The sequence below is a fragment of the Corvus cornix genome, chromosome 2 (genome assembly GCF_000738735.6).
Source record: "Corvus cornix cornix isolate S_Up_H32 chromosome 2, ASM73873v5, whole genome shotgun sequence".
Taxonomy (NCBI): Eukaryota; Metazoa; Chordata; class Aves; order Passeriformes; family Corvidae; genus Corvus; species Corvus cornix.
Window position 1 is genome coordinate 122,908,987 of NC_046333.1, and position 144,179 is coordinate 123,053,165.

Sequence of the window (144,179 nt, forward strand, 5' to 3'; positions counted from 1 at the left end):
CCTGAGCCCTACAGCAATTTCTACCGGCATATGGGAGCTGGTGGGCTATTCAAGAATGTAGAAGAAATATCTGAGGTGATTTAATTCATTAAATAATTCCCTGGGTTCTCACTAAGTACTACACATACACAGGTCACAGTGTTCTTCTTCTCTTTTTTCCAGTGTACAATTAATGAGATAGCATACTGGGGAGTGGTTGGATTTAAATGTAAGAAGAGATGCCCCATATGCAAATGTCCTGAAGGCAGCCCAAGCAGGCATTCCACAGGAAAACCATCAGTGTAACCTGGCACTACAGCATTTTCCAATCTAGGTAACTGCCCTTATCCCAAATAAGAAAATATTATACTAAGACAAAGGAGAAATCTTTTAAAAACTATTTCAAGGGCTGCAAACACATCCTCAAACACATTTAATGAAAGATATGCCTAAGTCCCTGCAATATTTAAAAAGATTCCATCTTCCTCTCCTCCAAATTTGTGACCCCTGTCACATTTCAAAGGACCAGATTCAGTCTTGAGAGAGCTGCAACAAACAGCTCACTGTAAAGAAAATAGTAGGACTTGATTATAATAGGAATACTACAAGGACTTATGACTACGTACAGTATATCTAATATATCCTCTATCTCTTCTCACTTCATTGCCTAGTAAAGGGTGGTGTAGAAAGCACAGATAGCACTGTAGCTCATTCCGGCTTAACCTCTCAGGTTTCCTTCTCATAAAACCACAGGAAAAGAAGTAGGACCCTTAAATCCTGTCTTATCCACATCTCTTAGTATAGACACAGTCCAAGGGCCTAAACTTGCTCCTGCTAAATACTGCATTGGTTGCACCCTTTTTTTTTAAAAAGATTGAAATGAGAGACAAACCCCCTCCCCTTCCCCATAAAACTAGAGGACAATGTTCATGGCAAAACTCTTTGCTTGGAGCAGAAAGCAGAAGACGAGCTCTTTGCTGGTTGCAACTACATCACTAACTAATGGAGAATGAAAGGGAAATTTGTTTTGTGTAGTCTGCTCTGGTCCTGGGACCATATGGCCATGTCTTATGTGTACTGGCATTCAAGCTCAGGCCAGTAGCCAGTGCAATGTGTATCCACGCATCTAAATTTAAAGACAATACAATGGAGATATCTGTACAAACACCCCAAAGTGCCTTGCTGCTGCTGCCACAATTATCTGCACATGTCAAAGGCAAACCCCTGGTGTTCTTCATGGCCACACTGAAAGTGGGGTACAGGGTATGGTGCCCTGAAAGGACAGTGAGAAGAAATCTGCTTTGATTTTGTCCCCATTGTGCTAGGTTGTGTATATATGAACCCAAGTACAGAGAAAAGGCAAGTTCTCACCCAAACAAGAATCCCTTCAACACACCAGATAGCTACTACTGAAGCAGCTCTGGTTCTCCTATTCTCCTCCTTGCATGTTGATGAGAATAACTCCATGTGAACATAGAAATACAGAAGTATATCTACAAAGAGATCCATCAGAAACACGGGCCATTTTAATAGCTCTTCAGGTGTCTCACTGCACCTACATTCAAGGAAAGAAAAACGCTTCAACCACTAAAGGGTGTATCCCGGTATGGTCTTACCTCAGCTTCATATCTGATTCAATTATTTGTGGTGCATCAGAACAGTCCATATTCCCTGTATATTTGTTTGTACCCTATGCTGCTCTGAAATAGGGAAGTATTTGCATATTTTCAAAGAATGGTTTGGGTTGGAAAGGACCTTAAAGATAATGGATAGCTTCTACTTGATCAGGTTGCTCAAAGCCCCATCCAGACTGGCCTGGAATACTTTCAGGGCATTTTCCTTGCAGACAAGAGAGAGAGAGGCACATTTCTCTCTTTGACTGAGATCCATGGCAGAGGGGACAAGAGAAAATCTTGGTAGTTGCAAGGCTCAGATTGCCATTACAGAATTCTGGCAAATACGCACAGACTTGATTAGTACTATCATATGATGTAAAATCCATACATGAAGATACACTTGTGAAAATAATTAAATTATCTTGCACTTGCCTGTTTGCTGAATTTTCTTCATTTGCCCCAGTACTGCATAAAGCTTTCAAAACTTTGGCTTTCAAAATCTTACTACCAGCTTGAAAGAAGGTTATTACATTGCATTTAACTTTCTTAGTTGTTTCAAGGATTTCCTGATGCATTTTGAACTGCTACTAGGTGCTGTTTTGCAAATTAAGCACCTTAGGGGATAGGATACAGGACCTACACTTGCTTGTCTGTGGTGGCCATCTATCTACATTCTGTCAATACTGATTACAGTAAATGAAATTGAATTGGAATTCCAACTCTGCTTGCTAATTGACAGCAACTGCATCAGAAACTATCCTGACAACTGACATCTAAGTTGTGATGCCTCAATGAAATGGGTGAAAGAAGAAGTACCAGACTCCATTCTTATGCTTCTGGGACAGGGCTGGATCACTAGATAATTTGTGGAATTACATACTACCCACAGTCAATGACCAAATAAGGAACTTCACTTTACAGGATTGTCAATCTATCACCTTTCAGGGGCTTTAAGTTCACTTAAAAAATTAACTTTAGCAGACAAGGATGTTATTGCTTTTACTGAGGTCACTGAAAGGGTAAGATCATTCTCAGTGATGCTAATGTGAAGGTACAGGGGTGACATGAGTTAATTGCACAGTTACCACTCTATTATTGATTTATACTCTCCTGACATTTACAGAGAAATAAAATAGAGTTTACATTTTACACACTCTCACAAAATACAAGCCACATAAACTACTGTAGAGAGATGGAATTCAAATTGTTAAAATTGTTACATGCAAAGGAATAAAATCAAGAAAAGACATATTTTCTCTCTGTTTCCTTCCATGAAGCATTAAAACTATAATTAGGGATTTTGAATTAAAGCAGGGAAAGGGGATTCATCTACTGAAAGAGTTTACTCTTCCAATTGATATGTGCATATATAAGTGTTCAGCATCTGTGATTAGCACAACTGTTGTAATTAAGGCCCACACCAGGGCTGCATACGTGTACTTCAGCTACACATTTTTACTCTGTCAAAAATAAGATGAACCATGAATAGAAATGAATTGGTGTAAATTTACCTGTTTGAACACTGGCAGTATCTTTAAAGCACATAAATATCTGTTTTCCCTTAAAAGAACTTCTTTTGGCAGCCTATTCAGTCTGGTAACTCAGTTTGGTCACTTTTGTCCCTTTACAAGTCAGGATACGAGACTTTTTGAAAACAAGATTTCTCAAGAAGCTTCATTTGATACTTTCTTCAGTCATAGGGGTCATTTAAGTTTCATGTTTCTGAACCCCCTTCCCTGTTTCATACAACACTGTATGATGAATGGTATTGGGAAGAGATGTTTCCAACAGAGAAGAAAGTCTGAAATCCACTTCATGGTACACATTTCCAGCCCTGTGGCTCAAAGACAATAACAGAAGATGAATCTGGTGTACACCAACAGTTCAGATGCAACACAGGCCCTGGTTCCAGTGCATATGGTTTGTATCAAGCACCTGAAAAAATACATCTTAGGTCTTCTTACATGCACGGTTTGTAGCTCTGAATCCTTGTGCTAGACCAGTGGAGCATGCATTTTCATCTTTAGGGAGTCTGAAGCCCCTCTCCTATGGGAGTCTGGCCTTCTCTCCAGAACTTCTATTTGTCCCAACATAAGGAACATCCCATTACACTTGGTACATGAATAAGTAAAGGGAACACAGTGAGCCTAGAAACTTGGCAAAATATCACACAATAAATGTACTGAGAAAGCAAAGGAAGTAGTACATCTAAACAAATGTATAAATATGTATATAGACTATCCCTCAAAGACAAATCAGCTGTTCTGTGATGATGGTAGCGGAGACTATAGAGAAGCAGCTGTTTCACAAGGACTTCTTTCTCAGATGATCCAATGTATTCCACACTGGGGAGAAAATTTCCTTTCAAAGTACTCATTCCCAGCGCACTTCTTTTGGTTTACATCTTTTGTATTAAAGAGGCAGGCCAATTACTCTTAAAACAGCTATTTTGTAACAAGTTTGAAGCATTTAATTTTTTCTAACCAACACGTCATCTGGACTTAAATGGTCTTTTTGTTTTCCTTTCCCAGGAAAAGATGGATACTGTCAAATTCACTGATGTTAGCATGCTACCAAATTGCACACACACTTTCTAGGAAAAAAACAATCTGAGTACTTCTGTAAAACACCCTACTGTCAGGCTGGCAAAAAACATGCATCAATATTTCCCATTGCTTGAAAGAAAATGCCTGTGTGTACAAATCAGTACATTGCTTGAAAGAAAATGCCTGTGTGTACAAATCAGTATGAGAAAATACACTGAAAATTAAGAGTATTATTTTATATAGTGTGATATAATTTATGAAGTGCAGTTATTTTTATGGTGGCCCCAGTATATTTCCTGGGGTTAGTGACTAAATTTTACAAATTATTTAGTAAATAAATATATTGTCTCTTTGCAACTTATGTTTCATTTTATACTTTCTTTATTAAGCTTTTAGTTTTATGCAAAATATTAAATAAATTACAAATTTAAGTTCACCATCTTAGAATATAAGAATGCTCATACTGCAATGAGATTCTAGGTTAGACTTAAGGGAGGCTATACTATTTTACGTGATTGTCTCTGAAAATGAAAATGTGGAGTTTTAATCTCTAGCTATGCTAAATAGCAGTCTTAAAACTAACTTACTAAAATGCCATTCTTCTTCATTTTTATTACCTTAGAAATAAAAATAGGCTCGTGTTATTAACATAAATATGAACACAGTAGAGTTTGATCATGTGTTCTGGATGTTGCTGAGCTCTGTAAAGAGTATGCGGAATATACATAAATCACAGCTCTCCCTGGGCTCTTCATAGCTTCAGTAGTTCTATGAGCACATAAAAGGCTGAGGTACATATAAAAGGGCCTGCCCCTTCTGGATTTGGTAACTTCAAAACTTGAAGATAGACAGAGGTTCTCCCCCTCAGGGATGATTAAAGTTATACAATGGTTTGGGTTGCAATGAACCTTAAAGATCATCTAGATCTTATACCGCCAACATCTGCAAAACTGTAGTTCACCCAGAATACAGCCACTTGCCTTCTGCTGCAAGCTGCCAGCCCTCCTTTGGTCTGTGTTTTGAACATTATACCCCCCGCTCAGATCTCCTATCATAACTGCATCCATGCCCAGTACTGTTAGAATTATCTAACAGGAAACGAGCTGATGTAATTTTGACAGAGTTGGCAGCAGATGTGAGGAACTGGCAGCTTTAAGGTAGCTGGTGGGCAACCTAAGAAGAAGCTTTTGGAGCAAAGGTGGGACTGGACAAGTTCTTCAGCACTCACCTGGCTCTGTTCCTTCAGCCTCAGCTCCTATGGCCAACACTTGGGCCTTTTGCACTAAAGACCTGACCATGTGTTCCTGAGCCAACAGTGCTGAATTAGTTAAAGTGCAACCAGTTCAACTGAAACCATCAGGAAGGAATTGGCTGTATTTTCCTAAAGCAGCGCTTTTCAGCTGAAGATGAATCACTGCGGTTTGCATGGATTGAGGAGAATGTGAGGGAAGACTAAGAAAAGTAAATAAAACCATGAGTATTGCCATGAGTCTATGCCTCTACTTAAAAGGTGATGATTTGCAAAGGAAATAAGTTAAATATATTTTTTAAAAAAATTTAACACCCAAATGGATTCCAAACTTATTCTGCAATTTTTTAAGTTCAGTGCCAAGAACAATGCACTCTGGAATGCTATAAAACAATCTGACAAACTTTAAAATTTAGGTGAAGTTGAATTGTCTTGTCTTCTCTGCATCATTGGGAGCATAAAAATACCCCAGACAGACCACTTAATTTTGACCATCATTATTAACACATACATGGAATTTCTTAAAAGGTTCATTAGGCTTCTAGGGCACTTTTTACTCATGGAGCCTGACTGAAAACAGAAGTTTTCACCTGTTGATATCATGGAGATTGCAATATTCCCAACTCTCAGCAGAAGATGATTTTCATACACCATGTCTACACTGTCAATATCAATGTGTACACACTGTTTAGCAGTATACACAGTGTGAATTATACTCACTTATCAGTAAAAGATAATTTTCTTTTTCCATGCCTACATTTTGAATTCAATCTCCTCTAACTGAATCAATGAGTTGGAACTATTTTGTGTACAAATTATGTATCAGATGCATGCTCATCCTGTTAATCTCTGTTCCAGCCAGTTTCATTTTTGCTGTGTTCTCGTATCAGTACTATTTAAATCTCTTTCAACATCAATGTTCTCTGCTTACCTATCCTACAGTTTCCAAGGTATTTCCCTGTATCATCAGGGAGGCAGTCTAACGCAACTACTGTATACTCAAACACGGAGAAGTCTCCACTTGAGTTAGGATCGTTTCAGAGTAGCCTATATTGAACAGAGCATGTAGGCTAGCGGATTGTAGAATTGCAGACCATGCTAAAATTGCCATGCATATAAATCCATCTGATTGTTTTTGTAGATAAGCATGAGGTATATCCTAAATCATATGATAGGCATCAAATAATCACACAGCAACACACTTCACGTGCATAGACCAAGAAACAAATCTTTAGACAACTGATCTGCAATGACCAGTGCTTTTGCATATGACATATTGAAGTACTTACAGTAGCAACAAAATTTTTTTCCTTCCATCTTTTGTTCATGCATGCATTTCTCAGCTGCATTTTGGGAGGAAAGGAAACTAATCATAATTTGCATAGGGCATACCATGAACATGTCCTGGAGTTAGCAACAGGATCAAAACTGTATTTCCAAATATGCAGCTACTGTCTTCAGATGGGGAATAATTTTCATTATATGTGTTCTCATTACATCAGTGGAGCATTTGTGCTTCCAAGCCCTTACTCCTACTTTAGCCTGGACGGATTTTAATCAGAAAAACAAACACGGTGAACATGATTCATGCTCTCACACATTCACTATAGTTGTTTTAATGACAACGTCCTAGACGATGATGTGCTGCACACCCTTTATTTGCAGAACCAGAGGACGTGCTCTTTCCGGGGAAGGAATTGCTAGAACCACTGCCATGAGTCAGGTGGAACAAACGGGAAGGAGATCCTGGCTCTTATACTCTGATTTAGCCATCTATCTATCTGTGGAGTGAAAGAGTCAAGATGGGGAGTGGGGTAGGGCCGGCGGTGAACGAAGCATTCAGGCAGCGTCAAACCTTTCGGCTGCCCATCGTTTCCTCTTCCCCCAGCGGTGTGTGCGACGCCTCCCGTGTGACACTTGGCACACGCTGGCAGGATTTTGCCCACTATCTGACTGAAACGCTACCGGCTAGGAGCTCCTCCCTTGTTTCGCTGCGGGCACCGTGCGGTCGTGCTGCGCCGCGGCCTCCCTGTGCCCGGCGGCGGGGGCGGTATGGGGCGGGCGGCGGCGGGCGGCAGGAGCCGGGCGGCAGCGGAGGGCGGCGGGCAGCGCGGCCCGGCGCCGCTAGGTGGCACGGCTGGGTCTCGCACGGCGCCCGCGTACCTGCGGCGCTGCCCGGCCCGGCCCGGCCCTGCCCGGCCCTGCCCGGCCCTGCCCGGCGCACCCCGCCGCCGCCGCAGCCCCCCCGCCCCGTTACACAGAGCGCGGCAGCGGGAGACCCCCGCGCCTCCCCCTCCCTCCGCTGTTAATGAGGGGAACGGCCGAAGGAGGGAGGCGCAAATCATCTTAAAAGAGAGGCAGGAAATGACCGCGGGCAGCCGCCACGAGGCGGGTTTTGTTCGGCCGCTCTGGCAGTAAACTCGTGTAATCTGCAGTCATTAGCATAATCTTCAAAGATATTTAGGGGGATAATCTTTAAAATGCCTGGGGTGCTCGCTTGTGAGGCTCCTAAATAGGATATCGTCGGAGGACCAGCGATACCCTTTGAGGTGTCTTTCTTGGGATTCGAGGGGTTCCTCTCCGCCTTCTGCTGTGGCGGACAATAATGTGATCTCCGCCTGGATGGGGGTCAGGAGAGCACTGCGGCGCTGAACACTCAGACCTACTCTCTGGCGGGCTTTTAATTTACGAGGGGGAAAGGCATATATTTTCCCTCGAAGTTTACTTTTCGTCAAGGGTAATTATCTCACTTGCATTTGAACTCTTCAGGGGACTAGAATGAGTTTCCAAGCATTCGGTTCCCCTGCCTGAAATCTATAGCTCTTTTGTGTGAACCTCCAGAGCTCTGGAAATGAACAACCCAACCTGCGGTTTGCAGAAATGTTCATTGCAGCGAAGGGCGTGTTCGGAGAACACAAACAGCACCCACAGATAGTTGCCAAGGGCACCTAATACATCTTTGCATCACACCTTGAACCAGTCTGCCCATATCTCCGAGTTTTTATGGCAGGGATCATAAATGATTGTAAAATCTGCAAATCTTTCATGAAATCCTGGCAATTAATACTTTAGCTAGGGAACCTCTAAAGAAACCAGTCTCTAATGCAGCCCTTGAAATCGGTTCACAGCCGCGTGGTGCCGGCGTAATCTGACGATTCAGAGTTTTAAGAGGTTTACGGCTTTTCTTTTTCTTTTGAACAATGCACTTTCACTCTGTTTTTCGAGGCAACAAAACGCAGAAACCTTAGTTAGTACCAGAATGCCAGGTGCTCTCTGATCACAGGGAGGGGGAAAGGGCTCTGCAGAAGTCAGCTTGAACGCTCGATACCAGAACCTGTAAAATTAGACCGCGTTTCCCATTTATGGTTTCAGGTAACCACATAAAACTATCTGTTTCTTTAAACCGGTTTGGTCCTGATCGTTTCCTGTATTGCGCTTTTAAAGGCAGGAGCACCCCGTGACCCCAAGTGACTATAGTTCCCGGCAGCCGTTTAGATGGTTTTTGAAGGCACGTTGGGGTCCTTTATCAATTATTCGTGATAACAAAGGAAAGGCGCTTGCCTTAAGATGGGAAAGTTTTTCAAGGGAAGCTCCTGCGAGGAGAGAAGTGCCTAGTTCCCCATAAATGATTTACGAAGGATGGATCAGTAACAGGGAAAAAAGCAGCCCAGGGGAGGGAGAGAGGGCACACAAACAGTTGTTTCACCCGCAGGTTAATGATACCGAAATAAAGAGAGAGGAGACCGGGCGGGTTGCCGCGATGGGCGGCCGCCCGTTTCCGACCCCAGCCCCTGCCCTGCCGCCCGCAGAGGCTGCTCCGCCAGCTCCCCTTGTTTTCTCCCCAAATAAACTGCCTGGCGAGGGGTTGACAAATGCTGCTGGGAGCAGGTCGGGAAGGGCAGACCCTCGCAGATGTTGCCCTGCGGGAGCATGCCGGGCTGCCCGCCCGAGGTGGGGGTCGCTGGCCCCGTTGGAACGAGGGGGCTATGCCGGCGGCCGCAGCCCGGCGGGCAGCCGCCCAGCAGGTGTCTGCGGACACAGCCAGAGGCAGCCAAGTGATTAGAGGGGCTTCTTCAAAATGGCACAGAGACCATACTGTCTGGGACTTTTCCCTTGAGGTCAACGCCTGGAAATATTCGTTATCTCTGCTGTGAAAGGGTTCGTGGGTTTTCTCCCCTCGGCACCGTCTCCCAGCCCTGCTCCCTGGGGTGTAGTTAGGGAGAGATGTGGAGAGCAAAAGGGGTATCTCCTGCCTTCGATGGCCCAGCTGGTGCTTTCGGAGATCTGGGACAGAAGGATCTGGCCGCTGCCCTAGTATCTTGGTGCTCCATCCTCAATAGAGGGCGGGAGGACTGGAAGTGGCGGAAGCCCCTACCCTTGAGGGAAGCGGGAAGGGCTGCCGGCCACGGGCACTGGGGCAGTTTACAGCTACTGCGGCTCTTAGGGCGGTCTCATGATTTCATCGTGGACATGACACGTGAAAATGCTGCTTCAGAGGTAGCACTGGCGGCGAGGTGACCATCAAGGGACTCTGTGCTGCCCCGCACTCTTCCTCAAAAACGTTGGTAACTATAAGAGGCAACCACTTCATAAAAACCATTTAAAGAAACGCTGAAGTCGAAATGAAAAGCACTAGTTACATTAAGGTTAAATCAAATGCGGCCTTATGTGATGAGAAATACGAGCGAATATTCCCCTCACAGGAAAGAAATTCCATTTACTCTTCTGCAAGCTATTTGCTTTTGGAACAAAGCAGTACCTTTCCCGCAAAAAGAATAATAATAACGTTTGTACACGCCGAAGGGACTGGAATCAAAACGTCCTGATCCCCTTGTCCACCACCCTCCCCCCCAATCAAATCTCCCCGCATCTGGATGCAAGTGTAGGAATAGAGTTGCCTCAGATAACCACATGGCTTCAGCGTGTTAACTTTATTCTAATTAAGACAGCAAAAAAACTCCGACACATCCTCTTTATTCATCTAAGAAAACTGGTTATTAGCCCACGGCATATGCCCGAGATTCTCTGAAGAGAGGTAAGAAACAACCCTCACGTAAGTGACAGTCACTTTTTAAGCCGGCTATTTGTGCCTGCGGATTGCTCCGAGGAGCGCTGGAGCCAGCAGCAGTAACGTTTATTTCATTGTCAGTGCAGCCCTTGCCTGCAGTATTTTATCTGCGGCAGGAGATGGGCAAGAACTCCTCAGAAACAAGTCCTCCTCGGCCACTTTTATTGGCCTTTTAAAAACCGCCTTTGAAATAACACCGGAGGGCTTTGGATGTATTTACACCTTCCTTGTGGCTACCTGGACAGTTATTTCCAGTGATTATTAATGTTTTGTAATGCGGGGGAATTGTCAAGCAAAATTCTCTTTGTTCCTTTCAAGGGACAATCGAAAGCCCCTAGAAACGGGATCCAGAGTTTTCACGGGCAAATTCTGGAAATGAGGAATTGGCCATCTTAACGAGATCCAACAGCATGGCAAAGTACCGCCGGTAAGAAAGTAGAGGAAACCCGCTGATCTCCTCGCTGGGGAAACCAATCAATCACCGGCCGCTTTCAGAGACTGGAGGAAGAGAACATTTTTCATATTTTCTTTCCAACCTCCTTCCTGTGTAGAGCCAGTGCAGTCCCTCTCCAGCGAGAGCGTCGTTAAATCACTGACGCGGGTGTGCGTGTACGGATGTCAGGCGGGTTCACGCACCCACGGAGAGGCAGTCCCTTCTTATGGGGACTTTTGTCAGTCTTACATGGGAACTTGTGCCAAATATCCACCCTTCACGCGGCCGAGGAGGCCCCCCCGGATGATATTTGGAGTGACAAGACACCATCCTGCCTTGAATTATTTCCCATCTTCCTGATGCTTCTATGGGTGTTAGCGGGTAGTATCATAAACAAGGCGTTAATTATTGTTTCGAGTCTGTGAATGTTTAATGTCTGAAAACAACGGCAATTATTATTTTATAAACACTTCCTCGTGTCACCGCCTTCCCAGCTTTAAGAGGCCGGCGAATTGTCTCTAGAGCAGGGAATCCAGAGTTTGCAGTGGATCTCCGTGTTTGATCCCATTTCTTTACACAGCCAAGCACCGAACTAAAAAGAGGGGGCTTCCTTCCTCCCGTGACAGTTTCAGTGGAAACAAGAGAGTGACACCGGGATGGGAACACTTGAGGTCGGGGCTCCCGCAAATGTGTGGCTACCCAGCACCGCAGGGAGCTGAGGGCCGCGGGCGAGTGCTGCGGGGACGGCCCCGCGGACGCGGGTCGCCGTCCGCTCGGGCCCTGCGGAGCGCTGGACTCGCCTACCGGGGCAGAGCAGGGCGGCTCGGGGATTTCCCCGCCCTTGTCACAGAGGCAAGGGCAACCGGCGGGGTACAGCCGAGGGAGCGGGGCACCGGCCGCTTCCCGTCCTGGCGGCCGGGGGCGCTGCCGCGGAGCCGGCCGAGGGCACCGGGGCTGGGGCCCAAGGCCCGTCGCAGCGCCGCGGCTCCCGCCGGCCGCTCCCGGGCCGTGAGGGGAGCGGCGGGCCCGCCCGCCGGCGGGGCGCGGGCTGCCCGGGCCAGTGGCTGGCGGCGGCGGCAGCAGCAGCAGCAGCTTTCAGTTTTCATTGAGGCCGCTGGTTACTGTTTAACGTCCCCACCCACGTTTCAGTTTGTTTAGTAAATCGATCTGATGCTGGGGCTGAGGCTGCTGCCCTGTCGCCATTGAGCAAAGTTAATTCACCCTCACACATACTCTTATCTCCTCCTCCTTCTCCTCCTTTCCCGCTTCGGCATATGGTGAGGACGGTGTCACCGCACCAAACAAGTCGCGCAGCCCAGCGCCGGGACGTCCGCGGGGAGCCGGGGGGTGCGGGGGAGGCAGGAGGCCTGGGGGATGCCGCCGGCCTGAGCTGCGACCGCGCCGTCGGAGGCCGAGGGACGGGGCGGCCCCGCCGGTAAGTTCCCGGGGACCGGCGGCCGCCCAGTGACACAGCCCCGCGCCGCCCGCCGCGCCGGAGGGGCGGACGTGCCCGGCGGCACAGCTGGTGGCCAAACGGACAGCAGCCGGCTCGGGGGAATTTTAGGTTATTCTTTTATTATTATTTTTATTTTTTTTCTAATTCGCCTGGTCACGTGTCCCTGTTATCGGCTCCCGGGGCGTTGCGGGGAAAGGCGCAGCACTGGGCGCAGCCCCGGGCCCCGGGGCGGGGTGTGTGTGCGTGTCCCCGGGAGTGCGTGTCCGGGAGTGCGTGTCCCTGTGTGCGTGTCCGTGCCCCGGCCGCGCTGCCTCTGCGCCGCGTCCGGCCGCACGGCTGCCTGGCGCTGTGCTGGCATTTGTGGCTTCTCAGCGACCGAAGTCACGGCTTTGCAACGGATTTAGGAACATTCTCTAAAGGCTGTTTTGGTTTTGCCTCCCTTATTGATTTCTCCGCCCCTGCCCTCATGGTCACCGGTGTAGCAGATAAATTGTTATTGTAGAGATGTGCTAGTAGTAGCGCTTGGCCAGTGCTGGATGCCTTGTTAGAGAATCTCAAAATACTTAGAGGGAAAATAATTCAAAGAGAGAAATTCAAACATGAAACAAGGAAAGCAATCCAAGGGTGAGTTTTGCAGGCGGATCCAGCTTTTACAGTGCTGCAGGTGCACTGTTTACAGGGTACCTTTGATGAAAGCCAACTTTCAGATGTCACACCTGTGAGTCGAACATCTGTTCCTGTACCCTGAAACAGGAGATATAGTCAAGCATTTTGGAAAGTAGACAGTAGATTACAATGGTATCAGTATTATAAAGCGACTTACCACATTTTTAACAGTGAATCCTATTCCATAGTAAACTATGGCTTGTTAAATTGGACCTTCCTCTGTGTAGGCCTTGTAAAGTGCTGCACATGCTTTGATTTACTGTGATTTCTTACCCATATTACAAAGAAAGTGGAATAATTTAACATAGCAGCTCTGTTAATTGATGCTGAGTTCATTAAAACTGAGCTAGTGAATAACTTACTATGCTGCACAGCTTTCAAAGCCCAACTCTCTTGTGTGCTGAAGAAAACTATAAAGTGCTATGTCATTTCCCATATTCCTTAAGACATTTTTACATCTCACATAAGAGGCATATTAAACATTTATATATATATGCAGGTGGTTTTGAAATATGATGAACACTATTTTTGTGATTTCATTGTTTTCCTCCTTTTTTACAGTCATATGATAAGGGGAAGAGGGACAAAATGCTTAGTGGTGGTTCAGTTCACACTTCTCATTATCCTTCAGCCTCTGAAGTATTCAGAGAAGAAAAGAATGTGAAAGTGCTGTTTTCATTGTCCAGTACTCTGTGTCCTGTAGCCCCTTCTCCTACTGAAAGACACTAGGCTGCCTAAGTCTCACTTCATACATGTATTAAAAAAACCCCAGTCAAACAAGTGTAGGACAGGATGCTGTTACCTTGTTTATGGTGTTACCTTTGATTTTTGCAACTCACACATTTAGACTCATTTCCTGGAATACAAAGCAAAACTTTGTCTGCAACTTACCTCATATAACAAGAGGAATATCTCTTCCAAAAATTTTAGTACTTAGTAGATGTAGTTTAAAACCAGAGCACTGCAGAGGTCCAGTCTGCAGTTCCAAGATGGCTATTGGAAAAAGCTTCAGGTGGCATGGAGCTACCACTGCCCTCTATCTTGCCTCCTACCATGGAGGTCCAATGAGGAAAATGGGTTTCTTGTGGCCCAGCTATAATAGGCAGTTCCTTGGATGGCCAAGTGGTGTTTACTTCTAATTTGTGCACAGAATTAAATTATCACTAAGACAATTCCCTGACAGAAGTGTCCTTGTATAAACATGTCTTTTCTGCTCCCTTCCCTCAAGATACAGCCCAGTATTGCTTGGCTAGGTTTGAATCTCTGAATCAAGTCCTGCTTGATTTTGCTGAGTTTCCCAAAACCTACAGTAGTGCAGGAACAGGACTCAGTCCTTATGCTCGACATGGCTTTGCTTTCAAACTTTGTGGCAGACTTTGTGTCATGGGCATAGGGACTCAATACTGTAAGAGGCTGCCCATCTGTTAACCCTGTGGTGGAGAAATGGGGTCTCGTATGTCATCAGTGCTATCTGCAGGTCTGCATCATGTACATCAGTTACCACTGCCTATGAGAAAAAAAAACTACTTTAAACAATTTAATTGTTGGCAGGTCATTAATTAAAAATCCTGAAAAATATTGAAAACTAGTAATATGGTCACCCATGTGATGGAAAAAACCATAAACTTTTTGCTTGTTTTTGGTTCATTTGGGAATTTAGTCTATTATAAAAATAATTCATGACTGATTTAAGACTGCATCATTGGTATAGGGGTGTTTTGATCTGAGCAGGTGGTGCTTTTACATCTGCCAAATTGCAGAGGCAATGTACTCCATGTATTAATTGATAAATGGATTATTTCACTGTGTGGATCTCTCTGCCTCACTTCTCATTGTTTTTGAAGACCCATCTCTTGCTTGTGAGCTTTGAAATAGTCTCTGATTTTTTTTTTTCATTCGATGAAGTTATTTAGCTCTTCAGAAGTATTCCATTTCTGTGTTTGAGAATTAATATTAAGCCTGAAAATCAGTTTGATTTGCCTGTGTTGTGCCAGGGGGACAGGAGGTATGTCATATCGGGTAACTGCATTACTCTGGTAAGGTAGATTTGTAACATAGACTGCTTTAGAATATGAAGAGAGGTTTTATTTGTCTGGCAAATAGTTACTTGTTGTACATGGTAGTATATTCTGTAATAAAATTTCTCAGTGAAAGTGTTGCTGCAACATGAAAGAATGTAGGGTTGAGAGAAGGCATGGCTCTTATGTTTTAATGTATCTTAATGAATGATGCATTATAAACATATGATGAGAAAATATGGAAAGTGCATTTCTAACAGATTAAGATGTTTGATTGTCTTGCAACAGCTTTGATTGAATCAAATATTTTTCATTTCAAATTCTCAATTTTAAAACAGCACACCCTAAAAATCAGGTCAGAATGGTGTGTGTAATGTCAGAACTGAGATCTATCAAATGGAAAGGCTCCAACAACATTTTCAAACCTTTCTCAATTGTCAATTTAAGTTAATTGAAAATGAAAGGTCTTGCTTTCAGGATTGGGCCATTTAAATAGAAGCCTGCTGCTTTCATTTTGTAGAAGGGCAATCTCCCTCCACATACGTGTTTTTAAAAGGTTCATTCATAATTCTCCCTTCACACTTCTATTGGAAATGACAGAATTCATTATTTTGAGTTCTTGAACTATTTTTCTGCAACTTGAGTGATGAATTGTATGAGATCTAGTTCATAACGTGGCATGGCAACCCACAAGATTTAAAATTCTCTAGGCTCGATTTGTCTCTTTCTGGCACTCTGCTGGCACAGGCAAGGGAATCTTCCATGTGCATCTTCTGCCTCTTACAGAGCAGGAGGTTGGGATTTTTTTTATTTAATACTGATCAAGGAAAAAAACTCGCACCCTTGCTCGGTAATTCACTGGAGGTAGCCAGGCAACAAGGACATACATTACAGTCAGCAGTATACAAGGTGCTGTGAGAATTTTCCTTGCCTCCTGTTTATCTGGGAATACAACTGCAATAGAGCTATACACACAGCACTGTTTCCACTCTCTATTTCTAACCTGTAGTTTGTCTGTAGACTTCTGGGCTTTTTATTTATATTTACCTCTCTGATGGAAAAGGATTTCTTGATGTGTATCTATTCTTGCCTAAATAAAGGAATTTGGCTCAAGTGGGAGAGGGGGACAGAGACTCCATGAAATGACAAATATGACTCAGTTTGCAATTGATGGTGCATCTGTGGGGATGTTGCAATGAGAATCCTCTTTTTGAGAGTAATTTTTGTCTGAGGTTGCTAGGCTACACCAGCCTGGGTTGGACTTGGAGACAGTAGCAATGTCACCAATTACTTGCTAACCAAAATAGGCCTCACTGACAGAGAGTTATGGTGATTGAATTTCCCTTTTTCTTGTTAAATAAAAGTATTTTCACTAACTGCTGACATGTATCAATGCTGGGCACTGAGTGGGACTACTCTCAGAGCTGGTCCAGGATGCTTGAAGATTTCTGACTACAACAACCCAGTTGATCATATATCTTAAGAACTTTTTGCACTTCCTGCAGCTACAGTTTGTTTGCTTGTTTCTTTCTTTCTTTATAAATTGATGACTCTGACAAGAAAGATGATTCTTAGTGTTTCAGAATCATACCCCAAAGTGTCTTATGCCTTTCAGGATAATAATATTTATTTCTTTGCAAAGAAATGACAGACTGACCTTACGTTAGCTGATAAAATTGCCTCTGTAAAGGTCTAGACAATACTCAGAGACACTAGACAGAAAAGAGATGGTGACCATGCTGTGATTGCCCCTTAATACACAATCCCTGTCCTTTCTCGGTCTCGGTGTTAGCTTGTACCTGCTGTTGTAGTTACAAGGATAAAATTATGATTTCGGAAATGAATAGGATTTTGTACACCAAATTGCTGAATACTTCCACTGCTTACTACTGCCTACTTCCAAATGCTAAACAAATTGAAAACAATCTTTTCTGCTGGACTATTTGTTAGGCATGCAGTGGCCCTATTAGGTGGAATAGAGATCCCATACATTGGCTGCATGGAGAGTTTTATATGGTTTTTGGGCAGTTAGCCTTTGATTCATGTATCTGCTTTTGTCCTCACAAAAATGGAAGTAAGTTTTTACTTACAGAGGAGAAAGCAATGCAGAGCTTTTACTGCTAGTTCTGATTTAGGTGCTAGACACTATCTACATAATAGGCATGTACTATCCTTACATAATATTTCTTGCCTTTTGGAAGAACAGTGATATTTCTGACTTTCATGTCCAAATCCAAAGCATTTCCAAAAGATTTACATTTTTAAAGAGGCTGTAATGTCTTCCAACCCTCTTGTGTCTGTTCATGTTTTAGAGTGTCTTACCCTGTATTACTGCTTTTAACTTTCTTTTTATTTTGTCTTTTTATCTGACTATCTGAGCTTTAGTAACTATATTAATATTGAACATGAGATTTTGCCTAGGGTTTTAGGGAGTCTTAGGGACAATGCTTTTTAATTTACTTCAGTTTTGAAGTGCCAGAACTTAGCGAGGCATAAGTTTAAGGTAGAACTTTAGATTTGTACATAGGAATATGAATAACTTTGGCTATGATAGTAAGAGGGAAAAAAATGCAGAAAGGTATGCAAAAAAGAAACTCAATTTTAATATGAGATTTATCTTGTTATGCATAATTTTAGACTCTTCTAGATAAGTTACAGGGATACAAACTAATCTCTTTAAGAGTTTGGTTCTGACACTCAAGCTTGCATGGAAAAGTAGATAGTTATATCAAAGACAAAATACTATCTTCAAAAATAAAAATAAAAATGAAATAAAAGGAAGTTTCCTCTTAATTTCCCCAAAAGAGAAAAAGTAGCCTCAGGACTAGCGGAAGAAGTTTAAGTTAAAAAATGCAAAATTCATTAAGCTAGTTGCAGGTGTAATACTCTAGCGCTGTGAATGGATTTTGTTTCTTTGTTCATTACGGCTTTTTTAGTTTAAAGTGAATAAAAATGAAGAGAACTTACCTCAAATAAAAACTACTTTACAGGATCTGTATCTCCTTAACTATTGTTATTTAATATTCAGAGTAAAACCTAAGTAGTGTGAACCAAAGCCCCGGTGCCCCGGACTTTACAATCTATACTACATTTAAAAATGTAGGTGCATTCTGTACTTCAGGGAACATGAGTCTGGTTTGAGCTTTTGGGTTAATTTAAGGTCCATCTTAGCCAGATTTTTCAGGTTTCACTCAGATGCCTTTGTTTCCACATATGTAAGAGCTGAGAAGAAAGTGTACAAGTTCCCTAGTGCAGGCTGATGCATTTTACTTCCATTTTCCGGCTTGGCCGAAACAACCAAGGCAGTGTAAGGCATTAGCACCGCTTGCTTCTCCACTTAAGCTCTCACCTGTCCTAAATGTGATCGTCCCCATAACAAAGGTGCCAGCATTAATACATATGCTTGGCCCCAGTTGAGATGGTTGCTTAAATGGCCAAATGCAGGCAGCTGCGCATTGATCAAGTGGATGTTGAACTTGCACAGCTGAGGTCTGCGCGTGTGCCCGCCTGTGCTGGCCCCGCTGAAAAGAAGAGTCAGTCAACAAAATCCGTAATTTATTTTCTGCTAAAGAGTAGGCTGACTGGTAGATACATAATGGAATGGGCATTTGCCTGCTCAAAAATTTATGGAGGGCAACTCATTTCACATGTTTAAGATGTTGATTAGAGGTAAATAGAAGAGCAAGGAACTCCAGTAACGTAAGCTTTCCAGTATCAAGTCTATAAAGATCTTTTAAATAGTGGAGTAAAACTTGGAAACTTTCAATTCATGGGCTTATATTTCAAGGGCAAGGAAATGTTAAGCAGTTTGCATGCTCTGGATGAGAAAGGTATTCAAATGTTAACAGAAATTTTGCCATGAGTTTTGTTAGTGCAGAATTTAATAGTGGAGTTTTTATCTTATTTTAATCTAGTAGGTCAAGTAATTTATTTCCCAAGATGAATTTGAAGCTGAAAGAGGGCGGAAAATGAAAGACGTTCTTAATGATAATTCGCAAGATGCTGTGATACCATAGAGCATAAAGGACTATCCTGAAATTAAGATACATGTACGAATTGCAAAAAACTTGGCAGGCAGAAAATGAGCACAGCTTTGAATGGCCTGAAGAAAATATCTGTGAGACTGCAGCAATTTTTTTAACCCTTTACGGTCAGTGGTCTTATGCATTGTGTAGCTTTCAATTTGTAGGTCAGAGCTCTTGCTTTCTCTAAGAGGATGAAAAGTAGCATTGTGAGCAGTCCAAGCAAACAAAGTGCTTGTTAAACCTCAGCTGTATAGTGAAGGTTATGAAGGAAAACCCCTCTTGGCACATAAGTATTTTATTGGCTGGACAAAGTAACATAGTTAAATAGTTGGAGGGAAGCTGCTGTTTAGAACTTAACTGCTTATCAAACATAGAAAGGCAGCATGCTCTTGGAAGTTCCTATGAAAATAGCTTCTTTTTCTGCCTTTTCTGGTAATTTAAGGAGGCCAAAGTAATAGTTTTATATTTTTCAGGTTAAGAGCTCTAGTCTACCTCAGACCAGTACAACTGGAAGCAGACGCTTTAGGGAACATGGTTTAGAAATCTGGAAAATGGATTGTGTGGTGCATTCTCCACAGAGGATACATCTGCTCGCCACAAGTGCAGCTTGTAATCCTGGAAAATCAAAGATACTCCATTGCTCTTAGCTAGGTAAAGAATTCAGCATGTCCTGTAATCCTTGATTAGTCAAAAGATTTTTTTCAGATATGAAGAAAAATCTGTGGCTTGCTAGTGGCTCCTGTTTGCAGGAATCCCTTTATTTCAGCTGTTGTGCTTTCCCATTTACAGTTTGGAATGGGTCTGCCAAAGAACACAAACATCCTCATCTTACCTTCTTTCTCTGTGTCCTGATCCTAATATCACTGAATTCAGATTTCCTCATAATTTTTGTTCAGACCCAGTGTTGGCTTTTTGCGGTGATCTTGGCCGAGAGTCGGTGTAGTTAAAATAGAACTGCAAGAGGAGCTTGTGTATGGACAAGGATAGGGTATTTTCGTGCTGGGAATGCTGGAAGTTACTTATAGTGTATCTCTTTACATTTTTAGATACAGCGTTTGGAGATATATGTATTTTCTCTATCTGTGAATCATACAAGTCTGCAGGTTGCTTGCCTTCTTGCCCTGATACAAAACATGTAATGCTCTTATTATTATGTGACATAGTTAGATTCCTGTTGAAAATCAATAACCTTCCCATAAAGCAAGTCTTGCATCCTTTCTTAAATTCATTTAGAATCATTTTGTATGCCTCATTAGCCTTGTAATTTAAGAAAGAATAAAAGAAAAAGAAAACAAACCAGCCACCTAATATTAAACAGTGTATGTAATTTAATTTTTCCAACCAGGGGGGATGTTTATGACACTAAATATATCTGCTAGTCTATAAATACCTGTGTTTATAGTTGAACAGAGCAGTGGTTCTCAAACTGTGCTCTCTCAGACACTTAATAATACACAATGTGCTGTAGGTAGCATTATGCCACTGCTACCTTTCTTTTTTCTTTCATCTGCTACAGTGCTTTCATGGAAACTAAAGGTACCAGATGAAACACATTCCTAAATATTCTGTGCAATCACCCATTAGAAAGTGGATGGTCAATGTGAATAAATGAAGAAATTGCTTTAAAAACAGACCTTATACTTATGCACAGTCAACATTTAAAGCAAAAGTTATTAAGTTCCTGAAAGGAAAGGCACCATGCGATATAGAAGAATATTGTTGACTTCTATGTAAAACTCTGAGTGAGTGTGTTTGAAGTTCCTTGAGAAGATTATGGTATGAGAAAGAGTCACTAGGTTTTATGCATATTCCTTGTAGTAACCCCATGGGAATTACACCAAATTAAAGAAATGGAATGGGGCTAATGATGACCTACAGAAAAAAAAAACAACAAACAAAGATAGGCATTATTTAAATCTCATGCGTAATGAATGTGTGGAAAAAAAAGAATTGCTTTGTTTATTAGTACAGTGACACCTACTTTATCAAGTAGTAAAATGTGCCACAACACCAAAGCAGATGCAGCTGTAGTAGGCATAGTTGTAAGAAAAGAATGCAAAACATTTAACAGCTGCTTTATTAAACAATTCTTAAATTTTATAGTGGAGATATATTTTATAAATTTCTATTTCTATTTCTATTGCTATTTATAGTATATTTATTTTTCACATGCAGTCTGTACTGAGGAATTTTGAATTAAGTAAACTCTTTACATATTTAAATTTATCTTTTATGAACAGTCTCCAACAAAATAAAGGCAAAAGCAATAAGTATTTCTATAGTTTATAGGGGTTTTTTGGTGTGTGTGTGTTTTGGCTTTTTTAACAGATCCTTAAATTATTATTTAAATTTTGTAAAAAAATTTAGTAATTAAAAATTTTCGAGTAGTCTAGGTCTTGACCTATTTTTCAGTTTGTAGGAACTTCACTTGCAACACTTTGGAGTGATGTCACCCGTGCGAGAACTTTGCTGTAGACTGTTACTTAAATAAAACATTAAGGTTTAGCAGCTATGGTAAGAAACATTGTTTGTTGTAATGAAGGAAAGAATCCCACTCGTTTTGAATTCCCTGAGCAATTTCTTCATGCCTATTGATGCCTGTTGATTGAGCCTTGATGCCTGTTCTGTCTATATTATTACCTATGTCAAATTAATCAATTTCAGACTTTGCATGTGTATCATTAAAGAACAATCATGTTCATTTTTATTTAAGCAAAATTGTTGATTTTTTGACCTCTGTGAAGTTAAACCTTGACTTTTCCCACTATATATATTTTCTCCCATTTTTATTATAGATGTGCAGTTCCATCAGAATTGCCTTGCTGTAGCTGAATGAAAATAAGTGTGTGCAAGTTATTTATATACACGAGTTTTAATAAGTAAGAATGGTGTGTGGAGATTTTTTTTTCTGTACAAGGGTTGATTGTATATGTCTTGTGCTTGTATTTGGGAGTTTGGCTTTTTTTCGCTTTATTTTTTCTTTGTCTCTCAAGTAGCCCACAAGCTTTTGCTAAAGATGCAAGGAGAACAGCTGCCAGGGTATTAAATGTAGTTTGTTGGTGGACAGTCACAGCATAAAAAATGTGGCATACCATGTTCTTATTGCATTACTGTAGATTTCTACAAGCAAATTCTTTGGAGAGAGAGTGGGTTAATCTTGGAGGAAATTTATTCTTGTTACTGTAACTTACTCTTGAATGAGGAGCAGGAACACCATCCTGTGTGTTAGGGCATCTATTACAGTCTGTGCATCTCTAGGACTGGAGAGCTTGGCTTTAGGGCAGAAAGAGACATAGCTGAACCGAAAACAGATGAAAGTCAAGATGAGGAATTTGGTGAAGATATGTATAGGGTATTTGTAAGGCTCTCCCACCTCAGGTTTGTAAGGGATGAAATGAAATGACTGACCTCCAGCACCTGGAGTTGCTGTGGCCAGGAAGATCACAGTTCAGACATCAGTCACAGCAGCTACTGAACAAGGTTGGACTTCCAGATGGAACTATGTTTGAAAAGGGACAAAGTCTGCAAAACTTTCCATTGCTGGGCCTGGAATTCTGAGTAATCTGTTGTCCACAAAGTTTTTGGAGAAAAAGAGCATACTCTGTCTGTGTGGCAAAGAAATTTTTATATGTTTTGGGAATCAGCAAGCTGTTTGCAAGCAGAGGAGAAAAAACAGATTGATGCTAAAACTATGAAATATGGAAGCAGTTGAGAAAGAGCACAGAGAAGGGGTAAATAATGAAAGAGGTGCTTGCTTTAGGCACATCTCAGACTGTGGTGTTGTAAGCCAAGAGGAAGCATAGAACTTAATTTGAAAATCGGGGGCAAAGGAGACGGAGGTGTGTTAGTAGGCATTAGAGTTTCTAACAATAATTATCACCAGAGGTGGTGTGGTGGTTAAGATTACAGGTGACTGAAGAACTCAGGTTCAGTGCTTAGGCAGTAGTAAAGTGATGACCTGGGAGAGAAGGTAGAGGGCTTGGAACTGAGTGTTGCAGGAGTCCACAAGGGAAAGATTGTCTGCTTAGACAAAAACAGATATTGAGACAAGAAAAATGAGCAAAAATAGTAGCAATAGATTTATGTTACAAAGACAGTGGGACAGTTGAGGAATGAGAGAAATGTGTATGTATTACAAGGCATGTATACATATGCATCTTAGAGGCTCATTTTTAATATACTGCAGTTTGTCAAATTCTTTAATGTCTCATTCTATACCAAATGCACTTGTATGGAAACACTTTGGTGTAAACCTGCTAAGAAGGAGACACTACCCTGAAAAGTCACCAAGAAATGCTAGCAATTTTTCACTGCAGCCTAACTTTTGAAAAGCTCTAACTGAAAAAGTGAAAAATAGTTTGATTAATAACATTTCATATTTGCAGCTGAATAAAGAATTCTCAGTACCACTTTTTAACAAAATGTTAAATTTTGTTAGATTTTAATAGCCACAGAGATGCCAGAACATCAGCATCAATATACTGTTATTAGTACATCGCTGCTGTCGTGTGGCATGCGGGAATATTTGCATCAGTTCTGCACACTCTGTTACAGATCACTCTGCTGACCAAACTAAAGTTAATTAAGTTACACCAATTTAAAAATCACTGTGATAGAAGGTAAAATTACTTTCATCATTTTCATTAAACATATTTTCATTGTGCGACACTAATTTTTTAATTCAGTGCTAACTCCCTTAGCGTGTTGCTTGATTGAAGCAATTTTATGGGCTTGCCTAGCTTGTACCTCAACAATGGAACAGTATGGATACAGATAGTTGCTTGTTCTTGACTGCAGAAATTACTTAGAGCTGCCATTATAAGACAAAGCATTTTCTACAGTAGAGAACTGTAACTGGTTCTTTGCTCAGTCCCTTTAACTCACAGGTTCACATACAGTGGCTTAATTCCAGACTGGGTAAATGCCTGCTACATAAATGCTTAATTTTTGGTGTTCTCCAGACATATATTTGAAAGAAAAGCTTTGTAATCCAGTCGTATGAGGTACAGGTATTACAGTCTACTTAGGGAATCTACTATTCTGTATTCTGTACAAAGCTATTAAAGTCATATCAACAGAAGAAAAATAATGCATAGACGTAGAGACAGAAATTAAAAAGCTTTTAATAGGCCACAGAAAAAATGCAGTAAATTTTGAAACAAAAATAAATTAATTCCTCTCTAAGAGTTCTTTCAACTGTGCGATCCTCTGAAGCGCAGTCCTTTGTGCTAAGGTATAGATGATGTAAACATAAAGGTTTTTCTTGCCTTCCTGGTCATTCAGACTGTTAAATGGCTGAGAGAAAACTCAGATGTGCACAAAGGATTTTTAGGTTTTGCTATTACAGTAAATAATTACTATTTACAGTAATCATAGTTTAGCAACATTAATTCCACTAAATGTGTGACAGTCTGTGTCCCCATTTATTCGAATGATAAAATTTCAGCTGTTTGTATTTCATCTGGAAATCACTTAAGATCAAAAAGTGTATTTTAGACAAATCAGCAATTAACATTGACACTCCAGTGTGCCGGGAAGGAGGTCTTGTTTTTATTAACACTTTCTCATTTGGCAACAAAAGAAGTGATAGCACCTTCCCGTAGTTTGGGTTTACTTGATGAAGCAAAATAACTCACAGATCTTGTGAGAATGGGACCCATAGGATTGGTTGTGGTCCACTTTCTCATTTATGATTTTTTTTCTTTTTCATTTTGTTTGAGATTGAATTTGAGAGAGAGCTTTGTTCCGGACAGTAGTTTATGACAGTGGGCTGAAGAGATGAGATTTCACTGAATCATAGAACGAATACACAAAGAGAAAATATGTGAAAATTGAAATGACAAGGTAGAGTAGCTTGGTTGTTGAGGTAGATAAAAATAACTAGGTTCTCAGGGAAATGAGGTGGGGATTTTTTTACTGAACTAGATTTACTTTGAACAAGGGCAGCTGAGATGGAAAACCTAGACACTATAAAAACTTGATGGAAACAACAACAAAAAAAATTCGTCCTGCTTTTTCTTGTAACATTGTGTTTTACTATCTGTGTGATCCCAAAGAAAGCAAACCAGAGTCCATCTTCTGTCAATGTAATGCATCTAAAGGACTAATAAATAGATTTGATTAGAGTGGATTTCTTTTTACTTTATTTACTATGCAACATTGCTGTCAGAGCACCTTGAGATTTTGAAATACACAGTAAAATCTGTGTGTTCTGCCAGCTGTTTTTTTTTTTTGTTTTTTTAAAGAGCTAGATTAATAGTATATTTATTTTACTTCCTTTAGAAGCACTGGGGCAAGTTGTGACTGGTCTTAGACATGTGAAATACACCTTTGTGAACAGAATAATAAAGTCGGCTTGATGCCATCGTGCTGCAGGACTGACCGAGATGTGCTGGTTGGAATTAAAAAAGCCTGGAGTGCTAACAGAGCTCTGCAATTTCTGAACAACTATCCCATCCTCTCTCACATGGCTGGAAGAAAGAGAATTCTTTTACTTTTGGTGAACAAGGAGTTAATTTCAGGAAAGCTTCCTTTAACTGTTTTACAACGGCTCTGAGAGAAAGCAGCCATTGCTAGCCTTGGTGGCACACATGGGAGTTCGATGCACCCTAGGAATGTGGAGCTTTGTAGTGAGAGGAACAAGCCAGGGCTAAACCCCAAGCAGGACAGTGTTTGTTGTCTGACTTTTTTATGTTCTTGATTTTAGTACCTGAAAAAAAATCCATTGCAGTCAAATCTCACTGACTTTGAATGTGTGAGGACTGTAACATATTTTTCAGGTTTTGCCAGTTTGCTGAGGTTTTCTGCAGAAATGTGGATTCTCATATTTGTTTGCTTTTCAATTTCTGTTACTTCCACTAGATTCCCATGGAGTATTGCTTGCAGCTATTCTGGATAATTATTTTTCACTCTACCAAAATTACCAGTCTGGCACAAAATAGCCACATTCTCATCCAAGCACTTTAGCTACCAGTTACTTCACCAGTGAGGAATGCTTGTGTAATGTGACTGCACTGAGCTCTTACTTCTCCTGCATAAGCAAATGGTGACAATTTACACTGTAGTTTCACTCTTCTGTTTTGCTACTGGATAGTCTTCAGTTAGTTGCCTTAATTGAGAAGTATCCATGGAGCTATACAAAAATACATGACGGGACAGTTTAAAAGCCCATAATTTAATTTGCTGACTTCTAATTTACCCTATAGCTGAGGTTCAGAGCAGACCCCAAACTGATCTGCACCATTGCTGTGTTTTTCATATATTATCATGATGTTTGTTGGCCTAACTAGGCCGAATGCCATTTGCTACCATAGTGAAAAGGTAGCCTTTGCTCTAGGATCTTTAACACTTGGTAAAGTATGATCAGGAAAGGTAACGTTTCTACTGCAGACCTGACTTACACAGCCCTTCTTTATTTGCCGAAATAAATTGGCTTCATTTTTCATAAGTGTAATTTTCTGTCAAAGCCATGGTAGATTTTGAAAAACAGTTTACTCCATCCACTTTTTTGCCAGGGTGACAATTTGCAAAGAAGGAAGAACTTTTAACTTTTTGAGAGTATTTTGATTTGTTGTTGTGGTTTGCAGTATTCCACACTTTGTTCCTGTGTGTGTGTAAAACTAATTAGCTTTGAAACCTTTGAAAGTACTAGTGCCTCTGGTTTGGGAAAGTTAACAGCTGGATGTTCAGAGGTGTTAAGTAAATGTATAAGAGGAGGGTAATGCATACACTATAATGAAAGCTACAATATCTGATGGGTTTGTAATAAATACACCAAACATTGAAATAATGTAAAATGAGATTTCTATTTGCTGATGACATTTTACCAATCTTGCTCCCCCACACTTCTTGCTGCCATCTGCTGAGGTGAGTTTTTGTTTGATGTTTATACCTGACCCAATGGAACTTGCCTGTGACTCCTTTAAGTCCTCTGGGGACATCTGGTTATTTGTTAAACAACTAACTGGGACTGCCAATTTCCTTCCTTAAAAACCATGAAGTTAATTAGTCACCAAAGTTAGAGCAAGAGTGTGATGAGACATACTTGATATGAATGAGAAGATGGATTGTCTTAAGAGTTGGAGAAATTGACTGAAGTAATAATTCCATTGCGGTCATATTCTCATTCTTATGCAATGTAAATACCATCGTTACAAACAGCTTTAGTATCTTCTCTAAGTCTTCCTACCCTTAGGAGAATACTGCCACAGTTCAGGTTGCAGGAGTTCAGGAGGCTAAAAGTAATTGCCATGGTAGTTTCAAAGACAGCAGATGGGATCATTGGGAGGTACTGGTGAAGGACCATGACAGTCACGGTAAAGCTGCTTTTGGTTTCATCACAAATAGGTAATAAGTTCGACCAGAATGGTATTTTCAGGCATTGACCACCACCGCAACTCTGCATCAACTCTGTATCAACTCTGTATCAACTCTGTATCAACTCTATTTTTTATGAAGCATCTTCTGGTGTGTGTGACAGTTAAACCTTTTGAAAGTAGAATGTTACTCCTTGGTTCAATGACAAGTCTGTCCAAAATTTTAACTTAATTTTCTGTGCATACATATACATAGGTGCATATACATGTATTTTATGGGGCAAATATATATATTACATTATATATTTCATTAGGATTGTCACATTTCAGTAGGGTTGAAAACGTGGTGGTCATTGTTCAATAATGAAGGGAGATGCAGCCCTTGCCCACAACACATTTGATGAATGTCTTTGACTAAGAAATTAAGTTATTTTCTACAGTTAGCTGGTCTTCATTCTTATCAAAGCTGTGGGGCTTTCCAATGTCAGGACACTTGGTGGGTGGATACTTCTCAGAAGAATAGAGGACTTATCAATGTTTGCTTAGGATCTATTGCATTCTCAGCCATAAAAGTAGCTATGCTGTCTACAGCACTCATAAATCTTCACTTAGTCAAGGCTACTGTCTCTTTCATCATACAAGGTTGTGTTTTAAAAAATGAGCATAAATGTTTTCCATTTAAAATGAGTATAAAGTAATTATAATCTCAAAAAACCTAACTTTCTTCATTGCTGGTTTTGAAAAATGTTACCATAATTCAGTATGCAAAATCATCTGACTGCTTATTGGCTGTGCCAATAAAATCTCTTTACCCTTACAAGGCAAGCATATTCTCAGGCACATTCTCACCAGAGGGCACTGTTACACATGCTCTTACAGATAATTTTCTTCTGGTGAAAGTAATGTCTGGTCCTGAAAAAAATGGTGTGTTAGATTTTGATGCACATTTTTCATAGGGGAGCTCTTGCAAATAAGGTAGTTTGAACTGGTTTAGTCTCTTTAAACTACATTTTTCCTTTTGAGAAATGGCCATTACTTCTAAAGATAATGTTTTTGAAGAGGGTCCATCTTTATATGTGTGAATTAACTACATTGTTTCAAACTCCAGTATATAAAACCTGATTCAAAACAGTCCTAAATCTTTAGATTGACACTGAAACCGTAGCAGAAGGGCAAAGACATTTATCTTGTTCCTATGGTTTTTTGTTGAAGAGGATGGAAAGGTAATACAAAGTAAAACCGGTAATTTAGCTTTGGATAATTGTTATATCTGCTCATTATTAATAAAAAGCATATACTCAGGCAATATGATCACACAAAGAATCTTTGTATCTATGCAGTTACACAAATTTGTATTTCTACTAGGTGAATGAAGATAATTGAGAAAAGTAAGTAATGGTAAAATTTATGCTTCAGGCTATATTTTGTTGTGGAAATAGCCTAGTTTTCCCAGATCTCTTAAGAAAAATCTTACTGCAATGACTTTTCTTCCTGATTATATGTCACCTGTATTTTTATTTATATTTTTGATCAAAAAAGATATTTCAAGTTCTCTCGGATCTGTTTGGGGCTTTTGCATGTGTATTTTTAGTTCACTTTGCTTTAGTAAAGCAGATTTTTTTTATTTTTAAATTTTAGGCGAATCCATTATGACTGGTCTGTTTGGCAGTGACTGCAGCAAGTGAGCGGCCATTGAGAGCCCAAGGTGGCTGGGGGTCATTTGGGGTGACCAGTAGTGACATGATTTCCTGTGGTGGCACAGCAGCTGTGTGAAGGGCTGCAAGAGACAGGCAACCAGGATTCTTCTTGCTCTATTTTAAATGCTCAGCTGTTCAACTTTTCCCTATTAAGTTCTTGCACATAGTACTGGTGAAGCTGGCTTTACTTTCATGCTGTTCACAAGTAGGAAGGTATTTGAAGGTATTATTATTTCAGCTATCTTGTTACAGTTTGTATTTACTAATCTGTCTCACTAGTCTGTGTCTGTCACATATCAAAGGACTATGGAAAATGGTAAATACTATGCCATTTTTAAAATTATTTTTTTATTTATTTCTAAAAAGGGTTGCAGATGAAATCTGTGGAACTACAGTCTGAGCTCAGTGAAAAAGAAAGCCTGATACAAAGAATTTTTGCAGGAAGAGTGCACACTGCATAAGAATCACTAGGTGCAAGGATAGAGATATGTTATTGACATAGGTGTGCCTCAGTGAATGTCCTCGTGGTGTGTGCTCCTTGTGTCCTGGTCTCTGATTGTCCTGCCTTGGGAGAGCAAGCAAATACCATAGCTCTTCTCCTGCCAGCAGGGTTAATGAGAGTGAAGCAAGGCTGCCAGTGCCCTTCCAGACTTCATCCCAATGCAAGATGTAGCAAAGCTGGGGTATGTCAGGCTCAGGACCCTTCAGTGCTTTCTGGTTGTGGTTTTAGACATTGTCACAGTATAGTCAATGTTCCAAGAAGCTTTTGGCAAATTTCCTCAAAAAAACACGTAAGGGAACAAAGCTACTATGGGTTAAGATGGAAGATTTTTCCTGGATTAATGATTGTTTAATAGAAAACAAAGGGCAGGGCTAGGATTAGGCTTAAAGATAGCTTTTGTACTGAAAGGAAATTGCTAACTAAGTCACATATAGACTTGTTCAGATAGACAGATATTCCTGGGACTTCTGTTGTTCAATACATCCATGAGGACTTACTGAAAGGAATCGATACATGAGGTTGCAAAGTTTGTCATTACTGCAAACCCGCTGCTGCAGGGTACATCTAATGTGTACCCACATCTTAGGTATTGGATGTGGACTTGGTAACCCACTTCAAAAGTTGAAAGAGAGCTTGCAAAGATACCCTTTACACCTCACCTTAGTGTCAGTCAAGATGGCAGCCATCACAGTGATACTGGGCAGGATTTTGTAACTATTTCATTTGTTTTGGGTGAGGAGCAGGGTACTAAAGAGAACAGACACTTTAGTTCTTTTCTCCACAAACTCTGCACTGGAAATCCTGGTAAAACAGATGTGTTAAAGCAGTCAACACTGGGACTTTTAAGCATGCCACTTTCTTTTCCATTAAGTGTTTTGTAATTTCTGCTGATTTTTCTGCAAGTCCCTTTGATTATAGTTAGTGCAGCCTTGATGCAGCGTGCTTGAATTGCTATATCAGTGAGATTTGCTAAAATAAGTCACACATGAATTGTAGGCCATTATCTATCATTAACTCATCTAGAATTTCATGACAAAGTAAGTGCTATGTCTAATGTGTTTTCTCAATTGTTACTGGCTGTGTTGTTTTAGTATATCAGAATATGGCTGATAGTAAAGTCACATGCAGTTTAGATACATGGAAATCAGTTTTGGGGGGAAAATGGTTTTAATTAATACCTGGTAATATTTAAAATTATCTAAGTTTTTTCAGTTACTAGAATTTATAATGCATTTATTTCTAGGAAATACAAACTCTTATCATCATGCTACTCTAGAGAAAATTTAAGACTAGGGTCAGATTTTCGTGCATCAAAAAATTGCTATTAGATGCTATTTAAAATACATTCTACCTATCTTATGTGGTGTCTGTAAACTGATCATCTTGTCTGCAAGCAAAAAGGAAGATAAATGGCTGTGGTTGCTAGTTATCTTTTCTTTTGAGAATGGTGGTACAATGAATATTGTTGCTATGTGTGTGTGTGTGTGTGTGTGTGTAGGAGGAAATTTTGGGTGGGAGAAGTTGCTGCACTAGATACGTGCTTATTCAGCCTCTTCTGAATGCCAGAGATCCTGTTCTTTCTTCCCTTTTTTATTCTTTCAGTTGAGGATATTTTTCAGCATGCTGGTTCCTAGTAGGGTGAGGCCAGCCATTATCAAGAACCATGGGTTCTCTAACTGCCGATTTACATATTAAGGTGCCTGAATACTTTTGAAAAATCTCCACAGCTCCTTTTTGTGGGCATATTTGATCTTCTGCTGATTTGTGTTTTGTTGATACTTCTCATTTCATTTTGCCCACTGATATTTTTTTGAGAAGATGAGTTGTAAGCAGGCCTATGATCTCTTTGTTTACCACCTTCAGTGTTTAGAAGTGGGGTCAGAATGTTCTCTGCAAAAGGAACATGAGCAGAGTGGTATATCTCAGTGTTTCTTCTTGTTTCTGTTTGTCTCATCTCATCTCATCTCATCTCATCTCATCTCATCTCAATTTTCTAAAGACTTGATACTGGTTGGCTCAATGTTTTCTGTACCATGTCTTCCAAAACAGACTGTTTCCACTAAAATTATTGTGAGCCTACAAACAAATTAATAAATATTTTTGTGGCATAAAACAATTGCAGAGCTTCCTTTTTATGGCATAAAACCCCTGAAAATGTTATTTTCTTGGTCCGACTAAAATGTGATTATCTTTTATCAGACTTGCATTCCAGCCATCATCTGAAGATTGTCCTCAGACTCATGTGAGCTTCTATTTCTAGACTTATGTTTATTTCTAGGTTCAAATTTGTCTTTTCTAATTCTACTTTTTACTATGAGTTCCAGATAGCTTTCTTCATCAGCTTGTTTGAAAGACTTATCCTAAATGATACATGCTTTTTTAAGACTAATAGGGATTGTGTCCTTTGTCCCTTAGTACTACCTGGGAGATAGTACATGTTGTTATAGTTTGAGATGTAGTGCTGCTCTGTAATAATTTGCACATTTTGTGTGTGGATTTGGTTACTGAATGGTATACTTTATGACTACATTCAGTTAAATATTGTGAGTTTATTGTGTGATTGTATTTGTTTAGCTTGATGTAGATATGTTGGAAAATCAAGAACAGTGGCTTGATAAAGCATCGATCTACTAACATTTTTCATAGAATTAATACCATTTTCTTTTACATATTTCTGATGAACAATGGTTTCAGCAATGAACTTGTCAGAGTGAGAGGTAAAAGTCTCTGTTCATTAACTCAGGAAAATAAAAGCTTAATAAGACTGTAAAGAGTAAGGAACAAGAGGACTGACAAGAAAGGGTAGCAGAATGAAAAATTTCAGGGACTTGAGTGACTTGTAAGGTGAGACATGATTAATCTCATCCAGAGATTGAAAAAAAGCTGTTTGATCATTCTGCTCTTCACTGGTCACAGGTTCCCAAAAATAAAAAAGGTTAATCTTGTTGGCTGGTTGGCCTGGTGTAAGGCGCTGTACTGCAGCTCTGGGCCTTAAATGCTATTGGGTAGAGAAGAGGCCATGAATTGGAAGGAGTGGATGTAAACATGAACCTTGGTTTCAGTGTTGCATCTAACTATTGTTAGAGAGAAAATTTCTAATTTGCTAAAGTTTTAAGGAACCTTTTTTAACTTTAATTAACATTTTTTCATAATTCAATTAACTAACATTTTCTTTATTTTGACAACTTGCTTGATCCCTTGTTTTTCATTTTTCACTGTCATTGTTTTGTAGGTGCTTTTTCAGAAAGTGTATATATTAGCCAAAGTTTTGACTTAGCCTAGTACTTACCATTCTTGTCAGGTCTTTTTGATGATGTTACTGTAATGACTAAAGAATGAATATGGTGAATGTTTACAAAATTCTGGAAGTTTTCTTCTTAGAAATTACACATTTAAACCTGCTATATTTATAAAAGTGCATGTGTTGTAACTTCTAACTTATGAGCACTTTTCCTTAAAGATAATGGGATTGCATTGAAACAGGACCCTATCTAAATATGTCAAATTGCATAATACCCTATATACACAAAAGCATGCTCTCTATATATATTTGTATGTATATATTTGTTGAAAATAAAATTGTAATTTAAATTTGTAGACATTAATTTTTCTATATATTTTGTTAATTTACAGTATCCAGGTAAATTGGTATTGATTTTCATTCTGGAAACTAAAATTGTAACTATTAGTGTGACTGTATTTGCTTATCCAAGACCTCAGTGCCAGGTTTTGCTATTAAGATTAGGTAAAGTACATGTTGGCTACATTTTAACTGCAAGTTTTTAGAATAGTTTAAACATGTAGGTAAACAAGCCGCAGTATATATAGTCAGTGTAGGGTTTTTTTAAAAGGTCATCTGTGTAAGTCAGCTACAAATCAATTTTTAGTTGCCAGTCGTCTTGTTGCTATTATTTATGTTATGAAAATTCTATTAAAATATATTAAAAATGTTTTCATATTTTTTATTGCTGGATAATTCAGACCACATTATTGACACTATCTTGTGATTTATTTTTAGCTTCTTTATTTAAAAAGGTCTTCTAAATTTAGGGAGGCATAAAGTTGACAAAAAGCTACATATGTTTTTCCAACCCTCTTCCAACTGCCTGACACTTTGTCAAGAGTGTAAAATTATGTAGCAGAGAATAAAATACGGATTAAGGAAGATTCAATCATTCTGAAAGAGGCACTACTTTGTTTTGTGTTTTGGTTTACTCCCATTATTTTTTTCTTCTTTTTTTCTCCATGTGTCCATGTTTTGTTTCCCCCTGCTTTTAAGCAAAATTATGTGATTTATCATAGTGCTTTACTTTGGATCCTAGCTCACTAAAATAATTCAACACATAGCTCTTTTTTATTATGCTTTTATTTCAGCAAGCCATTGTTTTGCACAGTAGGATACTGTTTGGACACGTGAAAATTCAAATGAAAAAGGAAATTTTTTCCTGAGCAGTTTTTGACCAACTTTTCTAAGTAGAGCATGCTTTTTGTATAATTTTGGCAATCTATATACATTTTCTATATATTGTATGCACTTGCTTGTGCAAACATGGCCTGTTGTATGTTTTGCTTACAATATTAATGCAGCATATCTGGGTCACATCACTTATGTGTTCTGACTAGTTGCTACTTTATGGCCAGGCTTCCACATTTGTGCATCTCATTCCAGTTTCAAAGATGACAGATACCCAGAGCTCAATGCAGAGAAACAAACCACTGCTGAAATCTGCAGTAAAACCTAGAAAAGTCTAGGGAAGATGGAGACAGCAAGAGAAGAACAAGCAATGCAACAGATTTTAGATTGACATAGAAAGAGTTGTAGAACTAATCACTAATCACAGTATGCTATAGTTAGTACAACTTTAATTTGACTGATTGTTAAGTATTTTGGGGAGAGAAAGTCTGATTTGTCATCAGATTCACAAGTATATAGTTAGATTTTAAATACCTTTCTTACAACTAAGCATATGTCTATAGTCTAATAACAATAGCCACCAAAATACCATTTGATATTTCCAGCTAGTTTGGACAGTACACTCAAAGGCTAAGGAACAAATTAATATGTTTTAACACAACATCAGTGCAGCTATGGAAATTTTTCTTTGTATCTGTCTTACATGCAAGTAGATTTGGGCTGAATTTGAAAAGCTTTCTTTTCCCCCTTAAAACTGATTTTTCTTTCTGTGAGGTTTTATATTTTTGCACTGTTCATGTGAAGCAGGCTTTAAAACATTGGACATAAGTCTGAGAGTAATAATAACCATGGATTTGAGGCAGAGGAGAATTAGTAGTAGCTCCAGGTTTCAGTGGGTGCGAAGGTCTCTGTCATTAAGGACCACACTAAATAAACATGCTGGAATATGATTGTTTTATTGCTCTTTGCTCATTTTATGTCCTTTTATTGCCCTACTAATGACTGTAGAATTAGGTGTGTAAGGGAGGTCTGAAAATGTAGAACTAAAAGAGGTACATAGAAAAGTGTGTGCTTCCTGTAGAGAATCCAACTTCTCATCATGGATGATGGCGAGACTAATTTGCCTTGCAAAGATGAGTGAGGGTAGGGAGAGAAGCACAGAGGGAACCCCAAGAATAGATCCATATCTAGGCTTCATCCTCACTTTAGTACCCCTGATGATTTCTATGTGCCTTTATAGTGATCCCAGTGGGAGAGGCTGTGTCATTTCAAGTATTGTTTTTTTCCTCCACTGTTAGCCAAATGGTATATTCCTGATCCAGGGGCTATACATGAAAATACAGAGAAGAATTAATTTTTTATATGTTTAACTATTGAATAAAATACTCTAATATATGATAATGCCAGAATCAATCTGGCATGCTGGTGTAACAGTATCACTTCTGAGGACAGAAAGTACTGATGGGCTAATAATTTTACTGCTTTCTATTTTGCATTCACTGCAGTTTACAAGATCAATAAAGAATGTAGTACCTCAGCAGACTTACAGTTTAGACTGTAAGAATCTCTGTTCTTGTCTAAAGTCCTGTTGTACCTAAATAAGGGGAGGTAGTTTCATCCCTAGTGTTTAGAAGTGATTTTCTGTGTGTCAGTTTCTTCCAAGGGAAAGTAGTATGTATTACCCATAAGGTTTCAAGTAATGTGAAAGGCAAAGCAAAGAATGTTGCTGAAGCAAGTGGATATTTTTGAAATACGAAAATCTAAAGATGACATGCTTTTATTTCGAACTTAATAGCATGAGGTTATATTTGGGGTGCAGAAAGCAAATTGTCTTTCAGAGCTTTATGAGTGACCAGTGCATATTTTGTTTGGATTTAGCAGTTGCTCATAAATGCATAGACTACACATTCATAAGAATATATAGAATTAAAAGGCGACATTGAAATAAATATATATAAAGCAATAAATAGGTAGTGCCTGCCTAGCTAAAGCTTAGCATTTAAAAGTGCAGTTCACCCCACCCAAGAAAAGTCAGCAAGGCTGCAAGAGTTGTAAAGTAGTTCTCAAGGTTACTACAAAATGTCCCTTTGTTTCTTTCATGTCTTTATCCTTTTTGAGGTGCTGTGCACGTAGTCAAATTAAAATAGTTTTTCTTTCAGGCTTTTCTACTACGAATCCTGTTTTACTATGTAGTTTACCCAGTTTACCTAAACATTAGTCATCCAAAGAGCAGGGGATCTTTTATTCATATGCTTCTATGTCAACAGAACCGCAGTCTTAAAAACCATTTTGTCTTCTATTCCCTATATGTAATCCTTCCAGGTAGTATTTCAAGACATTGTATAAATTCTATGCTTTTTTCCTGTACAAGTGGAAGAAAATCTGACATCAATGTTGTCCAATGACTTAAGAATTTTCTTTAATCTTCAGAAATGCCTTTATACCTTGAATGAAAGCACTGTATTCTCAACCTTTATACTCCAAATACGAATTTTATTTAGGAGCATAGTTGGTTTGCATTGCAGGTAGCTTAGCATTTATTTTACTCTTATTGGCTGCAGGTATTACGTAGATATGAGGATGGAAACTCAGCCTAGGAAATCAGCCTTTCCTCACCTGTGTATGAAGAACTGAAGTGTCTGTACTTTGTTGTTTTCTTTTTTGAATGTAAGTAAAGTTTTGCTGCATGCTTCACTAACCTCCTTGCTTGCTAGAGACTAATTTCCTGTCCTATTTCAACATGTGTCTCACTCAGAAATTGATGGCCATTTAGAGATGAATCAGTTGTAAAGATCATGTGCTTCTGAAAGCCATATAAATACCTATTAAATTGGAGAAGCTGGTGCTGGTGGTAGGTTGGTGGAAGGTATGCACACCCCAAAATTTTTTGCTGAATGATATCATTATTTTGTCCACCCAAGGCTGTGTGTGCTCCTCATCAGGCAATTGTTCCTCATCATATCTTATTACTTTCTCCAGTTCATATTTTTCAATATCCTTCTGGGAAAAGTTGAATGGAAGACTTGTGAGCCACTTGTTACTTCTTTTTTTTAATTGGTCTGCTTTAGTCAGCTAATTAAGAACTTTACAACTCCAATATGTATTGACCATGAAGACCTTATACCTGAAAGCTGATGGTTTTTTTGACTGATTTCATTTGACTTTGAATGATCAGAGGTTCTTCAGTTCTGGGCCTTAAATATAGACCACTTGAAAAAATATTCTTCCCTTTTCCACTTGTTAAGTGAATTCTACCTTGAGTGTTTTCCTCTGTCCCCTGGTGAGCTCCATGATTCTTGTTCCTTTCTACTCAGCAGCAGCTTGTGTTTTGAATTCAGTCCCACTTGGTTCATCATGATGGTTTTTTTGCACATTTTTCATGTTTAATAACACTAGCTCAATTTGTGCAAACATCTTTTGGACTTGTTATAATTTGATTTTCTGTCAAGGATAGTTCCAAAGAAGAGACAGTAATGGGCAGAGGAAATGATGCTGGTGTGTACCTTATTTGCAATTCTAGTAACAGCTTTGTGAATTTGAACACATTAGTAAAGAGCACTTCATTCAAGTGCGTATTACCACAGAACTTGCTAAACATGCCTAAGAATAATGCTATTCCAATCTGGGCAAATGAGATGGATAACATCATTTACAGCAGTTGTTAATTATGCACCAGCTTCAATCACAGCATAATTCTGTTAATTGCTTATCACAATGAGGTTAACTTTCTGTCATTTATATTTCTTTAATTTTTAATTAGAATAATACACTTGATATTTTTCACTGGCCACTTTATAAAAAAATAGTCATGATGCAAATGTTCAGCACAGTAAGACTAGAAGAGATCTCCTGAATCACCAATTTGGCTGACATCACCAACCCATGTAATACCTTTCATAAATTTCTCTCCATGTCTTAAAACTAGTTAGGTTCCTCACCTCTGCTGCCCAAATGGAAGAGGTTTGTTGCAGTACCATAACCCTTAGAAGCTTTCCACTTGCCAGCCTCAAATTTATGCCTTTGTTCTAACGGCAGAATCGTTTTATTGTCTAAATAATTTTTTCCCCTATGTAGCTTACAGAGCATGATTTATTTGTAAAATAAACTCCCTCTCACTTTTCACTTCCCTGAGATGGGGAAGCCAACTCCTTCTAGTCTCCTTCAGTAAGATCTACATTCTTGTGCCCTGAACATGGCTGGCAAGCCATTTGTGCTCCTTAATTCTGGCTGTAATGGCAGCTTTTAACTCCCCTCCTCGTGCAGACAGAAGCAGAAATGCCATTCACTGTCAGGTGAATGACAGATAGCAGGAGGTGTAGATGAGTTCTGCTGGCTTTAGGAAATGAGTCCAGAAGTACTCGTGGAAGTGATTGGCTGGCTTCTTATTCTGGCTAAACTAACAGATATGGCAGTATTTTAATTACAGCTGTTTGAGACAGCTAAGTCAATCTTTTCAAACTAAGTCCATCACGGTAATTTTATTTACGTATACACCTGAAAAACAGGGAATGCTATTAATGCTAGTAATTTAGCCTGGGCAGGCTAAAAAGCTGTTGTGGTTCTCAGGGAAAAAATATTTAATTGAGAATTGTGACACTGGGAAACAACTGGAGAACAATCCTATACTGGGGAGAGAATTAGAGGACTAGCTGGGAAAAACTCTGCTGTGAAGAACTAAAGAGTCTTGGTAGACAGCAAGCAGAGCATGAGCCAGCAGTGAATCTCAGAAGAGGGCCAACAGCATCCTGGGCTGTTTTAGCAGGGCTGAGGGAAATTATTACTTCCTTTTACTCAGCACTTGTTAGATGGTGTCTAAAATGGTGCATCCTTGTCCACTTGCCCCCTTCTTTCTTTGAGGAAATAAATGGATTAACTAAAGAAAGTTCAGTGGAGGGCCACCAAGATGGTAAGGGGCTGATGCACCTGCCCAGTTGAGGAGAAGCTGATGGACCAGAGTCGTTTCAGCCTAGAGATGGCTTTGTGGGAGAGACCCTCACAGCAGCCTCTGGTACCTCAAGGCCGTTTGTGAAAAGATGGGCTTTCACTCTGGTGCAGGTAGGAGGACAGGAGACTGTGGCCGTAAGGTGAAATAAAAGTATTTCAGGGTATGTATGGAGAAAGATTCCCCCTGGGAGAACCAGGGGACACCAGGTCCAGTAGGAAAACAGAATGCCTTGAGAGGTTAGGCAGTCTCCATTCTTCAAAGTATTTTTGGATATGGCAGTTTTAAGCCTTTAGCAACCTGATGTGACCTGCATAGAGAAGAAAGTTCAACTCGATCATCTCCTGAGAACCTTGAAGTAAAGGATTAAGAATGTATTCAAGATTCCTCATGTTCGTAGTAGTATTAATACAATTCCTCCTTTTGGATTCATAAAACTTGCTAATAGATGTTATACAAATACCCAGTCATTTAGTTCTCTCCTGTATCTCTTCTTTCTTGACTGTGTTTAATATTCAGAACCCTTTCAGAAAATAACACTAGGAATAACATTTCTTATTTATCTTTTTTTCCATTTTCTTTCTCTTTTTCCTTTTCTTTTTCTTCCTGCACTTCAAAACAATATAATACAGCAATCTGCTACAATATTACTTTAGTAATTTTAATTCTCTTCAGTCTTGGAAATTAGCAAATAGCCCAGTATCCAGTTTCACCTTTGAGTCTTCTCTTTGTTTTTCTCTCCTAAATAATGAAAAGTGTGACTTCACTTACGTGAATCAAACTGATTACAGAAAAGATTGTGTCTTCATGTCTTTTTAGTATTTAGTATTTTTAGTATTCAATGATTCTGAGTATTTTGGGTTCCCAAAGTAATTACTTCTGCCACACTTCCTAGGAACTGTTGGTTTTCCACATCTTTTTAAACTGTTCCTTTCAAGATAACAGTAGACAACACTGTAGTTTTGTTTCTTTTTTTTTTTCCAAGAACACTATGTAGATCAAATGAGACAAGTCACATCAGTCTTCAACTGGAAAATATCTATTGTGTTTCCTATCCCTAGCATTTATTATATGTAAAAAAAAAAAAAAGTAAGTGTAACAAAGAAGTTCCAGTATTGTCCAGAGTTGTACTTCCCCAAAAGCCCAGGCAAGCCCAAGTTTTAGCAAGAAGTGCCATCTTTCTTAGACCAAGCAGGACTTTCACTTCAAACAGCCAACACTGCTATTCTCCTTGGTTTGGCTATTATGTTTTTGATAGGTATAGCAGTCAGACACTACAACTGCTAGACTTTGACTCTAGACCTTACACCACCTTAAAAGGAAAATCATGTTACCCCTATTTTTCCACTCACCTGCAGATTCTGAAAGTTTTCAAATGGATTTTTTGTTCTATGTGTAATCTACTTTAACATAAATAGCATACACCCAGTAGTGACCTTTCCATCACCTAAGTGAAGCCATCTTCGTTTCTGTGCATACAGCTGCTACTGACTCAGCTTTCCAGATTCCTAAACAAATTGTTCTTTTTGATCAGGAGAGTCTTTTCTACTGCTTCTTTTTCGAAATCGAAGGACTAAATTTTCACAGGAAGTTACTTCTGCCATTCTCGTAAATCAGATAGGAGTATTTAAATACTAATGTGTTTTAAATGCCAATTTATTAACAGAAATCACTTATCAAAAGTGGACTGTCACCTTAGATATTTTCTCACGTGTCACGTTAAAGCAATGTTATCTAGAAGATTAATCAATTTTAGGTGTTGTCAGGGCATTTAATCTGTAGCAAGTACAGTTCACAGCTGCTTTTTCTCCTTAATCAGACAAAAAGAAGTGTATCTTTACTGCATTGTTTAAAAAAAACCTCTGAAACTTTGGAGTGCAGCAACTTTTATGTGTCTTTGGAGATAAATTTGACAGATCTGTTGTGATTTCTCCTTTTTATCAACACAGAGTGTAGCTTTGACAAGGTAGCTTAACTTCAAGCTGTTCCTGCGACTGTGTCTGCACTGTGTGTATGTGCATCACAGTCCTGGCCCCAGGAGATGCACCTGAACAGTGTCCCAGCAAGGTGGGGAAGTGACCTGTGTCTTCTGCATACTTGCATTTCTGTTGTCAGGCCAGAGAAGGTATCAGCCAGGAAAAGAACCTGTGTGCTTGGTGCACCTTCTAAACAAAATTATAGTCCTGTCCTTTGATCTTGGGGATTTTGGGTGCACATTGACAAACCAGGGATGCAGGCAAGACCATGCAGGAAAACTGTCCCACATTTAGGTATAGTAACTTAATATTAGCTTTGTTGCTTTCTGAGGAACGTTCTTTATCTAGCTTATTTTTAGTTTGATTTTTAAGTCTGATTCTGTTAATCCTCAATTGGTGTAATGTATCATTTTATGATTTCACACATGGCCATTTTTGTGAAGTTGGCTGACTCTTCTTGAAGCTTACACCCTCTGAAATATATTTTAAGTTGGTGAAAACATTATTTATTGAACTAGGACATTAAAATATTTTTAATTTTTCTTTAATAGATAAAGGGTATTTTTTCTGGTATTCATAAGCTGTAGCAGTTGTGCTATATGGTATATTTTCAGTTTTGAGAACTTGCTCCAGTGGAAAGGACAGGAGCTGGGTCTCCATCCAGGCTCTCCACCTTCAGCTCTCTTCTCAGATTTTGGGGAGTCATTTGTCATTCAACTCACCTAATTCTAGATGTCTGTTGCAGTTGTTTGAGCACTTTAGTTAGACAACCAGTGGGAAGAAATGGGTGTTTTGAGAGATGATTCAGTTCAACGTCCTGTTAAAGATAAGTTTGAGGAATCTGTGTAGATGTGCCTGTTTCTGATCATTATATGCAAAGGGAATTGAATGTTTGGTTTGTATGCAGGCGACTGTGTTGTAGACACGTGGACTCAAGTGTCATAAACACTATCTTTGGTTGTCCTTTGCCTCATTTCTCTGTTTATTAAAAGGGGACTATAGTTTGTACCTCTCTCACAGATGGGGAAATCATGTTACTGATTGCAAAGTTCTCAGATAAAATGATGGAGCCTGCCTACATTAATACATTAAGAACAAGGAATACAGCCACATGAATATTGTTCATGTCTAGAAAATCCACCCAGATCCTACTGTTATCTATACTATTGAAGGTAAACTTGATCATGTAACCTACATTATTGCAGCTGCACATATTTTTTCATATTTCAGCTTGATGACTTGCACTGTGTTTTTACACATAATGGCATTTATGACCATTTCTCAAAGTTTCCTCTTACCTGCTCTCAAGATAGAGACTAATTAAAACCTTGCTAGACCACTTCTCTCATATCTCTTATGCCAGTGAATTTTCCCCTGCTCAGCTTAATCAGTGGTCTGGCTTCATTAGTTAAAAGAGATGCAGCCCAATTTATTTTCTAATATTTATCATCAGCTTTTAAAAGGGACTTCAACAGATTTTGAGCTTATTAAAATCACCGTTTAAAATCTGTTGGGAGCAGATATATCTGTACTTCTGTGAAGTCACAGTATTTAACGTTTTGTTCCTACCTGGGAACACACCTAACATGTTAAAATTAAAGAGATAACCACTGGCCAATTGAAGAGAGTCTGTGCACAGCAAAGCAAAGACCTGAGCTTCTTCTCCAGAGGATTCTGTTTTGTTCTCACTGGGATCTGAATTTGCTGTGCTTAGAATATAGATGCCTCTGCCAATAAAGATATCAGGTGTCCTTGACCTTCCTGGTTCTTAAGACAACCCTGTTGTTTGAATTCTCAAGGACATACTGTTGTCAGTTCATGGCTGGTAAAAGCAAGAATGACTTTGTTCTCATTAGAAATATAATGCCATAATTTGAGGAAAGAGAGAAGGCTTCAGGAAGACCTTTTAGCAGGCTTTCAGTACTTGAAGGTGGCCCACAAAAAGGCTGGAGAGGGATTTTTCATAAGGGCATGCAGTGATAGGACAAGGTTGAAAGGATTGAAGCCAAAAGACACTGGGTTTAGATTGGATATTAGGAAGAAATTCTTTACTGTGAGGATGGTGAGACACTGGAAGAGGTTGTGCAGAGAAGCTGTGGATGCCCCATCCCTGGAAGTGTTCAAGGTCAGGCTGGGTGAGGCTTTGAGCAACCTGGTCTAGTGGAAGGTGTCCCTGCCCATGGCATGGAACTAGATCTTTAAGGTCTTTTTCAACCCTAATCATTCTATGGTTTTATGAAAATCAGGGTATTTTACACACATACCTTCCTAGGCTGTGAGTTGTTCTAGAAACTTATTTATTTGATGCATAAATTGGAGTTATTTTGATACTTTAAAGAACTGATCTGAAATATGGTCGAAACAGAGAATATGCCTGTAGCAGGTTCAGTTCGTAAAACGGGCGGAAACACCAATTAAGTGTAGTGGTTTGGTTCGAAATATCCATTACTTACGTATTTTCCTTCTGTGAGATAAGAATTAGGAGAAAGCAAAGCAGGCACAAAACTTAAAAGAATATAAAGAAGTTTATTAACAGACCTAAAAGAAAGAAAAAAAGTCAGACTAAACCTTCAGAACACTTCTCCTCCCCCCACCTTTCTCCCTTCTCCCACTGACAAGATAAAAAGACAACCCTTGAGATTTTCAGTCAGTTTACCACCTCTCTAATAGTCTTATTCAGTTCACTTAGGGAGAGGAGTCTCTCTTGCTCTTGCTATGGAGACATCTCTGCAAGAAACAGTTCTCTTATGGCCTCAATGTCACAGCAAGACAGCTGCCCAGGATGGTTCTCTGCTCGCATGTGAAAGTCCCTTCCCTTGTCTTACAGCTTTCCCCACAACTGCTTTTCAGGGCTCCATCTTGAGCTACTGGGGTACCATTTTAAGGTTGAGCTGTTCAGAAACAAAGGGTCTCTTCACCTATCTCTGGGAGCATCTTCATCTCTAGGAACAGAGGTCTTCTTCTTCCCTGGGAGTAAGAGACTTTCATCTCTCTCTGTTCAAGCTTCTCATCAAATCACAGCTACTTCAACATTTGCTTACTTCAGCACAGATACTTTTGCTCACAATTGCAGTTTGAACCCCCCACTCCCCATGCTTTCATGAAATTACAACGGGTACTCTGATGTATCATAGTCCATCATCATAGCTTTACAACAGAATTTCAGCTTCTAGGCTTGAAGCACCTCCTCTTTCTCCTCTTTTGGGGTTTCAGCTCTTCCTTCTTCACTGATTTTGGTGTCTTTATGGTGTTTTCTTCATGTGAGTTCACCCTTCCCTTTCCTTCAACTTGGGAGAGGATTGATATCTACAGGCTTCATCTGTTCTGGAGGAATCTTACAACACTAAAAGAGTTAATCTCACCCGGGCCTTGCAGCTGGAATTTGCCTCTCGCTGTTGGTCACATGATCTTTGCCAGACAGCGGCCTCAGATGAATTTTGGCTGCACTGGGTGAGGGCTGGCCTGGCCTGGCCTGGCCTGGCCACGCCGTGGGGCCGCCTGCACGGAGCAGGGCCGTGGATGGAACAGGGCCACTCGGCTCCAGGGTGGCTGTGTCCCGGCCGGGCCGGCCCGCACTGAGGGGGCTGTGCCGGGTGTCCAGCGAGCCGAAGTGGCTGAGATCTCAGCCAAGCCGCGCCACGGCTGACCTGGCTGGGCAGCGCCGAGCTGGGCCCGGCCCCGCTGGGCTGTGGGCCCCACGTTACCTGTCCAAAAGCTGGAAGCAAGGGAACGTTCCCGGGCTTTGCTCGTTCTTAAATGTGGATCACAGAGGCGTGTCAAGATTCTTAAGTGGCTTTAAAAAGTTGCCAGTATTCAAACTAGCCAGTTGATTGGTTGTGTCGGGTCTAGAGGAAGCTGTAAGCACCTCTTTGCAAGAGAATCACTTCCGTGGCTGATGGAGCCCTCTTTAACTAAAACCCCAAACTATGCTAAACCATGGCAATGCCTTTATGCTTTCTCATTGTTCCTTTGTTCAGGGAGTATTTGAAGTGTTTGTTCATTTGTCATACTTTCACTCTAAACTGATGTTCAGAGCATATTAAACTGTCTTTAGTATGCTCTGAACTTCTCATTAATTCATTTTTGTAATAATAGCAATTAGAGAAGTTTTTAAGCTAAGGATAACCATGCTAGTGTCTTGGAAGAGTTAAACTGAGTGTGTTGACCCAGCATTCTTTCTGCAGGAATGTGATGAGTCAGCTTAGGCTCTAGTTAAAAATTTTAATTTTAGACAGTGTAACTGAAAATAATGGCACTTGCCTAACTATTCAGTTATTTAATTAGCTTTTTACGTAGGACCAAGAGTTATATAGTCACTAGCACGGGCAGAAGTGTACTGAGTTTGTTTTGAAATGTTATGTAGAGTACATAACTCATTCAGCAGGGGATAGAATATTGGAATTAGAAGACTTGCTATGATTAATTGATCACAAAGAAAAGAAAGATCCAGGCAAGTTAAAAAAAAAGAATACCAAACAAACCTTGCCTTGATACTGGTTAACCTTTTTTTGAACTCTTTTATTGTGTATGGCAAAGGCAAGGGTGTTTATCTGTGGAAAAAAAATCTCATTATGTGGTATTTCTAAGATAACTGTGGGTAAATTGTAAGTAAATTTTATCTAACTGGCTATATAAAACATTGTTTACGATGCAAGTTTGCATAAAACCTGCCAAGAAGGCTTATTAAAAAATTACTAATCACCTGGGGATGACTGAACAGGAGTGCTTAGTCTTGCTTATCAATAGCATGATGGTTTGGTTTTATCTTATGCCTGAACTCTTTTCTCTTTTCTTCTCATTTCACTCTGCTCTCCAGGACAACTCTCTGATTAATTTTCCTGTGTGTAGCAGAAAATAATAAGTTACCTAATTTAAGCAAATAATTAACAAGTGTATCCAGTCATTTAACTGTACCTCAGCAATTCTCACCACAAAATTCTATGCTACAAAAATCCTTTAAGCACTCTAAATGATCAACACTTCATGGCTATAGAGAGTTTTCAAGAATAAAATGAACTAAAGAACATTAAGTTAAAACAGAAATATTAAGTACTAAAGTCTACCTAATAGTATTTCACATACCTAACAATAAACCTAATCTGTTGCAATGTAAAAAGCAAAAGTATACTGGTTTTTATTCTTTCTCCCCATAAATATGCACAATTTTCTAATAGTGCCTGCTAACCTTAGATAGGGTTAGCAAATCTACTGTTAATCTGGACACAAAGTGAGCACAGAAATGGACTGAACTGGCAAAATACAAATTTGCTGTTAGTTCACGGAGAGCGTCTGGACATGGAGAATACAATGTGAAGAATTACTAAGATTCAGTATGTAGAAGGGAGAGCTTCACCCTGTCAGATTAATTTTTGTAGGTATACTCAGTGATAATTCAAGAGGCAAATTCAGCTATCACAAAAGCACTGACAGTAAATTCCTGTGTGTACGTACATGAGTATAAATGTATGTGTACATAAAGAAAGACTTTAAATCTGCAAAGCATTTGATATCTACATGCCTTGCAGTCTACTGTGGACATCCTCCTGGAGTGGCTAAAGGAATATAACTCTTCTGTGTCCTCAGTCTTTGCCGCCTAAACCTTGCATCTGGCATACTGTGTTCTGACTGAATAGGAGATATTAGGATACACTAGACTAGATGAGATTTGAATAGAATAGACTGTTCCAGTTGAAAGGGACTTGAAGCAACCATCTAGTCCAACTGCCTGACCAAATCATTGTTGATCAAATTAAAGCCTTGGTGAGCATTGTCCAAATGCCTCTTAGACACTGTCGGGCTTGAGGCACTGATCACCTCTCTAGGAAATCTTCCATGTTCAACCACTCTCTGGTAAAAAAATTTATCCTAATGTTCAGTCTAAACCTCCCCTGAAATAGTTTTGAACCATTCCCATTCAGCCTATCTCTGGATATAAGGGAGAAGAGATCAGAATCTCCCTCCTTCTCCACTTCCTGTCTTCAGAAAGCTGTAGAGAGGAATGAGGGCACCCCTCAGCCTCCTTTTTGAATGACTGTCTTCAAGCTTCCACTTCACCATTACTCATCCTTCTAAATCTTCCCGTAGAAATGTGCTACTTCAACTGGCACCATCGCGGCCTTGACCCTTCCATCACCCTGACACAATGCTCTCCCTCAGTGCAGTTGTGCAGCTAGCTGTTGACATTTAGTGATGCCCTGTATGCAGTGGTCCATGTTTGACCTCTTGGCTATGAGATGGCTTTTCCTTGAATATTTCCTACTGGTGGTATTATTTGCTGAAAGGCTGTCACAGAGACACCATGGGTTTCACTAAACCATTGACAAACAGTAGCATGGGACATCTGCAAAATGAAGAAGATACTGCCTTAATAATTTTGCTCTGCAAAGATTGTGGGTGAATACAATGTGAGAATCATCATCAGAACGCCTTTCTGTTAAAGAGAGAATACAGCTAAGGGTTTGTGAACTGCAATGTATCTTATACTTTGTGAGATGCTACCCAGGTCACTCACTGATGTATGTGTGCATGTGTAAGTGATAAATAAAACCAGATAAACCAGATAGCTTTGTCTACCTTCACCTTAAGAGTTGATGTAACATCTCTTTGCATATGATACCATTATATTACTGTTGCTATCCTAGTAGCATATCCCCTCAATGACACTGTGGTATATAAAGTGAATAAATAAATCATTTAACCTTTTAGAATAAGATGGAGAGAATTATATTTGGAATAGAGAGGGAGAATCTGAAAGCAAGATATATCCTCAGCAAGTGTAAATTATACTTAAAATTATACTGCAGCAGCTATTCTTCAGGCTAAAAATATTTTAGAGCTTTCATATTCCTTTGATATTTCCCCTCAGCTACTGACAGGGCAAATACTGAGGTGGATGCAAGATTAAAATTGTAAATTGCACTTCATAGGATTTGGAGTACTAGATCTCTTACTCAGCTTTGAAACTCTGGTGTAGACTACTCATTGATGTCTTCATAACTATTTTGGGATTATTTCAAGTTTTAAAGAGTGCTGTAGGGTGGGTCCGTAGTATTTGACAAGTCAGACACCAGGCATGTTCTTTGTTTTTTATATTCATTCACATTCATGACCATTGAAGTTGTAGCTGGTTGTTCTGAAAGACGAATACTTTTTTAAGCCAAAAACATAAATATGAAGACAATCAGACCTCACAATAATTGTCTGTTCCCTGTTATGCCAAAATGAAAAAAAACCCAAACACAACCCTCAACATAACTTATGAAAGAAAGCTATATGTGCTGTGTGTTAGAGCAGAGCTCAACATAATGAATGACCAATTTAACTGAAAAAAAGAGGCAAATTCAATATGTGCAAGAATCTCCTTTCTATAGAATGCCTGGGGTGGTCTAAGTGTCTGAAAATGTGAGTAATGAAAACAGGCTTAGCCTAGATTTCCCACAAAGTTCTGTACTTTGGTTTCACCTGGCATGATTTGTTGCAGCCAATCTTACCACCTTCCCTAATAAGTGTGCTGTGAAAAGCTGTTACTCAATTCTGGTACTGACTTTGCTTTTCTAGTGTTTTATTTAATCACTATAATTTTTAGGACAAAGTCAAAAGTCTAAGTGCCATAAATTTATTTGTTGAAGGTGATAGTTGGTGCTGGGTTTGAGGAGTATGAGACCATGCCTTTGGTCACCTTAGTGGAAGCAGTTGTGCTATATGTTTATTCTCATGATTCAAAAAGTGTTCTGAAAAATCCTTTCACATTAACCAGCTCAAAGGCAACTTTGTCCTTGTTTGGCTCTGAAATTTTTTGAGGGCCGGGGAGAGGAGGAGGGCACAACATTACAAGCCTTGCTGCAACATCTTAGAGTTGTAGAGGACTGTAGCCATGTTGCCATCATGTTATTTAGGTGTTAAGTAAAAAGGCTATTTATTTCTTTTTGAAGAAGCTTGGTAATACACATTTATACTTTAATACACATTTATACTTTATCACGGATTTTTAGATCTGCTCCAACTCTAACATTTTTATTCATTTAAAAAACAAAAAGCCAGCAATCTCTACCAAATAAAATAATGCCACAGTGTTACAAACATTTCCATGACAAACACATATACAATACAAGCAAACATTTCCCAGTCATTACTCATGGACCATTTATGAAGCACTTGGGGGTGGGTGTCAGCAGAGCTGATGTGATGGTGACTAGCAGTGTTCTCCCTGGCACTGAGGGTGTGTTCTAGCAGAGGGAAGCACAGTCTGTGGTATTACATGGGCGCGTATCTTTGTAAGCCAAAGATGAGATTGCCCATGGGTGTGCAGAAATTTTCACACTGCTTCCTAGGTAGCAAGCTTTTGGCAAATAAACTGTCTCGCTTGCAGGTCTCTTTGAGTTCACTGTAGTAAGGAAACATTCTGGCTCAGCTCATATGGTTTCTTTGGGGTTTGTTAGCATGGACTCCATGCATATCCTGTCCTACATGTGCCAGCCATCAAGAGGAGAAACAGATCAAAATGTGTGTTTTGCCAGCATGCTGGATAAATATGACAGGTTATTGACAAAAGCAGGATGCCTTCCAAGTATGTGTGCCACAATTCACTGTACTTGCAAAGCAGGAAATAGAGCGAAGGTGTGTTCTTACCCAGAATATATGGGAAACAAGAAAAATATTCCTTTGAATTAACACTTTATTCTGGCAACCTACATTTCTTACTAAGCTGGAAAGATAAAGGGACATATTACTATTTATTTAAAAAAAAATAAAAAAAAGAAAACCAAAACTGTTTCAGTGGTGATAGTAGTTTCAGACTTGTTTTTATTTTCAGGAAGCCTTTTATGGAAAGAACCTTGATTTTAGTAGGTTGTGCTGTATTTTATACCCCAGTCAGAAAGAACGATTGCATTTAATATGGAGAGCTGAACAATTAACAGAGTTAATAGTTTTAAAGATAAGATAGGAATGCTAGGATCTGTATGTGATCCTGAGGTCATCAGATTTAAAGAAAAAAAGCAAGAAAACCACATGAACAAAACCATTATTGTGTAGCTTTCTTTTCACAATTACTGGTAAATTTACTTTGAGAAATTATTTCTTACTCAAATTTACATTATCACTTATCTCAAAGAAGTGCTTAGCAGTTTGACTAATTACACAGTTTCAAAACTTTTGCTTACCTTAGGCTGATATTTCTTGGCTGTCAGTAGTAGATGACTTCACTTAGAACATTTTATACTACAAGCTGCGGTGTCATTCAGCATTTGAAGAACAGTGCAGGTGTCCAATATGAAAAGAAATCTGCTGTGTGGGAGTCTGAATAGTAGTGAACAGTATAAAGCTTGGACTGACATAAGACCAAAAGCTGTTCATCATTAGCTTCTTTCGTCGACTGCTCTAATTCCAGGACTGCATTCTAATCCACATAAGGCTGAAAGAGAACATATTAATATTTTACCATAGTGATTTAGTATACATTAATTGTTCATGATGTACTTCATGATGCCAAAAATCCCCCAGAAAGCACATTTTTATGAGTGCAAGATTTGACTGTAAGAAGTTTCCTTAGCAAAACATGAAAAAATAGTATAAAGAATATCTTTCCTGTAGCGTACATTTTTCCATATTAAAAAATCAATTGAAATAAGTTTTTATATGACAGAAGTATGAAGGGTCAATTCATTCCCTCTCTTTAGCAGTCACTAAGGGACCTGTTTTGGCAGCATTGAAGAAGTTCTTCTAATAGCAGAGGGAATAGCAGGATTTGATCATGTCATACTTGATATCTTCCATCTTCCATCCATTCCCTTATTTTAAATTTACTTGTATGCCAGAATGTTTTCAGAACTGGCATTTTGAATTAAAAAAATATGCAATGGATATGTTTGCAAGCATACAATTTTGGTATTAAAACCCAGATAATATTTATAGAAAATCTTATCAGAAAGTGTACACTGAAGAACAAAAGAGAATTCTAGTTAACCTGTAAGCATTTTTATATTTTGCTAATTAGCATCTTAAGGCAATGAATCAATTTTTACGTAACTAGTAATTAGTTTTATAGCAAATACTATACAAACACAACAAATGGTTGTAGCAAATACAACAAATTCTGCTACAGAAGAAACTTTTCAAACTGAGCCATCAGGTAGTATAAAATTATTCCATCTCATGATGAAACTACAGTGATTTCCTAAGCAATATTGGCTGTCAAAAAATAGCTCTTCATCAATCTTAATATATTTCTTTAAGAAAAAGGAGGAAATATTAGCTCTGTTTAAAAACTGTGAAACCTTGTACACTTTCAGTACTGTGAAATGACACTTTCTGAGTAATTTTTTTTATGCGATTTTAGACAGTAAATATTCTAAAATTTCAGTCATATTCTTAAATATCTTTAAAAATTGCCATTTCTTGGTATTGTCTTTTGTTGTGTATAGGAAGTATTTGTAGTCATATCAGTTGTTAATAAATGTGCTATTCATATGAATGCATGAAATTATAGGATTGCCCTTTTTAAGAAGTACCTTTTTCAGTTTTTGATATCTCATTAAATACAGTAATGGATGAATGGTTTAAAGGAAAAGGAATAGCAGTAGGTTGAAAAGGACAGCCCCTGTGGAGACCCTCTAAAATCTGAGAATTTGTGCAAGCAGTAACACAACTGCAAATATGCTTTGGTTTAGGGATAGGTCTGTGAATTATACAAGAATCCTGTTGTCATAATTATGTTACTGGGCTCTGTTGGAGTCAGGAGGAGAACTGGCCTGAGACTGCATCTACATGTCCACAAGGAGACAGGATGATTTGTGATTCTCAGGTAACCCTGGGGACATGGATATTAGAAGTATGAATTTTGAAAGGCTTTTTTCTAGGTCTTTTCATGTAAATTTTCCTCCTTCATTGGTAACTTGTCTGTCACAAATTGCTTTTTAAAATATTTATTTATTTAATTAGTTAATCAAGGAGTTGGTTTATGTTACTAAACCACTACAGGTGCCCTTTTACAGCTACTTTTACTGAACAGCAACTGCAGACACTCTTCTCCATTCAAATATGCATTTCAGTGCTGTGTATACAGTTACTAGCACTTGTTAATTAGGCATAAACTGGGCAGTTTTCCTGTATATGTAATCTTTATGTAACTGTTTTTCAGCAGTGTAAGGGGTAGCTTTCTTTAAAGAATGTATTGAGAAGTAATAACATTTGAAATCCTGCTATCCAACATTTGAAAGCACCAGATTAGCAAGTGAAATTCTGCTGTTCAGCTATATATTTGGCACAGATTCAAGCAGCTTTACAGGGGGTTTTTAACTGGGTTTGTACATGCCGTGTCTACCAACTGATGAGCTGTGGACCTACCCGGAGATTCTTCATTACAGAGAAAGTGATTAATATTTCTTTTCCCCCTGTGCATCTGAATGGTGCTTGGAAATGCCATGCAGCCATCACATCTTGTATGAAAGAGGGTTAGAGCAGGAAGCCACTGTCTGAGAGTGTGGAGGGTCCGGTGCCCAGAGCCATTGCAGCAGCACAGTGTGTGATAGAGGGGATTTATGAACTGGCCTTGCTGCACGCTTGTGTGACTTGAAGTCTTGCTTAAGGATGCCTACAGAGCTAGGTCATTGACAGTGGGAAAGAATACTACCAGCTGTAAAATGGGAGGTTTTTACAGCTGTCTTTTAAAATATGAAGGTGGGTGATTTGGGTATAGTTTGAGATAGTCCATAATCATATCACATTTCCTTATTGTTCTGAAGAGAGAGAGCAGAATGGCATATGAAATTAAAGTCTCTACACAGAACAAGCTGAGTAGTTTGTTTAGAACTGTTTTACCACACATTGACAACAAAATGTGCAGCAAAGAATAAGGGATAGGAAGCTTCCTGCACGTCCTTGGGTTCATGCAAGAACTGGAACCAATACAACTCCTGATAAGATTATTTCAAAAAGCATTCCAAGATTATCAGAAGGGTTGCACTGTATCATAAAAGAAAAAAAATACCCAGGTAAAATACAGCATGCAGAAGCAGTTTTCCAGCTCCTCCCATTGCTGCACGTAAGTGACACAGTTATAGTTAACTTTGGATTATCAATCACTGTGAAACAGAATGGGAAGGTTGTACATTTGAACAGCTTTTCCACTGCTTTGGCATTCAATGATGAGGCTCTCAGAACCAATACTGGACATGGAAATGGCAAACTACAGTGAAGTTTTAGATCCGACATATACAGCACTGGAGTTTGAAACTATGCAGATTCTGTATAATGGCAATGGTGAGTTCTGCCCTGTGAGGCAAAATCAAGCCAGTTAACAGAAAAAGTGAAGTTTAGTAATGCTATAAGGTGTTAGTTAAATGTTTTATTAATGGAGCATTTGGGGGTTGTTTTCAAACTACAAATCTGCTCTCTTACACTTCATCGCTGACTCTAAGTTAGTAACATTATAATTCTTTAAGGAAAATAAAAGAGAGGTTATATATAATAAAGTAGCTGTACTGTCACCAGTCAGTTAATCAAAGGAAGAAAATGGTCTATTCAGCAGTTGTTTTATTTACTGTAAGACAAATGAATAACTAGTATTGACAGTTTGGGCATGGAAGTATATTTCGTATATAACTTTCAGAAAGAAAGGACAAAATCATCCAGAGGTTTGTGAAAAAAATTAGCTACTGTTTCTTGATGCCTAGTTTCTAATTGTTGGACCAATATTTTTTTAATTTAAGTGTTGATCTAACCTTTCTAGCTAAGTGTATATAGGAACAAGAGTGATTAAAAAAGAATCACATTGGCTTTCTAGAGGACAATGTTTTGCTGAGAAAAAGTATTTGCATTTGGCTAATGTAACACTTTAGGCATACTTTTTATATGCAATTTTTGAGAAGTTGTATCAATAATTTATGCTTGAAATAGAAAGCATGCCATTTCATTCTGCTATTGAGTACTGACCAAAAAAAAAAAAAGTGAATAAAAGAATAAAAGTATCAGGCAAGTTAAACTACTCAAAAATGGCCTTCCAAATCTTTTAATACACTAAAAATGTTGGCTTATTGTATCTTAAAGAACAATTCATAGATATATAGTAGCATGTATTTTTAAAAGGCAGAACCAATATGTAGTGATTTGCAGGAAAAATATTTAGCACCTGAATTTCCACATATTCCTGCCATATAGAAACTAATTAAGGTTTCATTGTTGGGCTTTAAGTTTTATCTGAATTTCTGATGTTGCATTACAGCAAGCTTAGTAAATAGAAGAGTAGATTTGGTTATTGATTTAGGAAGGAAAAACAGAACTTTATGCCCTAACTGAATTTGAAGCTATCAACAATGATTATATAACTTTAGATGATTTCTCTGCTTTTTGTTCTAATATGGGTATTTCATTGGTCATTTGTTTTTTGCTGAATAGCACCCTTTTGGATCTGTTAATGTTAAATAAAATGGGAAGCCAGATTAGGGAGATTGTGCTTGGTTGCATTATGTGCTGGCGATAGAGCTGGTTAAATTATCACTGTAAGTGATTAGCTTGATAATTATTAGTTATCAGGTACAGCCTTCTTATGTTTAGAGTTTGTTTAGAGTTTAGCCTAAATATTTTCTTACAGCATTTATAAATACATTGTCTTGTTACAGTGCTAGTCTGGAACTGAAAGCTGCCACTTATGAACCTTCCTGTGTATCTTTTCTAGCTGTCTAAATTAATTGGGAGCATTTAGAGAACTTTAACAAGCCACATTCAGGCAGATTACACAGTTCTATTGAAATCAAAGAATTTTTCAACATCAGGTCAATTTTCCAGACATTTTGTTTCAGAATAACACCAAAGAAAATAAATATGTCCTTGTATTTATATGCACAACTTATATTGCTGTGAAATTTTTCATCATAACATTCAAATACTGTATTTTTAATTATTCTGCTGTATGATGCAAAGTTAGAAAACCACAAAAGAAAAGTCTTATATTTTTCTAAAACAATTCTGTAACCTAGTTGAAAAATAATTTTCCAGTCATGAAAATTCTGATTTTAAAATAAAATCTTTACAGAACTGAGTTCCTACTTATAAGATTTCATTTTATTTAATCATTTTTAATGTAATTCCTATCAGTTACAGCTCTGTAAACCAAAACAAAACAGAAAGGTTGCTTCTCTCTGTATCTAAAGAACTCTTTAACTTTTAAGCTCTGCCAGACACAATGAAAATTTTATAATGTATTTATGTTATACATTTCAGTTGGATCTATATAATATGAATAATATATATATATTAACAGTTTTACTCTTCATCCTGTACACTGTTCATGACCTCATGTACTTGACTTTTGAATCTGTTTGCATATCTAATTAATGTAGCACTCTTTCCTCTCCTGGACAAAACAGCTACAAATGCTTAGGGCATATTTTCCTTTCATTTAAACCAGAAGCAAAACAAAAAGCTATTTTGCAGTTGTTGTTTTGAACATGTCTGCTAACATTGTGACTCAAAGTATAAATATAACTGGTTTGCTTTCAGGTGAACTTATTCAGTAGTGTTTACCATATTCAGTAACTAATTGTTAATCACATAGCTAATATTCTGTGCATGGAGAGACTGCACCAGTGTTCCTGTCAAAAATATATTTGAGGAAATAACAGACTCTTAGCATGCATTTTTGTTTGGGGTTTTTTAAATTAAGTTGTGCAAAACCCCTCTTTTTTTTGTTTCTTTGTTTAATGTCACAAACCTTTGTATGAGAGTTACTGGCTATTGCCAGCTTGTATGAGAACTGATACAAGAGATCTTTACCAGTTAACACCGCTTTGTGCCAAAGTTCCTCTTCAGGAACTTCAGGAATCTTTCAGTATTCCTTTAGTAGGAATGTATGTGTAATTATAAATGAAGAAGTGCACTTTAATTTTTAACCCTTCAGCTGAAAGGAGTTTAGAACACAATTATTTGTTGTTTTGAACTTCATAAATTCTTTTAACATCTCTATCATTTTGAAAGTGTTCACGTCAGTAAGAACCAGACGTAATCAGATAGGTCATGCTGTATAAATTGTTAAGTGGCAATTAAGAGAAAAGGCCAGAAAAAACCTCTATTTAGGTACAACTTGCGCATGAGGTTGTTGTTGGAAGTTTTGTCCATAACTGTGTATGTTCTTGTCTCTTGTCAGACAGTTCAGGAGAAGCTGTCAACATGAATGCTGCTGACAACGGGGTCAGTAGTCTCTGTGCAATATGTGGAGACCGAGCGACCGGAAAACATTATGGTGCTTCCAGCTGTGATGGATGCAAGGGATTTTTTAGACGTAGCATAAGGAAAAACCACGTCTATACATGCAGGTATTTCAAAAGATCATCTAGAGGCACTAAATTAATGAATTTAAGGAAAAATTGTATTCAGACCTTATCAGAATTTTCAAATTATGTTGGGGTATTTTCAGCTTTTTCTTAAGGAATGCTACTTGATATTACACACTCCAGACTATATTCCAGATACTTGTTGATGTTGTTGATATCATTACATCAATCAGAAGCTGTTTCACTCTTTTATTTATGATTACAAAGGTCATTTCCTGAAAAAAAAAAGGAAAAATGCTCATATTTTCACTGCAATGTGAAAACTGTAATTCTTAACTGTTTTCAAAAATTCTTTCCTTTTGAAGGTTGTTTTTGAATAGTAAGTCTAAGATTTATGAGTCTTGTTTTAAGGGCCATACAAACACCTCTGCACATATTCCCACTTGGTGTGACACACAGGTCTTTTTGAGCAGCCATTTGCCCCCGTCAGTCTGAATGACAACCTGTTACTTTCCGAATGGTGCCCAAAATATCACCCTGCATAATTTTTGATGAAATTTTCTGTGCAAGCTCAGGTCCATAAACTGTCCATTTTGAGCCATGAGCAGAACAGATGGAAAACTCAATGAGTTTAAACAAATCACTGAAAGGCTATATTGGATTTTTAAGTCAAGATTTTGGTAGCGATGGGGCTACAAAAGTGGATTCTGTGAGAAGCTGTCAGAAGTGTCCCCAGCATCTGGTGAAGCCAGTGCCAGCCAACTCCAAGACGGGCAAAGCTGAGCCTATCAGCAATGGTGGTAGTACCTCTGGGATAATGTATTTAAGAAGAAAAAAAAAATCATTGTGCAGGAACAAAATGTAGCTAGAGAAGAGAGGAGTGAGAACGTGATACAGGAACAGCTCTGCAGACACCAAGTTCAGTGGAGAAGGAGGGGGAGAAGGTGCTCTAGGTGCTGGAGCAAAGATTCTCCTGCAGCCCATGGTACAGACCATGGTGAGGCAGCTGTCCTCGTGAAATGCATGGAAATTCACAGCAGAGCAGATATCCACCTGCAGCCCATGGAGGACCTCCTGCTGGAGACGGTGGATGCCTGAAAGAAGGCTGTGACCCCATGAGAAGACTGCAGCATCAGGCTCCTGGCCACACCTATGGCCCCATGGAAGGAGGAGCCCACACTGGAGCAGGTTTTCTGGCAGGGCTTTTGACCCTGCAGGGGACCCATTGCTGGAGCAGCCCAATCCTAAAGGACTGCACACTGTGGAAAGCAACCATGCTGGGGCAGTTCATGAAGAAGCCCATGGGAAGGACTAACATTGGAGAAGTTCATGGAGAACTGTCTCTGTTTTGAGGGGCCTGACAATGGAGCAGGTGAAGAATGTGAGGAGTCCCCCCCATGAGGAGGAAGTAGCAGCAGAGACAACATGTGGTGAACTGGCTGTAGCCCCCATTCTCTGTCCCTTGTGCCATTGTATGGGGTAACGAGAAAACATTTCTAAGAATGGCTTGTTACTGGAAATGTTGTTTCCTTCACTCTTCCTTGGTTGTGTAATACTCTTATAAGGAAGCCTCTCCCTTACAGGCATAGCACAGTGATATAGCATAGGCATACCCCTAAAGTGGTGTGTCAAGAGCTGACACAAGTGATTTCAGGAAGAGCTCTGCTTTTTCAGAGTCTGTTTATCTAACAAACACATGAAAAGAAGAAAAGGCAGACCTAGACAGGGAGAGGGGCAAATGGCTCATCTGCATTCACTTTAGGCACACCTGTAGATGTGCACAATAGCCTGGGTAAGCCACCTTGCAGTGTCATGCTCCGTGTATTTCCTCAAGCCTTTATTTCATTGTGTTGGTTCCTCTCATTTCCTGTTTAGGTTGCCACCTGTAGTGATAAAACATGCAGCTTGTTCATTGTTATCTCCCAGAAGGAGTAAACACTGCCAGACAAGGGTAATGGTTTTGCAGCTAAGGGGCTCCTCCATGGCAGCAACACTTGGCTTTTTCCTTGATTGTGCTTTCCTTTTTCTATTTGCAGTTTTTCTTCTTTTTTTCCTCCACCACCATTTGATGCAGCCAGTTACTGATATACCTCAGAAATCAGTTGAGGTGTAAATGATGTACATAACTACAAAATTTTCCACACTTACCTGTTCCAATGCATACACGTTTGTACACATGCATATATTCCTAGAAAATGAGCAGGTACGAAACAGCTCTCAAAACTGATTAATAAAGAAGAATAATCAGTGCAACTGAAGAAGAGAGTCTGTGGTTATAGAAATTATTCTGACAGGACAGATTAGTTGGTTTGCTTCTTTGTAATCAGGGTCCTACTTTATTAATGCTTTATACATTTGCCTTTTCTTGTCTCTGATAGATTCAACCGACAGTGTATTGTTGACAAGGACAAAAGGAATCAATGCAGATATTGTCGTTTAAAAAAGTGTTTTCGAGCAGGAATGAAAAAGGAAGGTAATGGAGTCGTTTATTATTTGATATACAAAGAGAAAAAATCTGAATTAGCTTTGAAATATAATGAAAATTCTAAAAAACTCCAGCAGAATAAACCAATGGAAAATCTGCTACAATGCCTTCATAATGGGGAAGTGCTTTTATACTAAGGTGAAATATGTGTCTTCTAACTTTCAAGTGGGTAAGCAGTTCTAGAACTTTGAACATAAGGAAGTCCATAGATTTAAAGTGAATTTGCAACTGTTTAATTCATGAATTCTGGCACCAAAATTCATTGATTTCTACCTATTGAGCCATATGCTGGAATATTTCAAACCAATAGATTTTACTTAAAATGTTCCACCAAATTGTGTAATAAAATATCTATCTGGCTTTTTTTTCCTACACTAAATAATGACAGTGCCAATTTACTGGTTCTTCCCTTAAATGTAAGTGTATGAAGCATTCAAGCCAGAGAAAGGAATGTGAAGTTGAGTGAAAAAATAGTGAGAAGAATAGTGGTATCTGTCAGTGGAGTGCTCACATTAATTAACAAAAAATCTAATTTCCTTAGGGCTTAATATTGGAAAATTGTTACTTATGCATCTCACTGACAGATATGAGAAACACGTGTAACAGTGATTCTTCTGTGAGAGTGGAAGGACCAAATGACCACAGAGCAGAGCAATAGGGAAAGAAGGGCCGTGCAAATATTAGAGGTGTTTTTTTTTTGTTGGGGCTGTTGTTTCAAGGGCAGTTATGATGTGGAGGCAAAAGATGTCCTTATCCTTTTCAAATACACATTCAAAAGTCATTTGTCACAAACTTTGCTACCTTTTTTGTTTGGAGCAATGTGCATCTGCTTGCAGGCCAGTCTGAAATGTGAGTGCTCAGTTCTCTTGTAACGCGGCAATCATTCTTTTAGTCTGTACAAAGGAAGCTTTTTCTTTATGTTCTTAAGTATCTGTACTGTAGCAGTGCTTTGGTAGTGTTCAAGTCACTGGTATGAGATAAAATGGATTTTTCTCCTTGAAGCTGGATGGGGATATTCTAAACAGTGTTACACAGGGTATGAAATGGGTTAGTTAACTCTTGTGGCTCTCCTTTAAGACACTTTGGCCTTTTGGAATTTGAGCCATTAAATCAGTAACGTATTGTATATATGTTATCAATCTAATGGGAAGAAAGGGAAAGATCTGTGTATCCACAGCAGCCATAAAAGTTTTGGAAATAGCAAGCTTTAGAGACTTTCAAAACCTGGAATTAAAGAATAGTTCATCTCAGAAGGGACATCTGGAATTCATCTAGTTTATTCCCCGCTTAAACCAAGGCTGACATCTAGGTTCAGTCAGGTTGCTTGGGACCCTGTCCAGACAGATTTACACAGTCCTGAGAGGGGAGATTCAACAACCTCTTGCTCGGCAAGCTCTTCCAGTACTCGACCACCCTCAATGGGAAGGGTTTTTTCCTTATAACTAGTTGGAATATGTCTTACTGCAGTTAGGGTAGTGTCCATTGGGTCTTGTCTTTTCATTATGCATCTGAGAAGAATCTGGCTCCATTTTCTGTATGCTACAGAAATGAAGACCCTCACATCCATGTTGGTCTTCTCGTTTCCACATAAGCAAAGATGCCTGTCTCTGCTTCACCTTGTGCATCTTGTGGATTACATCTCCGTAGCCCTCTGCTGGACACTGCCTGATTTTCCAGTATCTTTCATGTGCTGGGGATCCCAAACCACAGAAATGCTCATTTCCCTCAATATACCAATGCAACCTGGTGCACGGCACAAAACTTTTAACCTACTTAACACTATTCTGCCCTACTCTGATCCCACTGTGTCTAAAACTTTCAACACTACTTTTGTTTTGTTATAACCTCTCTACATGGTTAGGGCATGTCTCACAGTGTAAGTGTGGCATAGAGTCTATGGTAGTTTCTCATGTTGTTTCTGGAAAATCTCTTTCTTCAGGACAAAGATAAGAAAGGCTTCAATTTGTAAAAGCTTTAAAAGTCCTCTTTGAGCAAATATACCACCCTCCTCATGGAGTCTGTTTAAGGCTATTTTAGCCTGAATTGACAAAAAGGCTTTAGCCAGATAGTCTAGTCTAATAATCCAAAATTATGTCTGTGTAGAAGAAAATTAAAGCATCCAACTATGGTTTTCAGTGTACTCCACCAGTGACTTTCAAAGGTGGAGTATTGTCAGAACACCTTACTATTTTTGTAAGACTAATCAGTGCTGAACTTATTTTAATTATCTGTGCAGAACTTAAACTGCTTAGATTCAGTGGATGTTTGTTTCAGCATTCTTTTACAAAAGGTTATGTTTCCTCTTTCCTGTCTACAACATACTATGTGTTTATCACCCCACAAGATTTCTTAGAGTGACCTTAATAAAAGGCCCATCAGCGAGTGTCCTTGCAAAAAGTTAGTACACCTCTGGAATAAACAGTGTGCATTGTTCAGATAAACCCTGAACCTACTCAGTGCAGAGAATATTTTTTTTTTTATTGAAGCCCCTTGTACTACTCCTAAATTCTGTAATGCAGATTGTTTCCCACAAAACAGCAAATGTATCTTTGGAAATAAAGCTGCTGCTCTTAGAGGACAATGGGAGTCCTTATACAATAAAAAGATTTCTGTTGATGCAATTCTTTTTTTCTCTCCTTTTTTATTTTCCTTGGCCTAATCTTGGACATGATCTAGGTTTTAGAAAGATCTGACTGATAGTTTTTACTTTTTCTTCTTCCTTTAGTTCAAAAGTATGCCTTGTTGCTTCATAGGCTTAGCATGTGTTGATTGCAGATTCCTTATCCAAAGCTCTTTCAAATGCTTTTTTTTGGACCCCATGAGACAAAACTTACTGAATTTACTGTCCTAAAATTTTTTGGTGTGTTATTTTTGGGTTGATTTTTTTTTTCCTTTAAATTAGTTAATGTTCCATAAACTGGCTATGAATGCAATGTCACTGACGAGGAGCATGAGATTTGAGTTTCAAAATTATTTTACTAGTGGATTAAAGTCATGATTCATTCCTGTTTCATTGTTTCACACAGCAGAGCATGAATAGGGCTTTCATACTTCCTCTGACAGATATTTTTTCAGTAGTGGTGCTGTACTACTTGACCTGTTTGGCAGTCTGGAGATGTCCATTTCTGCTGTTATCATAAAGCCTGACTTAATAAATTGGTTAAAATTGAAACCATGTGTTCAAGTTCAAAGGAAGAGGTTTTACTGTAATTAATCCAGTGACAAAAGTGCTGATAATTAATAATAATCCCTCTACAATTAGTTATACATGCTTTTTACGGGCAAGTAGTGTACCAATACAGACCATAAACATGTATTATCATCCTTCCTCATCACTCAGAGCTAAAAGCAGATCATCTTCTTTGAATGTCATACCTTTCAGTTCTTACAGTTATCTTCTGAAATCTAGTAAAGTTCTGAAATTATACTGTGTGTCAGTGTTTTCAAGTCAATAAATGAGATGATTATTCTTTTCCAGCTGTACAAAATGAACGGGACAGGATAAGTACGAGAAGAAACACTTTTGATGGCTGCAACAGTCCCTCTATTAGCACATTGTCGCAAGCTGAGACACTCTCGCGTCAGGTACTGAGAACTATCACAAAATTATTTAGTGATGTTCAGACCACTTTTACTAAAATTAAATACTGTTCAATTTCTTATTCTAGGAATATAATTGTTGAGATTACTTTTTTCTACTTCCAAAATGCACACAGCTTCCTCTTCTCAATGAAAGAAGCGGTAATAGAATACATTCTTGAAGCAAAGTCAATAAAAAAAAATTCTACTTTGTCCAGGACAATATGTCTTAGGCACCTTTCTTAATAAAGGTTTATGGTTCTATCTGCTTTTAAATCAGTTGCTGTCTTAGGCAGCTGGTGGCATCTATCTATCCTTGAAGCTGCCTTTCCCATCAAACATAGGGAAAAATTTGTCCAAAGCCATTACATTCAAAGGGGTGTGGACACTCACTTCCTTACATTCTTTTGAAAATCCCATTTTTAATATCCTTAGACATTATAAGTAAGGCAAACAGAAGTGTTCCAACTGCAGAGTCTATTCACATCTTGCTTTTAAATTTTCTTTGTCTCATCTGAACTTCATTTTCTCTTTTTCTTTTTTTTTTCCTATCCAATCAATTGCTGAATGGAACAGTCTCCAGTCCTTTTCTGCACCTCAGATAAATCATGGTCATTGATTCTGCATTCTTGCACCTCTTACTAACTTGCTTAGAATTTAACTGCCACCTTTATGATTTCATGCTGACTGATTTATACATCCCAAAATGCTTTGTAATCTCATCCTTTATCAGCATCTCTCTTAGCCTGGAACTGTCTGTAAAGAATTGATGCAGGAATTACTGGGGAGTAGTCTTTGGCACATATTGCATGTCCAGGCAGAGCAGATGAATATAATGTACCTTCCTACCTTTCATACCTATACAATATGAAAAAATATAGCTATTTTTATCTCCTTAGTAATTTTTTAACTTGCTTATTGTGCTTTTCTTATAATACTCCTTAATCATTTCCAACTGGTATATGCAATTCAGGAATAAGAACTGTCTTGAACAGAATCACATCCTCAGCTGTTCATAGCACAAAGTTATTTTCAAACAGTAGGTTCTGGGCCTAAAACATCACCTTGTGTGTACACAAATTTATTGTACTTACTATTTGGTATGTTTTAGTAGAACAGAATTGCTTCCACTATGTCAAGCGTATATGAAGATACAATCTTGGCCTCAAAATCCAAGAGGCTCCATTAACATGATGGAAAATCAAAGTCATAAAAGTACTTGTTTTTCCCTCAATTTCATAGGTCTGTATGATGAGTTCAGTCCTGAGAAGAGACTTAGAGGAGTTGATAGTGTCCCAAAACACTATCCAAGTACTTCAGCTGTGAAATGAGGAAGAGGGTGGCATTAATCCCTTTTGAAATTTTCATATTAAATAGGGAAAATTAGTTATTTTGTTCCTTAAGATCCCTTACAGGGGGGAATTGTCTAAGTATAATTTTTCTCCAACAGACCTGGGAGAGGCTTTCAGGATTATGTAAATATGAAAAGGGCATGCTGGATTCTCATATGAATAAAGAAATCTGTCCCTGAAGGATTGCAGAACAATTGGGATACAGTGTTATATTGTCATGTTCATCAAGTCATTAATGGTAGAAGTTATGCTGGCAAAGGTTTCTTCTCAATACCAGAAAGAAATTTTTACAGTGAGAACAAGCGATTACTGGAGCAACCTTTCCAGGGATGTGGTGGAGTCCTCGTCACTGAAGATTTTCAAGATGCAGTTGGACAGGGTGCTAGATAATCTCCTCTAGGATTCCTTTCCCACAAAAGGTTGGATTAGATGATCTTCCAAGGTCCCTCCTAACCTGTGCTAGTCTATGATACTATCACATCAGTGACTCCTGTGTTGTATCCCATAAATGAGAGGCAGGTAAAAGTAATACAGAAATAGAAATTGAAAAACACATAGCTTCATATCCTTGTCAAGAGATGAAATCCTAGGTTCATAATGAACTCCACTGGAGTCATCCCATGAATCCCCAGCAGAAGTTCACCAAGTAATTTCAGCCTGGAGACTGCAGTTTGTAATATAAGATGTAATTTATAAAAATGCACAGCTTTGATTAAAATATATTAAGGGAAGGACAATGTATTAACTTCATGAGTCACTATGTCTAACAATTAAACAATCTACCTCTTCTTTACCTTCATGTATTATCTTCTAGTTGGTGCATAGTTAGTATCATTTTCAGGTAGATCAGAGTGCGACCTACTATCAGAAATCTCTTCTTTGTACCTTTGAATCATGATCAAGACCCCTTTTACTCTTCTGGAAAAGGGGTATTGAATTTCTTTACTGTCTTTCTGTACTGAAGGTTTTCTAGACTGAATCACTCTGATAGCTCTCACCTGAACAATATTCAGTATTTTCAACCTGGTTTTTGTACAGGAGATGCCAGAAATGGATTCATGATTATAGCATGGATTTCACACATTCTCTGTCTACAAAGAGGCAATACCTCTAACCTTTTTCCTACATGATAGCCTTTGAATTATGGGTCAGAGGAATTTTTCACCTGCCTAGCTGCTGTATTTCCCTGAGAACTAATGTTCATCTGGTTAACTGACATTAATATCTAAGCTGTTTTCAGTGTTTTACACTACTGAATTATGTAGGAAGCACAGAGCTTTAGTTCAGAAGTTCAACTCCTTTTGACTACCCAAGGATAAGGGATTTCACCAGAGATCCCACTGTGGGATTTAACATGGATATATGAATGAAGGGGAACTGGTAGGAGTCAACCTAAGTAGCTTCCACTATCCTGAAAAGTGTAGGAATGTAGTGTTGGAAGAGTAAACAATTATTTTGTTTTCCTGAGGGAGATAATCGTGCTACATCATTTCCCGAGTATGCTTTTGGTAATAAAACATAAAGGGAAAGTCAGTTTCATAGGCCTTGTACAGTGATCTCTTTTTCTTTTTTTCTTTTTCTTTTTCTCTTTTTTTCTCTTTTTCTTTTTTTCTTTTTCTTTTTCTTTTTTTTCTTTTTCTTTTTCTTTTTCTTTTTCTTTTTCTTTTTCTTTTTCTTTTTCTTTTTCTTTTTCTTTTTTTTCTTTTTCTTTTTCTTTTTCTTTTTCTTTTTCTTTTTCTTTTTCTTTTTCTTTTTCTTTTTCTTTTTCTTTTTCTTTTTCTTTTTCTTTTTTCTTTTTTTCTTCTTTTTCTTCTTCTTCTTCTTCTTCTTCTTCTCTTCTCCCTTTTTCATTCTGTTTCCTTTTTTCTTTTTTTTTTTTCCTTTTCAGCTTCCTTTTTCTTTTGCTTCCCTAGTATGATAGCAACTATAAACTGACTTTACCTTCTCAAGTTTGGCTTTGTCTTAAGTTGGCTTTCCTTCCTGGCTTCAGAGAAAGCCTGGTTTTGTTCCTTTCCTTGAAAAGTCATTAAGAATTTAAGAATTTGGCTCAGTAGAAGTGCCCCAGCTTCAGGCCCAGAAAGATATTGTTCTCTTGCCATTTCACAGAGCACTGTTCACTGCAGGTGGTCTAATGCACTCTCATATCCTTTACATTTCCTCTGAAATGTCGCAGGTCTCTGCCTATACCGCTGCTTCATCATTGCAAACCATTCTCCTCCAGGCACTAAACCCCCCCTATTTTACCTTCTAAAGTTAATGATACTTATCTTTTCACTAGAAGAACATGCTAACCCTTTATCACTCTCTTTCTCTTAATATCTCTATCCCTTAATATTACTGCATGCCACTATGAGCTCTTCTTTTTTTCTGAAATGAAGTAAATGTCAACCATTTTAAAGGAAAAAAACCCCAAAACACTTCCCTTCTACAAATGAAAAGAGCTCTAATGCATTTAAAAATAGTATTTTGGAATGAGAGGATATTGTATCATGATATGATTAATTAAAGTTTTAGCATTCGGCAATGCACACTGGCAATAATGAGAAATAAAAATGTATAATTTACGTGCAGGGTAGTGGTCCCTATGGTCAAGGAATTTCTCAAGAGCATCTGCGATTACTGCTGTGATTTTTTCTTAAATATGCTGTTAACCAGTGAAAATAAAATTATATGGAATTTAACATTGTTCATTTTTTTCTCTCATTATGTCCAGATCTCAGTCTCCAGTCCTGGTGCTAGCACTGATATAAATGTTAAGAAAATTGCTAGTGTTAGTGATGTCTGTGAATCTATGAAGCAACAACTTTTGGTCCTGGTGGAATGGGCTAAATATATTCCAGGCTTCTGTGAACTACCACTCGATGACCAGGTATAAGAGGAAAACAAAGAGAAAACTCTAATTAATGCTGTGTTACTCCTGTGATATTTCAATGTCATGATGAAGCACTCATTCCTTTTTGTCTGAACAAATAGAGCGGGGTACTAGACCCACCCTTTACTAGACCACCATTTTTTTTTTTAAGTTTTGAAATAACACCACCACCACCACAGAAAAGACATTAACAAAAAGAAGCAGCAAAGCAGCGTGTCTTTAAGTGTTTTGTTCTTTCTCTAGTCTTTTGGAAACAGAACTTTTTTGTGACCTTAAAAAGTATTTATTTTGTGTTCACTTTTCATTATAATATGGTTTAAGACAGCATGTTATTTAATTTGAAGTGGGTCTTCTCTACTTGCAAAAACCAAAAGCGAATAGCATCTCAAAAAAATTCCAAGCATACTGATATCAATCCATAGCAAATAATCTTTCATACAATCCAATGTACTGAAATTATACTGTATATAATAAATGAGAGGGGAAAAAGCATCAAATCTTGAAAATTCATGAGTGTTTTTATGACAGAGGTCTGATCTATCATCACATCTGTAATATATCCTAATATATCACTGGCTTTCAGAGTAGGTTGTGCTGGCAAACCCAGAACCAGTATCTCCATATTGTGGTGAGCAGTTCTCTGACAAGCAGCCTCAGCAGGAGGTTAATTCATTGCTTGGGATCTCTTGATTCCACACGAAAATCTGATTAATCTTGAAAATCACTCTGTGAACTGGAATTGTGTAAATCCTTCTTTTTGTTTCTTCTGTCTCTCAGTTTTTAACAAAATCCTGCAAGTGCTAGATCATCCTTGGTTTTGAACTGAGTCTTTCTCTCTTATATCCTTCTTCAGGAATATCATGTTTAAGGCCACAGGACACCCCCCCAAAACAGGAGTTTAGTGATGTCTTTGCAGACACACAGAGCACATACGTGCACAAGCTCAACATACTCAAATAAGTTAAAACTCTGCTCATGTGAAAGAGAATTTCAAATGCATTGGCTACACAAGGGCAACAAAAGCAAGCAAAAGATATTGCGGCCTTTATTGTTATGATGGCATGAAGGAAAAGAGAACGTATCAAATGTCCTTAAAATGTTTTTGTCTGCATTTAAAAAAATAAAATATCAGCTCAGAATGATAAGCTGAAAACACTCCTGCTGTGCTTGAAGAGTACATATTGGGAAATACTCTGAAACCTTAAGTACCTTAGTAAAGTAGGGACAAAGACGTTGAGAAATGAAACAAATGCCACTTTTTCATTTGTGATAACGGGTTTCTAAGGGGCATTGTGCATTCAGTTATAAAATAAGCCATCTGATTTTGAGAAAACGATTCCTGATCTGGGAACCAGCCTGATTTACAAACCACAGAGGAGGCCAGAGCAGCTAAGGTAACTCTACTGAGAACCCGATATGTCTTAACAGATAAGTGTTACCCAGATGCTGTGTACCTTTATATCTCTCCTAAAGTGATTGTCTTGGATTAGAATGACTTGTCAAGAGATGAGTTCCTTGAGGAAATAAAGGCTGTTGCTGAGATTTCGAGCAGACATTAAAACCAGAGGAAAGTAAATAGGTGACAAAGAGTAAACTAGTAAGTGCCTTCGCAGTACAAATTTGGATTCCTCTTTGTGGATAATAGTGGCTCTTTTAGCATATCTGGCTTTGTTGGGAAAAAGCTCTTTGAAATGCTGCATAAATTTTTGGTTCAAGAGAAAAAGCAGTGATGGAACCAAATTTACTGTAACAGTTCATTCCAGCCCACTGGAGTCTTTAATGTCAACTTAGAAAGCCAGAGAAAACTTTGTCAAGGGAATACGCACTAGGAAATAAATGGAGGTAGTGTATTTATGGAAAAGTATTTTGCAGAGCCTGATACTTAAAATCTAGACAGAATGCTAGAAGTGACAGAGGGTGACAGTTTAATTAGAGAGTGCTATTTTTATCATGTTAAGATTTTTACATTCACTTTATATTTTACATTGGAATCTTAACAGTCTTAAACATGTACCAAACACACAGTAATATGTATCCTGTTTTTTTTTGCTCCTATTGAAACTTACTGCTTTATCATCTAACGAGTCTGCTGGTTTTTTGTGAGGTTGCCCTGCTAAGAGCACATGCTGGGGAGCACCTGTTGCTTGGAGCAGCAAAACGATCCATGGCATATAAGGACATTTTACTTTTAGGTAAATATTGGTTTTGTTTTACTTACTGATGATGATGTTATAGTACATTAGCAACGATGTAATCACTTAAGTGGGACAACTGTTCTGCCACAATCAAAGCAATGCATTCTGTGAATGCTAAATAGCTATTAATGACATAATGTCACGTGCCTGTTCTAGCAAAAGCAGGTGGATGGTTTAATGTGAGTTAATACAGCTAAAGGTCTATTGGATGCCAGAAACCACAATTTAAGGGAGTTCCCGGCAATTGCCTCCTTACATTATTGTCCTTTCTACACCTTTGTCCCATAAAACAATGGAACGAAACAATACCAACCACAAAAACACCATAAAACCCCCTTTGCTTAGGAAAGGAACAGCCAGCATGTTGCCCATGTAGTACTTTCAGTCTTCATGAAAACCATCTATCTGGAGCTTTCTCAGGAGTCCTTCTGACTCTACTGCCTAAAATATTAAATAGCCTGTTCCCTGCAACTCACTTTCCCAAGAGCCCTCTCACAGGTGCCTCGACAGTTGCCACAGGGCCACCACATAAACATCATTCATGCTGTCCCTGCTGTGTGACAGATGGGTGCATCCATGGCACAGTGCCGAGGCACACCTGCAGGAGCATATTCTTGGTCAGCTGAAATAGCTCCTGTGCTGGGTTATATAAAGGGAGCATGGCTGTCAGGGAAGAGGATGTTGTCACGTCATGGAAGCATGTCTTCTAGTCCATGCAATGGGAAGTCCCAGTTGCAAGATTAGATGTGAGCCTGTGTGGAGGGTGATGTGATGAGGCATTTGTTAGCCTTGTTTGACACAATACTCTGCCACTCTGAAGTGTACTCTGCCAAAAAGAGTTTCATTAGACATGTTCAGCATTGGGGCTGTTTCGCGAGGAAGTCTGTAGGTCGTTGTGCCGATTTGGACAAATTTGGAGGAAAATGTCCTCTGATAGAAGGCAGGTCACAACCAGCCCTCCCCCACCAGGTTCAGGAAAAAAAGAAACTTTCCTTGAAGGAAAGTGAAAGAGATAAAAAACTATTTATTTAACAAACACACAAGGAAAGCATAATAATGCTAAATAATAAAACCTCTCCTTATGGATAGAAACCTGGGAAGATTTCAGAGTCCTTCTGTAGGTGCGGTCTCTCTCCTCCTCCTTGGAGCTGGGTTGGTGTGGGCCCGCCTCCAGGGCCTCGGTGGAAAATTCTCTCGGTGTGTTCTGATGTTGAAACAGTCCAGAAGAGAAAAGGGAAAAACCAAAGTCCCAGGAAAACAAAGTTCACCTCTCCATCTCCCTCCGGAGAAAAGGAGCCGAAAACTGGCTGAAAAGCAAGAAGGGTGCTTCCTCCGCTCTTGCTGCTGCAGAAGCAGAGGAGTGTGTGTCTGTGTCCTTGAACAACTGTTTTGAAAAGTTCACTCAGTTTTTTCCTTTCCCCCCTCTCAGGCTCAGTTTAAAGGCACAGAGAGGCACAGAGTTAATTTCCGGGCATAGTGCAGCGATAGGGGATACACATCATAAAGACACCCCAAGACAGTCATCTTGGACAGGGTTTTTGGTATGAGGCAAGACTATATGGGATATGGACTCAGACTTGTCTCTTCACTGGTAGTGTGGTACAAGGATGTTTTCTACTACTTATTCTCCTTCCTCTTTGGGCCTGCCTTTTCATAGCACTAAAGCAGCTTGAATTTATTTTTACACATATTAAAACATTAACAGGACAAGAAGGGCTTGGTCTGAAGGTATTTCTCTCACCAGCACCTTTCAAGATAAAAGCTATACAAATGGCTTTCTTAAGGTAGCTATTTCCCTACATACAGTTTCACTAACAAAATTAACAGAAACAAAACAAAAAAAATTGCAGTTTCATTGCAATTAATAATAAGGTAATAAGAAAAATAATGATAACATAATAGTAAGAAAATTATATTTAGTATCACCAGCATCAGCATATATACCAAAAAAAGAAACAATTTGAGGCTTCAAGGCTTGTTTATGATACTTGGAGGCAGGTATCTGTAAAGTTTATGAGTAATTTTGACATGGATCTCTTGTGATATAATTATCAGTTTTTCTTTCAAAAACTGCGTGGTGGCTTCTGAAAGCTTCGTGATATTCCTATTGTTCTCCAGAAGGTGAATTAAGATGCCATAGTGGAGACCTCCAAAATGGATATTTAAAAAAAACCCCAAAAAACAAAAGCCCCAGGTAAAATTAATTCTTGACTGAAAATTTTACAATGCTAATTTTATTAGGAACAACAGAAACATCCATTAGAAAAAGAAGCATTTCCAGTATCTCCTCTTGTCTATTGACAAATCCTTGTCATTCAGCTTGGGATATATTATTTTAATTAGGGAAGAAAACATTTTAAGATCAATTCATTAGTATATTTATCTGTTATTTAAACATAAAGGTCTACTTCCTTCATACTTGTACATTCAAATACAAACTTTGGTCCTGTGGACTAATCAGTAACTCCACATGTTGGCATACTTTGATGTATAGATTATTTACAGGGTGACAGCTATAATTTGCACATATACTCTGTTTACAAGGAAAAGTTGTGTGTGATGCAAGGGAGAGTCATTACTTAAAAAAATTATTAACTTGATTAAGCAATATGAAATGTACTTTTGAAAATTGCCTTCAACTAATACATTACATCAAAATGTTTCTATTAATTCACATGTTGGTATTCTTTCTTTCTAAGGCAACAATTACATAATTCATCGCAACAGCACTGAAGTAGAGATCTGTCGAGTGGCAAATCGGATTCTGGATGAATTAGTTCGTCCCTTCCAGGAAATTCAGATAGATGACAATGAATATGCTTGCTTGAAAGCAATTGTGTTTTTTGATCCAGGTATTTTTGCAAAAATATCTCTCAATTATTTTACATGTGATTGTATTGAAAGTAATTTTTGTGAATGTAGCATCTGTTCATGTTATCTAGCTGAATGGAAAAGAATAAAATGAAAAACAGTAAGATGCTCCTCCCAAATCGTGATATGCCTTGACTTTCAGTTTTTGCCATTTTTTAAGATGCAAAAGGCTTGAGTAATCCATTGAAGATTAAGAATATGCGATTCCAAGTCCAGATCAGTTTAGAGGATTATATTAATGACCGTCAGTACGACTCCAGAGGAAGATTTGGAGAACTTCTTCTTCTACTGCCTACACTCCAAAGTATCACTTGGCAAATGATTGAGCAGATACAATTGGTTAAGCTATTTGGGATTGTTAAAATTGACAGTTTGCTTCAGGAAATGTTGCTGGGAGGTAGGCTAACAATTTGTTAAATTTACCCTCTTATGTTGAATTTAGCATGTTGAGATGTTGAGGGAATCCTGATCTAAGCTACCACTCTGACTCGCTGTCTGAGCTTTGGGTTGTGTAACTGTTAGCTAAAGTCTTCTTGTCTTGGCAGTTCCTCTTGTTAACTTAGTTCTACAATGACAGATTGTGCTATGTATTTCTCAGTAACTGCTGGGTTGTCCTACAATTCCCTAGGCAGATTAAAGAATCCTTACAAATATTTCATGAAATGCACTGTAATTGCAGTCAAAACAGTGAAAATAAACGCAGTGCTTAATATGCTTGAAGTCTGGTTAAATTGTTTAATGAATACCCAGAGGCAATTATTCAAATTGCCAATCAAAATATTTACTCTGTGGAAATGTAATTACTGAAGTATAAGTCACTGGCAACAACATGCTCTTTTGAATTGATATATGCTCATGTTATTTTTGCAGGTACCTCTAATGATGCCAGTCATCTGCATCATCCAATGCATCCTCACTTAGCCCAAGATCCATTAACTGGCCAAACTGTCCTCATAAGTTCAATGTCTGCGCCTGTACATACAGAACAGATAAGTAAGTAATTGCAAGTTAGCCTTCTGTCATAACATTTCACTGTTTAATTTTAAAATATTAATTAGAATGGTGGCCTGTCAGTGTTCATAGAGCTATTTCATCATCATTCTTAAATTAAAATAATTGTGCATTAAAAATGTATGTATATAAAGGGTGTTAAGTAAGAGACTTTGACTTGAATTTAATTAAATTTTAAAAATTCAGCATCATTATGATATATCATTGTTTTTACATGCACAATCTTTAATAAACTAAAAATTCTGATAATTAAAATATCCTGTTTCCCTAGCATGTCAAATACAACAGGACTCCCTTTCAGTGCAGTAGTGTGTATATGCAGAGTACACCAGTCTATAAAAAGATGTAACTCTTTCTATGTTCTTTTTCAGCAACTCCAGAAACTCCATTACCTTCCCCTCCACAAGGCTCTGGGCAAGAATACAAAATGTCTGCAAATCAAGCTTCAGTCATTGCACAGCAATCTATTTTGAAACAAAAACCATTGTGATAATATTTCTGTCTCTGTCTTATCCCTTCCTTCCTAATTCCTTCCTTCCTAGTTCCTTCCTTCCTTCCTTCCTTCCTTCCTTCCTTCCTTCCTTCCTTCCTTCCTTCCTTCCTTCCTTCCTTCCCTCCTTCCCTCCTTCCCTCCTTCCCTCCTTCCCTTCTCCCCTTCCTTTTCATGCACTAGATAGATTGGTAGAACACTTGCACATTTAAATCTCAGGTTGATAAAGGAAATTATTTCCTCAGCAGCCACTACTGTGGGTGTTCCTTAAAACACCTTATGATTTGGAAAGTAATGCTGTTCTGACTGCTGCATGCAAACTGTAACTATGGATGCTGCAGTCTGACAAATATGTATAGAGGTTGATATTATTTTTAGATCTTATTACTGCACAGATTCATGTTTTTATTTCCTGTTTTAGTTGTTGTCTTAATATTATTGTTTTAGGTGTGTATATAATTTTCATCGTAATGGAACTGTTTAGTGCTTGTTTAGCTGTGAATTGTAGACTTGGAAAAGTGGGTTAATCAGGCAAAAGCCAAGATTCCACTAAGAGTAGAACAGTACGCTGCCAAAAAGCACACAAATTGAAAAAAAAAAAGGAAAACATACTTAATGGAAAGAAAAACCCAACTATATTAAAAAATCCTGTTTTGAAAGTATATATACAATAAGGTCTCTATATAGTCGATTGGCCAGTGCTGAAGCATTTATATTGATAAATAGTTAGAACAAGGACTGGTAGGCTTTTTGGTTAGGACTAACTAGTACTACTTCACCAAAAAATTCCTGGGCACGCTTTGGGAATTAGGCAAGTCTAGGGAAACTTTTCACCAGGTTCTTTGGGTACAGCCCCTCTCTTTAGGGGTACAGAGAGTATCACAGAACCATAGGATATCCTGAGTTGGAAGGGGCCCACAAGGATCATCAAGTCTGACTCCTGGCCTTGCACAGCACCATCCCCAAGAGTCACACCATGTGCCTGAAAGGGTTGTCCAAATGCTTCTTGAACTCTGTCAGGCTTTTTTGTGACCTCTTCCCTGGAGAACCTGTTCCAGTGCCCAACCATGCTCCAGGTGAAGAACCTTTTCCTAATATCCAGCCTAAACCTCCCCTAACACAGCTTCAGGCCATGCCCTTGGTTCCTGTCACTGGACACCACAGAGATCAGTGCCTACCCCTCCTCTTGCCCTTATGAGGAAGCTGTAGACTGCAATGAGGTCTAACTAGGACCATGCCATTTGACCTCAGGGCTGGAGTATACTTTGTGATGTTTGGTTTACTGTAAGAGTAGCCATTGTGTTTATTTGTCTAACTGGCTGGTAAATGCATGTTTCAGCAATCACTAATATTCACCTACAGAGAAGTTGTAATTGATATAGTAGCTGTGTGTTTGGAAAGGTATGACTTACTAATTGCAGTGGCAAATGTGCCTGAATTCAGCTCCAAGTGTTCCTGGTTTGAGCCATTGTATTTCAAGAGAAGATAGCCAGAAGACAGCACACCAAATACTCATCCTCTCAATTTTTAAGAGTTTTCAGAAGCATGGGATGACTTGATTTTCTGTGATGAACCCCTTTCTCCACCTCTTCCGCCCCTCCCAGTCTGCGGGGGTGCAACATTGACTAACTTTTGTCTCTGGAGTCCGTAACAACCCATCTGGATTTGAACCCTCTGTGAATTTGCACAAAGTGAACCTTGTGACACATGCTCACTTAGAGCATTTATACTACTCAGTTACAATTTGTGAAAGTAATCTTTTATGATATATGAAATGATATGTTGTTCATACAATACTAACATCATAAGAAAATCACCACTTTGCACATTTTATTTATTCCAGACAGCAATGATTTTTTCTTAGTACTTTAAAGTAGACTTTCTTCCCAGAAGACAGGTAAGAGAGAAACAGACAGAAAAGAGATAATAAAATATTGAAGTTTGCTGAACTATTGCAAAGAGAAAACATAGTGGAGTCAGAAATTCTTCAAGGTAAGATGTGGATCATCCTGAACCACACACCTTCATTGATCACAGCATCCAGAGATGGTGCAGTTACTCCTTTGGCTTGTAAAAGTTATTCAAACAATCTGGAATGATTCTTCAAATACATTTTTGTAGGCAGGAAATACAACACAGTAAATGCTGAGCTGACCTGAGCATTCAAAAGGCTTTAATAAGAATGCACCTATCACCAGGTAGACAATGTGTTTCTTTTTTATTTTAAAGTAGTTGCTTTTGTAAAGTCTGTGTACAGTAGCTATTAATGTTTGCCTTTTGCTTTTTAGATTATTTTTCTTTTTGCTGTTTACTGTTTGTTTTTTATTAATGCATTGCTCTTTTTACAAGTTCCTTTTAGTATGAGTTTTTATGACAGAATAATGTACTGAAGTTCTGCCATTAACTTTAAGGGTATCTGGACTGTGCTATTTTTACAAGGTGGCCACCAATGCTCTACAGTGATACACAAAGGTAAAACAAATGTGAGAGATACTGAGCAGCTCAAAAGAAAAGTTTACTGATTAGGCTCACTTTTGTGTACTTGTTATAGAAAGAGTGTTGGACTCTAGGTGGATCTGCATGAATTAATTGGGTCAGATAAATGAAGTCAGTTGCATAAACATAAACATGGCAGTATTGGTCTGACTAAAAAACATATAACCGGAAATAAAGATTAGTCCCCAAGCTGGCCACCCTTGCCTTATATAAGAGATGTGCATAATAGTTTAGTTTATTTTTCACAATGAACTTTAGATATCAAGTGTACAATAAAATGTTTTCACACACTGCCAAAATGTACTGGAGGAAAAATATACTTTAGTATTTTATCTGACAAAAAGCTGTTGTCTATTTTGTATGATATATTACATTTTTGAATAAGATTTCCACTGTAAAATTACCACTGTAATTTATTGGGAAAAGCTGATTTATTTTATAAATGTAACATTATTTTTGTAAACTTAATTATGAAAAATCAGAAATGATTAGTGCTGTTAAATATTAAATTATAATGAGATGTAACTTTATATGTTTGAATTCTGATACCAAGTTTTTGTATTGAGCATTTGGAATTGGAATGGTAGCTGGAAATATTTCAAATGGACTGTTTTTCATCAAAGCTCAATAAAGAAAAATGAATGATCCAAATGACACATTTGCCTTTTAGTATTTTTTTTTCATATTTACATAAACAATGAGAATATTTTATAATGCTTACACTATGGATAAGTATGTAACTAACATGCTTTCATCTCTACAGTGTTCACAGCATCACAGAATGGCTGAGGTTGGAAGGGACCTCTGGAGGTCACCTAATCCAACCCCCTCTGCTCAAGCAGGATATTGAAATCATATGAAAGAATATGATAGCAACATTTTAGTTGATTCTGCTGTAACATGGCAAAGTATTACATAGTTATGGTCTTCAGTTTTTACTTCTGACTCAGACAAGGACTGAAGCATACGCTTAATTCCATCTGTGTTTAAAATGAACCATATGTTCAACAGCCTGTTTTTTTCTGGTCAGGGATAACTTAAGAAATCACTGCCTTTCCTCCAGCACATTGTTATTTAGACAAATTTAGGTGCGACTTGTTCATAAAGATGTTGAAAACTTTAGAAAAACTCTTTACAAAATTTTTTTTAGATAACCAGTATCTCCTCAGCCTTGGAAATTTTGTTCAGTTGTATAGAGATGGGGTTAGGGATATATAATTTTTTTTTTTTTTTTTGGTGGTGGTGGTGGTGGTAGTAATAATACAGTGATTTGGATTTGGGCTGCTTACTTTTGCTCAAATGGGCTCTACTCTGGAGTGCACAACTACAGGGAAAAGCTGCCATGGGAGAAAGAGGGGACTCCATTTTGAATGCTGGAGATCATCTGGTCTCTCTGAGGAACTTGAGTCAATGGATGTTTATTCTACTTGCAGAAAACCTCTGCTTGTGAATGCTGAGTGGGGTGTAGGAGGTTTATGATTTTAGGGGACTGAAGAGATTTTTTTTCAGCCTACAGTGAAGAAAATATGGAAACCCCCTTACAACTTCAATGCTGTGAAGTGCTGACAGACCCTTCTTCAAGGATTTCCGTAAATCAGCCTTACAAGTAGCTTCAATAGGTAAATCAGGATTGTGTGTTTTACAGAGACGGATGAACTAGCCTTCAGTTCTAATCATTATCAAGAATTCCACCCAACTAAAAAATTCTGAAAGTGAGCAAAGATATTTACTGAGCTCCAGGAATATTCTGTGACAGAAAATTTAGCATTCACAGAATGTAAAAAAATTTGTTATAATTCTTTGTTATATTCATATACTTGAAAGTTCTGTTTTTACCTCAAGGATGTCTGTCAGTCTGTGATGGACTAACATTTTTTTATGTCTTTCAACAGACTATTACTAGTTGTGCACCACCAACATTTGTATTACTTATGCTAAAGCACATAGTAAAGAAATACCTAGATCCACATTTCAATAAGTCCTTCAAAAATCTTCTGTATTGGTTTGCAATTAATTTTTACATTTTTCATATTGGCCCTGATTAGCTTTAGCTAAAGCATAAGCTTTCTTCTTTCCCTTTATTCTCCCTAAGAATAACCAAGAACTGGAAAAAAAGTATTTATTCCCAAATTTAATTTTATGACGTTAGCAATATAATTGCACTTCCCTTTCTTCTATTGTTTTTCTAATATGGAGATAGAGGAGATGGTTGTCATCAAGGCTGATATCAATCACTGATTTCTTCTGGTTCCTTATTTTCTTGTGGCAAATCCAAGTATTTTCATTAATTGAATAGTCTATGTGTAAATAAAAAACCCTCTATGAAGCCAAAAGCTAAATTTGGTTGCAGAGAGGATTAAAGGTACTCAATTGCAGGAATATATTTTCAAAAAATTATTTCATAAAAATTAAAATGCATACCTGATTTCTAAGAAAAACCAGAAATATTTCTATTAAAGGGTAAGAAACTTGAAGACATAGTCAAATATAAAGATTTTTATGTAATGACAGTGAAAGAGAACTTCCATCTTGTATCACCAGCTATAATAATTTCCTTTTGAACACCAGCATAACTAAATAGTTTCTAAACAGGATGGGCAAAATCTCATCAAGACAAATGGCTAAAAATGTTCTTATGACAATGATCTCTATTCTTTAATATTGTGGTGGAGCTATGATTGCTACTGACATTATCTGGTAGTTCATCTGAATCCAGTGTCAGTCAAAGATGCCACATCAACACTAGATTTACTGGTGCTGCTGAGAGGGTTGCCACCTCCTCACAAACAAGGCCTGATGTGACAGCTTCTCCAAGTCACATTGTGGCGGGACACCCTTGCACCAGCACAGATCTCTTAATTACCCAGTGCTTTTGGGCCTGACACCACTTCTTCCTTTTGGAAGGGTGAATCTCACTGACGTCTAATGTGATGAGGTAAACAGCAGCAAGTGTTGAAGATTTTACTTTAGCTAGTCTGATCAAGAGGTAGTTTCAGCTAAAGCTTAGCACTCTCCTCTGAGACTAAAGAAGAAAGCCTGGAAATCCACAGTTTTAAAATGTCTTTGGTTTTGATCTGAATAGCACTGGCTGGTCCCTTTGAGTCTTAATGGAGCAAGAGTTGAACAGTTGAGTGTCTCGTGTCTGATTAGGCTCAGTGACATTTTGCGGTTTGGCCTCCTACGTAACCTCCTTTGCCAGTTTGTTGGCAGGTTGACCAAACAGACAACAGTTGCTGTTTCAGTTTTAGAATACTGAAGGTCTTCAAGGAAGCATAATCATAAAGATTGTGCAGGGAGATTTGTCTCTGGGAGTGAAATCACCTGAACAAGTTAGAGGAGTTAGTGATGGGTTAGAAAAATACAGAGTACATAATAAGGTGTACTTCAGTGTTTCAAGGGACTTCAGTGAAAGGAGGAAGGAAAGAAGACATGCAAAAATTGGCATGTGCTGTTGATTCCATGAAGAGATTAAGAAAACCTCTTCACTGGAGGTATAACATTAGACAGCTTTGCTCAATATAGTTTGGTTTGTGGTTCAGTATATCACCTGTAGATTGCAAACTTCATACTCAGCTGGAGCAGCTGAGTTATTTACAGTTTTTATTAAGCAGTTGATGAAATGTATCCCAGCATCTTAACATGCCCTCAAGTTCCCACTGGCAGCTTGTTGGGTCTTCACAGGGCTGATCTACAGGGAGGTCTGGCCACATTCTGCATCATTGCTCTGGGACCCTTCCTCTCAGTATTATGTAAATACATTCCTTATCAAAGGGCAGTAATGCCATGGGAGTGAAACAATACCCTTCATGTAGCCCATGGCAGTGCTTACTGTCACCAATCCCCTTTTATCATCACACCTTGTTGCATGTGACACAGGTGAACAGGCCAGTTGTATCACCTGCTATGTCATGCTCTGTTTCATGCTTCTCACAAGGCCAACTGAGACAAGATAAAAGTTTGGTCAGGTTTTTAGTTGCATTCAGAGTCAACATTTCACTTTGATACAACTTTGGAGAAAAAACCAAAGTGTTGGATCTGGTGATATTCTCATCTGTCACTTTCACATCAGCTGCCCAATGTGCTTGTGTCGCCTATTAGAATGGCCCCTACTTCTTGTCTTGTTCAAATAAAGCGATTAAATAGGTTGGGTTACAACTGCTCTCTAGCTAAAATTATGACAAATTCACAGAACACAGTTTTGAGATCATACTGAACTGTCTTTTTTTAGTCTATGCATTTTGCTGCTTAAATGAAATGGTGAGGCTTATGTTACGTTTTGATCAGCAAGCAGTTTTTTTCTCCCCTGTTTTTTTGACCTCCTCACAATTGAATGAATTTTTATGAATATGACTGCCCAACAAAGCATCCTGTTTTTCAGATGCCTCCCTTTTGTAATTTAAATAATGTAAGCATATGAACATAGATTTTGAATTAAGAGGCAAAGGCAATCTCACCAAAAGAGTTTATTCAATATATTTCCAACATCATCTGTTTCAAGATATAATTAAGATTACTGTGGCCCAAGTCTAATTTACTGTGGTTTCCAAAAAGTGGAGCAGATAGCAATTGTAATAGAGGACAAGAATTTTCCATATAAAATTTTTCATTGTCATATTAGATTTTTAATGAGCATTAGTCTTGATCAGAAATGTAATAAAATGGAACAATACTCTAAAATATGCAGACAGATGTACTATAAAATAACAAGGTTTACATATTTAATTTATATTCTGTGAAGTACACTTTTCTTTTGCAACATGAACATTAATATCCATTTTTTATCTCAACACCAAAATCACAATTTAACTGTAGCATGATCTGTCCTCTATTTTAATGTGGGCTTTTTTGCAGGTTGATTAAAATTGCATTGTGTGATTAAAAACATAGAGGCAGATATTCCATCCCTGTGACACTGTGCCTCTTCAGAGACTGACAGCCTGAGGTGCTGCTCATTAACCAACAAATAATTTGAAAATGAAAAGAGGGATGGAGTCCTTCTGGAGGGCAGGAGAGGAATCCCCATTTCCCTGTTCATGAGGAAGGTACTGTTGGAGCTTTCAGCTTTTGATGTGTAGAAGGAGACACCTACTTAAGGAGAAATTTTCACTTTGAAGATAGGGGTAATAGTGGGAAAAAGAAGTATAGTGCTCTAAGTCTCAAAGGTACCCAGTTAGGATAGATTCAAGAAGGCTTGAAGAGCACAGAAGGGCAGTTAGTCAAGGAACTAACACGGTGCTATTGCCTTTTGCAATGCCTCAGCTTCTGGAGGTATGTCAATATGTGAAAGGGATCTTTCTTTAGTCATGGTCAAAGCAAGCTTGAAGGCACCATGGATAACAGAGAACCTCCTCAAACAATGAAACTTACATGCAGAAAAATAAGGTGCAATATTATTTTGATTTGGAAATAATTCAGTTTATTGATTTTTTATACACGTCAATCTTTCTGGTATTTTGAGTGCTCTTTTCAGATTTTAAATGCTTGGAATTGACTGTGATATGTCAGATGTCATCTTAGTGTTCTGCTTGCTAAGGGGATGTGGGGGCAGTGAATGAAGACATAAAAAGGTCAATAAAAAGCCAAAGCTGTGGAAACTCTCCAATCCAAAGAATATACCTTCTCCAGCACAATAAACAGACTCATGGAACCTACTTCAACTAAAGCATGTGAACAGAACCATTTCCTCAAATTACTGTCTTCAACCCTAATAATATTGTTTGCTGGTGATAAAGGTTCTTTAGTGCAATAACTATTAATTGCATTGCCCTGTCCTCCCTCTCACGTGAATCTTATCTTTCTCACAGTAAGAGTCCTTATTTATTTACAGTTTAATTTATGTTGAATCCTGTGCCTGAGAATCCTTGAACCCATCAAGCTTACAACACTTGTGTTGTCACACTGCCAGCCCCATTTCATGTGAACTCAGGCTGTTTCCTGAAACAATCCCCTCACCTATTAGAATATCTAGAAAAGGAAAGACAAAACAGCAGCAGATTTAGAAGGATGCAGAGCATCCTGTCATTTCTATTACTCACTGCTGCTGAATTCACTCCCTACTCTGTATGACCTCTGCACATGTTAGCGACTGCACGGTAGTTCCTCACGTCACAGGGAGACATATGGTGACACAAAGGTCTACGTGCCGCCACTTATTTTCTCTGTGAAAGCCACATCTGGATTGTTATGGGGAGTGTTTAGAAGGATGCAAACAACACAGTTATTTCATCCCGTTCTTTTGTTTAAAAACCACAAATGTCTGAGTCATCCTTTGGCTCTTTGCACGTCATTTCATTCATAAATACTGATGTTGACATATTAGTAAAAATGTAACACTTAAACCTCAGCTGATGCCTCTCACTTTCTCTATCACGCACCTTATTAAAATAGTTTTCAGCTGTGTTTATCTTCTAAAACTACTTGATTTCATTGCAAGGTAGTTTAAGATTTTAGTCTAACTTTGTGATGTGATTGTGGGAGAATAATGAGGTATACCAGCATTTCTGTAAATGAGGCATCATTGCAGTCAGAGTGTATGCTACAATGCTTTAAAGTGGCTCATCTCCGAAGTTCTGTAATGTGGGTGCACTGTGTATTACAGGTTAATCCCCAGTACAAACAAACCAGTTCACCAATTTAAAGCTCATTATTTCCTGTCACTTTGTTTTAAACTACAACCGCTGCAGGGCCAAAGCTGTGCCCGTTGTCTACTGTCATTTGCTTTATATATGGAGACACTGAGAGTTATTTGTTGACCTTTGAAGTAAAATGTCGAGTTCCTTTAATATTCTTTCATTTCAGATGATGAGGAATACCACTGAGAGTGCTTGGTCAGTCCCACGTGACACATGTCCTCCCTGGTAATGAGGCTAAGTGGCACAGGTGACCCCTAATGCTAGGGAGCAGCAGAGTGCCTGCTCCAGCATGTCTGTAGGGCTACATCACCCTGTGACTGGAAGGGAGTTACTTTTTGCTTCTTTTTCTGTGGAATAAAGGTAGCTCAGCCTCCACTAAAGATGCTGCTACATTGGAATGATTATTATCCATGCGCTGGGCATTTTGTTTCTTTATATGAAAAATATTACAGTGCATTTTTGTGACATAATACAAAGCATTATAGTATTATTGAAAGGAAAATTTTACTAAAGGCCATAGCAAGCCTACCTTACAGTTTGGTCACACTTTTTTGAATGAGTAAGCCAACTTGAGGAAAGATAATAGGGATTCTAGAAATTAAGAGTATTTGGGTATCATTTGCTATTATAACCTAGTGTATAAAAGTACCTGCCTTCAGAACATAAGGTAGAGCTCTTCAGGCTAGGATATTTAAGATAGAATCCAAACAACCTTTAGCACTGTGACCTGATCTAACAGAGCACTTGAGCAAAACTTAACTTAGAGTCATGGCTGACTTCACTGGAGCTGCTGGTAGGCTTAAAGGCGAGCACACTGTGACGTGCTGTACCACGTAGGGATAGACAGTGTGCCACTGCGTGCCACCCTGTGGAACAGAAAGCACTGCAGTGCTGCAGCCCATCATACAAATTATTGCTGCTTCAGCCACAGCTGTAAAAAGACCCCACCTACTTTCAGCAGAATGGATGTTTTCTCCCATCTACAGGAAATAATGTAAGAAGACAAGTTTAGTCTGAGATAAGGGTCCTCTATGAATCACAAAGGCTCTCTCAAATCCTCTTTATTTTGAATATAAGATTAATCACAGATGGAAAGTTGTGATTTTAATCCTTGGACATTGGTTTTGAAGGAAACATGCAGCTCTTTCCATCCACACCTAGGGGTGCTGGTCAAGACCTGGATGAACATGAGCCAGCAGTGTGCCCAGGTGGCGAAGATGACCAGTGGCATCCTGGCATGTATCAGAAATAGTGTGGCCAGCAGGACCAGGGCAGCGAACATCCCCATGCACTTAAGTACTGATGAGGCCACACCTCAAGTCCTGTGTTTAGTTTTGGGCGCCTCACTACAAGAAAGACGTTGAGGTGCTGGACCATGTCCAGAGAAGGGCAATGGAGCTGGTGAAGGGTCTGGAAAATAAGTCTTAGGAGTGGCTGAAGGAGCTGGGATTGTTAAGCCTGGACAAGAGAAGGAAGTTGTGGTGAGGTAGGGGTTGGCCTCTTCACCAGGCAACTAATGATATGACAAGGGTGATGGCCTCAAGGTGCTCAAGGTGAGGTTCAGGTTGGAAATTAGGAAAAATTTCTTCACTGAAAGAGTGGTTAAGTACTGGAACATGGTTCCCACGTAAGTGGGCATTTTGCTGTATGATTTAGTGGGCATGGTGGTGTTTGGTCAAAGGCTGGACTGAATGATTTTGGGGGTCTTTTCCTACCTTAATGAGTCTGTGATTCTATGATTTGTGTGAGAAGTACTGTTGGGACTGAATGTTCAGCCACCAGCTGGGTAGAAAGTTTTGTCCAATCAAAGCTGTGCCCACAAATAGTTGCACTCACATTTTTGCAGCAAGGTTGGAGGCTGAAGGGACTATGAGAGCCTGCACTTTGTTCTAACACCTTTTCACACAGCCTTCCTCAAAATGGATCTAGTGATGGGAACTTTGGGCTATAAATAACTCATGAATCTAAACTTTGGCACCGATCTTCAAAGATATTTAGTCACCTAACTACCACAGAAATCAATGGAAGCTGGTTACCTAAATAGTAATTAAGTGTGCATGTATCTCTGAGGATATGTGCCTCTGATCTCAAAATCTGCCAGTCCAGCTCATTACAAGCTGTATATTTACTTTAAAAAAAATATGAGTTATGAATTAAGGATAAGATTAATTAATAGTGGCATTAACTGTAGCAAAGCAAAGAGACTGATTGCCTTGACAGAGAAACTAGAAAGGATAATGGATTTAATGGCATGTGTTCTAATGGAAAAAAATAACCTATTACATGAGTCTGTCATATCTGAAAAAAATGTGGCCACCATTTACGGTACATATAGGGACAAAAAGGTTTATATACTAGCAGTATATAAATCACTGAAAAGAATAAGTTGAGATCTTTACAGTAGCAGTGATATATTTTCCCTTGTGGAAGCCTTTGCCCAATTTTGTATCTACAGAATCTCTCTCTAAGACAAAGGACTGACATATCTCAAACATCCAGTTCTGGGGAAGGATGCATCCTGAATGGAGACACTCAGCCTCTTTGAGCAAACCCCTGTTGAGGAACAAGCATGAAACCTTCCTTTACTGCTGGGTAACTCAGGGATCTCATAATTTATCTTACTAGACTGCCATGGTTATCATTAAAAGTATGTCTCCAATATGGTAAAGACAGAGAACCCAAATCAAGAATGAGAATTTGACAGGTGGCCAGTGAGCTAGGAAGTTAAACATTCCTAGTGCAGATATCTCTCCTGTGGGAATTCACATGTGTGCTAACCACTGAGCTGGCTACTAAAATGCAGAACAGGTGGTTTCCTTCTTCTTCATCCCTTTTCCCTTTTTTGGGTCTCCTTGAGGAAATTTGTTCAAGTTCAGAGCCGTTGAGGCTAAGATATTTCTGGCTGTCTATACAAGTAAAAATTTAGGAGCTTTTTCACAGGACCATGGTGTTAGATGGAGAAGAATTTGGAGGATGGCAGTTAGCACCACAGCTCCTCTTTGGTCATAGAATCATATCATGGTTTGGGCTGGAAGGGACCTTTGAAGGTCTTCTGGTCCAGTAATGAGCAGGGACAACTTCCACTAGATCAGGTTGCCCAGAGCCCCATCCAACGTGTCCGTGATTATTTCCTGTGATGAGTCATCTACAGCCTCTCTCAGGAACCTGTCCCAGTGTCTCACCATCCTCACTGTAAAAAAGTTTTTCCTTATATCTAGTCTGATGTTGGAGAACAGGCAAAAAACAGCCTATAGATATCCCACTCCAAAACTTGATGGTGCTGAACAATCACTGCTCAGCAATTTCTACATGCTGCAGGATGATACTGTGGCCTCTGAACCACCTCTGGGCTCTCACTGTCAAGCCAGCTGTCATCAGCTGACATACCTGTGTCAGTACAACATCATCTCAAAGATATAATGCACTGATATGACTAAACTACTTTTAGAACCACGTTTGCATTTTCAGGTATGTCTGTGCTAATTTGGCATTCTTCACATATGCTGCACTGTGCAGCACAGGCACGTACTTATGTTGGATTCCTTTGTAGACCTTGTCTTCAGTGCTATCTTAGGAGCATTCTTTGCCACTTCCCCAAGTCTGATTTCTTAATTATCCTATGCATGCAGAAATGGTGACAGAAATAAGTAAATTCTAAAAATAAATATAATTGAATATGACATAACTGCTACATGAATCTAGAGTCAAGCTGATAGAGAATGAAATGTGATGACAGCAATAATTTTAACTGGAAATAGTGTGGTGAAATTTGTGAGACTTAAGCATGTATGGGGTTTCATCATGCTTAGAAGTAAGTACATGCCTAAGTCTGATGGCTATGAATGTTCTCAGCTTGCTGTTATTGTCCCAATTCTGCAAGTTCAAAAGTTGCAATAAAAATAGTAAAATAATAGAAAAAAAATGGTTTGCAATTATAGTAAAATGAACGATCTTGGTTTCATGTTCCCATGGCTTTTGATTTAAGGTGTTGGATAGTGAAGAAGTGGCTAAGGAGCAAAATGCTGATAGTGCCAGGTGATGATTAAGGGCATGGTTCAATCTGGGGATGGAGGGTGGGAATGCACAACAAGAACAGTTACCTAAGCCCTCCCCTTGTCCTGGGCTGCTGAGTGGGGACCAGCCCTCAGGCAAAGGTTAGAGAAGCCCTGAGACAGCTTTGCTAAACAGACAGATCCCTCTGCAAGTGCAAGATTACTCCCAAAAGAATGCTACTGACTGTTCTGTTCATTTTGGTTTTAAATGATTCATGCACTAATTGAGCTTCTACTACTTACCAGCTGAAATATCATTTGACCTGCCTTTTAGGGAACTCAGTCTTGTTCCAGTGTCCTGGCAATTGTCACTGTGTAATTGACCACCACCACCAAAAAACAAACAAGTGCCTGCAGAGCAAATTCTGCTGATTGAATTTGCTAGGCGAGTGTGATTGGAGAAATATAGCGCTGCAGCTTATTTTTTCAAGAAATAAAACTACAAAATACTTCAAGACACTGAAGTCAATGGGCAGAAACCAGAACCTAGCACAAACTGGGAAAAATATTCTCCAGTCATTTGCTTGTTCTGATGCCCTAGTTCATGCTAGTAATAGAAAAAATTGCAGAAAACTGTATATGATCTTCTTCATAACTATCTACTAAACTCCATATACTTAAAAGGTGAGGTAACAAAGGAATAGGAAGGTGATTTAAAGGATCTCTGCCAGAATCACTCCAACAAATATTCAGCTGACTGGTGCTACTGTATTTCCAGTAAGTATATACTGAATGAAATAACATCTTTTTGTGCCCACCGTCAAGATGTTTGGCACAGATCCTTTTCTTTCCAGGACTTATCATTTCCCACAGTGTAGATTTGTATTGGTCTCCCACATGGTAATAAAATGTAGTACAACTAAACTAGCCTTTAAAATGTCAAGAGTGCGGGGAGATGGCAGATGTCATCTAGTGATTGTCCAGAAGTACTAAGGGCACAATTGCTGAAATAAATAGACAGAAGTGAGTAACCAAAAAAGCATTTTCATGATGTTCTGACACCTTTCCCTGTTCTTTCTTCAGAAAGGAAGGTCAATTTTTAGCCTTGAGAGGAAAGACTTATTGGATATATGAAACCCTATTCAAAATTTGACATTAAGCTTCATGAGCACTGAGAAATTTTGGATTTAGCTTTGAATAGGATGAGGCTTTCTCTGGGGGTTTTTTGGTTGGTTGGGGTTTTTTTGCATGTTTCATTATTTGTATAATTCTTCTATTTAGTGTATAAGCAGGAGTCAGGGCACTGATATTATGTATAGGAGACTAAATTGCTCGTCAGAAAACTGAAGGAGCAAGTGCTCAGTGGAAGGAGAGCACTTCTGTGATTCTATCACTTGTTGCAATTATAAATGCCTCAGGAGAGGGTATTGTCTGGAGCCAGTTTGTCTCCAGGGCTGATACACTGGCAAACCAAGACCACCTCAGTACCAATATCTTACTGTGATCCCCTAAGCCTTACAGGCTTGTACATATTCTCTGTGAATGGGAAACATTTTTATTTCTAGCCAGACCTTCAAAGTACCATGAAAAAGGACTAGATGTGTGCAATAATGTATTTGGCCTCATGCATTCTGCCAACTTCAGTATGAACTTCTGCATGAGCCTATGGGTTTTGATGTGAGACTGAGCTCCAGAGGAAGTATATCTGACCCTCCAGGGGTTTATAGGACCTGGACATGCCTTGGGGAACAGCACAGGCCAGACTGTTTATTCCTCCTCTGGAGGATAGAGGTCAGGGAATCATCTGGCCACACATGCTAAATGACTGCACAACCCTAGTTTGCATGTGTTGCTCAGAGAGGTGGTCAAGGCAAAATAAAATTTACATTACCTGCAAGATAGACACATTGAGGTCAATCAGCTTAACACATTGACAGTAGGATACTTGAACTATACCATGATAATCTGTTGTTCTTTGTATTAGGTCTTACACGAATGACAAAGAGACAATATATGTTTTTCTTCTGAATAAACTGTATAAAATTATATTGAGACTTACAAGTATATTAATCTTACCAGGCACAGTAAAGGGAAAAAAACCCCCACAGAAATTAAATGAGCAATTTTGAACCAGTTCAATGGTCCCTTCATTTTATTATAAGTCACATCACTTTCATAAAAGAAAATCACATCTTGAAGAACTGACTCAGTAGAACACCCACCTAATTGTGTGTTTCAAAAGGATTTAAACCTGGGATTGAGTGATCTGATGAATCAAAGCTTTATATACCAGAGCTCTCCTGAGCATGCTAACAAAACATTGGAAAAGGAATGTAGAAATATATTTGGTCACCCAAAAAACTTTTTAATCTATTAAGTAAGTCAAAAGTTGTAAGAGTGAAGGTAATAAACAGGTTTGGTTTCTTTTTTTTTCTCAGTAAAAGGCAAAAAAAGATAAATGCAAAAGAACAAGTAAATTTTAGTACAGTCGAAAGGATGAGTAAGAAAAAAGCTCTCATGTTTCTTGGTGATATGAAAATGGGAGCAGAGGAGAGGAAGAAACCTGCATTTATTATCTTTGTAACTTATGGTAGTAAAACTAAACAAAGTTTTCCCTGAGGAAAAAGAGGAATTGCTCATGAGAGGATGTTATTTTTTCTGTAAATACATTTGTCTCCCATCTCACCTCCGTGTGATGTCCACTTTTCATCTCTGGGACTCAGCATGCTCCTTGGGTGCCTGCCTTGCTGGCCAGCATCTCTGGGGGGTCCCACAGGCAGGGAGGGCTGTGGCAGTGCAGTGGCCATTGAGTGTCAGATGGTGCTGCAGCCCAGCACCCAGAAGATTCCTTATGCAAGGCACAGTCTTCCCTACCTCAAACTTTGTTTAATATATTCCTAAAAATTGCATGAAACGGATGAAACTGTAACAATTAGGAGAGTCCAGGACCTGTGGGACACATACAGCCCCTGCCTACAGTTCCACAGTATTTTTCTCTAACTTTGCTCGTTAACCCAAAGCCACCTCTGACTGTCCCCATTTTTCATAATATCCTTCCAACCAAAGACAAAATGGAGATTTTTAAATTTGCTGCTTTTGATCTTTGACTTATTCATGCTAAGATGTCAGATGGATAATCTCTTTTTTTCTGTTGCAACGCAAAATTTCATAAGAACTCCACAGGCCAGAGGTTTGTAGAGGAGATGAATAAGAAATTGAGATGCCATATTTCTAACACATAACCCTCATACACATCAGCACACAACCCACATCTCCAATTCACTTTAGTGTGACAAAAGCAAAAGAGAAGTAAAAATTTGAGATTGCTAGAAAAAATTGAGCTGTGATGTATATTGGTATTGACAGCCTTCAGAATTATATTTTTTGACAGCAAAGGTCCTGTTGAAAAATTTTTAGACACTTATTTATTTTAAAAGTGTATATTTGTAAGCTTATTTAAATAAAGCATCAGATTATGGTATATACACATAGGAGTTATATATGTATATATTTTTATATTTCAGTGATCAACTGCTGTATGCACATAAAGACTGGCACAATGTTTTAGGAATTTTTAGCAGATACAATTTATTGGTTCTCTGTCAATTATATAATAAACATTGAAATATTCCAACTGCTTCATCAGTTTTAGGAAGAAACTGCCTCTTGCAGTATCATTTTACATCTTACGTACACACTAACTTAGATATCCAAAGTAAGATAAATGCATCTTTCTTCTCCCACAGAAACTCCAGCTTAATATGCCACTTTAAGACACTATTTTCCCCCTTCAAAATCATAAAAGTTTAGCATGCTGTAGACTATCACCTTAATATACACACTGAACTAAACTCAAATTTGTGTGGATCATCTGGAGTGAATTCAGTGGGTAATACAAAGAAACCTCCTTCTGGCCTAGTCGTTTTGCAGTATGAGATCTTTCATTCCTATAGCACTGTTCTTTGCAGACCAAGATATAAAACAATACTCTTGGTATTCAGGAGGGTATATTGAAATGCAAAAAATCCTCTCTTGGTTATTAGATCTTGCACACTACAAATACAGTAGTCACCGTATCTGTGAAGATCTAAGTGACCACATTGCACTTAACGTGTATAGCTGAATAAAAAATAGATATAAAAAGTTTTTTAAATTAAAGTCACAAAGTTCACCAAGGATTTATTGTATCATTGAACTTTCTGGCCAGTTTCCACAGCTTAGACTTTGGGTTCAAATCTGAATATTTAAGGCACAAAGAGAAAGGGGCAGATTTGACACCTCACAGAAGAAAAAGCTGATACAGCAATAGAGTACAAATACAGCAAGATTCAAAAATGACCTTCAGAGAAAGTGTCACAAAATAAATGTATAGATTATTAAATTTTGAAATCCCAGAAAAAACACCAGCTCCTTTAAATATCTCTCAGAACTGAATTCCTATAGATATTCTTGGGGTTGTTTTTTATTTGTTTGTTTCCTTGGTTTTTTCCTTAATTTCTGAGGTACTGAGGAAATGGTACTTCCATTCCTGCTCATCCCAGAAGGCATCAGGTGCTCAGAAGGTCTGAAAAACAAAAGCCACCTGATTTCAAGAGGGAAATATATGTATTGAAGCAAGTAGAATATGCCATGCCAGGAAATTGCTGATTTATAATTAAATAGTAATATGATTACATAACATCACACTAAAACATTGAAAGAAATGATGCTTTAACAGTGACCTTATAAAAATTTATACTTTAAGAAGTCATTCTCAATTCTGTGATAAACCACTATTTATTACAGTAGATGTGGCACAGGTTTATATAGTCAGACAATTACTCCTGATATAAAACCAATTCAGCAGACTTTACAGAATGTTCATTGTCTTTGCAGATATTGTAAACTACATGATTACCAGAATCTTTGATATGCATTCAGTACCATTATGTGAACCAAATATTATCCTCTTAAACTACCAAAATCCAATCTAAAATAAGAAGGTGTTAATACAGTGTTTTCCCTTCTTGTGTTGGAAATTAGTCAATGAATTGTCTTCAACTCATTCTGTTGTATAAATTACTAGAAAAATTATATTATTTTTCTGTGAAAGCAGGGCATCTGCACAAGATCACAATATCCTAGATATAAGCTACAAGGGATCTCTTCAGTCTGTTTCATCCTTTACCTCTCAAAACAAGCAACTGCGAGAAGAGTATGTGAAGTAGCCTTGCAGCTCACCAGTGCTACTTCTGGACTAATAGGAGGTGATGAGTTTTTATTTCAATGATGCTCCAAGGACTGGTGAGACAACAACCAAGGAACCTCATATCTATGCAGAGAATAGTGTTTTGCAGTGAGCCAGTGTCAAGAAACATTTTCTCCGTTTTTCTCTGCCCATTTTATATTCTTTTGCTTTCCCCAATCTCAACATTATGAGGGGAAAAATCTGTTTAGGAATGGGCAAGAAATTGTTGAACTATGGACTCTGTTTTTTGTTGTCAAATGTCATTACATCAGGTTTCTTCCTTTAGTTTGTAAATATGTTCATATCTCTGTGCAGTTTTTCTTCCAAAAGTAGCATTCTTAGTCCCTAAAATAACCTACTCAGCTCTTAAACTCAAGACCTTCTTTTGGTAATCACATTGGAAAACTACTGGTAGACAACCAGCCTTGATTGGAATGCTTTGGGACAGGGTCAGTAAAAGAGAAAAACTAAAATTTGTGTTAACCTTACTTGGGAAGACAGAATCACACAGGTAGGGCCATTGTGTGGTCAAACTTTTGTGCTCTACTTTGGTATATTAAAAACACTTCCTGAAGATCTTTGGTACTTTTCATGAAAATTTCGGGCTTTATTATATTTATTTATGTGTGTATGTATGTATTTCTTTATTTATTATTTCAATAAAAGTAGCAGAAGCCATTTTTCCTGCCGTCCTAGTTCTGGAGAACTTTTCTTGCAGTTTGTATAACTACATTCACATTCTAGTGTGGTTAGTATTATTCTATGAATTAAGTCTTTTACTTGTGGTCTTTTGTCTGTAAAATGTGATTAATTTTAAATTAAACATGACCCAAACACTTGAGACTAAACTGAAATGTGTTGTAAAATATGTCTATTGATTTTAGCCAAACACAATCTTTTTTGATAAAAACACTCTTTGATCCATAGTCAGTGCACCAAAAACTAGCTTTCCTGACTTTGATCATACAAAGACATAGAGAAGATGTCAGACATGAAATAAATAAGTGAGAAGTGTGGAAAAATGAATGAGGTGACATAGCACTGGTTGAGCTTTGTTGTCCCTGCTGTACACTACTAGAACAAGCACTTCTTGCTAATATGACGGAACAGCTCAACAATTTTCAGGCACAAAGACTACTTGAGGGAAAATTCAATAAGTAAGTTAAGAATACCAAACTGTAATCAGACCTTAGGGAAGAAGCAGTATTGAAACACAACTTTTTTTGACAGTTTTGAGTGTAGCTCTGGTGGTCTGTTTCAAAACCTGTCAAAGTGATGATAAGTGGTCTTGGGAGTCTAGTTTTGATTCTTACCCCAAATAATCTGGTTGCCTTCTTGGTATTAGTGCCATTAGCAATTTAAGAAGTCTGATTTTTGAAGGAGAAAAGATGCTAAAATAGAAAAATGACTATGCTGAATGTAATTACTTTTCATGACATCCTCATCGAAATCAATAGGATTGACTAATTAAGACATCTAAGCTGAAATCAATAGGATCTGACAGCTAACACCTCCCTGTAGCAATAAGCCAGCATCAACAATTTTGCATCTATACTGATGTTAAAATTAGCCAATCCTATTTTCTTTGCTATTCAGTACTTAATGTTTTCCTGAACAGCAAAGCCATTCCATACCTAACACACTCCCCACATTCAAAATAAAAGCTGATGATACTGATACACCTTTATCCCTTCTGCTGTGTGGTGCACATTTGCAGCTTGTTACAAAAGAACCTTGATTGGCCTGATGTTTGGGTTCTCAATCCTAAAATGCCAGTGGACTATGACAAAGCAATTAATATGCATGTCATGGCCAGGAGCATCAAATACAGAGCCAGTAATCCAGAACAGGAAAAAAACCCCACAACCAACAGTAGCTTTTTTTTTTTTTTTTATTCTTTTACCATTGAGTCTTTAATGGGAAAGTCTTTGGGTGGATAGTTTCCTGACAGGTCTTCCTCTGAGGGTTTATTCTGCCTTCCCTCAAGTTTTCCATTTTCCCTCAGTAGATTTCTGATGATCTGTGCAAGGTCTGTGCTATATTAGCCCTGAAGCTATCCTCAGTGAAGAGTAGAATAGGTTCACAGAAATCATGGCACCTTGAGGCTTTCTGGAGTTGGAAAGGAGAGAAAGACAACAAATGAATCAAAATACACTATATGCCATCCAGTAGACATGCAGCCAGAGGTTTGGGGTTTTTTTGCCGGTTGGATTTTGAGTCTTGATGAAATTTCTGTTCCTTCTGAATTTCTAGGCAGATATGATGGTCAACAACGTATTCTTTCTTTAGTTTGCAGTTTGATGTTGTAACTGTTCCTCAAGTCATGCTGATGAGCATGATAGCCTTCATTAAAGCAACCACAATCCATAGGCATTATGCACAAAGGACCTTGGAGACAGATCAGGAAATTCAAGGAGAGCAGAGCACATCAGAAATATCTTCTGAATTGAAATATCTTCTATTGTCTCCAGAATTCACTTCCATTCATTTCCTGATATTTTCCCTTCCAATTGTTGCTGGGTTTTTGCAGTTTATTTTCCTATTTAATTCAGGGCCAAATTAATATTATTGGTTTTAATATAGCTGTGCATAGCGGAGTAGAACCATGTCTTCTAACCACTAATGGTCACAATAAACAACTGTTTGAAGACAGTTAGAAGCTCTTTATTGGCCATAAGTGTTTCCTCTTTCTCTCAACTACAGCACATTTAGTTGGAGATGGAGTACAAATTTAACAATGCCTTCATGTGGCTTATGTACTTCAATTCATGAATTTTAAAGCTAAATCTCAGAAATTTTTAAGAACCCAAAGTAAAGTATATCCTGTTCCAATTGCAAAATAAAAACCAATCCAAAATATATTGTAAGTTGCAATCTTTCATATCAAATTCTCTCTTCATAATATCTGGGGCAAAGTACTTCCATAATTTCTTGTCCGTTGAAGGATTTTGCAGATGCCTGGATATCAACAAAAAAGAGGTTATATGATTCATGTTGGAAAAGAACTGAAGTCCACATTCCCTAAGGAAGCAGTAAATCTTGATATTGGACATATTAAAAATTTACTTTAGGCACCCTTTGCCTTCCAAGAAATTTCTTAGTGTCCGCATGTAGTATTTGATTTGAGAAGAATTAAGTGGTTTAAATTTGAGATGTGCTGGCAAGAACATCCTTGACACAGTGGCTGTTTGTCTTATTTATGTAATGTCTGCCACAGCTTTGTTCAAGTCACTAGAGTTTGTCTATTGGATCAGGGCCCATGGAATTCAACCACCTTTGCTGATCTTACTTAAAGCAACATGGCTTAGAAACAGAAGATGGCATTCAGGCTGAAACTTCCTGCCCTCTTGGGAAACCACACTTAACCTGATTGAATGTCCTCTGAATTGTTATTCTCTGCAATTGCCACCACAAAACCAAACAACTTTACTATGTTCTTCAGCAAATTTCAGCATTTTCAAAACTGTGGCTACAAAGGAGAAAAAATTAGCTAACAAATGTGAAGAGATGGTAAAATACCATAACTTTGTTGTGGCAGGGGCCAAATTGCGTTGTGCCTAATGACAAGAAGTACCACGGCATTCTCTCTATGTTAGCAAAAAATATTTTTTACACAGCATATGAACTTAGGAGCGGTAGATTTAGTTTCTCTATTTTTTCATCCTGTATCTTTTGGTAAATGTCTTTGCCCTAATGGATCTTGTGTTACTCAAAGTAGGTTTTAGACGATTCTTAGGAACTACCCTCTGTATCACAGTCCACAGCCGTATAGGAGGATACGGACAGAAGGACACTTGCCCAGAAGAGACACATTATTTAGAGCTGGGTTTAATGAAGCACGTATCCTAGAAACACAGATCTCTTTTTTTTGACTTGTGTCAACACAAGACTGAGTAAGTGCTAATATCACTTTCCTTGGGGTGGGAAAAACTAGATTCAGATCCTTGTTCTGCCTTTGTCATGGCAAAGTGACCTAAGACAAGTACACCCATGTGACAGATGAAAAGGGCTAGAAGAAAGAGACAATCTCTTTTTCCTTACTAAATTATTTATAAAGCACAGAATAACACCAGTAAGATAAGTTTACACTTTAAGTGTTTTGCAATTAAGGTACACACATGGAAACTGGCAGAGCTATGAGGGAAATTCATGGTCTAGTTCCAGAAGCAGCAGAACTTGAATGCAGGCCTACCTCTGTGTGAATGCTTTAGACTTCAATTTACTCTGCTCTTTCTGTCATATTCTTTGAAAAAGAACAAACCAAGTTTAGGTTCATGAATGTCATGGAGGGTTAATTACTGGGGATTTGATTATGTGATGTCTTAAATTTTGCAATACCTCATGTTGTTACTTTTAAGGGGACAAACCTTTAAGTTTCTCTCTGTCCCTTTTCCCTTGTCCATAAAGAATGGGATAGTGGCTTCTCACATTCTACGTGTGTAATCATAAAATTGCAGGTAATGGGACCATGTAATATCTGTGCATGGATATCTAATAACACAATAGCTCATGAAGATAGTGAGCCAGTGATTTACAAAGGCTGAAAAGAGAAACTAATTGAAAGAAACACCTCTGAGTTACAGACTCCACTAGGTACTTCTTTTCTAGAGGTTCCAGGTGCTCAGTGTAAGAAGAGCCATACCAGAGGTACTACAGAAAAATAATTTCTGTGTGAGAAGTGGGAAAGGATTTCTATAACAGTAAAGCATGTGGGCTTTATAATGAAAAGGCTATTGGTAATTTCTTCTCCCATCTCTGTGATATCAAGGAAGAAGCTTCATACTTTGAATATAGTATAAATACTATGAAAGGTAAAAAATATTTTCATCTGTATCCCATAAAGTATTTTCATCAATTCAGTCAAATAACAGTCTATAAGTAAAGCATTACATAGATTAAATAACAAGGTTCAGATACCCTGGTTTAAGCCTGAAGAGCTCTATGATACTTCTCAGGAGAATACCTTCCATTTTAAGTGTATTATATTAATAATTCCTTTCCTCTCCCTCCTTTCTTCTTACATTTTAATTCATTTTGCATCTTTCTCTTCATCACATGGGCTTTTATTTTCAAAATAAGCCATTTTTGCAGTATCTTTTCCAATGCCTTTGGAAAATTTAAATATATAATGCAGCTACATTCCCTTTATCTGTCATGCTAGCAATATCTTCAAAAAGTCTTGTGTATTTGTAAAGCAAGTGCAGCTCTCCTAGCATTCTTACTGCATCTTGTTAACTAATCCTCTTGTCACCACCTTATTTTCACTTTCTTCTGTCACAAATTAATCCATCAACAATCATGTAATTCGAATTATCTGGTTTCCTTCTTTTCCATGAAGTGACATTAACTCGCGTTTGAGTTGTAAGCAGGGTGCATAGTTTTCACTGAACAAAATATAATCAAATCTTACTACTTTTAACTGCTACTTGAGGTCTTTGCTTGCTACCATGCAATGCTGTCAAGGATATTTAAGAACCTAGACAGAGGAAAAATGCAGATTGGTTAAGATGTGGGATCCAGACCTTTATGGAGCCAGTATAAAGTTTCCCATTGACTTTGCTGCCAAGGCAGTGACACATCCTCCTTTGCTGGGTGCAAGAGACTTCCTTTTATAATATTCCGGGGAGGTGAAAGTAGAGCTCCCTGACTGTCATGTTGAACTGAGGAGGGAGAAACAGGATTGGTATTATCCCATATAAAAACAAACCAAAAAACAAACAAACAATCAAACACAAAACATCAGAAATAAAGCCTCCCTAACAGAACTGAGTATGTACTGCTGATGAAAATAATACGTGAAGGATTGGGGAGTCACCCGTAGTTAGACTTCAAGGTTTTTTGGACTGCTACAAACTGTAATATGCTACTAGCAGGCAGAAACAGTGGAAGTAGAAACTAAAGTCATGAGCAACTGCTGCCGCCTTGTTTCAAATAGGAAACAAAGGACTGTGAAAGCAATAATAACCAAAAAAGTATAGTTTTCACAGGTAATCTCATTTTCTGGCTGACTAGAACCACTTGACTCTTGTCTTTGCTTTTTACAGTGTGTCCCAAATAAACAAAGATCTCACGCAACACACACCTTGCTAAGGGCTCTTGCAGATAGAGGTAGAGGACTTGTTCCCAGTTGTATTGAACTTCCTTTAGCTGTATACTCCAGTGAAAAATAATCGTAAATATTTTCCAACTCAACTTGATGGCACTTACATGGCTCTTGTTTTTTATCATGAAACACGTGTGACAGTATGATGTGAAAGGCAACTGAGAATTAGCCCAAAATAGCAGTTTAATAGCTTTTTCCCAACTGACCTACCCAAAAACTCCAAACAACCTTTAAAACCTTTAATTTCTTTAATGTCTTTCATCTCATCAAGATTTTTGAAATTAGGAATTTCAAATAGCTTCACATATATATTACATCTTAGAACTCTGTGGAGGACTTAACTACACCATTTGGAAAGGAGGAGATTTATAGTAAGGAAAAAAATACTATCATGATCTCACATGAGATTGGTGAACCTCATTCAGTATGGAATCCTGTTACCATCTTTTGCAAAGTATAATGGAAGGCTTATTAATGTGAAAATTTTATATATTATGGGCTTTGTTAAAATGCATGCACTCCCCTCCCCCACAGATATGACCAATTTAAAAGTTTAAAAAGATAACAAATATTTTTACTTTTATTCTTTTAATCTGCAGTGAGGAGACTAATTTATGAACAGTCACTCACTTAGGCCAAAATTCTGCTATTATCAAGATTTATTTGTTTCTCAATCTCTTCAAAATTAAAATTTACAGGGCCTTTTTTTTTCTTTTTATGTGTCTTTCAACTAACTCTTGGAAATATCTGGAAAAATTATTTTACAGCCTAAATAATTTTATTTTAGGAACAATCAACGCTCGGGTAAATTCAGACCGCAAAATAGATATGTCAGGAAGTTATAAAGGTCTGAATTTGATATGATGAACATGAAAAGGGTTGTTATTCATGCTGTATTGTAATGGAGTCTGTACCAACAGCCTCCCATGCTGAGAAGGAAGACTCATGTTTTATACATCAGATTCATATGATGGCAAGAAAGACACACTCTTGAAGACAGAGATGTTTTACGGTCGCGCAGTTGAACAAGGGAGATGTAAAAAAATTTCTCTGAGAGAAAAGAACAGTGTCTGGAGTGAGGAGTTAAAAGATGTAGAGGAAGTCATTTTTCTAGCTACGACTCTGAGGTAGAGACTATGTGGTGTGAGGGATTTTGTTAAAGGTCACAGATAACGGTGGGCTTCAATGGAGAAGTCAAAGAGTGGGGTCACCCAGGGAAGGGTGGGGACACCCAGCCACGGACAAACATTTTGTGAAACCTCACAGATTGCAGGGGCAGCCCTCCACCCCCCAGAACCAAGAGGCATTGTGCCTCCTTGCCTGGCAAGGACTGTTTTGAGCTATTTTGTATTTTATGGCATAAAACCCTTCTATAATCCTCCCATGTGGGGATAGGGACTGGGCTTTTCTCGACAGAGAGGGTTCAAATATCGCCCATTCCTAAGGAGGCTCACGCAGTGGCCTTTCCTCCCTGCCCCTGAGTCCCCAGGGGAAAATATGCAAATTATGCTCTCTGTAGGTCTCAATTTCCCTATTTGCAGACAGAGAACATTTAGTCCATGCGATACCCGTAGCCCTTGAAGACATCTGAAAATAAGCAACAGTTGAGTGCACGCATCTACTAAATATTAGTGCTGTTAGAAGCTGTGTGGACCAGCTCCAGAAATGAGTTTGGGCACAGACAGGAATTTGCAGGTGCAAAATGGGCACACAGAGCAGTTGCACATAGTAGGACCCAACTGTTGCTTACTACTTTTCATGTTATTTTTCTGGTTTATATCTTTGTTTTTTATTTCAAGCACTAGCCATTGGATGTAAAGGCAATTATTGACAGTTACGTATTTTCATTTACATCTCTTTATTATGGCAATTGAATTCTCATCACTGACCCATATTTATCCTTATCCCTATAGGATATAGACTTTTTCAGTAGTTCTCTCCATTGCTGTACTGTATTGATCAAGCAATTTGCAACCTGTCCTTCCCTTAATGTAATTTCCAAATATCCATCTGTCTAGCCCCCTATCTCTCCCAGGTAAATATTTGGTGGAGGCAATCTTCTCCAGTATAGCATGGCATTATTTCTATATTTAAATGCCACATTATATTCATAAATGGGTGCACAGTGTGTAGAAATTAATGAAGAATCTCCCTGCAGGTGTCAAGCAAACCCTATTGATAAAGGCAAATGAGATAGAAGGGTGGCTTAAAAATAGAAAAATAAAAAACTAAAAATAAGTTAAAAAGCCCCCAAAACAGTAAGCAGAAATTTATAGAAGAAAGTCCTAATAATTGTCTTCTTTAGCTGTCAGAACAACAACAAAAAAGCCCAAGGAAAGAGAATAATCTGCCCCTTTGCAGGTTAGCACACATTTATTCATTTTCTCCTGAAAAAGCTTGAATGGTCAAATTTGGATCACTTTTGTATCAGTGTAACACGAGCAGTTTCAGAAAAATAATTTTCAGCCTGTGAAAATGATATAAAATGAGATCTGTAAAGCAGTGCAATTGCTTTCACTTTCATTTTAACACTGCTGTTCTATTAAGAAATTTACTCTATCATATACAAGCTGGATCCTAAGACCAAAATCTTTTGAAAAGGCTCTGCTGTTATGAAGGAAAAACTTTTAAGTCACAGGAAGACAGTTTTACAATTTTTGTGCAAACTAAACTCTTTAGTTTAGTTTGCAATGTAGGGTGTACCAGCCTCACAAAGAAAAAATGGCTCCTTAGTCCTTTAAAAAGGATATAGAATTTTGTGAAAACTTTTCTAAAGAAAGGAAACAAATCAAGGCTTGTAAGAGCTTTTCTAATTTTCAGTTTGCTAATATATATATATGTATTTGTAAGTACTTATGTATATAATTATAAAATTATATAAATATTTTATATTTTGTTATTCTTATTTTTTGCAGACCTCCCGCTTTAGCTGCCAAATCAGTGTCTGAAGTCTTCTTGCTATGCTTTTCAGCTTTCCATAAATCTCTGTGTTCCTAAGGTTGGGATGGACCACAAAGGGCTGCTCACAGAGGCTTAACTGCAGGATTGGGACCTTGATGTATAGTAAATGTGAGCCTGCAAATCTCTAGTTTGTTTCCTGGCATCAAATTTGAAGATTCTGTATGAAGCATTGAAATATTTTTTTCCTAGCCTTTTCACACAAATTTGTACATAGTACCTCTCTAAGTTTGCACAGGAGCCAGAGCGCTGAAAATAGATGAGGAGTAGCTATATACTCCCACCTGATGTTGGTTCAGATCACTGGAATGATGTTTGTATAAACAAAGAGCTGCAGGCCATGTCAGAGCCCCTTCCCTCTGCTTAATCCACAGCTCAGTTAAGAAATAACACATTTTTCTTCATTCAGGACACCTTTTATCTTTTTTCCGTCTCATGTGTCTGTGGGGTGGTTTTTTTCTCCTCTTTGCTATCGAACTGCTGCTGAATGTTGATGAGAGAGTACTTAGGCCAATCCTAGAGTGATTTTGTGTTATTGTGGGTTGTTTTTTTTCCTCTTTGGGTCTGGCAGTACCTGATTCCGGCATTTAAGAACACCATGTGGCTTACATTGTCTGAATACTGGATGTTGTCCTGTGATGCCGCCTTTCCTCACCTCTCCTGAGCAAAGGAGATGCTTTAGAAGACAAGGCAGAAATGTTTCTCAGTGAATCTTTCAAAAGAACAAAACTACTCTGTCTTCTCTGCCTTGTGAGCAAAAATCACAGGATGGAGTCATATTGGAGAGGAGAGAAAACAAAAGTTCAGTGCTGGTGTTCTGGGTCAGTAGGTTCCAGATGTACACTTACTTTTACATCTGTTGCTCTGATTTATAGACAAGGTGGAGGTTAACTGTTTTCTGTTTTCCTTTTGCTACAACTTCCTCTGACCTCAGAGCATATGCTTTCTTGATAGTATTTAAAAAGAACCCTTGGGTTAGTTTTTGTGGGGCCAGAGATATTTGCCTAGACCTGGGGAAAAGCCCCATTTTAAAACTGTATCTTCTATGCTTGTTAAAAAACCCAGCAACCATTTCTGTTCAGTTCTGTTTTCTAGGATCCAGCTGTATTTTTAGCAGCAGTGGTTAAAAAAAAGCATATGTGTCCCAAACTCCTGTTCCCACTGTACCTGTGACTTCTGAGGGTGCGCGATAGTTGTTTTTCTCTGCTGGTTTGTGCTAGAGAGGTGAAAATATTAAAGCCAGCTCTGCAGAATGGGAGCAGATGAGGTATAGCTTGATAGAAAAATGCCAAGAGAAAATTTGCCAAGACCAAGGGAATTACAGGGAGTCTTGTACCAGGTGGCGTGAGATTTAGCTAACACGGAGGCAGGTACAAGAGCCCCTGCTTCTGTCTTGCCTTGATGCACTTCTGCCACAGGTAGGGAAGGCATAGGAGAAATAGTTGCCTTTCTCTGTATCATCTGAACAGTCATGACAGGCTTACACCAAAAAGAAACCTTTTCATAAATCGAAAAAAATGGTATATAGGAGTGAGACTTTCCCAAAGCTGCAAGGAAATGTACTGGTACCAATCAGCAGGGGAAAATATTTGCCCAAGGGTTTTGTTGTAGGGTAGATTCTCTGATGTAGCTTAATCAGTAGAACAAAAAGTCTATTGTGGACTACTTATGTGCACCTTAATAGGATGTATGCAAATCCATAGGGCTTAATGGCACTATTCATGTATGCAAAGGTGGACACTGTGCATTCGGCCTCCCAGCCAAGACATTTTGTTGTTAGTTCAACAAAAAAGCAAAGCATTTCCTCCAGCTCTTACCTTGGCTACAGCTGCAAAAATACTGGTAGGAAAAATCTGAAATGGAAAAATAATATTGAATATTTATAATGAAAAATATTCAGGCTTTGTTGCCAAACATATTCAGAGAAAACAGTAATTGCCATGGAATTTTATTTTGGTGACTTTAAGAAGCTCAAACCTTAAAAAAGCCTGCAGTAACCATGAGCAGCAAAAGCTTGCTGCAATTTGAGATTTGCATGGCCTTTGAAAAACAAACCATGCTCAAAATTAGGAGACCACTTACAGGTTGCAAAGACTTTCAGTAGAGTTCAGTCCTTTGAGGTAATGCATTTCAAAGATCATGCCTTGTTTGAGCAATGGTGGATTGAAGAATACAGTTCACACAGTAAAATACCAGAATTTTCTGTATTGCAAAGTAGGCAGCAACAAACATTTCTCAGTAGGTGAGTAAAACTGCAGTATCTGTCTTGTAATGGATATCTGTCTATGAGGTAATTCTACCATCTTGCAATTACATGCCTGAAGACATTAATAGCATAAAGCATATTTTAAAAGTAATTGGTAAACCTATTAATTTCCACATCTCCATGTCTTTGTCATTTACCATGAAATACTTAACTGTCTTTTGCATTGTTTCAAAAGACATGTCCATAGTTAAATAGAAACCTCCTTTCATTGCCCATGCAGCATGTTTCATTTTATCTGTATGAGAAATGTGAAACTAGGGAATTAATAATTATTTCACTTGGAAAGGTATGAAGCAAATTCCATTGCCTTTGTCTGATTAGAATCTTCCCTGCTGGTTTAATTAAAAATGGCCATGTGACAAGCAAAGAAAGCGTCTCTCCTTTGGGCTGGAGGGGGGAGGAGGGAATGGTATTGTATTTTCTGGTAAACAGTGAATCCTGAAGCTCCAGAGTTGTAAAATTTAAATGCTTAATGCAAATGAAAAATGCAGACTCAGGTCAGCTATAGACAAATGTCACTAGACTGGATGGAAAATGCACTGCAGGCAGAAAAGATGACATTTATCAGTCATTCATACATCAGTAACTAAAACAATTTTAGGGTTGTCTAGACAGGCATCTATTATTCCTTAAATTTAAAAGCTTTAGTAGAAAGACAACAGCAAATGCTCTATTTATATTTAGGTCTTTTTTGGTTTGGTTTTTTTTGGTTTTTTTCTAGATGAAACAAGATAGGAAAAGGAAAAATGATGGTTTTCAAAATGAAAAGTACGAATTTGCTTTTCTTTCTCTTTGTCTTTTTTTGAAATCTTTTTATGCTCTCTGGGTAACGGAGATTTTCTTGGCATGTTCTGAAGGCAATTTAAGTGAATTATCAGAGTGTGCATGCAATGCTGGCTGTAATTATTACAGTACAGCCCTGTAATATTGAGCTTAATTACTGTGTACAGTGTTTGGCCTTTATGTTTTCTGCTTAATTTACCCTGTATAGTTAACGTGAATTTAGTGAAATCATTATGCACCTTTTGGGTTTCTTCTTCAGAAAAAAAATATTTATATTTTCAGGAGAAACAAACTGGAGTATATACAAATATTGAAGTAAATCATTCTGGTAGATGGATCCCTTCCCTTGGTTGCTTATGTAGAGCCACTGTTCTGAAAATATATATTGATATGCTGAATTAAGATCTGTGAATTAGCTGCCACAGGAAAATTTGCAAGCTTCAATTTCAACTAAATATTTTCACTACTTTTTTTTTCTTTTCATTTTTGCTCCATATGGTAACAAGCATTTTTGTAAGAATATGCACAAAATTGCAATTATTCTCCCTACCATGCACAACGTATACTACAGTTTTTGGAATGAATTCAATTATTTGTGTGGTGAAATTTTTTATACTGCTGCTTTAAGGTTAATCTTTGGATAGCAGAAACAGTATAGCCCAGCCCATCTGCAGACTATTCTCCATTAATACCTCTCCTGTTTTCAGATCTTGCTCTTCTTTCACCTCCTCTAGTAGGAGGAAACAGCGTCAGGTTGCCTCTCTGGCATCAGGGCTGGAGTGCTCACTAGTCAAACCCTGGACCTTAGTGCCAATGGTTTAGAGACCTTCAAATATAAGGTGAGTTCAAACTATCCCATGCAGCACAGGGAAACTGGGTAGCAGAGCAACTTGGAAAAAATACAGAAGCAAATGATGCTGCTTGCACAGTGGGCCTCAGAGTGTGCTGATTTTTGGAAAAAAGTGATGCTTTTAATGGGCCACAATGAAACAGAGACTGCTTGTAAAGAAGCTGCAAGAAAATGCTTAAAGCGAATAATATAAAATAAAAATCAAGGGGTTCAGCTGTGAACATGCCATCACATTCACTACCTTTCAGGAAAGATTGAAAGGGTTGGGGGCATGGTTTGGTTTTGTTTTATCCTGCCTACAGCTCTTCCAAAGTACTTACTTTTTGTGTCTGCTGGAAAGAAGTGATGCATTTGTATGACACCATGATTTTCTTACTTTGTCGTCTTGGGAATGTAAGGCAAAGGTAAAGAAACTGAGACACAGAGGGATTTTGATAACCATCCCTAGGCATCACTCATGTCTAGCTGCATGAACAATACCAACATGTGAATATCTGGAAAGAATTTTGAAGCAATTAAATATATTACACAAGCACAAATGAATACTGAAATGAAGTGGGGACACAATAAGTTCCCATACCTTTAATCTGGAAGAGGTTGTAAGACCTCATCACTTCATCAATGTGTCTAAGTATCTAAAGGGTGGGTGTAAAACGGGGGGAGCCAGGCTCTTCTCAGGGGTGCTGAGCAATAGGGCAAGAGACACTGGGCAGAAACTGACGCACAGGAAGTTCCACCTGAGTATGAGAAAGAACTTCTTTACTGTGCAGGTGACCAGGCACTGGAACAGGCTGCCCAGAGAGGTTGTGGAGTGTCTCTCACTGGAGATACTCAAGAATCACCAAGATACCAATCGTGTGCCATGTGCTCTAGGATGACCCCACTTCAAGCAGAAAGGTTGGACCAGATGAACAGCTGTGGTCTCTTTCAACCTTACCCATTCTGTCATTCTGTGAAAATTCTGAATGTATGTGAAAATTCAGACTCCTTTAGATTATAAACATATATAATTTTGGCAGCTCAATCTTTTGTTTAGATAGCTGATCCTGCCAGTATTACAGGGTGCTGTTCTCTGAGAGAGCTGCCTCACCTGAGGAACAAACAGAAACAACCAAGCTCTCAGCTTTGACCCCGAGAACAGAGCATGTGTTCTGGTTGAAAAGGGCCGCTCCACGGCTCGTTCCCGCTGGGAGCAGCGGGAGGCTGCGGCGGGGTCGGTGCTGCCGCGGCCGGGCCGCCCCCGCTGCCCCCGGGCCGCGCTCCCGGGGCCGCTGCGCTTCCCATCGCTCCCCACTAGGTGGAGCTGCAGCAATAGGTTTCCCCTCCGTATGCTAAGGAGGCGTCAGCTCCGAGCCGCGCTGAAAGGCGACGTTCGGCTTAACAATTCAAATGTATTCCTGTTAATTTGTGTTTGATAAAGGTTCAGGAGTCTTTTGTTGTGTGTCTAGTTAGCCCGCGTGTTACACTGAGAGCGTTTGCAAATTTTCTGTTTGATTGTGAGCCTTACTGTGAATTTTTATGTGGCTGTGTACCTGTGCGTATTTGTTTATACATGTGCGTGGGGGTGTGTGTGTGTGTGTGTGTGTCTGCATTTGCAGGGTGGGTATATAAAAGGCAGGAAGAAAAATCTGTGTTGTCACCGTTGCTATTCTCATGAACGAAGTGGCAAAGCACAGAGCGATGCCTAGTCTGTACACAATGCAAATACATTATTCAGAGCCAGGTGGGGATTAAGGATTGACTGTCTTCTATGTACAGATCAGTGGGTCTGGTGCTGAGTACCCAAAATTGAGACAGGGCAGTGCTTAGTGTTCACAAACCCTGTTTTTTCTCTGTGTGTTCCTCTTGGACAGTTTAATAAAGTGGGAGCTCAACATCCTCATGCCAGTTTTTAGCATCTAGTTATCACATCCTCTTTTTAAAGGGTCCAGACCCCCTATGGTGGATATCTCTAAACATTGAAAGGCTGAGAAAAAATAAGGAAAATTCAGATGTGGTAGATTTACAAGTGTGCTTGTGCTTAGGGTTGACAGCATATTCAGGGCTACTGTTATTTGAAAGGAGCTGCCTGTAATTTGTTAATCAGGTTCATGACCATACATCTCCTTTTAGATCTCGGCCATTTGTAGAGGGCAGGATACTTGAACTGGGTAAGCATGTCCTTTCCTTTCCCTCTTAGGTAAAGGATTTGCAAAATTTTAATTGAGATGCAAGACCTGCTGGTACTGTCTAAACATTTGGTACCTCTAGCTTGCTTGGCTTCAGTGAGCGCCTGTAGGTATTTCATGGTTCAGCAAATAGTATTCACAGAATCACAGAATCAGAGAAACAGAATGTGTTTAAGATTGGAAGGGACAACAGTGGGTTATCCGGTCCGATCTCCCTGCTCAAGCAGGGTCATCCTAGTGCACATTGCATAGGGTTGTGTCCAGACAGTTCTTGAATAACTCCAGTGAGGAAGACTCCACAACCTCTCTGGGCAGCCTGTTCCATTGCACAGTCACCCACACAGTAAAGAACTTCTGCGTCACATTCACGTGAAACTTCCTTTGCATAAGTTTCTGCCCATTGCCTCTTGTTTTCCATGCTCTTGACACCCTCCCTTCAGATAATTATATACACTGACGAGGTCCCCTCTCAGTTGTTTATTCTCAAGACTGAACAACTCTCATCCTTGTAACCCTCTGTTGGACTCACTGAGGAAGCTCCATGTCTCCCTTGTACTGAGGACCCCAGAACTGGACACAGCACTCCAGATGTGGCCTCACCAGGTCCCAGTAAAGGAGTGGGATTGCCTCACTCAACCTGCTGACAATGCTATTCCTAATGCACCTGAGGTTATCCTTGGCCCCCTTTGCCACAAGAGCATATTGCTGGCTCATGGACAACTTTGTTGAAGTTTAGAATGTGCATGATCAGGGGAAGCAGTGTAGATAGTCATTCTTCAGAACCTGCACTGCCTTCCTTTTTGTTGTGAGATGTACTTCTGACTAATGAAGTCCTCTGTAGTTTAGACCCTGTGCAAATTTCTTTATTCCTCTTTTAATGCTGGATCTAGCATGACACTATTATCTGACATTCCCAAAATGAGTCTGGGTGATTTTTGAGATGACATTGGAGAAAGTATTTAAATCTTGTGACCTGTTTTAAGAATCCTGGTAAGGTATCAGAGGTTCTTCTATGCAGGGGATGGTCCCTTCTTTACAGTGTAACATAAGGACCAAGGGGTGATACGCCAGCAGCACCTTTTATGTGATAGCAATGACAGTGTGTGTGCATGGTGAGGGGGTGTGGGTGGGTGTCCCCAGACTGCTGTGCAGCATGGTCTCAGTCTGAGGTAGTTAGTCTGATTTCCATTGCTAAGTTGTTTTGGTTACTTTAGATTTTGCTATGTCTTACGAATGCAGAGGTAGGGAGGGACACTGGGAAAAATTTTTGTTTCGCTGATGAAGTGGCTGTCATCTCTTTACACAGGTGGATTTTATGATGAAATTAATACTCTTCCTAATCAAATGTCTTCCTGCCTACATGTGATTGGTAAAACCTATGAGATTATTTAGAAACACCTGTCTAAAGTATGTCCATCTGAGGGATGTGCCATCCCTCCTGCATTGCTCAGCATTGCTTGAGTATGCAAGGGATTCTTTGTATACTTTCTGAGTGGTAAACCTTGAACAGTGATTTCTTAATTTGTAGGCCAGCATATAAACATACCTGAGCACCTTCAGCCTAGAAACACAGGGTTGTGTTTCTGCTTAGGTGTTTCTCTTTTGAATTTTTCCTGTGACTGCATGTCTCCTTGTATGACAAAACAAGAGCTGGAATTTAACACCAATTTCTGTGTTCAAAGAATGCAGAGTGATCCTTTCCAACCTCCATGTTTCTTTCTAGAATTTTTTTTAAACTTCAGGCAAAGTCGCTGAACTGTTGTAGTCAGACTAAAGTAGGAAGCACAGAAGGACTTCCAAAATGACATTCTATCAACAGGAGAGTGCCTGTCTCTCTCCTTTTTTTCTTCTACTTTAAACAATCCTGTAAGGTTAAGATAAGGTTAGAGGGTTTTAGAGGCTTTTGCCTGCAGCAAAATGGATGAAAGAACTGCAGAAAATGGGAGAAAAATTTTGGGAAATTTTTCTGAGCCCCAACAAAAATGACCAGTCATGAAGAAATCTGTGAAACTGAGACTCTTATGGTGTGACTAAGTAAACTACTAACAAGAATAAGGTAGGCTATGTGAGCAGTTCAGAAGTGACTTTCCCTGGTACTGTGCACTTATTCACAACCCATGTTAATTTTGAATATTAATCTTACATAGAGAAGTAGGTATGTTTCTTTATGCAAACATAATAAAGGATGGAAAATTATGCATGAGGTGTACCTCATGGTGAGGCAATGGAGTAAGAACCAACAGATGTTCCTACTGTGTGCAATGGTGATGAACAAAGTAGGAAGAGATTAGCTGTAACATAACTTTCTTTCTTTCTTTCTTTCTTTCTTTCTTTCTTTCTTTCTTTCTTTCTTTCTTTCTTTCTTCCTTCCTTCCTTCCTTCCTTCCTTTCTTTCTTTTTCTTTCTTTCTTTCTCTTTCTTTCTTTCTTTCTTTTTCTTTTTCTTTCTTTCTTTCTTTTTCTTTTTCTTTCTTTCTTTCTTTCTTTCTTTCTCTCTTTCTTTCTTTCTTTCTTTCTTCTCTCTTTCTTTCTTTCTTTCTTTCCCTCTCTCCCTCTCTCCCTCTCTCCCTCTTTCTTTCCCCCTTTCTTTCCCTTTTTCTTTCTTTCCCCCTTTCTTTCCCTCTTTCTTCCTTTCCTTCTTTCTTTCTTTCTTCCTTCCTTTCCTTTCTTTCTTTCTTTCTTTCTTTCTTTCTTTCTTTCTTTCTTTCTTTCTTTCTTTCTTTCTTTCTTTCTTTCTTTCTTTCTTTCTTTCTTTCTTTCTTTCTTTCTTTCTTTCTTTCTTTCTTTCTTTCTTTCTTTCTTTCTTTCTTTCTTTCTTTCCCCCTTTCTTTCCCTCTTTCTTCCTTTCCTTCTTTTTTTTGTTTTCAGGCTGCTGTTTGAGCTACAAAGCCCTAGGAATGGCATCTGTCCAAATAATGGTTGTTACAAGGTTTGCATTACATAATGTAATTAAAATGGAACAATTTTTTAGACTGCCTTTCTTAAGCCATAAGCCAAAGTAGTAACCCCTTGTGATGGTGGGAAGATGCCATTCTGCCAGGAACACGTGCTGCTCAGCAGCAGGAGGCTCCACACAGCAGTCAACCATCATTATAGCTGTGCATTATAGCTGTGCTTCTGGAAAGGATTGGGGAAATCTCCTGCCAGGAAAAAGGTGCATCTGGGAAAGACTAAGCTACATATTATTTCACTTTAGGTCCTGTAAAAGCTAACCCGCTACTCTTTGAAGACTAGTACCTGCATTTATGTAAGTGGTATAATACAGGGAGACCTGTAGGCAATTAGCCTATGTTCGTCGCATAATCAAAGCTGTTGAAGGCTTGCAAACTAGTAAAACATTTGTGAGGAAAGCAAGTATCTAAACATTTTAGAGTTATTTAATCTAATTTTGACTGGATCTGGTAGCCTAACTCAACAATTGGACACTGCTGCAGCAGCAGTTATGGTTATAAAGGCCAAAATCAGAGAGGTCCTCTCTTTCATGCTGATTATCCAAGTTAAGTAATCAAACAAGAAGTTTTAATTGGCGTATCAGTTGGGCAAGTCATGTCAAGTCACTTGTGACATTTCAGGTCACTAGTACTCATAGGAACATCCTTCATATGTTTGGTTTCTCAGAGAATTCTCAACATGTATCGTGTGGTGTGGGTGGAATAGAGCAGAAGATAATGCATTCTGGTATCATGAGGCCATCACAATCCACATTAGCAAAGATGCGGAGCTCTTCCATAATTATCTGGACTTCCAGAAGGGTATTTTGATGAAAAAAATGCATAGCCAAATATACAGGATGAGGTGAAGTTGAAACAGTGGTATTTTTACACATTGCTTTCCCAGCTATAAGCTACCCTCTTGGTGCAAGATGTTATTCTGCCTACTGTGATTACTCACTGCATCCATATGGTGAGTAAACATACACCCTTTATTTTTGGTGACAGAAGAAACAGTAAGCTTAGTAATGCATATGAATGTATGCAGCCATATTTTCTATTGAAAAATAGCAAAAAGATTATCTAGAAGGGAAATACCTGTGTATTTAATTTCTCTTCCGCTTGAAAGAGTGTGAGGTTATTGGGGTAAATTAAGTTCCACCCATGGTATAAAACTGGGGCAGACAAGGAGAGGTTCAGGCCAAATATGCTGGCATAGTTTAACATAGTGTCAATCTAGAAGAGAGACTGTTGATCCTCTGATCATTGCTAGAATATAGTGTAATGGTTCCTTTGACACCTTTGTCTTTTATTTCATCAGTATGTAGTACATGACATTTTGTACTCGTGAAAGGTGCTGAACTGACAGGCCTTGAGACTGAAGTCTTCTCTTTGTACACATATCAGACGATACATAGACAAACACAGCATCCCCTCTCTGCCTCTTTCTCTGCCTTTCCTACGCTTCAACTGCTTTCTCGCTGCAGCTTTCTCATATGACCACCATTTGAAGTGAAAACATGGTCCAAGCTCTGCAGTTACTGTTTGCTGCTAGTATTATCAGGAAGGCTGCTTGCCCTGAGTGAGTTTTGTGGGTTTTTTTGTGATACAGAAATGTATATCCATGAATTTAAGTAATTCCAGCTCATTTCATGTGGGTCACAAACTGTCCATTAGGCTGTAATATCTTTAGGTTACCAGTGACCCGAACTAGACTTGATCTGGTAACCTATAGAACAGGTGGAATGCTCCATATCCTATTTCCACTCCTGCTCATATATGAATTGTTCAGTATAAGGTTAATCATGCATACAAGAGAATTTTTTTTCTCTGTAGTGCATAGTAGATGTGTGTTTTTGTCCTTTCAATCTGTTTGGAGCAGACAAAGGGGATTATGAATGGGCAAAGTAGAAATCACAGTTAAGAAATTTGTGCTTTTATTCACACAGCAGAGAATTCCCATTGGGAATATTTGATCCACCATGCAGATCAGAGAGAACAATTTTGCCTGTAGTATGGACTTCCAATGGTTTTACCATTCTTGCACTTAGAGGGAAGAAGAATGTAAGGGAAGGAGTTATTGTCTCCTCTCAGTTTTTAATAATGTGAGCTTGTAGTGAAACAGAAAATATGAAACAATCCCCATTCAGGACCAACAACTTGCAAAACTTAACTTCAAAATGTATAGTTATTTTCTGAAGCTGGAATTTTCCCAATGTATTTTCCAAAGAGATATTTCATGTTTGTCTATCATCTACTTAAAATAGTGCAAGTTCAAAAAAATAAAAAGTTGCAGTCCTCAGATAAAAGCCCCGACATAATAAATCTATAACTTTCATGCAATTTGCGTTGAGCAGCAGAATACCTGGGGTGGGATGGTGGCGGTGCAGGCACAAAGTTCAAAATTCCCGGAAAGCAGCTTTCTGACCAAAATTTTGGGCAAGATCTCTTTACTTTTTTTTTCTTTTTAAATCATTTTAAATATTTTTGTTCACTCAAATTGTTTCTTGGCATGCAGAAATGTATTCCCCTCTTTTCAAAAGGTTTGCTATGTAATTAAGGCTTTGGTTACTTTTCACCAGATGTTGCAATTATTTAAATTTCTTTCAAAGAATATGTCAAGGGGATACACCTTGTACAACTTGTTAATAGTCTTGTAAGTTATTGAAAAAACCAGTAGTATAAAAGAAAAAGGTATACATGTTTGTTTGAAAGAACAGGGTTTTTTAAATTACCTCTACAATGACATAGAATGAGTTTAATATTTTTAGTAGTAGCATCATGTTTCTATTCCACTTAGTCATACAAGGAACCATATGAACATAGACTTAAATTATTCTTGTCAGGACTGCCTTTGCATTAAGGATCTGTTTAGTGATTAAGGGTAAAAAACTGCCCCCTATCATTTTTCACACTTGCATTTACTCATACTTTCAGACTTGTCTCAGCTAGATCAACTAAATTTTCCCTGAAAGATTGAGAACATATACAGCCTCACTCAGTCACAGTCCAGAAGGAATTCAGTTATTTCAAGAAGTCTCATTACACCAGATCCTTCTATTGCCTCTTGTTATTTATCTTTCAGTACTATCACCTTTTACTACCCTTTCTTCTTCCTTAATTCAAATTAATAAAGTCCTGCAGTGAATGATTCTTCAGTTCCTTTGAAATTTCTTTTGAAAGAGTGAGAAGTCCTCAAAAATCACAATACTTATAAAATGGTTGAGGGAGAAAAAAATCCTTTATTCTTTCCTCTAGACTTCGGTGACACTATGAAGTTTCACATAATTTGCAGACTGCATCTCATAAAATACTGGCAAAATTTATTCAATTCAAATTAAATAGATGTAGCACAGAGTAATCTTTCTCTATTAAATATGTCACTTTTTGCAATTGTTTCTTAATATCCCGCACAGCTTCTATCTAAGATTAGCACTTTCTTTGCTGCCACAGTTTCACTAACCTACTGAATTATTCACTGAAGCATAACCTTCAGATATCAGGTTAGAAAGACCTTGATTATGGCAGGAAGTGAACTGTATAAACCATTTTTCTTTAAAAGAAAATTTCTCAGTATAGAAAAGTCTGAAATGAGATAAGTATTAAATGTGTGTAAAAATTAAGTTCATAATTGATAGGAATTTAGTCAGCTGTGACATTCCTGTATTTTGTTTATAATAATGTACAATAACATTCTAGATACCACTTAATAGTGTAAAGCCACGTGCATTTTCATGGTTCTTATTTAAAGAACAAACCAGGGTATCCATGTTGGTCTCAGCTGTAAAGTAGAGCTGTGGAACCTCCCACACAGATTTAACATACTGGACAAAGAATATTTATATCCAATTCCTGATTTTGTCCCATTTCCTGAAAACTACTTTTAAGGCTCTCTCAGTTCCAGAAACCATGGTGACAGAGTGGAAGGCTTCCCTACAGCAAAGCACTGTTATTGACCATTATTTTGTGCCAACCCACTGTTGAAACGCCATTTGAACACCTACCAAGGAGACAACAGCTTCCGGAATGCTTCCTTTGCGAGGATTGAAATACAGACACACCACTCGCTTGTCTGCTTCTCGTGACCTGTCCAATGGCACCCAGGAGCTGAAACATAATTGTGAAGTTTAACAGGCTTTTAGAGGTACTATGATAGCAAAATGTCAGGGCAAACAACAATCTACAAATTATTCTGCTAGTCAAGCGTACAAATTTTCATAATGACTTGACCTAGAATAGGAACAAAATGTGTTTTCTTAACATGGGTGATAACTGCATAATTATGCAACTGATTCTGCTAATATTATTAGCCTTATGTTGCTTTCCCAGATGTCAGAGAAATGGCACAGAAGGAGAAAACAGGTGGTAAGATTCTTGGATGTTGCATATTAGTGCAGTCTGTAACAGAATTTTCTATGTAGATTTGTTGACCGCAGTTTGAAGGACTAAAACACAACCATGTTGCACAAGGATTTAACTTTTTGGGTGTAGCAGGGCCTCCAGCAAATTTTATGCTGTGCCGTGAAATGTTCAGTTCCTGAGATGTGTTTAAATCTCTTGTTTCCTGATTTCTGTCTCTCTTTCTCCTAGTGTTATTTGTGGTTTGTAGAGCTTTTCAAACATGTGAGGGTGTTACTTTTGGGTAGCTAAATTTGTGTTGAATGATTATGTGAGTTTGTAAGTCAGGTATCATTTTAAAAGAAATACAAGTACTGCAAAGGATACTATCAGTTTAACAAACTTCTAAAAAATTATATATGCCTATTGCTTTTTAAGAGCCCTTAACAATAAGAAGCATTTAAAAGCAGTGGGGGAAGTAATAAAAACTGGGTTGATATTGTGGGTATAGAGATCATTTTTTCTTTATGTTTTAATATATATTATGCATACATCCATCATAAGAACACATACAGTCATGTATCCTTGTATACATTTATTTAATAATTCAAATTTGCATTTATTCTGTGTTTGTTAAAGAATTGCGCCTTTGACAATAAGATCTGCAGCTGTGACATTTGAATTGCAGACCAAACAGCCATGTGAAAGAATTAAGCTTCCTATATGGGAAAGAGGCTAAAATGTGTATTTAGAGAAATTGATCATTTTGGACTTAGAAATATATGGTGGAAGTCACTGTGGGCATGACTTAGTGTACACTGTTCATTTCAGTTTAACTGCATCCGCTGAAACTGCCTGGGAATTGCATTGAGAGAGATTGCAATTCTTTAGTTCCTGCATTTTTGCCTTTTAGTAAGGTTTGCTAGAAATCTTGTCAGGCTTAAAATAATTGGAAGCAAAGTACAAAATCAGCACTGAAAATGGAAGTTGTAAAAGACAGAAAAGATTGTGGTAGTGGTTCCTCCAATAAAATAGACAAAATGAACATTTCATTATGTGCCTGGGCATTGCATGATAATCTGAAACCCTGATTAAAAGGAATGCTATTAAATTGATTTTTTAACTTTCTTTTTTTTTCTTTTCCCAAATAATTGATCTGCCATCAAGCCAGCAGAAAGGTTGTGTAGTCTGAGGCAAGCTACCTTTGTTTGATTTTTACCTTCTCTCTTTCACGGGAATGTTTTGAAGAAGCAGCTGGCCACTAACATGTAGAAAATTTGCCTTTAGTGGAGTGATAGGAGAACCCAAAAGATGGCAAAAAACTGTTGTCTCTGAAATGGCTTTACTAATTTCTGATACTGCATATGCACTCTTGCAGAATACTTTAGAGTTGGAAACAATAGAAATAAAATCTCTGGTGAAAAATGGAAAAGTATTGCATCAAAACTTGCTTTTCATGTTAGGGCTTTGTGTAATTGATGGACAAGTGTGGACTTTGAAGTGTACACTTTCTTCAGATTTGTAGGCATTTGGAAGGTTAATAGCAGACATATGTTGCATTGGTTGCCAATGGCAACCCCCATGATTTGGGTTGGGTTCAAGCAGCCGTTCAACCCCACTTGTCCCCACTCATTAATTCCCAAAGCTAGCCATGCAGATTGTTTGGGGGGACGACATTTTGCATGTGTGTCTAGCTGTCTCTTCTGTATGTATTTATCTAAACATTTATATTTATTCCATCACCACATTACACAAGTGTGAATGAATCTTGGCTGACAACTTAGCTGTAAGGAATCAGAGGGATATTATCTTCCCCATTTAACAAAGAGTGAACTAAGATTTTAAGACTTACAGAAAGTTTCAAAGAAAACTTTGAAGTCGCTGAAGTGTCTGAGGCTTTATCTGCTTTTCCTTTTTTTTCTTGTGTCCATGTGGAAACATGCCTCAGACTTCTGTGCCAGTGGCTCCTTTGGATTGCTAGCAGGGATGATATGTTGGTTCTTGGAAACAGCTTTGGGATTCCTAGCTTTTATTATAACAGGTTATATGTATTGATTGCATTCAGATTTTTAGGCATATGTGTGTGTCTGTACCTGCGTATTTATTATTCTTGGAATCATTAAATATTCACTGTCAGCACGTATACATATACAGACATTTTTTGTAATAAATTGCATATACTATTTGGTGATAGCCAAGCTACTTCAGGATCTAGTTGTAGTTACACTGTGGAAGTGGAAGCTGGTTCAAGAAAAATCTGGGGTTTTTCCTCCTTAAACAGCTCATAGATACATCCTCCAGTCACAATGGGATTGGTAAAGGACTTGGGAAGTCATGCCCCAGAGTAAGCAAACTGCACCTAGGGAGATGTAAAATATTATCCAGATAACATGAAATGGAAATACTTTTCAGGCACTGCTAAGCAGCTTGGATAAAATAAAAAGAAACCTCTGAAACATACTTTGTGTCCACACTTAGTCCAGTCTTGGACTTAGTATCTGTAGTGACCCCTTTCCCTGCTGCCTACACTGCTTCTCCAAAGCTTGACTCTTTTGCTAGGTTGTGCAATAGAAGGGAAGAAGCAAATGCGAGGCTGTATGCAAATCTGCTGATGGTAGTTCTCAAATCTTCCGTCACATTCTGCAGGAGACAAGGCACAGTAATTTGCGGCTATTTGAAATGGGTGCTGTTGTCCTGATCGAGGTATTTATCCAGCACACCTTCAAACATTTACTTTTGATGGCTCATGCTTGCTGAGGCACAGTCCTGAAAGTGTGTGGTTTCACGCACATGCAAAAGTGATTTCTAGGAGTAATGAGGAATATAAGAAAACAGTTATAAATACAATTTACTGTTATATATCAAGACTTCCTCTCCTTAGTCCCCAGAGATCTGTTCAGTCTAAGAATGATAAAATAGCTGAACAGAGGTAGAGTCTATCCACCCTCTTCAGTCCTGCATGTACCTGTTCTCGCTAAGGGGTTTCTGGTAAGCATCTCTTAAGTTGTGAAATTGTTCAGGACCAGTTAGTGGTAGATTACATGCATGATGAGGGATTTGCACAAACAGATGCAAATGTTTCTAATGTAAACTGATGCATTATTTTTCTGAGTGTAGCTTGAGGGGCTCAGTAAGGACAACAACAGGTTTCAGAGCCCTATGTACATCCAAATGGCACCCTTTAAGAGAGGTAATCTCTCCATTCTTGTAAACAGGGGAAGGTGTGAAGTGAACCCTCTGCTCTCTGGCATGAGCTGCTGCTGGCATCCATCTCCTGCTTCCTCCCACCCTGTACTATCATGACAAATATATCCGCACTACAGTGAAGTTCTCCTGTTAACAAGCCAAGAAGACTCAACTTCAGATCAGGAAGCCACTGTAAATATATTTTATTGAGTTGTAGTGAAAAACAACCAAAACTGGAAAAACTGTCTCCCAGACACATGAAACGGAGATGATCATGAGAGAATGGTGAAAGAAAAAGGTCACAAAGAACACTGTGAAGAGCTTAAAAAAAAAAGAAAAAATTGGAATAATGGAGGTGGGGATATATTTTTAATATTTTAAAGATTGCAAGAAAAGGGAACTGATGGAGGTAGATTCAATATTTACAAATGTGAGTGAAAAATTAATTTGGAAGGAAAACACGCCAAATGGGCTATGGAAAGGAAACTAGCAAGAAAGGGGGAAGGAGGGGAGGGGGCAGGAGAAAGGACTGAGGGAAGAACAAAAGAAAGAACAAAGAACAAAACCTGTCTTAGTCTGCAGTTATTGCATTTTGGTGATAAATATTTGCAGGTGGTTACAGTAGTTATTTCCCCACTTCTCCATCCCTTTTCCTTTCAGAAGCAGCTCACAAATCAGTAAAATCTACAAAACAGATGAAACTCTGAAAAAAAGTGAGTTCTGTGTCTAAAAGCACAGCACTCACTCCCCAGCATCCACATCACTGTAATGATGTTTTCCTCCTTCTCAGTGCTGGGAGGCACATGGAACTGACTCGTCCTCATATTACACTAAACTTGAAGCAGCATCTCTCTTTTACAAACAAACAATGAAGACAAGTTTTTCTTTGAGCTTATTCACAGATCCTGGGCTTGTTGCTCCTTGCGTGTTAATGTTTTTCAGTTGCCCTTAGCATTTTTTAGTGTGTTTGTGCAGTTACTATTTCTGTGCATACTAATAGTAATGTACAAATGTGAAATGTTTCTGGGAACTTGCCCCATTTCAGTCACTGGCACAACTCTGTGCCCACAGGGTGGTCCAGCTTTCCTCCTTCTCTGTCTGGGGGGGGGGGCCTTGGGGCTGTGAATATTTTTCTTGTTTTTTCTGTGCAGGTTCCAAAGGAAATCAGAAAATGTTTGCAAGTGCATCTCTTGCATATTTCTATCATTTCTCTGATAATATTTGCTTGTGGTTGTGCTGCATTTAGTGTTTGGTGGTGGCAGTTTCACCTGCCCACTTTTATGTGTCATTAGTTGTCACCGTGCTACCGTGTCTGTGTAGACAAGTCTTCACCGAGAGCAGCTTCAGCATCATGTCTGGGCCTTGTAAATCCTGGCAACAGCTAAGCACGCTGCAAAGGCTTTGTGACAAATAGAAAAATGACAATTAATGATGGCTGAATTCGGGAGAGGGAGGAGGAACAGGTTTTGATCGTGTAGAAAGATGCATTTAGAGGCTTTCAAGCGCAAGACAACACTTTATGTTTCGGGCTACAGTTTTAAAGCCTGACAGAGAAACCCCTTCTTCCAGCAGAGCTCAAAGCCTGCATTAATATCTACCATTTGCAGAGCCTCCCTACTTCGTCGGGGGCTAATTTTCTTCTGGTGGGAACATCACTGGATGATTGAGGCATTATCACTTTGAAAAGAACCTTAATCGTGTGATCAGTCTATAAACTAGATATTGCTCAGTGCGAGCTGGGGTGGCAGGCCTGGCTTCAGGGGAACCACTCACTTCAGTAAGGTTTTACATGGTCTGGACTTTGGATTTAAGAATAAATGCTTTATTTTCTGCCAAATATACAATAAGAGTTAATCTCAGTAAATTATTCTGAGCTTTCCAAATGCTAAAAATATATGTTATTTAATGTGCAGGAGTTTTGTTTACAATGGGCATTAAACACAGGGAATGTCAGTGTAAGAAGAGGTGGACTTAATGGGTTAAAAACTGTGTAAATGTTACTCTAGTTAAATTACAGCTTGTTGTTCAGATGAATACTCTCCACTTCTCATATAGCTTTAAATTATGGACAAATGCTTGCAATTGTGAACTACCTACATTGTGGCTGCCTGTTCCCAGGCTTCATCAACCCTAGCTGTCCAATGGGATTACTGTAAGCTTTCACGGCAGTCTGCCAGCCACTGATCAGAAATTCATATCCCTGGATGTTAGATTGCTCTCTTTATTCCATCCTTGTGATGGCTGTGATTGCTGTCATGGTGTTAGGTTAGAAATTAGCATTTTGTGGCCCAAATTTTGCCATCCAGAACATAATCAGAAAAAAGAGGCGGGGGGGGGGAATCAAAGAATAGTAATTTCATCTGTCAAAGAAGGGAAATGCAGTGTTACCATGATACAGATGTCTATGAAACTTAGGTCAGGAAATGTTGTGGTATTTATGGTCCTATTTGGCAAATGCTTAGGCAGGTGGTGTTTTTCTGTTACTGCAGATCTCTGTTCATAAATTAATGCTTTACCTCTGATAAAACAAACAGGAAAAAAAAGTAAATAAATAAAAATCCATCGGTGAAACTATAGGTGGGCTTCAGAAACTCTTAAATTAAAAAAAACAAGGATCTCGAGCAGATACTTTCAAGGACATGCTGAATTAATCACAAGAGGCTGGTTAGCAGGAGGTCAGAGAAAGACTTCTTAGCATCATTTTGGGTCATATGTCTAGAGGCGATGGCAGTATGTATGTGCTGTATTGTAATATCCCCTTTCTGGTTTTCTTGCTTCAGTCAGAAAAGGCTGAACACATATTGCACAGGGCTCTTGAAAGGAAAGAGATACTGGCAAAAATCAGTAGTTAGGAGTTTTTTCCTGTTCTTTAAAGCTGAGTCGTGTCTGACTGGCTAATCAAAATGCGTCATTGTTTTTTATCAGATTTATACTCTATTCAGCATATTGTACCCCTTGCACTTTATTTTCTAAATGTGTTATATCTGGTGATACAAAGGTGGTGATTAAACAGCCCAGCAGTAGTCATTGATAGAATTAATGAACATTTATTATTGCTCTAAATAAAGATTTCTCTATTAAGCTGTTTCAAAACAATTCATCAGGGCTTATTACAGAAAATTATGGAAAACAACTGTTCAAAATTTAGTGTAGAGGTATGGTTAGGTCCTTAAAGGTAGCTTGTTATCCTTTTTAGTCAACTCACAGACACGCTAATTTTTTCTGTCATTAGCACTGAACAAGCTGGAAGGATTCTGACATGCGAGGTGCACAGATTCTGTTAGGAGCCTTGATTTTTATCCACCCAAGCTTATCCGTCATCTTTAATCATGCAAAAAGCAGGATTACTTAATCATTTCATTTTATTGAAAAGAAAAAGAAAGATTTACATTAAAATGATGACATGCAAGAAAAAAATAAATTGAAAATGATTATGAAGAAAATGTAACATAGACACTAAAGCTCCATTGGTTCAGTGATGCTCATTTGAAGCAATGATCTAGTAAAGCCAAAGTATAAAAGTAATGATAATATTAGCTGAGGAAGTATAAGCATCTCTGCATTGCATTCTGACATGAGGTGTGTAGTTGATTAGAGCAGATAACTAAGGAAGATAACTTTTTTCCCCGAACCTCTATTTATTCCTTGCATTAAGTTGCATCTTTGTCTGAACTGAGTATATTTTAGCACACAGATGTTAAGAGGCAAAGCATACTGGCATTTTCACTCACACTTCAGTATGCATGTGCCTGCCTGTTAATCTTCCTATATATGATAGACAAAAATTATACTGATTTTTAGACTATCTGTGAAAATAATTGATTTAATGCAAGTGTGAATTTCATTTTGGAGATAAAATTAACAAATTATTCATGAGTGCCTTCTGTAGCTTTTGGATTTTAGACATTGCATTTTACTCCGTACCTGTTCTAGGTTTCGTACCCTTAATTTAACGTATTTCTTTTTTTGTTTGTTCTTTTCACACATATTTGAAATTCTTATATTTTTAATGAATTTTTTTTCTGATATAAAATTTATGTCTAGTCATATCAGAATTTAGGTAGTAAAAGAGGTGGAGAAAAATATACCTGCAAACTTTTGATGCCACAAACATTTGTTTAGGAAACATATTACAGTTTCCAAAAGAAAGTTTGCTAAAGGAATAAACAAAGGCATATTTTTGAAAGTGAATATATACAAGTGTTATCAAAGAAAATTTATTAAAAGCACCACACTTTTAGGTTTTGGTCTGATATTTACATAAAATCGTGCATTAAACAAGTAATTACACTACAAATCAATGTTTAGCAATTAGGTCATTAATAATTCATTCTACTGTACTAAGTTGAGTGAATTTAAGGTTGAATACTCTGGCATCAAATTGTTTTAGGTACATAAACATTTAATGAAATCTGAAAAATATCCAACCTTTTCCTTTAATACATAACATTTGTAGTCTTGAATATTCATTTTATTCAAAGAAGTAAAAAAGAGAAAACAAAGTTCAGAGTTTTTTCACCAGTGTGAGAATCATGCATTGTTACTAGAGTTGAAAGTGTAGAAATAAGAAATAAACCAGGAAAGATAAGAAAAGGTGTGCAGATATCTATTTGTATTCAGTCATTCCCTTTCTGACATTAGCTCTGGACACTGCTTGGATTTGATAGGTGACTGTTTTGAGACATTCTGGCAGGAGAGAAATGGTTAAAAATGTCATAGAGTAAAACCGTAAGAGTGAGGAAAAGATCAGGAGTCCCTAACTGCAAGAACAAGTCTTGTTTTATGTTTTTTCTGAGTTCTGAAGGGATGTAGTTATGATTACAGGAAAAAAATATTGTCTATAAGGAATTTAAACTTCACATCGATTCCTTCTGTTTGTATAAATACTCTCTCTGCTACCATGGATATTTCAAATATTTGAGATTTAAAATACTTTAAATTTAATTTAAAAAACCCGCAACCAAACCAGAAAAACAACAAGCAGAACCCCCCTGCCTCAAAACAAACAAACAATCAAACAAACAACAACAAAGCAAAACCAAAACAAAATCACTTTTATTTTTAAAAATATATTTTATTTTTACTCTTCCTGAGTGCATACATCTGCCTTAAAATTTCACAATCTTAGAAATTGAGCTGGACTCTTAGTAAGATATTTTAAGGTAGGACAAATGTCAGCATTCTGCATAGTAACTCTGAACATTTTTGGGCACAAGAACAATGGATTCATACTTTTTCTTCTAATAATAGAAGAGAATATAAGGGATTTTATAAAATATACAGCTACTTCCCTGTAGTGAAGAAGTAAAGCCAACTTATTTTATACATGCAGACTGAATAATACACTGAGGATAAAAAAGAGCCTTTCAACAATAAATTTTCTTCCAAACTAAGTAATCTTTCTATATTGCTGTAAATTAACCTAGACACTACTTATATTATATAGTTTATACAACTGGTGTTGTCTTTCTGATTGATTCATATGATTTTCCTTAGTATGATTGAATATATTTTTTCTCACTTTTTCTTTGAAAGAAGTGGAAATAATTTTCTTTCTCCTTTTTTATTTTTTTTCCAAGCTAACAAAGGTTATTCTTATGGCATGATTCTTGTTCAGATGTGGAATTAGTGATCTTTTGATCATTGTCCTGAAAACAGAATTATTTACTGAAAAGAATTAGGTTTGATCTTATAGTGACTTATTTTCATGCTTCCAAAGCTGTGTCCTTAAAAGACCTGCAGATGTCTGTTTACAATTTGAGTATTTGCATATCCATGATATGTTTACAAGAATTATGCTATTTTGGATTCTATCAGACAACTTATATCTAACAAAGAAATTGGATTTTTCAGTATTTGCCATGCTATAACAGGAAGAATCTTCTTTTTGTTCGTTTTGTGGATGGATTTTGTATTTGAAATTAATTTTTTTTTAGTATTTTTTTTTATATTTATCAATATTGAAAGTCTCTTAAGTTTTCATTGATTCTAGACAAATTGTAGTCATAAGTACTGAAGGCAGATGTTTATTATATATGAAAGAACATGGAAGTCTCATTCAGTTGTTAGAAATAATGAAAGCATAGTTGTCAAAACGAGCAATGAGTGATAAAAAAACTGGACCAGATTTTAGTCACTATGACCTTTAAGCAATAGGTGGCAGTGTTACCTAAATACTCTTTGTTTTGTACTGGAAAAGGATGGGAGTACTTAAGAAGGAACAGGACATTTGTTTTACTTGTACATAATTGCAGATTTGTAAAAACAAATTTCACATCATTAAGGATGTTTTTGAAAAGTTCTCCGAAAAAACATTTAAATTCAGCATGCACTATCACCTAAATGACCCACATTTGTGTGCTTTCTGATATATTAGTTATAAAATGATATCGGAATCTAAAATATTCAACTTGTGTCTGAAAAACAAGAACATTTTCCTACGACATGCTGTATTTGAAAATGCGATCCATCTTAACTTCATTACATATTTATAGTAATAAACACCAAGCAAGCTTTTAGAAAATATATTACAGAATATACTTTTCTAGTTTATTACAAATTTATAAATTTAGCACCTAGTTAATAAAGCTTATAGCACATAGTGCTTCTGTAGAGATTACAGGATAAAATTTATGAGTTCTTTTAGTATGTACAGCACAGTATCACAGAATAGACCTGCACCAATCTAAAAATACTGTTTCCCTCTTTATGTACAAGTAGGCACTCCTTTCCACACCTTCTGAAAAGCATGCAATAATTAAAAAAAACAAAGGCATTGCGTATCAAAATTGATGCCTTAATATAAATTTCTAAATCGAGTATGCCAATATACATTTATTCACTTAAATATAAAATTCTTCACAAAATGCAATGTTGTACATTACAATCTAAAATAATTAGTTTAAGCCATTTTGGTCTTCTGAGTGTTACTTATGTATGTCTCATCATATAATAATTAAAATACATACTGACCAATGCAGCAGCCATATTCCATACCATGTGTTCTACCTCTAGGATACAGCTTTCATACAGTAGCAGTTCCAAGGGATGTGTTCATCAGTGTGTGATACAAACACTATGCAGTACTTTTTTGCAGTTTGAAGTGGGGTGAGGGGGAGAGGACTTGTACAGTATGTAGTCTTAGTTTGATAATTACACCTTATCTATTTACTATGCTAGGTCTATCAATTTTTAGTCTAAAAGTAGGAGGTTGCTTGTAAGAAGGAGAAAGGTAAATGATAATCACGCTAGCGAAAGAAGATAGTGATGGATAGAAGCAATGATGAAATGTGTCTGATAGGGTAGTTTTCTTCTGTACCACCATTTCGTTGCTGCTCTGGGATTACAGCAAAATGGTGGCTACTTATATTTTATGGAAAATGTAAATTTTATGGTAACCTTCCTATAGACTCCAAATTGCTTCTCCCCTCCATCCCTATTATACTGCTTTGTTAGATCGAGTGCGTGGTTTGCCTTCTGAATCTTATAGTACTACAGAAAAGGAAAATCTCAGTTGCAAAATTCTGCATCAGCAATAAAGAGTTTACTTACATGTGATTAAACCAAAGTGTAATCAAATGGGAAGATCATGCTTTCTTACAACAGATGAGATACTAAACGGCTGTAGGTAAATAAGACTTGGAGTGTATTCTTGCTTTGCACAGCACAGGGCTACTGTAGCTGAGGCAAATATTTGTGACTCCTTTTTGTTCTTTTGGGGTAAAACTTAGTCTGTACTATCAAAAAATGCTAATAAGTAGCAGATCTTAAGAAGGAGAAAAGTGATAAAGTCCTAAGGCTTTGCTTTCTAGCCTCACTGTTTCTCTGTCCCCAATAGTTGACATGGCAGGGAGTGACTAAACTGTCTTGTAAAAGATCCCCTTATCTACCTTCTTGGGCAGGGGTAAGGTGCTGAAACAGTACCTTACTGAAACAGCTTTTGGGTTTTGTCACTTTCCAGAAGGATCTTACTTGTGATAACATGATTTTTCCCAAGTATCTAATTTCTAGAAATGAAAAAAATTAGAAAATATAGCTCTAAATATGATTTTCTTGTTATCTATACGTGTTAAAATAGAGAGAATGCAGGAAAACAAGAAGCAAAGGGAAGTGAGCAGAACCGAATTAAGAAAACAAAGTGAAAGGGAGAGATATGGAGAAGTATTACAATACTGGCTTTCCCTTAAATTCTGAAGGGAAGAAAACTTATAGAATACTTTTTTTCTGCAATTACTCTTTTTTAGTTAAAGTGCATTGTTAAAATATGGGGCATTTTTAGAATACAATTTTCTGTCTCGATAGATAGATATTTAAAATTAAATGCATATAATATTATCTAAAGTTTCCCTGCCTAATTTTATGATGTTCTTGTTGTAAGTTAACTCAGTTCTGAAGTTGTGAGATTTTAAACGCTAGAAAAACAGTCAAATATTTAAAAAAAATCAGCTTCCAGTGTCTTGTTGCACTGCTTACCAGGTGGATATAAGCGAAGGGATAAAGTAGTGAATTTAAAGCATGTCTTAAGAGAGTGCATGCACTGATACTACTACTTATTTTTAAGGAAGCAGGTTGCTCAAGCAATAAATTCTTCCCTTGAGTGTTTGTACGTCTTACTGCATTTGGCATTGTGGTGTCTGTGTATACATGAAAACATACCCTACCTCCAGACATACTGGTTGCCTGTAAACAGGAGGGGTGAATGGTTATTGAAGTTTATTTGGATGTGCACGGACACACTGCCCTTGTTAGGATATCATGGCAGCTGGAGACAGAAGAGGAGCTCTGTTCCCAGTGCACCTCCAACTTCCACCTGGCCCTCCACACGTTTTACACACGTGAATTGCTCAGAGTAAATGGTGAGTCACAGCATGATGCAAACACAACATTGCTCTGAATCATTTCTGAGGAGTGCTTAAATTTAAACCGCAATATTTATGGGGTTTTTAAATCATTTTGCCCTGAAATGCTCAAACATATTTGAATAGAAGTTTTAAATGTAGAAATGGCAAGGAGTTAAATATTTTTATGATGCACTCACAAGCTTTTAGTTTCAACACGACTATTTGTTACTCCAGTTTCTCATTTGTAACTTGAAAATGGGCAACACTGCTAGGGAGAATCAGGTTAGGAAATCATTCTATTTTATGCCTAACAAAAAAACCCCTGATTTCAAACTACATGACCTTACTTAAAGTTGGATTGATTTTTTCCTTTGTAATTTGTTTATTTTAGCTGTGTGTTTACATGCTAAGCTTAGAGTACTTGAAGTTCTATACTAAATGAAATAATGCCTAGGAAGACCTAAAAATTCATTTATTTATTTTACATGTTTACACAGAACTGATGTACATCATACTTTGATTTTAGCAAAAAAAATCATTAACCTAATCCTACCTATATCAATGTCTTAATCTTTTAGCATTAAAATCACACTCTAAAACATAATTTTACATGCTAAAATTTTCTATTTTAAACTGCTAAATAATAACATCAGTATTTGTGTAATGTAGTATAAACATTTCTGGTTTGTAGAGGAGTTCTGTAGCAATTTGTTTTTAAAGTTCTCTGCCTTATATAGAAATAAATCTTTTGCTTCTTAAAAAATAAAGGACAAATATATGCTGAGCACAAGTTTTAGTATAAGCATTTAAACTTACAATATAAGAATAAGAAAAATGTATTCCAATCCCACCAAATTCATAATGTGCTCATGGCAAGTCCAAAAAACAGCAGAAATAAACTGAAACATGTATAATCCTACAAAATCACAGCTGTGCAGACTAACATTGGTTTGGTCCCAGTATGTCAGAGTTTCTGTTGTGATTCTGTTTTCATTGTAGATCTAGCTGAAATCATCTGTGTCAGAAGATGTGATTAAAAAATAATTAGATGCAAGGGTTTATGGCATGTTGCTGTAAATTTGTGAGTAAAGGTAGGACTTTTTATTTAAACAAAAGAAAAATTTAAATCTGAATTAAGTATAAACTGTTCATACATTCTTTTAAAAATACATAAAACTGTTCATACATTTTTTTAAAAATTGTTCTGTTTTCACATGTAATGATGCTAAAACCAAATCTGTTGATTATTTTATTTCTTTGTGTCAAAACATGTGATAGTCATGAATATACAGAAACTATTCAGAAGATTTACATTTTCTAATTTCAATCACACATTCAATTAACACATTTTCCAAATTTTACTGCAGACATTGAATAACTCAAAAGTTTTATCCTATCCAAAAAAGCCCAGCACCAAGGGAACAGTCTAATCCTTTTTATTGAACAGGTATTGCTGTCTAGTCAGTATGGGATAGCTCGTTTCTTGCCTGCAAACTTGCTATTAGTCTTAACTGTTTATTTTTCACTAGATTTTTAAAAAGTTGTAAAAAATATTCAACCCCACAAACGTATTTCTGTTGCCTCAATTATCTTTAATAAACACAATGTTTTATAAAATGTCTTGCAAAACAAGGAGTGCAGATGGATGCTAATTTTTATTCTGAATTTTCAGAAATTATCATATTTTGATACAATTTTGAGGTATTTATATAAGAGCATTTTGGCTTTTCTGCTTTGTTTTACTGTTACAAATTATTGATTTAAAAATTATAATTTAAGTTCTTGTTATGAAGCATTTTTTTAGTACAATTTTTGTTGTCTTAGTGTCAGTCAAGGAGCACATTTTTACTAGATAAATCAAATAACTCAGACTAACAAAAGGAATGTCAATTAAAAGAAAAAACCCAAACCACAAAGCACAAACCAAACACTTTTCCTTTCTTTTTTTTTTTTGCCTCGACTTCTGATGCTGGCAACGATAAAAGCTGTGCAATTACATCTCAGCAGCCAGAATGCTGAATTTCACTAGATTTGTCAATCAGAAAGCTCAAATGACTTGTTCACTTTCATAAAATTTAGAAGTGGGGGACAGAATGGTACCTAGTCTTCTATCTGTATGGTTGCAAAATTATTACCAGCCTGTTTATTTTTTTGGTAGTGTTTTGGCCAGTTATTTTAAAATTGGCTAGCAGTGGGCTACTCTTTGCTCTCTGGGGAGATTTTTCTATTGGTTAACTCACTGTCAGGTTTTTCTTTTTCCCCTACTGATACATTCCCTTTATTAATTTCCTCCCATTACTCCTAGTTATACCTCCTTTTACTATGCTAAATAATTCCTTTTATGCTAAATAATTCCTTTTTTCCATTTTTGAGTTATCACTCTGTAACATTGCTGTTCTCCTTTTTATGGAAACTGTCTCGAATTGGCAAGGTCTAAAATATGCTGAGTTAAATCTGCTATAAAAGACTTTATTGACAATTACTATAACTTAAACACAGTCCTGCTTTAATAAGCTCAGCAAAAACTGAAGTTTGAATAATTTTTGTTAACTGAAGCAAGAAATCTATTAAAAGGAGCCCTCTATTTTGAACTGTTTTGTAGTGATGTAATGGGGCCAAATGATTAAGCATAGCTTAGATAGCCAAAATCCTCTGGGTCAAATTACCCTGTCTGCTGAGAAGCACAACAGGGTTGAAAGAAACACAGATGCCGGAATAATGTTTCTGGTAAGAGGAAGAAAACTATAACAAGCCTGTCTCCTTTTTCCAGGGTTGAAGCTAATTTTGGTCTGCTCTCCTTCCCTCTCTGCATTTTCCTGAAGGCTGGGGACTGCCTAGTGCTGAAACCTTTGGATACCCTCTCCCAAATCACTCCCTTCTCCTCCTGTTGGAGGGAGCTGGGACTGGGTGCTGCAAATTTGGCCTCACTCTGATCCTAGCTGGAGAAGAGCTGGACGGGCTCATTAACTGTGTGTGCTTGTGAAGCAGCAAGTCCTCATGCCCAGGGTCCTACAAATGACTGAGTCATTGAGGAGGAAACATGCTTCACAGTGAGTAGCATCTGCAGACAACAGTTCTGACAGGCTTTGATCAAACTTCATACCTGGAACGGCCCAGCTAGGGACAGGGGCAGCAGTTCTAGACTGGCAGCCAGGGAGATGATAAGGTAGGGCGAATGCACAAAAGCTCCTAGATTTTCAAACAAGGTAACAGGTTCCCCAGTAAACCTCATGGCACGTCGGGAAAATTTGAATAATAAACATAGATAAACTGTGTCTAGTTTTCTAAACTCTCTTCTATCTCAGCTTCCTTTCCCCGGAGAGACCCCTAAATTTAGTTAGAGACTTTTACACCAGCAGCCTGACAAGGATTGAAAACCACTGCAGTAATGCTGTGCTGATGCATGCTACCACCATGGTTACAGCGAGGTTTGCTGCTCTTTGACACCGTGCATACGACATTAGTAACTCTCCATTTGCATCAGGGCTGGTTTTGCAAAACAGCTAGTGGATCCTACCCTGGCTGTTGTTAATAGAAATTGAGGGCTCATTCCCTTTGACAAGCCAGACATATTTTAAGACTAGACTACCTGTGTATGCTTAAATGGGGACTCGGTTTTTTCCCCTTCAACTGGTTATCTTTGTAAAACTTTGGTTTCTGCATCTGAAAGGACTGGGCCCTCAAATATATGCTGATTATTTATTTTATTCTATTTAACTCTCTAAACTGCTGTGAATTTTTACAAAGCTTTCAATGTCATAGCAATGACTACCTTTATTACAATATGTTTTCTGATCACCATATTAGTTCTGATGAAAATTAAGTTTTCTGAGATTCATCTTATTTTTCAGTTTAAATCTGCTTTTGGAATATTTTATATTGTCTTGCAATATGATCTCTTGCTGAGAACACCTGAAAATGGACAGAATTTAATGTAGGCAAAAAGCCTACATGTACTGGAAAATATTTTGTTTCACAAAAAAATCTTCATTTCCTTTATATCTTGATATAATTTGTTTAAAACTATTCTGCAATCCCTTGGAGCATGTAAAAGTGCTTCATGTAAACAGGTCCCTCTGCTCTTGTTCTTTAGACTGTAGTGAGGCTGCTGAAAGATTTGAGTGATGGTGCAATGCTTTAAATTAAATATAGATTTGGGGTTCTGAGCCTGCTGAGTTGAGTGCTGTAAACACTGGAGGACCAATCAAAACAAACATAAATGACACAAGTGATCTTCATTGAATCGTTTGGCATTTCTCTTGACTTGTTTAGAGACAAATGCTTTTGTTTTCTTTGGTGCAAAATTGTTTCTAGATCTACTCTGAATTTTCATTTACAGAGAGTACATCACAAGATAAATAGCATGCTTTTACCTTGAGCAGCTAGTTAAAAATGTAGAGCACGAAGCAAAGGAGCTGTGGCATTTGGAGGCTCTGTTTTCCTCATGTGATGAGCTGTATTCCATCTGTGATCAACTGTGCTTTCTGTTTTACAGTATCCTTACTCCATCATGTGCTGTTTATGAGTAAAATTTCCAACTTGAAATTGCTGTGGCTGAGAAGAAAGAAGCATAATGTGCATGTGTGTCTGTGGGTGCGTGTGTGTGTGTATTCGTTAACATTTGGGGTAGCAGGTGTTGAGAGCTGTTTTTCCTTGGTGTGAACACATTTTGCATCACTGGAAAGCACTGAGACATCTTACACTGCAACCTTTTGTGAGCAGCAGCTTAACATTCTTTTTATTGCTTCACTAGAAGAGGACCAAGCCAAAGCCCTTCTCCAGTGCTAATAGCTCCAGAATATTGCTCAGCTAAGTGATGAAGAGAGTTTATATGCTGAAAAGTATTTCAGGAAGAGAGTTATCAGAGAAAAACAGAAACAAAAAACCCCCCACAAATTTAAAAACATTTTAATTGCTTGTGAAACAGGGATAAGAGGGTCAAAACTTCATCTTACAACTTTAATTTTTGAGTGCAGAATACTTGCTGAACAGGTTGGACTTGAGTTGGAAGACTAAACGATTGTGTAAAGATATGTTTTTTCACTTCTATCATTAAAGAGCTGGGAGGCATAGCAGAGCAGCCCATGGAAAGGTATTTATTGGTTTTTCCTTCTTGCTCTGTGCTAGAGCTTGACCTTTCCAGTGGTGCTGATCTGGTTGTCCTCATTTTGGTTCTTTCAGAGACCTTTTGCATATGCAGCCATCACATTCACTATTAAAAATGTGACTAACTATGGAGAATTTCCTTTTTTAGCTGCAGCAGAAAAATATGCTCCTGTGTCATAAAGGGAGACTATGGAGTAAAACAAAGATTAGGCCATTTCAACACCAATCACTTATTTACGTAGTATAGAATATCAAGACAGAGAGACAGGGAAATAATGAACAACCCGTGCAGAGGTGACTTTAGGAGAGAGTAGACTGAGATGTTAAAAATAAACAAACCGAGTCACTGATGAGAGCTCTGCTTAATACAAAATGCATCTTTCCCCTTTGAAGGGCAACATCACACACCTAGAATGTCTCATGCTGGCTGAGAAAAGAAAGACTAGTTAGTGGCCAAGAACACCCTGATGTTCTGCGCTACAAATTGAAAGTGAAGGTTACTTTATTGTAGACTTTATCTTAAAGCAGTAAAACGGGTAGCTGCAGCTACAACTGAAAGTATTGATTTTGTAATTTCAGCAAATTAAGAACAAGACAGGAAACCTATTAAACCTTTCCACTGATTGCCAGGGCACTTTTTGGTGATGCTGGTGCTGACATTAAAATTACATGCGCCTGTCTCTTTAAAGCCAAACATATACATTTTACAGAAGATAGTGCCAGCTAACATGCTGAAAAGGGATCTTTATAAATCTGTGTAATTTCACATTTCAGATGTGAAACTTTTGAAGCCTGATGACATGAATGTCAAGCAGCACATCTAAAATTTTCATAAATTATGGTTCATGTTAGATGTGCTTTCATTACATTTTAATAAATTAAAATTTTCACAAAGCCAGAAGATTTTTTATAATAATAGCAAAGATTGTAACGCTAGTAATAGCATTATCTGTCAGAACATTATGAGTAATGATTATGTAAAAATCTATGTAACAAAGGCTAACAGAAGAAATGATCAAATTATATTCTTCTGTATCTTGTATAAAACAAGTTATTTTATTATGGTAGCAAAAAACCAACTTCTCTTAAAGCAATATTTAAATTACTTGTAAAAATTGGTGTAATTAAATTCATGTGAATTACAATAGTTAAGATCACTTGTTTCATAAAGGATTGTTTTAAGATTTGCTTTAATATTACTAAGTATAAATTAAAAAGCTGTGTCTTTTAAAAATGCAGTATTTCTAGTAGTCCTTAGGAAGAATGGGGCAGAGCAAGGGAAATTATACCTGAATCCACTCTGAACACCTTATGAAGATGTAAGTTTCCAGTTTATCCAATTCATAAATATTTTGTTTCATCTGAGCTGGTTTTTGGCATCATTCCAGTGTGTAAACAAGCATCGGTTTTACACACACAAATCTAATTTACAGGCAAGCCATCATCTGAATTTACTGTAGTAGCCAGGAGTTTGTGATGTGCCTGTAACAGAAATGCACAGTGATAGAGGAGGCAGCGGCAATGTAAACTTAAAAAGAGATTGGATTTGTAACAACAAAGGCACTCTTAAAAAGTGTGGGGAACACTGCTGAGGGACTGTGAGCCAAAACTCTCCATCAGAATGGGCTTCAGGAACTTGCAGCAGGTGTTTACACCTAAACATGTGAATGAGAATTCAGCATCTTATGTTACCAAGGAAGCCACAAAATAGTGTATGAAAATGAGTATCAGGTGTGAAAATATGTATCCAAAGATAAAGGTGAGAATAGGCAAAGTGGACTTAGTAGTCAGAGAGATATGAAATAAGTAGGAGGGAAAACTTAAGACGAGTGCAGAGCTTCAAACGAACAAAATCTTCTTTCTTTGCTGAAGGAGAAATGCACATAGGGAATGCTGGAGCGCTCTAACCACCCCTCCAAGCCCAGCAGAAGCTGGGGTAGTAATGGTGACTCCTGCATGTCTCTTCAGTTTCCCAGGAATGCACACACATGCCTGATTGTACAGACCGATATATTTTCCCCTTGTTTTCACAGCAGATATGCCAAGGTATTGATGGCTGCCAAATTGGATACTGCACATTGCATATTACAAGTATATTCAGATAACACCTGTAACTCCACAAAAGAGTCTGTGCTTTATTCTACTGCCGAGGCAGAAAATTACAGAGACATCCACCTACGACACACTTCATAATCTGGGACTTCTCTGAACCTGAAACAAAGACTGTGAAGAGGAGAAAGATGCAATAACAGTAACTACGGGTACACACTTAGGTTATTCACTGTGGCCTATATATTTACAGGTGGCCACCAGAATAACCACTCCCAGAGGGTGGTGATTTGTAGGGATAGAGGAAAAGGTAGGTTTTTAAGGAGGAGTTTAAAGGGATAAAAATCAGTAATTGCTTGAGAAATTATATTTTATTTGGTACAGGATGGCTTCAATAACCCAAGAAGAAGCTTTAACTTACCTTGCTGGAGTCCCTTCTGGCCATTTGACAAAGCTGAGATTTTATTAAAACTACTGTGAGTTTGAGCCTTCTGATTTTTTTCTTTGAACAGCCTTTCTTCCTACTGAAGGTGTTTTTCCAATTTTCCACAGCAGGTACTCCCTACCTGTCGCTCTCCTGTAGAGCTATAATTTTGCAAGAGTTGTGATTAGTGGTATTTCCACTTAAATTTTTTTGCAGGGTTTTCAGGTTTTTTTAGACTAGTCAGAACTCTTAAATGTATTTAGTTTTTAATGGAATGTTCCAGTTTTGAACTGGAATATATATGCATGTATATGTTTTACTTATTCATATGTGTACTTACGTATATAGATACAAACATGAACCAAAATCTTCCACTTACTGGTTTCAGGAAGGTGAAAGAACAAAGAATGACTATGTGGCAGAAGGTGCAACCTAAAGTGTTCAAGTCCTTCCTTTACTTGAAGTGAAGATTAGAACATCAGTCTTCAACATCCAGGGAGAAGACGTAAAATTTAGACTGAAATAATGCCTAATAATTTTTTTCAGCAATACAAGAGATGGATGGAGACATAAACAATAAGAACAAGTAGCCAAGTAATGTGGAGCAGTTTCTGGAATATTGCACAAAAACCATAACGTAGAGTTGTGTGTAGGTCTTCCACAGTCCTGGGAAGCGCCCTCATTATAAGCTCTTTTATGTTATGCTGCAGAACTTGCTTTTCATATGAAACACTTATACAGTCTGGCTTATGACCCAAGACAAAATGAGTAAAAATTATTAAATATCCCAAAATGTTGCTGTGTAGGAGAATCAGGTCCTGCACACCTTTACACTGGGAGTAATCGAAGGATTTTTGACACACGTAAACCTGTGCTCGAGAATACACATGAGCACACTGGAAAACACTGATCTTTTTAAAAATTTGATTTTTGCCTTGAAGCCTGTCCAGAAGCACAGAAACAGAACTGTCCAAAGGCCACTTGAAATGGTATCAACAAGCAACAATGTCTTTGGCAGAAAAATGTTGATTTTGTGGAAGGTAATTGTGGACACTAGTGTCTCCATTTCTTAGTGTGTTGTACATTAAAAGAGCTAAATTCATTTGCATAGTCAAGATAAGGTTATGTACCACTGCTAGAAATGTGAATTAGTTGCAAAAGATAACTACTGGTGTTGAGATATTAACATGAAGATTTCAAGGGCTGATTTTGAGTAGACATACAGTGAAAATAAACTTATATTTGAGGGTTAAAGAAGTCAATAAATTTTAAGTTAATAAGACTTGCTGATAACAGGATAATGCTAAGTGAAATTGCAGGAAACATCGGATATGCTTTTAATAAATTGTGTCATTTTAGACTTAGGCCTCAATGAAATGTCTCTCTGAATTTCACAGAAATAGTGTAAAAATAGCAGAAGCAAAATAAATTCCTAGAAGTGTAAAATAAGGAGAGAAATAAAGAATTTAAGCCATCTGAAGCAAATTTCTGAACTGATTAAATCAGCATTCTTGGATGATGTTACCTAAGTAGATGAACACAGATCTATACTAAACTTAATACCAGTAATAGACTTTGCACTAGAAATAGTAATATTTTCATAGAAATCAAAATAGAATGTAAATACGAATTGTGATGAGGAAAATAGGAAAAGAGAAAAAACATTTTCTCACATTTATTTTCTTCTGAATACAGAGTACACTATACACATAAATACAGGAGGTGCATGCCTGTTGGAGTCTGCACAGGGGGTTTATTGTATAAGTTCTGATTTTCCTTGCTTTATTCTTTCACCCAGGTAAGCAAACTGATAGGAAACAAGTGTTCCTTTACGAAGAATTGACTTTTTCATTGAGAAATCATTGAGTGCTAAATACTCTTTGATGACCTGAAAAATGTTTCTAAGGATAACAGAAAGGACAAACCTTTTGAAGTTTAAAGACAATATATTTTTTTTCTTTCACTGCTTTCAAACAAGGAAGGGGGAGAGATGAGTGAGAAGAGAGAAAATACGTTTTCAGTTTACGGAATTCAGTGGTGTGTGAAATTCGTAAAGGAATTTTTTTTTTATTTTCTTTGTTCCCTCCAAGTTTTCCTTAACGTTTAATCAATGTTTCTGCTGGGACAAATACATGAAAGGAATGATTTTGTCTCATGGTTGTGACTCATAAAGACATGGTTAAAGACAGAAATGGTAAATTATTGTCTTGAATAAAACTTACAGTCAAGAAAATATCAAATATTTTCTAGAAATAATTAACTGAAACTAATTGAAGATCTCTGTTTGTCAGTTCCATACTACTTTTTAATTTTTATCTGTTCTCTAGGAAGAGGGGAATTGGGATTGAATACTGGTTTTGGTTAAATCTCAGAATATTTGGATATTTTTCCAAACTTACTGAAACTATTCCCTTTCTAGCTTCTTAGACATTTACCATTGTTGTTTGCTCATCCTTGAAATGCTTTATTTTTTTATTTTTCTGTTTTGTTGGTTTTTTTGTGTTTTTTTTTTTTTAACTAGGATAGGGTACTTTCTTAATCTACTTTCCTTTGTTATGAATACAGATCAATTAACAGTTATGCAGGCAAAAAGTCAGGAGTGGTGTTTTTCAATACTGTTGCCTGTTACTTTCTGTACAGCACCATTTGAATCTCTTTTCTTCCCAACTACACCTTCATATGCCATAAGCTGGGTTATGTTCACTCTTCTTGGGCTCTTTCTCTGCCCACACCCCTCTTTTCTGTCTCTCTTCTTGCCTTTCTTTCTTCCCAGATTGGGAAATATTGATTCTATTGATCACAAGGCAACTGGGAGTGTATGCTCAGCAGGCATAAACAGCTTTACATCTTCTGTTAATTAAGAGGATTTCCCTCGTAAACTACCACTCTTCCAATCTGAGTGCCTGCTACCATCACCTTTGGATCCTCCACTGGTCCTCCACTCCAGTTCTGTTTTTTCCAGTAAGTGTCTCTCAAAAGAGGAGGATTGTCTTTCCTAGAGCCCCTACTTTTTCCGTACTGAGTGTGAAAGCTGAACGTGGCTTCACCAGTCTCTGCTATGTTGTTGTGTTTCTCACTGAACTGAGAAGTGTCACACAATTCCCATAAACTGGGAGGAAATGTATTAGAACATTCTGTGTGCTGGCTCTGACACTCTCCTTACCTTTCAAGTGTCAGTTTTTGCAGTGGTGAATACCTAAATGTGGAGCTGTGGAGTAAACTGCATAAATGTAAACGTTATATTGTGATAAGGGGGATGAAATTAGTTTTAGAATTCCTTCCTAGTTTGGGATGGGTTTTTTCAAAAAGCTCAAAACTTAAAATGTGTTATGTGGAAAAAAATTGTTTGGTAACATTCCCCTAGAATGTGATGGAGAAGTGATATTCCGTCTATCTCTTCAGAGAATTTGCAGCTACAAAACATGTTTACAATTTTTCCCCCTGTTTTGTTTAATTCAATTAGGTTTTCTTGGCTGCCTTGTTTTAGGAATCACCTAAATGTGTAAGATACTTCAATGGAAAAGTGTGTCTTAGGCATATTATTTTTAAAGCTCAACCTCACACAGGGAAGAGATTAAGACATTTTTGTATTGTGCTTCCTTTGATTTCTTTGACAGGATGACCAGAAACTGGTTTAGAGTTGCAGACTCAACATGTCTGGAGAAAAGCTTGTCCTTACATCTATGAATATGAAGTATGATACCTTAACTGCTTTTTCATATGCTAAATGGATGATGATGAAACTAAGACAAGGAAATATTTTAAGACCATGAAAGCAATCTCTTATAGTAAAGAATAGTTTCTAAAGGGAAGAATTAGAAGCCTGCAGCCTAAGATATCGAAAACTGGTATGTTCATCGTCCAAAAAAGCTTGTTCTTGCTATCTACTCTTTATGGCTTAACTCTGGAATAGGTGATAAAGTCAGTCTTGTATGCTTCCTTGAAACTTCATGGGGTTTTTCCAAAATCAGGAACAAAATCTTACCTATCTAATAAGGAATATTGCAGAATGAGAGAAGGTTACCAATATGTAGTCAGGTTGACCCGGGAGTGGTCTCAGCCTGCCTGTTGAGGTGTGTTACTTTGGGGGAGTCTCTCTGCAAGTGGGAAGACTTACTTCTTATTGGCAATAGGGATGCAAGGGGCTTCATCTCTTAGCCAGACAAACTTCAGCTCAAACATGAACAACAAAGTCAAATGTATATACAGCCTAAGGTGGTCTGTTTTATTTTGTGACAAGAAAAAGAAGCTTTGAAGAGTTTTTTTCATTTTCAACCTTAAAGCAAATGAGTATTCACATATACACACAGACACAAGAAAGGCAAGGGATGAGTTTAAATATTGTATCTTAAAAATTATAGGTTGCAAGTACTTATTATGTGTCTTACCTTTCACACCACTAAAATATGAGGATTTTAAATTTAGAAACATGACTACAAATGTAACAGCATGAAAATTACTATTTTAGTATGAAACCAGAGTTTCATATTTCCCGGAAAAAGGACACATAGATTAGAAACATATTTTCAACTGTGAATCCATCTATTTCTTCACAAAATTATTTAGGCAGATTGAGAAGATTTGAGGGATCTGCCAGTGAAGGGGGCAATATCTAATCAACAAGGGTGTTTTTCTAAAAAGAAGAGGCTGTTGCAGTGCTAGGTTTGGTTTAGCAAGCTGCAGCTTTCCCGGAGAACTCAGCGGGGCTGCTTAGGGCAGAGTGACCATTTTGTCCTCCCGCAGTGCTTTTCGAATGGCCCCACACTCTTGCTCTGGCCAGCTATCAGCTCTACAACACAGCTGCGGCAAAAGAGGCAGAGAAGAGACCCTCATGGCAGCTTCCGAGGACCTTTCATGGTTGCATCTCGTCCTCGCATTCCCCAGAGGCAGAGACACCTCGTAATCCGGGTGCAGGGAGGTTTTTGTCAGCTGGCAGGGGCGGTACATGGGCGGAGTTGGGGTACAGGAACCAGTAGGGAGAGCCTGAGGGAGTGGCCAGGGCTAGGGGCAGGGGAAAATGGGGAGGGGGGGGGGGAACAATGTGAAAGGCATTTAATAAGTGAATCAGTGAGAAATAGAACACTGCAAGAGGCAATTTAATGGCTTTTCTAATAAATGTTACAACTAAATGTTAGAGTAGACTAGTGAGGAAGATTTTGTCATCTCTATTGTTGTTTCTAAAGAAAGAAATATTAGAAAAATATGCATCAGGAATATGAGATGAGGCCTTGATGTACAGGGTAGAATTATGGATTTATGAGGTTTTTTTCAGGCTCAATTTCACTTCTGAAAGAGCAGATAGCTTTTTTAAGGGGTGGTTCTGAGAGGATGACAAACCTCCATGGTCTCTTCAGTAAGCACTCCCAACAGCACAAGCAGCTGAATGTTGTCAGACATCTAAAACAATAAAGGAGACTAAAACCAGGGACTGTGGGTTACAACTACAACAGCATTGTGTTGAACAGAAGATGGACATGCTCTGACTGTGAGGCTGGAGAAAGATCAGCCTCAGACAGGATTTTCTTGGAGAGTGACTTCTTATGAAGGCATCTTGTAAAATAGGATAAGAGGCAATGGGTTTAAGCTGAAGGTAGGAAGGTTAAGATTAGATTTTAGGAAGAAATTATTTACTGTGTGGGTGGTGAGGCACTGGAACAGGTTGCCCAGAGAAGCTGTGGATGCCTCATCTCTGGGAGTTTTCAAAGCCAGGCTGGATGGGGCTTGGAGCAACCTGGTCTAGTGGAAGCTGTCCCTGCCTATAGCAGGGGGGTTGGAACAAGATGATCTTTAAGGTCCATTGCAACCCAAACCATTCTATGATTCTTGCAGAGATGTCTGCAAATCCTCATTTTACTGCAGAGGAGCAGGCAGAGCAGGGAATGGAGCTGCAACCTTGCCCAGGGTATGTACCCACTGCCTTCCAGCTGCCACTGTGCTGCTACTGCCTGACCCCCATGCACACACTCTGACCCAGCTCCTCTCTACAGGTCTCTTGAACTCTGTCCAGGACTTAGGCCAAACAATTACAAACACTGCCAGAGGACAAGAGCAATCACATCATCCTGGTGGTCCCCAGTAGTGAGTCTCCCTCACAAACAAGGAGCAAGGTGCAATGGAGGTGAGATTTTTCCTAGCCTGGCTCTTCACGGCAGACATGAAAGGTGCCTCCCCTTCCTCAGTGAAAACATTCCCACAGTCTCTTAGACAGGGGTGCAAACTATGAATGGGTCTACTTACAAAGACTTTTGACAGGTATCCTCAATTTTTGTTTCAGTTGCTTTGCATTTAGAGGAATGTCACTTTCAACCAAACTATAATTTGAGTGAATCTGCTGACCAGACTTAGCAGGAGGAAGGCTTCCCTCACTCCCTTGGGAACAGCTTAACAAAGGTAGTGTCTAGGGAAAAGAGAGAAAGCAGCTGAAGAACCATCAGACTGTCAACCTGGAACATGGAGCTGCTCATCACATACATCTCTACTGATTTGGAGGTGCCTCATACTGCTTCTACCAAAAAAGGTGATAATCCAGAAATTACTATCCACAACCTAAAATACGCCTGCTGGGAAGTGTTATCTACCCATTTCATATTTGTTATAGACCAGATGTTAAATTTCTACTGGTTCAGAATTGCAACCCTTTAATGAACCACTTAAGGAGCATGAGGATGAGTGGTTTCCCTTTGGCTTAGCAAACCATGTTCTCCTGAATGTGGTGATGTATTTACCCACTGCTTTTCTTATTCGACATTTTTCTCCCTGCTTTCCCTTGCTCCTAGCCCTGGCCACTCCCTCAGGCTCTCCCTATTGGTTCCTGTACCCCCAACTCCGCCCATGTACCGCCCCTGGGCCCCCGAGAAAACCCCCCTGCTCCGTGACCCGGTGGTCTTTCTCAGGCTCTCTGCCTCTGGGAAGTAGTGGACCAACATGAAACAATAAAGGTTCCCAATAGAGAGACCCTTCTCGCCTCCTTTGCCGTCACTGTGTTGTAAAGCCCAGCTAGCCGGAGTAGGAGCTCAGGGAAGTCCAAGAGGACTATGGGAGGGCAAAATGTCTGCCCTGCCCTAAGCAGCCCAGCTGTGCTCTCTGGGAAAGCCGCAGCTTGTTAAACCAAACCTAGCACTGCAACACCTGAAGGGCTGTGAAAGGCAAGATATTGGGAGAAAAAGTGGGGTAGTACTTTGTACCTGAGCACATTGTCTCCTGTGGAATATAGGTCACATTTGCAATATCTTTCCTGAAACCAAAGATGCAAATTTAGTGCATTGGATTCACATTTTTGTTCTCTTCGCAAACAAAGGTGATACTACTGGAATTCGGATGAAGTCTAATGAGGGAAAGTGTAATGTATTCATTCCTTCCAATCTGGCTTCTTGAACAGATTAGCTATGAAATTTGCCCTTCTTCACGCTTACAAAACATAAACATAGTTAAAAGGAGATCATAATACTACTTGATATAAATACAGTGCTTAATATTTTAAACTTTAAAGAATAAAAGTTAATGCATCAATAGCAAATTAAGAAGATGACATCTTGGTCTATTTATATTAATGGTTAATAATCAGCAGATTAACACTGATGCATACTGAGAGCAGGTTTATGCATGGACAGTAGGAGGTGATAACATCCTGTTCAACCAAGATACCTTTGTATCTACCATGGGATTATGTCACCAAGTCAAATGATTATTAAAGGAATGAGCAGACAGAAATCCTAGTTTAGATAAAGTTTTTTGCAGAAATGTAGTAAAAAAATAGAGTAAAAGAATCATGGGGACATTTTAAGACACTATTTTCGTTTGTAATTATTTTCATGCAGATATATGGTATGTCTTTCAAAGTTCATGAATACGTACATACCTTACATATACTACACCTATAGTTGCATAAACATTCAGATAGGTCAGAGATAACCATTATCACTTGTTAGGATAACTTAATTAAACTTGCTTATTAAAACCCTTTAATTCGTTAGTGATAAAATCTTGATTAGTACATTTTCCTGCTAGGTGACCTTCTAATTTAATAGAAAACGAATTTTTAAATGGAGAAAAATGCCTGTGGCAGAGATTTTGTGCAAGTGAATAGAGTTTGTAATACACATAGGGATATAATCGAGCCTAATTAGAGAGGGTGCAAATGAATTTTTATTTCATACACCAGAAGTGTCATTGATGAACCGTGGTTCAGAGTTTGAAATGCATTCAGGCTGGCAGTATGGGACTGAAGTCTGTGGGAAAATCACAAGCTAATTCATTGATTGCCCCTTGGAAATTACTGCTGTTAATTGTTAGGTAATTAACATGGAGCTACAATTATACTGGCCTTAGGGGGTGATTAATGTTTCAACATGTCACATTAGCAGCGGCTGGATTTTAAAAGCTTTTTTTTTCGCATGGTTTAGAGACAGATGGTATATTGTCTATGGAAAATTGTTTTCTTTTACTAAAGTTTTTACCAAGACTAAGTGAATGTTCTTGTGCTGCAGTGTATTTTTATATAGTTGAATTGTAGCATCTTGCCTGATTCACCTTAAGAAATATTATTTGTTTAAAAAAAATCCCCATTATACCTGCTATGAATGCATAAAATATGCATATTGAAAGGAAATTATGTCTGCTCTTATTTTTTAGGTAGAAAATAAAAAATAGATAATGTAAGATTAGACTATTCCATGGCAGCTCTTACATTATTTAGTGCTGATACAGGGAAAAGAACTGCACAATATGATACTTATTACAATCAATATAATTTAAGCAGAAACCAAATAAAACATGTTGAACAAATGCATTTAGTAACAGTTATAAACAGTATATTAATACCTCCACACTTCAATATTGTGCTTTGTTCTATGTTAAGATTTTTTTCTCTTCCAGTTCCAGTAGTCAGAATAAGACTGGCATGGACTTTTTAGAACCCTATTGTGTTCTGCTTTATCTGTTACTATGCAGAATTAAATCCTTAAAACTTCCATCAAAGACATTAGTGCCTGTGTTAGGAAGACTGTTTATGTATCTTGGAATTGCTACTTATATTTTCTCTCTATTTTTTCTTCTATATGCTGTTATGCTAGATAGACATATTGCAAACTGGTGTGTTATTGGTATTCACTGTGTAAATATTTTCTTGGTAATATTCCTAAAACATGGCAAATGTATGTTCCTGTTTGCAGTAGTTTTGAAAGCGCTTCAATTTCTTCTCGTAATTGATAATGGCACTAAGTCTTGTGAAGGGATAGGTTTAAATGTCACACTTGGATTAGTTTCTAGAAATTCTTTAGGTTTGTAAGATTACTTTTTTGTCTTCTCTAGACAATGAAGTCACATAGTCCAAAAGATGTAATGGACTTCTGGTAGGTGAAAGGATCGGTTTCTATGACAGCATATATCTTTCTCTTCTTTCATTTTTTGTCTTCTGGTGATATTTCAAGTTGCAGTCTTTCTTAGTATCTTACACAATGGTCTTTCTTATGACTCCAGTCACTTGCATTTGTATTGATTGGTCCACTGCAACATATCAGAGAAGTCTTTATTTTTTTCATGTCTGCTAAAAATTTTTAATTTCTGCTAAAACCTCTAAATCTGGAGGACAAGTTTCTACTTTAGAAACAGCCTTTTTGCTATAATAAAAAAAAAACCCAAAGAAATATAGCAGAAAACATACACAAATTTTGTAAATATCCTTTTGTCTTTACGGTTTTAATTTCTACAGAATAGTATGAACTGTGAATTAATATCCACTTAGATTTCATTCAGCTGAGTTTTCTTGCCTTCTCAGAGGACCCCAGGTGTTACCTATATGTGCAAAGTGTCGGTGGCTGAACTGGAAGAAGTGGGTTTTATGAAGAACTGAATGGAATGGAATGATTAAAATGATTATACCAGAGGTGATCACCTGCATTTGGTTAGTCATACAGGCTTTCCTGTGCTTTCATTTGAATGATCAGGAGCCAGAAAATCTCAGTACATGGGTAGGTTTAACCAGAGATTCTGACCACTGCTTTTAAAGAGTAATAGTGGTAAGCTGATACGATGCTTGGTCAGCAGAACCCTTAAGCATATGGTTAACTTTAAGCACATGAGTAGCTCTGTTGACATTACAATTAAGTCTCTACTTACATGTTTTGTTATATTAGGGTCATTGCCCTGGGAGGACTCCACAGGGGAAGAACACTTGAGTTGGCAGCCTTAAGAAGTTACTCCTGGCCCTGTATCTATGGAATAGTAGATTCATCTGTCCAAAACCCTCAAATACAAGTATCTGTGCTCATATGTCCTAGAACAGATCTTAATTTACACTAGGGCCAGTTTTGGGCTTCCTTAGTATGTAAGAGATGTGCAACTAAATGCCACGAGCACAGATTCTTATTCTTGCTTTAAGAACTGTCTGCATTGCCAGTGCATTAATAAGGGTGAGCACCAGATTCTACATGATTATTTGATCACCAGTAAAAGTTTAAGGCCATACTATTCTTCAAATGTATGTTATACATGTTTATGTTAGCTCATTGGATTCTTTTCTTCTGAATTTCCATTTGGTTTCTGTTTATGGGGTTTTTTTGTTTTGCTTTTGGGTTTGGATAGGGGTGGTGGTGTGCTAGTTTCTAGATTTTATGAAAGCAGTGTCTGTGCTACTAGTCTATTTTAAATTTAGCCTTTTATGCTAGTTGGCTGTAATGTAAGTGCTAAGAGTGTGGTGAAAAAAAATAGCAGGAAACTGCATATATTGATTTATTTTCTTCCTTTTCTAAAGTGACTGTAACCACCCTACTAATAATATTTATTGGGAGATTATCTCAAGTCTCAGGATTT

General features: G+C 38.0%; 1 protein-coding gene across 2 annotated transcripts; it reads left to right on the plus strand.

Annotated features, from left to right (window-relative positions):
* The first annotated feature begins 36,550 nt into the window (after positions 1 to 36,550).
* On the plus strand, positions 36,551 to 73,066 carry HNF4G (hepatocyte nuclear factor 4 gamma). 2 transcript variants are annotated; one of them, XM_019289049.2, is made up of 10 exons: positions 36,551 to 36,651; positions 56,042 to 56,210; positions 58,547 to 58,641; positions 62,132 to 62,238; positions 66,298 to 66,453; positions 68,561 to 68,648; positions 71,351 to 71,503; positions 71,683 to 71,919; positions 72,393 to 72,515; positions 72,905 to 73,066. In XM_019289049.2, the coding sequence occupies exons 2-10, from the start codon at positions 56,065 to 56,067 to the stop codon at positions 73,021 to 73,023; spliced, it is 1,224 nt and encodes a 407-aa protein (XP_019144594.1). In that variant the 5' UTR covers positions 36,551 to 36,651; positions 56,042 to 56,064; the 3' UTR covers positions 73,024 to 73,066. The 2 variants fall into 2 exon arrangements, with proteins under 2 accessions (XP_019144594.1, XP_039425008.1); XM_039569074.1 differs by lacking the exon at positions 71,683 to 71,919.
* Positions 73,067 to 144,179: the final 71,113 nt, after the last annotated feature.

What these genes read in the sequence shown, in the direction of transcription:
- HNF4G (XM_019289049.2), top strand. Translation starts at nt 56,065, where the DNA reads ATGAATGCTGCTGACAACGGGGTCAGTAGTCTCTGTGCAATATGTGGA. An exon ending in AATTGTGTTTTTTGATCCAG is followed by an intron (nt 71,504 to 71,682) that starts GTATTTTTGCAA and finishes CCATTTTTTAAG; the next exon opens with ATGCAAAAGGCTTGAGTAAT. An exon ending in TCAGGAAATGTTGCTGGGAG is followed by an intron (nt 71,920 to 72,392) that starts GTAGGCTAACAA and finishes TTATTTTTGCAG; the next exon opens with GTACCTCTAATGATGCCAGT.